The sequence below is a fragment of the Meles meles genome, chromosome 10 (assembly GCF_922984935.1).
Source record: "Meles meles chromosome 10, mMelMel3.1 paternal haplotype, whole genome shotgun sequence".
In the NCBI taxonomy this organism is placed as follows: domain Eukaryota; kingdom Metazoa; phylum Chordata; class Mammalia; order Carnivora; family Mustelidae; genus Meles; species Meles meles.
This window is the reverse complement of record NC_060075.1, coordinates 68,495,188-68,639,366: the sequence shown is the minus strand read 5'-3', so window position 1 is coordinate 68,639,366 and position 144,179 is coordinate 68,495,188. Positions and strand designations below refer to the sequence as shown.

General features: G+C 42.6%; 2 protein-coding genes and 1 long non-coding RNA gene across 3 annotated transcripts; 1 reads left to right on the top strand and 2 right to left on the bottom strand.

The window, feature by feature from the left end:
• Positions 1-83,828: 83,828 nt before the first annotated feature.
• LOC123952032 lies at positions 83,829-118,475 on the bottom strand. Its single transcript, XR_006820556.1, has 3 exons — positions 118,372-118,475; positions 84,510-84,583; positions 83,829-84,188 (listed from the first exon to the last, which is right to left on the bottom strand). It is a non-coding gene; the product is annotated as an uncharacterized LOC123952032 (long non-coding RNA).
• A 1,639-nt stretch (positions 118,476-120,114) lies between these two features.
• Positions 120,115-124,780, top strand: DLX6 (distal-less homeobox 6). The gene is made up of 3 exons (XM_046021256.1): positions 120,115-120,632; positions 121,896-122,089; positions 123,971-124,780. The coding sequence occupies exons 1-3, from the start codon at positions 120,209-120,211 to the stop codon at positions 124,220-124,222; spliced, it is 870 nt and encodes a 289-aa protein (XP_045877212.1). The 5' UTR covers positions 120,115-120,208; the 3' UTR covers positions 124,223-124,780.
• A 10,380-nt stretch (positions 124,781-135,160) lies between these two features.
• DLX5 (distal-less homeobox 5) lies at positions 135,161-139,408 on the bottom strand. Its single transcript, XM_046021272.1, has 3 exons — positions 138,911-139,408; positions 136,852-137,036; positions 135,161-135,786 (listed from the first exon to the last, which is right to left on the bottom strand). Exons 1-3 carry the CDS (start codon positions 139,263-139,265, stop codon positions 135,457-135,459), a joined length of 870 nt encoding a protein of 289 aa, XP_045877228.1. The 5' UTR covers positions 139,266-139,408; the 3' UTR covers positions 135,161-135,456.
• Positions 139,409-144,179: the final 4,771 nt, after the last annotated feature.

The window sequence follows — 144,179 nt, the reverse complement described above, 5'->3', positions numbered from 1 at the left end:
AAGATAATGAAAGGTTTCAGTCTGTTTAGTGCTGACCACTTCTCAAATGCTATATGCTTTGCTAAATAGTCTCTCAAATTGTAAGGCCACTTTCACTTCCAAATAGCTCTTCCACTAAATTCAGAAAAAAAGTGGTCCTACTACTTCCATAGTCTGTGTCTGAGCCCTAAGAAGATTGGCAGTCACCACAAAATATTACTAAAAATATCTTAGATTCTGGCAAGTGCTATCACATTTTTGCCTTCTGAATGGCTTCTCTGAATTTTAATTCTGAGGACATTTCAAGAAAAATTTAATTTTCCCTTCTCTGATTAATTTGCACTTCATTTTTCATAATATTTTCTAAGAGGTACTTTAAAACCAAAAAAGCAATGAGCCCTTTAATATTTTGGGTCTGTGAATGAGTAAGCCATATTTTCCACAAAATAAGTGGATTAAAATTAATTAAATGGCGACATGTTTCCAAATTCAAAACTCTTATAGACTGATACCTGGCAAACTCTCTTTATTCATTCAGATGTCACCTATAATGTGCAAAGCTTTACACTGTATATTTTGTGGGTATAGAAAAGTGGGCAGAATATTGCCCCTGTCTTCACAGAGCTTACCACCTCTTGGAGAAGGAAAAGGATTCCAAACTAAAATAAAATGTGATAAATATGAAAGAAGTGGGATTCAAAAAGCACAACTGTGAGTCTGAACCATGAAATTGTCAATCACAACTGGGAGTACCAAGGACAGTTTCCTGAAGAAAATGCCAATTGATATGGGTCTAAAGAATGTGTGGAGTTTTAACAATAAAATAGGGTGTGAAAGGCATTGAAGGCAGAGGTTAACATGACCAAAAACAGGAAGCTGTGAGACTATGTTTTATATTGGAGGAAGCATAAATAGATTGGTGTGGCAGGAATAAAAGGAACTTGGCAAGAGGAAGATGTGGTAGTAAGTTTACCTGGTAAGTTGGTCCAGATTATAAAAGGTCTTGAATGCCTTGCTAAGGAATTTAGAACTTTTTTCACTTAATAATGGAATCATGGAAGGGTTAATTGGGACATCTCCATTGAGATATGGAGAGAATGGATTTGGGGAGAGCAATATTAAAAAATAATGATGGCCTGACCCAGCACAGTGGTAACTGGGATGAAAAGGGGCTGGGAAAAGAAACACTTCCAAGATTTGAAATAACCTGGATAAACTAACTCTCTTAAGATGTGTTCAAAAGGATGCATAGAAGGGTGGGAGCAGAAGTCTAGAGTGACTCCTGGGCTTCTCTATAGCCTATGTAAGACAGGGACCACCAGAGATTAGCAGAATTAAAGAAAAATATCATGACCTAGATTTGGAGCATTTGACCTCCAGGTACCAGGTAGATATGGAGGAATGGCAAAAATACAGTTGAGAGCACTTCTGTTTCTCAGGGGGACAGGGCCAAAACTAGAGCCATGATTTAGACAGGGCAAGAGAACCAGGCTAACTAACATTGGTTACACTCCTTTAAATCAGTATTCTTTCAATATCCAATTACATTAGTTTGCTAGGGCTGCCATAACAAAGTACCACAGACTAACTGAATTAAAAAACAGAAATTTATTTTCTCACAGTTCTTGAGATTAGAAGTCTAAGATCAAGGTATCAGCAGCGTTGGTTTCTTTTGAGGTCTCTTTCCTTTGCGCATAGAAGGCTGACATCTCCTGGTGTCTTCATGTGGTCTTACTTCTGTACATCTCTGTGTATAAAGTTACTCTTCTGGGGTGCCTTGGTGGCTCAATCGGTTGAGCTTCTGCCTTGGGCTCAGGTCATGATCCCAAGGTTTGGGGATCCAGCCCGAGTTGGGCTCAGTGCTCAGTGGGGAAGTCTGCTTCTCTCTCTCCCTCTGTCCCTCCCCCTGCTCAGCCTCTCTCTCTCTCGAATATATAAATAAAATCTTTGAAAAAAATAAAAATTACTCTTCTCATAAGGATACCATAATATGAATTAAACCCCACCTTAATGACATCATTTTAACTTAATTACCTTTTTAAGGACCCTATCTCCATATATAACACATTTTGAGGGCCTGAGGATTAGGACTTCAACATGTGAATTTGTTGGAGATGGGGAATAATTCAGCCCATAGTCAATGTTTATTGAGAGGAGAGATAGAGCACAGTGTAGAAAAGGGTAGAGAAGGAAAATCACATGTGACAAATGAGTAATTCAGCTTATCTTTGACTTGTACACCTTGTTTAGCAAAACAGAAGTCCTGGAGACAACTTCAGACTCACCTTCCCTAGGTGACAGTTTAAAATAATCTATTGGTAGTTAAGGATGCTGGATTATTTGAAGGACTTAATAAACTGAATCTGACATGTACATGGATGAATCACCTACCAGATATTCAGGCACACTACACAGCCAGAATAATAAAAACAACAGATAAATATTCTAATGGATTAAAAGTCTAGAAACAGACATCTGCATATATGAGAATTTGATATATGATAAAGGTGGCATTACAAATCAGTAGAGATGTAATGGATTTTTAGGAAGGCTGATAGCAAACTGCCTTATTATATGGCAAAAAATCTGCATGATATACAAAAATGAATTCTAGACGATTTATAAAAATTACTTGGGCAAGAGAACACTATATAGTTAATAAAAGTATAGGTTATTTTGAGCCAGCACATATTGATAGGCATCTCTGAAGACAACTGGGTTAGTCTTGCTTTAAATTATCATTAGACCTTCAGAGTATGTCATGCTTGCTGCTGGGTTTGAGTGAGGCAGTAATGGGTACCAGGTATGCAGCATGTCAAACAGAACATCAAAATTGGATTCTGAGTTTGAGTTGGTCCTATGTGAAGAGTGCAATGTGAAGGTCAGAGGGATAGAAAGCATTGGGAATCCATAGCATACAGTAGCATCATGGTCACTCAGATTATCACCAGTGGTGGCATTGAGTGAAGGTAGAGATCAAGGAACTGGCAGATAAAGTGGCTGTGGCACTTAATTGCTAAAGTGACAGTAGGTGATTACCGAGATGATGAGGTGGAATGACTACTTAGGACTGCTCTGGAAAGTGTATATAAAGAAGAAGATAAGCATAAAGTCTTGATTTTCCAACCCAAAGCACTGGTAGAGAACCAGAAAGCCTCTGTGGTGCCTTATTTTCTTATCTCATGTAGGGACAGGGCATACATGGCTGAGAATCAGGCCAAGGCTTGATTATAAGAATGGAAATTGCTATTTCATTTAAATAAACCAGTCTACCAAGTCTCGTTCACTAAATTGGGAGACTAGTTGGGAAGGAGTGGAGCACTGATGATTGGGGTGGAATATTTAGACAAACACAGGCAAGGGTGATAGCTTTAAATTCGTAGCTATCTCTAAATCATTATTGCAGGGGCCTTGATTGAATTGGTATCCCACAGAACACCACCCCAGCCCAGTATCTGTGACATTGTGCTAAATGGATCTTATGAGTGGGGAAAAGCAGGCACCTCAAATGCTTTAGTGAGACATATGTCCCAGAGGGAAATAAACCTATGGAAGCTCAATTTTCTACCTCATAGGGTGGTTTCTATGAGTCCACTGCTCTGATCATTTAGGGTATTTCTTTTAAAGAAAAAACATACTGATACACCTTGATCCTCCCCTCATGAAGAGAAAGGCACAACATCAAGTGGACTTTCTTAGATTTTGGAGGCAGCATATATTTAAGTGTTCTGCTTTGACATTTCATTGTCACACTCAAACATAACAAAAAAAAAGTGCACCAATATTAGAAAGGGTGATGGTGGACAAGATATGTCTAACCTATTTGTAGACGGTAGTAATAACCAGAATAGTTGTTACATACTCTATTAGTTGGTCAGTTGTTGTACATTAATGTATCATCAGCAGGATGAACGTAAAGTATATGCACCGTGTGCATATGTGGGTGTGAGAGAGACAGACAGACAGACAGACAGACAGGGACAGACACAGAGACAGAGAGGGAAGGAGAATGAGAGGATATATTTTAAGGTACCTTATTCAAAATACTGAAACTTATAGGACATTGATGTCCATTGGCCCTTCCTTAAGTATTTTAAGATCTTGCCATTTAAAGTGAGGCCCCCGGGGCGCCTGGGTGGCTCAGTGGGTTAAAGCCTCTGCCTTCGGCTCAGGTCATGATACCAGAGTTCTGGGATTGAGCCCCGCATTGGGCTCTCTGCTTGGTGGGGAGCCTGCTTCCTTCTCTCTCTCTCTCTCTGCCTGCCTCTCTGCCTACTTGTGATCTCTGTCTGTCAAATAAATAAATAAAATCTTAAAAAAAAATAAAGTGAGGTCCCCAAATCAGAGGGATCAGCATCACTGGGTGTATTAGAAAATCTCAGGCCCACCCAGAACTACAGAATCAGAATCTGTATTCTAACAAAATCCCAGGTGATTTTTATGCAAATTAAAATTTTAGAATTTTAAATATGTGTTTATTTTGGAAGATGTATCAGACATGGAGAAGCTTATGTGTGCATCCTTACAGCTTCAGGGGTGCTGGTGCAGTCTGAGAAGTTCCCACTTGTCACTCTAAACAAAGCCTTATTAGGCTTTCACCTGTGTACTTTTCCATGAAGGTTTTGAACTGAAAGGAGGAAAGCTGAATGAGAACAAATCGGTAACTACAACAGAAACTAGTCGTAAGTTTCTCACCTTTGCAATTTGCCTCCAAAAATTCTAGTTCTAGAAAAAACTTTCCATCTTTCTTCTTCAAACCCATACATATATTGACCTAGAAGGCCACCCAGAAAGTATTTGCAGATCAAGTACCTTGAGGTCTTCACATGTACTATTGTCTTTAACCAAAACTCTCTTTCCACAATGTCTCCCTGCTCTTCACTAGCTAACTCCTACTTGAGTCTCTCAGTCTTAACATCTTCTGATGAGTAGTCCCTGACTTTCCTTCCTCATCCCATCCCACCCTCTGTACTCACTTAGTGAACCCTTGTAGGAGCTTCCAGATCAGGCTTCTGTTCTGGAACAGAGCACACTGAATTGAAATTCCCTAAAAGTTCTTGAGGGGAAGGGAGGAGATGTCAATCACTGTAACTACAAGGTATATGCAGAGGCTGTCACTTTGCCCATGCTTATATTTGCTTACTGGGTAAGAAATAAATAAATACAGGAAAACTTACCCAAGATTAGACAGCTGGGGCCACCCTGTGACTGAGCCTCTAAACCTGATGGGCTCTACCCGTGAGTACTACCCTGTGTTGCCTCTAGGCCACCTACTAAATAACCCAGAGTAAAAAGATTACAAAGCAGATTCATGACATGTATTTGTTCAGTTTATTTTATGCAGAAAGTGCATCTTTTTACACATACAATCATGTTACCATCACCACACAGATTTCTAGTATCTTTGAAGGAAAAGAGGGGTGGTTTTAGAAAGAAAAGCTGTCCTTAGAACAAAATATTTGTAAGGAAATGGTTATGAGACACAGTAAGTGCCTTGAAAGATAGTTCAAATATGTATCATAGCCTTCCTTTGTTATGAAAAAAATTGCTCTAACTCCAACTTTCTTCAATCATTTAAAATAAATTCGGGAAGCCTGGGTGGCTCAGTTGGTTAAGCGGCTGCCTTCAGCTCAGGTCATGATCCTAGCGTCCTGGGATCGAGTCCCATATCGGGCTCCTTGCTCGGCAGGGAGCCTGCTTCTCCCTCTGCCTCTGCCTACCTCTCTGCCTACTTGTGATCTTTCTCTCTCTGACAAATAAATAAAATCTTTAAAAAAAATAAATAAAAAATAAATTCTTAGACTTGTTTTCAGAAGTGAGTGCTTGGGTAGGTGATAATTCACACTTGATCCCCTTTGGTAGAAGTATGTATTTCTTCCATTTTATGTTTGAACTTGTTGATTGTGGTAGCCGGAAGGCTAAAGAACATAGTAATTATTTCTCTCTCACCCTGGCACACCTTCCTTTTCTCTCTCTCTCTCCCCATCTCCCTCTCTCCTTTTCAAAGTATAAATGTAACTTTAGGCACAGTTAGTTCTTGGTCTGATTGCCAGGTTTTCCAGTAATCACATCTGAATTTTTTTCAATATGTGGGCAATTTTCATTATTTCAATCCAGCAGTGACCTTTGGAATTCCAGAACCATTTCCACTCCCCTTCCTGGTGCCCCCATGAAACTCAGTAGCTCAAACATCTGAGGAACCTCTGGGCATTTTCACATCTGTTGGCATAGAGGATGAAGACCAGCGTGTGGTAGATTTTCAAACAACAGGTGTTGAGCTTAGGGAAGAGTTTGCCAGTTTTTGAGGAATGGGGAGAAGCAGTACTTAATTCTTAGTTTCCAAGCTCTTTAGAAACACTTAGAAAACAAAGTTAATCTGTTTATAGAGAGCTCACATTGAAAAACCACAGTAAACAATCACTAAGTAAAGGCAGACAGGTTTTTGGTTTCAAAATCCTACATTTTAGATCAATTTTCTATCCAAAGCAACTCAGTCTTTCAGTCTGGGGTTATGTCTCCTTGATGCATCTTGAATCCATGGAATATTATTTATACAAGGGGTGGCTTCCTTGTTCTTATGCCAGTTTTCAACAATGTAGTACACAGAGTTGAAATTCTTTCCAAGACTAATTAGCCCAATAGGTATTTACTAGGGACATGCAAGAGTGTGAAATACCATCTAGATGATCTGCCTTATGAGAGTCTCTGGAATCATTGCTTGTCTTTCTCACTGATAGTAAAGACTATAAATTACAGAAACAATAGAAGCACTGTGTTTAACCCAAAATATCACTGAAATCCCATTTTAGGAAAATCTGTTTCTTTCACATTTTCTCAGAGAAGTACAAAGTGTTGCTTGGTGTGCAGTTATCTGCCGGTATAAATGGTATAAATGGATGATTGCTTAAATACAGCTTCTTTTAGAAGAGAGTTAGAGGACTTTACAAAAGCATCAAGCTGTGCTTGCCGTACAGGTGAGCCTCTTGCAAGTAAATAATTTGACTTGATTGTTAGAAACATTTCTTATCTCCTTATCCAGTTAATTACTGTATTTCTAATCTGCTTTTTATTTTTTTTATTTTTTTTTAATATTTTTTATTTAATTATGCAACAGAGAGAAATCACAATCAGGCAGAGAGAGAGAGAGAGAAGCAGGCTCCCTGCTCAGCAGAGAGCCCGATGCGGGACTCGATCCCAGGACCCTGAGATCATGACCTGAGCGAAGGCAGTGGCTTAACGCACTGAGCCACCCAGGCTCCCTCTAATCTGCTTTTTAAAGATCAACTGGAGTTTGATACCTTCCCCATATCTTAAAAAAAATTCTTTATTAAGAATGGGAAGATAGGTGAGAGTGTCAAAGATAAATGGTCATCTTCATCTAAACATCAAGAAGAAATACCTGTCCTATCCTTATAACATCCTGACCACAACCCTCAACTGGCCTCTGAGGCCTTGCAATAAATATACTTTATGTATCCCATAGATTTGGGAGAGATGTTTATCTCAAAAGATCATGTTCAAAAAAGCTTCAGTTTGTCAAGACTAATGATTTTGAAGACATGGCTTCCAACTCAAATTTTCCATAGTACTATGAAATCAATGAGCTGGCCCTTTCACTGAACACCACTAAATCCTTTTATAGAGGATGAATTTTCTCTGACCCCAAGTAGTGAAACAATCCTTGTCCTTTTGGGTTACCTTTTTAAGGTAAGCTGCTGATGCCTGCAGATGAAAACTTTACATTCTCGCTTCTGCTTTCAAGTATGGGAGTGCCTATGCACTGTAGATTCTCAAATGTTTATATCAGGTTTTGTTAAGCTTTTGACGAGAAGGTTTTACAGACCTTTGTGATCCTTTTTCTCATTTGGTTAAAATTTGCTATTAATAGACCAAAGTCATAAAATTCAGTGTATTTTATTTCTCTTAGGAAGGGTTTAGCCTACCCTGCCAACCACCAAGCAAGTACATTCCACTGTTGGAGAGGAAGACCAGGGAGGAATGTGGGTGGCTTAGGGGAAATCAGTCCTCACTAGAGAATAAAAACCATTCAAAGCAACTGCCTGTGTGATAGGTCTATGGTCTCATCTTCCAAAGACAAAGCCCTGCCATAGACACGTGGACAAGCCAATCCAGATATCATAATTAATCTCCCAGTTGGCATCCAGACAGACTCATGTATTTGAAAATATTTCCCAAATATTTTTCTTAATTTGGCTTCACCATTGTTCTGTGAGGCAAGTCAGGAGAGCTCTTCTCTTTTTCACAGAGGGGGAAATTGACACCAAGAGAGATCACCAGACTAGCATAAAATAGCCCATCCCCCCCGTCAATTCAATATTGGTAGGTATTCCTCACCTACCTGAGCCAAATGGCCTTCACTTTGTTACTCCCACTGTTTCTGGATCTTTGTAATAAAAGTGAATCTGTTTCAACTAAAGATATAATTCCAGACCCTCTGGCAGGCCTGAGTCTGAAGAGATAACAGAGATCCAGAAATGGTGCGGGAAACTACTGGAATTTCCATGGAATGGAGTATCATAAATAATAATAAATAAATAAATATATATATATATATATATATATATATGTAAAACACATAATATATCTAGACACTACTAGATTTCTTTTATTTTTATTTTTTACCATAATAATTCATCTTCAGTCATCTACTAGCAAAGACTATATTTTTACTCACAATATCACCAATTTAACAAAGATAACCATTTCATAGTAGAAGACACTGTGGCACTATTTTCCCAAGATGGCCATCTCAGTATCTCTGATCCCACAAAATCTTCTAAACCTTGCCACTCCCATATTCAGAAGTAGAATCTAATTATTCTCTTACCTTATAACCAATAAAATGTGTCAATAAAGTAAGCCTGAGTGACTACCAAGTGTAGGTTGGAGAAGATGTTATATCTCCCACTTGTCTTGTTGGAACGCTTAGACTGAATCCTGAGGCACAATTATGTGTGATCAGACAGGCCTGAGGCCACCCTACTGTAAGGTATCCCAAACTAGCCCACCAGGAGGGATAACTTAGAGGAGTCCTGACACCCTATGAAGATGACAGGTAGAAAGATGGAGAGATAGAGAAAGACATAGGGAGAGATGCTGGCCTGCCCCCAGCAGCTACAAACCGTTAGCTACTATAACCATCTAAAAAAATCCCAAGCTAGATCACCTAGCTGAGCCCATTCCAAGTTTGTGACCCACAGAAACTATGAGACAATAGTATGATTGTTGTTGCTTTAAGCCATTAACTACCAGGGTGATTTGTTATGCAGCAATAAACGGAAACTGTTCTTTATAACATAGAAGAAACAGCCTATGAGTTTATTTCTCTGAGACTTTTATAATCACTAGCAAGATAGGAATTACTAGATCGGCCACCATAATACTCACTTCCTTTTGTTCCTTTAACTTGAATTAGTTTCATAGAAAAACTTGGAGATACTATGGCTTAATAACATACACACACCTCTTATAACACCAGATTTTGCCAGCTTATATTCATCTGACAGTGTCATCTTCAAGGCAGGCAATGCTTTTCTGGATCTAGATCTGATTTAAATTATACTATGTACATGCCTTCCACCCCTAGAAATTCTGTCACTTTCTAGATGTAGGAACAATATAGCATCACATTATCTCCTCACTAGTTAGCAATAAGCTCTACAGAATTTTTTTCTCATTGCCCTTGTCTTATTTATTTTGAAACATATTTATTTTTACGTAAAGCTGAATGTACTGACACATGCTGTACCTTTCCCTTAGAAAAAGTGCAAATGCTTAACATGGCAGCTGTGTGCATACAGCTGATATGTTCTACTGGTGCAAAACAGATAATTTCTGCATTTCATACATCTTGCCTTCTCAACTAGTTTGGCAAAGTGGGTGTTTGGGATTGCTGCCTTCTTTTCTCTTCCTTTTTTTTTTTTTTTTTTTTTTTTGGTCCCTTTCAAAGCCTAGGGGGAGAGAGTGAAAATAATACCAAGTCAATTTTAAAAACCAAACCAACTAAAAGAGTCTGCTGTTTAGATATCCTGCTATACAAGGGTGATTATACTCATTAAATGTTATATGTTAGAGACATCCAGGTTTGTGGCAACTAAAATCAAAGTCAGTAACTTTTACTTTTGCATTTTTCATGAGGACAATGAGAAATTGCTCTGGCACATCAACAATCAGTCATGTCCTTAATAAAGGGTGGATGACAGCGAATGTTATCTACTTGAATATCATATTTTTTAAAAAATCATCTTGGGGCAACTGGGTGGCTCAGTCTATTAAACATCAGACTTGTTGGTTTTGGCTCAGGTCACAATCTCAGGGTCATCAGATAATGGAGCTCTACTCAGGACAGAGTCTGCTTGAGATTCTTTCCCCCTCCTTCTCCTTCCCCACTCTGCTCCTGGCCTGGCTCCCACTTTCTCTCTAAAATAAATAAATAAATGAAATTTTTAAAAAAGATTTTATTTATTTATTTGACAGAGAGAGTTCACAAGTAGGCAGAGAGGCAGCGCGGGGCAGGGGCGGGGGATGGGGAGGGAAGCAGGCTCCCCACTGAGCAGAGAGCCCAATGCGGGGCTCGATCCCAGGACCCTGAGATTGTGACCTGAGCCAAAGGCAGAGGCTTAACCCACTGAGCCACCCAGGCGCCCCAATAAATGAAATTTTTAAAAAAGAAAGAAAGCAAGAAAAAAATGCATCTAGTCTATAAAAAGATGTAAAATAACTAACTAAATGAGTGACCAAGCTCATTATTATAAATATATATAAATACATATGTACACACATACATACAGGAACATAATTCATTCCCAGTAATGAAACAAACTATTTTGTATTTCCAAAAACAGTTGGTATCAGCCTTGATATTTTACATAGAAGACTGTGGAGGGCTACTTGCCCTATCAGACATTAAGTAATATTATAAAGTCCCAGTAATTAAAACAATATGATCCTGTGGTACAACAGAAACTATGTATCAGCCTATCTACAGAGGCTGGAATTTCAGATTATTTTCTCTGGTAATATTTAACAACCTTGTTTGTAGTATTAAAATAAGCAAGCAGTTAAGCAAACACATTAAAACTTCAGCAGATGTTAAAAGACTTCTGAAAGAATGTCCTTTTTGCATGAGAAACACAGACAATGAGAATACAAAGGCTCCCAACTACTATCCATGACCATGAAAACTTGTCTGAAAGACTTTAATTTAAAATTGTCAGAGTTGTCATGGATCCCTGAGGGAGGGAAGACACCATTGGTTAAAGAACCCTTGATTCTCAGTACAGCAATTTACAAAATCTTGAATTCTTCTGTTAGTTTGTTTTTGATGAGACTACAAAGTATCAATGTATACACAGTCCTAAATAAAGATGCCAAGGTCTTATGTACCTACTCATTAAAAAAAAAAAAAAAAATCAAGTAGGCAACTCCAAGGTTAAGAAGTTTAATGTTTTTCTGAATCATGAAAAATGAAAAACTGAGTATGGCCCACTTCATTTTAACTAATCCATGCAAAGAGTTCAGGGAATATAGGGGCGCCTGGGTGGCTCAGTGGGTTAAAGCTTTTGCCTTCGGCTCAGGTTATGATCCCAGGGTCCTGGAATCGAGCCCTGCATCAGGCTCTCTGCTCAGCAGGGAGCCTGCTTCCCTTCCTCTCTCTCTGGCTGCCTGTCTGCCTACCTGTGATCTCTGTCTGTCAAATAAATACATAAAATCTTAAAAAAAAAAAAAAAAGAGTTCAAGGAATATGAAGAAATTTTATGTTGTAGAAAATTAGAATTCCATACACTGCTCACCTACTTTGCAACATGACCACATGATTTTTTGGATACTTGGTCACTTATTATTATGTGCTTTCTGTAGGTTTTTATTATTAATTTTATTATTATGCATAGTTCTTAAATACAAATACCTCCATGATTCTTGAACTTTTCCCCACTTGTGTTGTTTGTGCCCTTTCTAAGCACCTCGGTAATTTGTATGTACTTAATACTCTTTCTTAGGTAATGAATGCATAACTTCTGTACCAAGCAAGGCCTTATTCATTTCCTCTTTTGAAAACACTATCAGTAAAAACTACCCACATCTAATCTACCTACGGTTTTGGCAGAGCTTGAAAACATTTGACTCCAAGCTATACCGTTAGCTTAGTATCTGATCTCATTAAGCTATGTTGCTTTCGAAGCATAATGTAAACAAAGTAGAATTATTAACAACTTCCCTGAGTCATATGGTATAATTTATTTTTATAGCAGCTAATTGTTAATGAGGATATCTGTCTTTACATAGCACTATAATTTACTATGTCCTGTGTCTTTGCTGTTCATGAAAAAACAATTATGCCATTAAAGAAATTAAAGAAATAAACTATAATGTAAAAAAGTTATTTTTACTTTTGTATTTCCAATAGTATGAACAGATTTTTTAAAAATCCACAAGGCTGTATTTTAAATGGTGCTGTCTGTTAATTTGCTGTGTTTCTTAATTGGCATTGGATAGAAAAACAATTCAAAATTAGATTTCAACTATACAAAATATATTATAACCACATATATATTTGTTGCAAATTTCTACTTAGGTAATTAGCACTTTTATAATATCATTATTAGCAAAGACCTGCAGGGTTGGATTATTAACATTTTTTTCTTTCTTTCCCAAACCAAGTGAAATGAAAACGAACTCTCTTCTAGTATTTGTGCTGCCAAAGTGAGCACAAAACCAACTCTCTTCTAGATGTAACCAATTTTGATTTGTTATCCATAGCAAACTAATTCTGAATTTGCCGTTATGCACCACATACCACCGTTTTTTTCATTAACAGAATTAAACTGGAGGCAGTTCTGTGCTATGTAAAACAAAATGGGGCTCATTAAGAACAGATACTCTACTGTTTGGTTTTATTATTCTCAGAGAGTGGCTAAAAGTAAACAAAACTGTTTTTAAAAGTGACCTGATAGCGCTCTCCATTTGGACACCATCGTCATTAATGACTTAGATTAAAGAAGCCTTTAAAAATATGTTATATAATTTGACCAGGTTTATATATACTGTAGATGTAGATGTCCAAAATTTAGTGCTCAGTATCAGGTAGCTCAGTCGCTTGGGCATCTGACTCTTGATTTTGGCACAGGTCATGATCTCGGGGTCGTGGGCTCCAGCTCCACATAAGGCTTCAGGCTCAGCGCAGTCTGCTTGGGATTGTCTCTCCCTCCCCCTCTGTCCCTCACCCCATTTGTGTGTGCTAGCTCTCTCGCTCTCTTGCTCCCTCTCTCAATGGATAGATAAAATCTTTTTAAAATAATAACTAAATAAAATTTAGTGCAGATTTTGACTTCAGACTCCATGTGGATTATCAGGAAGGACTGGACTTTGCTTCTCTAGGATGGTTTCAAGCAATCTAGACCTATCGAGGGGGAGGCATTCCAATATCACATGAGAGCTGAATAGCAAAATTCCAAGGAGCAAGACTAAGGAGAATTCAGTAAGGAACACATGACTTATTTTGTATCATGCAATAAAAAAGAAATTAAATATTCATAAAACAATACCCAGGAAGAGCTAAAAACATCTCCCTGGCCTTCTCTCTGGTGACATTGCCAATCACATGAATTGGATATTACCTACTAAAGACATGCTGGCTGTTGTTACATTGTGACTGTTTAAACAGAGACATTTTCAGCAACTAAATCATTTCTTTAGAGCACTATAAATTGCTCCCCACCCAGCACAAACTGCCACTAAATACTTTGTAATATTACAAATAGGAAGTCACAGCCTTTAACCATCTGAACTTTCTGTGTTGTTGTAGAGCACCTGCATTAACATTTTGTTCCTGATATTCTAATGGATGAAGCATACCTCCCATCTAATAAGATGAAAATCTTGAGATGAACAGTTGATTTTCCACGTATCTGCATGTCTCTGTGAACAGGGAACTAGCTTTGCTATTTTTCTAAGATAGAAATTAAATAATAGAGAAATTTTATCCAACGTTCTTTTCAGAAACCCCCAACTGCCCCCAGCCCCCACCCCTCAAAGAGGTTCCCTCAGTTGCTGCCTTCTGTCCTTTTTAAATGCTGAGTTTGGCACAGAAAACATTTAAGAAAATGACAGAAAAATGAGCGTCATCAGCAACTTCAAAGTAAGGCCATACAATTCAGAATTTGTTACTAAAAGTCTTTCAGGTCTAAACCACACATGGAGGTAGTTTTCCTCTCATTTCTCAAAGCAGAAAAAGCTGTGTTAAAGATCGCCCCAGTTTATTAATTTTGCAATTGATTATACTGATTGCATGAAGATTTCCATTGCAAAAACAGATTTTTAAGGACTAAAAATATGACAATTATGCAGGTTACTCATTTAAGTGAATAAGTAACTACAGGTTTTTAAAGTAGCATACACTTAAAACGAAGGGAGTCATTGCCCCCTTCCTTCATCTGCTTGAAATTCCTACTCACATTTTCAAATGGGGGGAGGCAATGCATGTTCAATGATAGCAATCAAGACCCTTCAATGCAATAGTTCGAACATCTAAAATGGGGATACATGGGAGCTTTACAGATCATTAAAATACAATATTGTCTTGATATAGTACCTCCGCGTAATTAAATAGAGCTTGATCTTCAGAAGGGGGACTCAAAAAGTCCTCTCTGGATTCTGAAAGGCCTTCTAATGATGGGCAGATCCTCACCTGGGGCTTTCCCCAACCAGCAGTACATTGCCTCTTCAGCACCTCCAGTGCTCCTCAAAAGGAAAGGGGAACATGACATTTTCAGGTGCCCCAAAGAGGATGAGGGGTGCCAAACAAGCCCACAAGATGAAAGATTTCCCTGCACAAAAAGTCCTGACTCCTTGTCAAAAGAGGACCTTTTATAGTTCATCTACCCAGGATGCTCTTAGCTCCCATAACAAACATGGGTGAAAGGATGAATGGAATCTCCCTTGAATGCCAGTTTTAACTGAATATACAGAACCCATTGTTATCATGGTGCAATGCAGAGTTTCTCAAACTGGCCTGATGTGCCATTAGCACTTAAGCTCTGTGAGGACAGGGATTCTTGTCTGTTTGTTTGCTAGTGGAGTCCCAACACCCAGAATATGAGTGACATATGTTACTTGCTTAATAAATACATGTTCAAAGATTGAATGAGTCAAAGGGTCCAATGGGGTGCTTAATAAAAATACAAATAATTGGGCTCAGCCTAAACCTGCTGAATGAGAAACTCCGGGCATCAAGACATTTATTTGGTTTAAAGCCAAATGGATCTGGGACAATGCCTTGCTCTGCCACTTAACTGGGTGTGACCTTAAGCAAAATACCTCATCTCTGAGTCTGAATCATTCATTAAGCAAATGGTTTAGGATGCCTAGTCTGTTTCAACATTGTGCTACTGCTGAGGATATACCAATGAGCTAAATAATACAGGCCTTGCTTTCATGGAGCTCGTGGGTCCTAACCTTTACAATGGGAATAAATAAGATCGATGCCTAGGGTTGATTTGCAAGTCAGTTGAGATGAAAATGTAAACTCAGCATTCAACACCAAAGCCTTTATGTGGAATTCCCTTCTTTATTGACATTCCATTTACTGGTGGCCAAGGAGAAATCATCCCCACTCAACAGACAGGAAAGTATTCTTTTTTGTTGTTTTGTTTTGGTGCTCATTACAAGAAATAACAGCCTTTTTAAAAAATTGCAATATAATCAACATATAACATTATTTATTAGTTTCAGGTGCACAACATTCAGTATGTGTAGATATTCTAAAATGATCATCACAGTGAGTCTAGTTAACATCTATCTCAAGTCTTTTTTTTTTAATTGAAGTATAGTTGATATAAAATGTTATATTAGTTTTGGGTGTACATCATAGTGATTCAGCAATTCTATGCATTATGCAATGCTCACCATGATAAAGGTAGTGACCATCTGTCCCCATACAAAATTATTAGGATATTAGTGACTATATTCCCTATGCTGTACTTTTCGTCCCTGTGACTTATTTTATAACTGGAAATTTCTACCTCTTAATACCCTCACTTATGTTGTCCACCCCCCCTCCCTCTGGCAACCACTAGTTTGTTCTCCATATTTATGAGCCTATTTACTGTTTTTGTTTTCTTTGTTTTAAGATTCCAAATGTAGGTAAAATCATATATTTGTGTTTATCTGACTTATTTCACTTAGCATGATACTCTCAAGGTCTCATCCTTTCATGTTGCTGTGAATGGCAAGATTTCATTCTCTTTAAATAGTAAGTAGTATTCCAAGTGTGTGTGTGTGTGTGTGTGTGTGTATACACATACTTACCTCATCTTCTTTATCCATTCATCTATTGATGGACACCCTCTATATCTTGGCTATTGTAATAAGTTTGCAATAAACATAAGGATGCATATTCCTTTTCAAATTAGTGTTTTTTCTTTGGGTAAATACCCAGTGATGGAATTATTGGATCACATGGTATTACTATTTTAAAATTTTTGAAGAATCTCTGTACTGTTCTCCATAGTGGCTGCACCAATTTACAGTCCCACAAACAGTGCACAAGGGTCCCATTTCCTCAACATCCTCAGCAACACTTGTTATTTCTTGTCTTTTCAATACTAGCCATTCTGACTGTATGAGGTGATTATTTCACTTTGATTTTGATTTTCAGTTCCCTGATGATGAGTGATGTTGAACATCTTTTCGTGTATTAGTCATCTGTATGTATTCTTTGGAAAAATTTCTATTCAGGTTCTCTACCTCTTTTTTAATTGGATTACTAGGTTTTTTTGTTATTGAGTTATATAAGTTCTTATATATTTTGGATATTAACACTTATTAGATATATGATTTGCACATATCTTTTCCCATTCAATAGGTTGCCTTGTTTTGTTGATGGTTTCCTTCTCTGTACAGTTTTTTATTTTGATGCAGTTCCAGTAGTTTATTTTTGCTTTTTTCCCCCTTGCCTGAGAAGACATATCCAGAAAAATGTTGCTGAGGCTAATGTCCAAGAGATTATTGTTTATGTTTTCTTTTAGGACTTTAATGTTTTCAGGTCTTACGTTTTGGTCTTTAATACATTCTGACTTATATCTATATATGGTGTAAGAAAGTGGTGCAGTTTCAACACATAGCAAAACCTTCCAAAAGCCATCTTTAACATGTCTCATACCCAAGTACCCCTCCATGTCAGAAGCCACTCAACTCTCTGGTCAGTCAAGAAGTCAGACCAGTGAGATATTTATGTTATAATATCTTTTTCCCATATGAAGTTTCCATTACTCAGTACTTCACATTTCAAGTGTGAAATTACTAATAATCATTATCCATATAAATCATGATGCTTTTATCTATAGAATGCATTCACATGCATTTCAAATGATCTTAACTCATTTAAAAGAGGTGTAGTGAATATTATCATCCATTTTTATAGATGCTCAATGAGGCACCTTTTCCCAGGTCATTATACTGGAAGGAAGAACCTAATTTCTGTACAGGTCTTTCTGTTAGACTCAAGCAAAGTCATTCAGAACAGAACATGGCCTTTTAAAGCCTTCCTTCTTGGTAATGTGATCTGTGGACCAACAGGACCAGCATCACCCAGGAATTTATCAGAAATGCAGAATCTCAAGTTCCGTCTCATCCAGTGGAATAAGATTCTGCATTTTCACCAGAACCCATCCCCTCGAGGTGATCTGTATTCATGTTGAAGTTCAAGAGGCATTCTAGGAAAATAACTGGAGCATAGGTTGAACCAAAGTGCTGAACTAGTGACTAGTATATTATACAATACCATCTGACAAATAATTATTTTTTTGCAAGTAATCTGTGAGTGGATGAATAAGTGAATGAATATCTAAATACCACAATGAATTTTACAGTGTCTTCATGTTTTCTTGCGAAAGTTCTAATAAAGCATCAGGATGAACACTCATTTCAGTCACCTACGCACTCTTTTAAATCCTCCAAGATGGCCCCTGGTTGGAGAATTGGGATATACAAAGTTTCATTTCCACAGTATGCTTTCCTTAAAACAACTGTGTGTAGGATCGGCTACTTTTTCATAGTCGCTAGCAAGGCTTGACAGCTACAAGCTGAAGGAACTCTGGGATATAAGAATCATTTATTTAGCAGATGTTTTTTGCAGCTCTACTCATGCAAGACACAGATGAGGCCCGAGAAGACTTGGAGAACTTTAGCTCTTTCCTTTATGGAACTGTGTAGGAATCAAAGATGAAAAGGTATTGCCATTAAGAAACTGACATTCTAAAATTTGTGTAGCTATGATATAAGGTAAAATGTGATAAATCCCACACAAAATGTAAAGATCAAGCACCCTGGTCACGTAGAGATGGGGAAGTTCCCTGTGCTCTGTGGTCAGGAGTAGGGAAGCCAGGCAGGTTTCAACAGGAAATGGGCTCTTGAGCAGTAGCACTGCAAGCTGAGATAGAGTATAGGTGAGGCCCCAGGGCTTGAAGATAAGCAGCTGGGTCTAATGGTCAAGGAGAAGGCTCAATAAGAAGAGTAAGTGTGTGTTTGGGGGCGGGGAATATCAGAGAGTTTGTTGGTAACTAAGGCTCCAGTCTGGGCTTCAGATCCAAGGTCTGGAAGTGCAATTTACGTTTGCAAAACCTCCCTCCATCACTGCATAGCGCTGCTGCAAGCCCTACGTTGGTGAGGATTGACTAGGGAACTGGAATCATCTGGGGAAAACTGTGTGCTGGTTGGGGGACATGCTGGAGAAAGCAAAAGCAAGAGGAAGGGGAAGGAGAGTTGAGCAGGGAGGAGGAGTTAGGTATATTACTACCTAGTCAATGTGTACTTTCTAGAATGTAAATTCTGTAAATCCCTGCCCTGCAAAATTCTCTAAAAAGCCGACCTTTGCTAAGTCCTAGTAGAGCTTCATACACAGAGGGTGCTCAAAAACATTATCAGGTGATAACGTCTTAGCATTGTCAAGCAGTTGTCTGTCCTTGGCACCTTTTCTGTTCAGAGAATTAAAATATGTGTGCAGCCATCCTAGAGGGACTTTCCTTTTGTGATAGAGACCATCATTTAAGCTTAGCTGCAGGGTTCTTGGACTAGATAGTCCTCATTGTCCTGGAAGCTGGGACATATGTAGGAAAATCTCTACTAATTTCTGTGTTTCCCATGTACTTTATTTTTTAATTTGTTCCTGAGGGTATAGGGTTTGTGCTTCTTGTTTTGTTTTTAATACAAATAGACCTTGTGACTTCCTTTTTTTTAAAAGATTTTATTTATTTATTTATGAGAGAGAAAGAATGAGAGAAAGCAAGCATAGAGAGAGGCAGAAAGGGAGAGAGAAGATCTCAAGCGGATTCCATGCTGAGCACAGAGCCCAACACAGATCTCAGTCTCACGCCCCTGAGATCATGACCTGAGCCGAAATCAAGAGTCAGACATTTAACCAACTGCCACACAGACGTCCTGAGACTATGAGAGTTCTTGATTTGTATCTTTCTCACACGCAGTAGAAAAATAATGGATTCTGGGTACTATGTGTTTGTATGTATTGAATTTTTCTACTAGGCTCACCTGTCACTATTTCTATCCAAATGCCTATTTCATAACACTTGGGAAGGACCAGAAGGACATACCTAATAGTTTCCCTGCCTTTACTTATCCTTCCACCCAATTCCGTGCTAGGCAGCCTCTTTTACAATGGAAAACCATATGTATTTTACTGAAGAAATCAGCACTAACGGGAGCATCTTTAGTTTTTCTGAGGTTTGAGCTCTTGAAAGAGAAAGTCAAAAAGTTAACACTAGAGATCAGGTGACGAAGATTTCTGGAGGCCACAGGAACAAATTTAATTATGTGCTCCTGTCCCTCCTGAGACCTGTGCGCTATTTGGCAGGTTTATTTTCCCCAGCCACTTCATCTGAACACTCATATTTTGGTGATACCAGGGTCCACAGAGATGAGCAGTGGGATTTCACCTAAATTATGTCTGACCCTCTACCTACTTATATTGGACGTATTGGAGTGCCTGGGTGGTTCAGTCAGTTAAGCATCTGACTCCTTGGTTTTGGCTCAGATTGTGATCTCAGGGTTTTAAGACCAAGCCCTGGTGTTCCAGGCTCCATGCTCAGCACAGTCAGCTTGCGTTTCTCCCTCCCTCTCTAAAATAAGTAAGTAAATCTTTTTTTTTTTTTTTTTTTGAAAATTGGAAGTTACTGTGTTCACCTGAAATAAACATAAAAAATAGCATGAACAGCTCTAAAATAGGCATCCTAAGCTATGGCATTCACCTATCTCTCATTCATCTCAGAGACATTCTTATGACCCATATCCAGACAAAAAACAATTCTCAATATTTAAACTGTATGTTTAAAATCCAACTCAAATGGCATGACACAGACTGCTATAAAAGCAACATACTCTGAGGAGAATCCTTAAAATCTCTCAACACTCAGTATAATCCTAATAACATCCATTCTGTGATCACTGTTTCTTCACAAAGTCAATATTTGAGCCATTTTACCCTAAATTGACTGTTTCAGCAAAGGATGGAAAATAAAGAATCACTATCACTCATATTAGTTTTTATTTGCATATCATATTATTTTTTTTATTTTTTTTTTATTTATTTGACAGAGAGAAATCACAACTAGGCAGAGAGGCAGGCAGAGAGAGAGGAGGAAGCAGGCTCCCTGCAGAGCAGAGAGCCGGACGTGGGGCTCGATCCCAGGACTCTGGGATCATGACCTAAGCCGAAGGCAGAGGCTTTAACCCACTGAGCCACCCAGGCGCCCTGCATATCATATTATTATCTACAAATTGTTATCTGTGGGGTGGGAGGAAGTAGAGACAATATGTGCCCACATAGCTTCCTCCTCTGATTTAGTTCAAGAAGAGAACAACTAGACATTTCTGTGCTTATTTGGTTAACACTTTCTCTATAGTTGACTTAGAACATTCCTAATAATATTTACAGTTTTCTATAGGAAACTATATGTAATCTTCATCTGTTTTATGAAAATATCCATGGGTTTCATAATTATCCTCCAACCTAATAAATTCTCTCAAATTGATTGCACAGTTACTCAGCTTTTTAAACTCCTGGCTCAATAATAAAGCTAAAATGTAGCAATTTCACTTTTAAAATTAATAATGCCACAAAAAAATTAATGTGTATCTCATGTAAAAAATAAGAGCAATTAATGGCAAGTAAACAAACTGTCATTTGTTCCTAAAATTCTCTTAAATATGTTCCATAAAGACATTTGGTACATTAAGACAATTGTGATTTAGGTGTTTTGCAGAGAAAGGGAAATCGCCCTGACCCTAATATGAAGATGCTTTAGATTTTCTCACATATGTGAAGTTTCTCTGGCTCCTGGTTTATTTCTTGGCTGTCCTGTTGTACAAAAATACAGTCTAAAATAAGTAAGTAAATAAAATGGTGCTCATCCATAGTACTTATAGAAATCTGTACCCACAACTCCACTAACAATAACATACCTTCAGTTCAAGTTACACCCATGTAGATGGAGAGATGAACAGATCAGAACTGTATATAAACTGATACTTAAGCCTCACCACACAGATAATTAATCTCAAGTAGTACAAGAACTTTCATGTTTCTTTCCTTGATTTTGCCTCAGGTATTAACCACCCAAAAAGTAACAGGGCTGTCTTTAAACATCTCTGGCAAACAGCTGGGTAGCATTTCACATGACATAACAAGAACTTCACTAACGTGACTTCTAAAAAATTAAAAGCTAGTTTGGATCACTATTGTCTTTGGGTGCTTGGGGCCATTTGGAGTGGAAAGAATTCTGCAGTTAATTAGAAGTGCACACGGTGAGGAAGCAGAGTCTGACATGGTTTCCCTTCAATGGTTCTGCTCATTCTAGAGAGAATCTATGTTACAGTTCATGAAAAGGTTGGTGCCCTTGGTTTCAGTTCGACTATTTTAGCCTCGATATCTAAGAGCATTCTAATTGTAGCCTGAAATCAGACACAACCGAGTAGAAAGAGGATTTTTCTCAGCCTGTCTTTAAAATAACACAAGTAGGGGCACCTGGGTGGCTCAGAGGGTTAAAGCCTCTGCCTTTGGCTCAGGTCATGATCCCAGGGTCCTGGGATCAAGCCCTGCATCAGGCTCTCTGCTCAGCAGGGAGCCTGCTTCCTTCTCTCTCTCTCTCTCTCTCTCTCTCTGCCTGCCTCTCTGTCTACTTGTGATCTCTCTCTGTCAAATAAATAAATAAAATCTTTAAAATAAAATAAAATAACACAAGTAGAGAGGGAAACAAAAGGAAAAATAAACTATTGGGACTACATCAAAATAAAAAGCTAATAGCAAATGAAATAATTAACAAAACTAAAAGGCAACCTATGGAATGAGAGAAGAGATTTGTAAATGACATATCCAATAAGGGCTAGTATGAAAAATTTATATAGAACTTATATAACTCAATACTCAAGAAACATTAAATCCAATTAAAAAAATGGGCAGAAGACATGAGAAGACATTTCTCCAAAGAAGATATACAGATGGCCAAACAGACACATGAAAAGATGCTCACCATCACTTATCATCAGGGAAATGCAAATCAAAACTACAATGAGATATCACCTCACACATGTTAAAATAACTAAAACCAACAACACAAGAAACAACAGGTGTAGGTGAGGATGTAGAGAAAAAGGAACCCTCATGCACTGTTGGTGGGAATGCAAACTGGTAAAGCCACTAGGGAAAACAGTATGGACATTTCTCAAAAAATTAAAAATAGAACTACCTTTCAATCCAGCAATAGCATTACTGGATATTTATCCAAAAAATACAAAAACTCTAATTCAAAGGAACACATACACTCCTATGTTTATAGCAACATTATTTACAGTAGCCAAGATATGGAAGCAACCCAAGTATCCACTGATTGATGAATGGATAAAGAAGATGTAGTATATATGTGGAATATTATTCAACCATAAAAAAGAATGAAATCTTGCCATTTGCAATGACATGGATGAATCTAGGGAGCATATAAGTCAGACAGAGAAAGACAAATGCCGTATGATTTCACTCATATGGGGAATTTAAGAAACAAACCAAAAAAAGCAAAATGGAAAAATGAGAGAGAGAGAGTCAAAGCAAGAACTAAATTCTTAATTATAGAGAACAATCCGATGGTTACCAGAGGGGAGGTAGGTGGGGGAGATAGGTTAAATAGGTGATAGGAATTAAGTAATACACTTGTGATGAGTACAGCGAACTGTTAAATTACTGTGTTGTACCCCTGAAACTAATATAATACTGTATGTTAACTGGAATTTAAAAAAACATTTTAAGTAAAGTATTTTTAATAAAGTAAAGTATTTTTAAGTAAAGAAAAAAAATTAAGTAAAGAATGCCTGGCATGCTCAGTTGGGGGAGCATGTGACTCTTGATCTCGGAGTGTGAGTTTGAGCCCCACACTGGGGGTAGATTACTTAAATAAATCAACCTTTAAAAAAAACTTAAAAATAAATAAAAGTTGAAAAGATAAATAAGTAAAATTACACAAGTATGCATGTCATAATCCTAATTTCAGTCCTGAATATGCAAGACTAATTAATAGAGGAGACTATGGAAATGTTAGTAATAACTGCTTGGTATTTCTTAATGGCCCAGGAATAAAGTATCATGTAATAAAAGGGTTCTCATATTATTTTCCCATTGTGAGTACCCTTAGCTGACAGATGATTTGCAGGGACTCTGCTCGGTAAAAAGATAATAATTAGCTTAATCAATCACATTAGTGCCTTCCTAAATTTTAAGTAAAATATATGGGGATAAAGTTGGCCAGTCAGCAGTGAGAAAAGCAAGGCATAGATGTGCAGAGAGAATTAAAGACACCACAAGAAGGAGATTGGAGGCAGGAGGAGAGTCCCTAAAACTGCCTCAGAAGCTCATGTTTAATGAAGTCTTAGTATGTGCTAGGCTTTAAACACTATACCTTCCTCATTTTAATTCTCACAGCCATGTGATATAGTCTGTGTCCCTATTGCTCATATGAAGATAGTGAGGTTTAGAGGTGTGAAGTGATCATAACACTATCAAAGTCTACCATGAAAATTGCAAAACCTGTGCTGTGCCAGCCCAGAACACAGCCAGAAAGAGCCTCTGGTTATAGCTCTTAGCATCATTTTGTCCTGGTCCTGAAGAAGTGAAGTTTTCTAGAACAAGCAAGCCTTCTCTGAATTAGTATTGATCCGACCAATTATGGAATCGAGAATCCTGGTACACGAAAGGGAACAATTGTGTTTTTTTTTTTTTTTTAAAGATTTTATTTACTTATTTGACAGATAGAGATCACAAGTAGGGAGCGAGGCAGGCAGAGAGAGAGAGAGGAGGAAGCAGGCTCCCTGCCAAGCAGAGAGCCCGATGCGGGGCTCGATCCCAGGACCCTGGGATCATGACCTGAGCGAAAGGCAGAGGCTTTAACCCACTGAGCCACCCAGGCGCCCCAAAAGGGAACAATTGTTAATGAAACTTGTGTTTGGCTTTTAGGACATCAGGATGGAAAAATGAATACAAGCACTCTGTGACAGTATTCCAATATCCTGAAAAGCACTGATTATTTATTTCCTCCCTCCTTCAAGGTAACCATCGTCCAATGAACAAGATTACTTACACATATTGAGACAGTGGATAGTAAGGCAAAGGTAAAAGTCTGTGTGCCCCTTTACTTACTAGTCTTCAGGAAAGATGTGGGAATCCCAGAAAACACAACTCCTTCAAGAAGAAAAAAGGGGCAGGAGATAGTGTATTTCTCATTGTTCCTGACCTCCCTTTTATGATCACTTAATTCCTTGTGTCACAACTTTGATGGTGAACTCTTTCCCAGAAGTTTCTGGTGCTGTATTACACTTCCTAATCATCTACTAAAAGTCACGTATTGTTAAAGACATAAGAATCTCTTTCTCAATCTCAAACATCTGTGCGTGTGTTCTCCTTTCCACTTGGTGTATATACATCAGAGAATTTCACAAAACACCCAGTTTATAGTTCAATTTCCCACTCAAGTCGTCAGTGATCCCACCTGCCTGACGGGAGGGGTCTTTCTGCTTCTTTATCAATATGACAAGAGGAGAATTTGCTTGTATTGGTATCTTTACTTTGAAGTGAAGTGAAACCCCACCGCTTTTATTTTGTTGGTAAAAATCCTTAAGAACCCTCCTATCTTCGACCCCATATGGAGTCCTATAATCTAGTCTCACTTGGGGCACCAGAACCTTTTAGGCCATCACTGCTGAAATTGGTACTGGAAAGGAAAATAATATCTCTCTGAAAAGTCAGAGAGACTAACAGGAAATTGTGTGAGGAGAATATTAGAGAAAAAGCTGAGAGGGATTTTCGTGTTTCATTTTTACTCGAACTTTTCAAGTTAACTCTTTGTTGTTTTTAATACTCTTGTTTGCTTCGTTTTGAATCACACATTTTTGTGAACGAGGTTGGGACTAAAGCCATGTAAAGCATTGAGAAAATAACTGTTTTTCAAAAGAGTTTCTTGGAGCTCTTATTTCATGTATATGGCACACCATCCAAGGGGGTTTTGCATCAATATCTGGGAAAAATAAAAATGATTTTGTTAGACTACATAGAAAACAGCAATGAGGCTCATAGCAGTTATTAATACAAAGTAGGGAGAAAATAGTTCCATTTTTATTTATATATTGTACAGCTATCCTTTACTCCTTATTTCTAACTAAATTCCATACATACATTTCTTTTTTTTTTTTAAAGATTTTATTTATTTATTTGACAGACAGAGATCACAAGCAGGCAGAGAGGCAGGTAGAGAGAGAGGAAGAAGCAGGCTCCCTGCTGAGCAGAGAGCCCAATGTGGGGCTCGATCCCAGGACCCTGAGATCATGACCTGAGCCGAAGGCAGAGGCTTAACCCACTGAGCCACCCAGGCACCACCATACATACATTTCTTAATTTATATAATAGTTAAAATAGAGATAAATGATCAGAAACCAGGAAGAAATAGAATAAAAATTACTTTTCCAGGAAGAGCACTACAGTTAATTTCCAATTTGACTTTTGAGCTTCTGAGACTCAACAAAATCAGGGAAAAGAAAACAGGTCATATCATTCTTATTATAAAATTACCAAGATAAACAAGTGTTTTTCTGATAATAATAATTATTTTTATTTATTTATAAATATTCTTATTTATAAATAAAAAATAACTAATTGTTATTATAAGGGCCATTTGAAAGTCTCTTACTTAACTTTCAAGAACTTCGTTTGAAATTTTACTGCAGGAATAGAGCTTAGAGAAATAGAGGAAGGAAGAGTTAACATATGTATGTTTTTGTAAGTTGAGTTTTAATAGGTATTGGAGAACATGCATTCAGAGTTTTAACTTCCCAGCAAAGACCTGATGTGGCAAAACACATTTTGCTCTGAAAATCAATGGGCTTATAGTTGTGCCCAAATATAATCATCCCAACCCATAGATGTGGCCTTCTATGAGTAGGGTCTCAGTAGATATCTATGAGTAGGGTCAAACATCCCTCTGTCTCTGTCTGCATTTAATGCAGATTGCAGAAACCACTCTAGGTATTTCCAGCAGAAAAGGATTTCATACAGGAAATCAGGTGATTACACAATAATTAGAAGGATTATAAAACATAAGTCACAGGTCTTTTGGGTTTGAGGTCAGCTGTGAACCAGATTTTAGCAAATTACTGCTACTACTAATACATCAGCTGACACAAACTTGGCTCCCTCCCAGTAATGACTAGACCAGGAAATGTAGAGTCCAGAGCTTGGTTGTCAACTGCCACTGCTGCAAAAAGATAACCTTCAATTTACTTTTACTTTTTAAATTTCTTTGACTTGCATATCATAATACATCCAGAATCCTAGCTGCAAAGGAATCTGAGAAAAGCAGATTTTATCCCTCCAGACCTTCAGTATAGGGGAGGAGGACACGGAACAAGATATAAATGGATTTTTGGCAAAAGTACACTCCCACAAAGAACTTTTATTCTGCTCTTTACATGTCTTTGACTGAGACCTTCAAGTTCTGTGCCACAGGACATGGAACATATTATTTTGCTCATAAAATGTTAAGTGCTTTCTATATACCAGGCTTCTTCAGTTCCTGAATCAATCCTTACAGTTGAAAACACTTGTACTACTCCAGGTTTGCTCATCTTCTTTCTCAACTGGGAATGAGTAAGTTGAACCAAGTGGGTAAGAATGGGTCAGTGTAGGTCAGAATGAATCAGGGTTGACCCTTGGGAATTAATGTGGTTCCTGAACTTTTTATCTCTTTGGCCCAGGATGCAGGGTCCCTGCAGAGACCCAATTCCAACCTGTCTTGTCAATCCTGTTTTGCTGCATGAGAGTTATTATGAACTTTGGGGATAAATCCTAATACAGAGGTTCAATTACTTGAACAGATGCAATTATGTATTTGTATAATGATTAATATTTGCTGAAAAGAGCAATTTATTTTTAACATAGCTGATATTAAACTGCTGTTTTCTAGAGAAAGGGCCAGCAGGTTCAATGCCTCCTTAAACCCATTCCTACAATGGTATAGGTGTGTGTCTTTTGTTTGTTACGGTGGTTGTGAATCATTTCTTCTTATCTGAGTCAAGTTATTTAGACTTGTTTAAAGTTATAACCTGTAGATCTACCCTTCTTTTCCACCATTTACAGTTGATCCGTGACTGGTCAGAAAAATCGTTCTTGCCTTTTCTGATTCTGACAGATTTGTTAACAATTTAGATAGCTTAGACCCTAATAATGTCCCTGTCTGTAATAGGGTAAAACATGAATCTATTGTACATAATCTTAAATCTCAAATATAAACATTCATATCAGAGATATAGCTGACAACACAAGGACAATCTCAGTTACCTGAGGTAACAATCCTTGTTACCTTCTGCCAAGGAAAGATAAAGGGCTAATAAGTAGGTAGACCTGTTAACAGAAATAACCCCTTTGGTGATTAATAATAGTAATAACACCACAAATGTGGTAAGACTCAACTTCCTTACTTGATTATTTTCAGTCAAATGCTGAACATGTGGGTTTTTTTGGTTATTATCATAGTTTTTCCTCATGTGAAATCAGATTCTTCCACTAACTTTGCTTGGCAAAAATCAGATTTACCTTCCAAATATTATTATCAGATATACTGTCTGGAAACATTTGTTTTTTTTTAAAACAAGGAATGACCATGTTTTATTAATTTCCTTTATTTCATAATTCAATATATTTATGTTTTACAAGGACTTTCTTATCAAATAAAATAATTGCTAATATGGAAAAGTTATTTCCCACACTATTCAGTCTTTAGTTTAAGGAAGTAGCAAATAGGGGTGCCTGGGAGGCTCAGTGGATTAAAGCCTCTGCCTTTGGCTCAGGTCATGATCCCAGGGTCCTGGGATCAAGCCCCTCATCGCATTGGGCTCTCTGCTTGGCAGGGAACCTGCTTCCTCCTCTCTCTCTCTGCCTGCCTCTCTGCCTACTTGTGATCTCTGTCTGTCAAATAAATGAATAAAATCTTTAAAAAAAAAAAGGAAGTAGCAAATACCTATCTCAAAGTAGTCACCAAAGTGGGTTGTATTTGCCTCATGGAGTGTACAAAATCATACTTTAAGATGTAGGACTGAGGGAAATCCCTAGAAGTTTGTTTTCGATTTATTTTTATGTTGTGCCATACTTTTCTCATTTTTTGATATCCGTTTTGTAATGTTTTTATAAATCTGGCAGTATATGTAATTTATAAATAAATATGCATATAATTGAAGTTCATGTTCAAACAATGTAACAATGGAGGTGCAAAATCAAGAATTTTGAGAACTACCATTCTACATAAATGTTTGCTTACAAAACCTGCAGTAGTCCATCATATTCTCAAACTTAAATTAATCAAGAGCTCAGCCAACGTCTTATTGTAAATTTTTAATTCTTTAATGGATATAAGAAGATGAATCTTAGAGTCAGAGAATTACAGAACTTTACTTCTGGAAGGAGAATACCGATAATCTCATCCAACTCCCTCATTTTTCTGATGAGTAAAATGAAACCCAGAGGTTAAGTGACAGTGTGTCACTCTACTTACCCAGTGAAGAGGAAGAGGTAGTGTTCTTTCTGTAACTGTCAGTTCCCTGCCCACACTCACTTGTGTCATAAACACAGCTCATTTGGTGCCTGTCATCAGCCACGCATGTGATATTGCCTTCTAATCGAATGCTACTCTGTGTAGCTGCTTCAGTGTCAATGGCAGTTGTATCAACACTGTGATACTATTAGTACAGGGAAGGCCAAGGAATGCATTTTGGCTAAGAACACATAGTTTCACTTATTAACTTTTGTGTTCACTGTCCTTTCCAACTGAAATCTTTGAACCTAGTCTTTCTGGCCCTGGATCTTTAGTTTATACAAATCTGTATAACTTTTGCTTACTCTTGGAAATGTGCTGATTTGTTGGATTAAAGTAAATAGGTTAAATTATAACAATAACTATGTGTGGTCAACTTTATATTATAAGACTATTATGATTTCTTTGGCTTCCAACCTTTATATTCTTTATTTCGCTTAGTGGTTAAGGAATATAACTTTATAGAACTGGGGGCTTTCTATCTCAAGGCTAGTTATGTATTACTATCCCTGCTGACGCACATGATACCCCATTCTCCATGACCATGCGTGCTGGTTTCACATTCATACCAGGATAGCATTTTAAAGCTCTTGTCTTCTCGGTACTCCTATAAAAGCCATTTCCTCCAGAGCATCAAGATAAACTAGACTGGCCCTCTCCTAATACTGAGGCTGACCAGCTGACCAGCACTTTCCCCACCATTAGATATGGTGGTTGGTCTTCTTCCCACTCAAGCTTTCTGCAGTCTTTGATATTTGATCATTTACTTTTTGACACTGTCTTTTCCTTCACATTCTCTTACAAAGCCCTCACCTGTTTCTTCTCTTTCCTTTTACATAAAGTTAGCTTAATCTCCTTCAAGGACTCCTATCCTTTTGCCAACCCATTCTGTGAACATACCTCAAGGTTCCATTCTAAACCACCTTCTTTTCTCTTTTATTTGAAATCTCTTCCAGGAGTGCCTGGGTGGCTCAGTGGATTAAAGGCTCTGCCTTTGGCTCAGGTCATGATCCCAGGGTCCTGGGATGGAGCCCTGCATTGAGGCCCACATCGGGCTCTCTGCTCAGCAGGGAGCCTGCTTCCCCCTCTCTCTGTCTGCCTCTCTGTCAAATAAATAAATAAAATCTTAAAAAACAAAAGAAATCTCTTCCAGTCATAGAACTTCAGCAGTCACCGGTCTCTATCCCCAGACCTGGCTCTTTCATGTTTCCACTGTAAAGCCACAAATTCCTGCTATACATACTTGATGAGAAGCCCCACTGATGTGTCAAGGTCAATATCTGTGACCCCAAACCAAGTCCTTCTTCCTACTTCTCTCCTATGGGTAGCACCATTTCCTCAGTCCCTGAAGTTCAAAATCATTTTTACAGATTCTTCTCCTCACTACCCACATCTTTTTTTCTTTTTAGTTTTTTTAAAAAATTAATTTAATTTGATTATTTTTCAGTGTTCCAAAATTCATTGTTTATGCACCACACCCAGTGCTCCATCCACCCACATCTGCTTAGTACAATAATATCCTGTTAAGTTTTCATTTGAAATGTTCCTTAATGCCAGCCTTTCCTTTCCATTCTAGAAGCTGACATCCCTTCTCAGATATGCACTGTTCCATGTGGTCAGCAAGGTAGAATGAAATACCTAAGAGGTATTTGCTATGAGACATTAGAAGAAAAGCTAAACCTGACCCAGGAGAAGTCTTGGATCAGCTTCTTAAGGTCAGGCATGGGGTGCTAAAACATGGTCCATCCAGTGAAATAAGCTTGAATGGACCATGTCAGGTCACATTAGTTAAACTTCACTCCAAACAGCCTGGAATATCAGAGTTCCAGAGTGAATTCATGAGTAGGAAATTCAGTCCAAAGCCACGGATTTATAAAAAGCAAGGCACAGCTTGGGCCAAAACATGACTGGGTGAATCAGTGGGTACAACACTTGTCAGGAAAGAGAACTTACAAAGGTGGGAAGCTCTGTCCCAATTTCAAAAGATAGTCCTTTGAAAGGCACACAGATGTGCCTTTTTTTAAAAAATCACCAATTGTATCTCAGAATGACCTCTTAACTCTTTTCCCTGACTTTGTCCCCCCCCCACCGTAAGAAATAGGGTTGTCTATAAATCCTCTTTCATTCACTCTTGATTCCTGAGCCCATAAACCTCCCCACCTGCTAAACTAGGTCTTCAAAAAAAATCTTTTTCAAAATGCTGTTGATTTCATCCTTCTGAAATTTATTGTATCACCTTAAAAGTTACTTTCAGCACCTGCTGCAGAAAGTAATCATCAAATAGTCAATGACAAATGTGATTATTAGCATGTGTTCTTCTGTGTAACTGGATAATGTGATTATTCTAGGTTTTTTAAGCTTAAGTTGCTTCAAGCGGGTTTTGATAAAATCAAAATTTAAAGACAGTAATTTTTAAAAAGACCAGTAAATGTCAAGGAACTATAAAGAACCAGCCAATAAACCAAGTTCAAATATGTGGTATCCTCTTGAAAAAGGTGTAACAAAATTACAAAAGCAAGAGTTACCTCACCTACAAGAAACCTATGGGAAAATTTTTATTATGTAAAATGTTTCTAATGAGTGCCCCTTTAAAAACCTCTGTAGGACAAAACAGGTGTTGTATTTTATTCCCAAGAATTACTATGACTGAATATATACATAGAATTATTTTACTAAAGAGTAAGATCTTTGAGGTCGGTGAATATGTCCTTCATATCTTTGGATCAGTGCAGTAAATTCACTTTCATGGCCTGTGGACCATATTCAAGAATGGCTATAGCCCTGTCCTTCATCAGGAAAATTGGGATGATAATCCATATCCTATAAAGTTGTTGAAAGGACTGAATAAAATTTAGCTGGAATAGCATCTGACCTATGGTACATGTGTATTGCGTTTATTCTTGATGTTAATCTCTGTGCATTCTGGTGAGGATACAGCTGTGAAATGGCAAGCCAGCCATGTGACCTATGCTCCCAGAGAGCATGTTTTTGAGATTCATGCTCTGATGGGCAAAGGACAAAGTGTTGCAGGAAGACCTGGGAGCTCCAAGCAGGCTTCAGAAGGAGAAGAAATGATAGACTAAATGAGGAATGTGATGTGAGTGTGTGTGTTTATTAACCTAGTTTAGTTGTCTATGTGAAATTGAGGTCATTCACCCGTAAGTTTTGTTGTCATAGTTTTTGGGTTTTGTTGTTTTGTTTTGGGTTTTGAGAGAGAGAGAGAACATGAGCAGGGAGGGGTAGAAAGAGAGAGAGAATCTTAAGCAGACCCCAAAAAGCAGGTATTTTACAACATTTGAATATTTGCTATAGGCAAAAAAAAAAGTTCTTAATAAATACTACCAAACTTAATATTTCTTACTCTTTAAATTTTTTAGATGTCTGTAATAATGAGTGAGGAATATAAAGAAGTAGTTTAAGGACAAAGGCAACTTATGGTTTCAGGAATTCCCAAGGATTTCTGACAATTTTTATCTCTTATTCCTGAATCCCAAAAATTATGATCAAATGGGAATTTAGAAACACTAGGCTTGGGTTATAGATGAGACACAGTCCCAACCAGTGTGGATTACTGTTCTATTATAGGAATCTCACAAAGAGGAAAAAGTAAAAGACTTTTTTGTACTACACTAACTATAACCTTTCTTTTCTGAAATTTTGTATATAATATTTGGAAGAACAAAAAGCTTAGTCCACTAAAGATAAAATGCTCTGCAGAAAGATAGCTGGCTAAGTTTCATTTCTTCTCAGCCATCCCATGATTGTTCTCTCACTGTTCATTGCTATAGCTACCTCTTTTGACAATTTTTCTGGAGATTTTATTTTCAAGGTGCCGTGGATAGAATATCAGCTCTTCCACCAGTTAAAGAAACAACTTTTTCTTGGTAATTTCTTTCAAGACTTCAGATGGTGCTCAGACAGAGGGAGCCTTCCCCAAGCTGTATTTCTAACACACATAATGTGAACAATGGGAAAATGTAACTTCTTTAAAGGTCAGAACAAACAATATATATTTAATAGTTCTATCCCTATTAAAATAACACAGTATTTGAATAATTCCATTGGACTGAAAAGCCATCCAAGTCTAGGAAACAAAAAGCTGGAATAGAGGAGAATATTTATTACTTTAAGCAAATTCATATTAAGAACAAAAAAAAAATTAGATGAGGTGGAAATATTTCATTTGGATGAAAAAGTAATACAGAAAAATGTGTTCATGATAACCTAATTGAAAACCAGAAAGAAGAAGGAAGGAAGGAGGGGAGAAAGGAGGAAAGGAAGGGGGGAAGGAAGAGGGAGTTAGAGGAGGAAGAATGAAAATCCATTCATATTTCAAGATCTGATAGAGAAAAGTTTTGCCCCAGAGTATTCTTTCTTCTTAGGTGCTGGAAGGTTTGGTTTCATCTTTCTGCCGGTGATAGTAACACCTGAGTTCCTATTTCTTATCCAGAGCTGCATTGAAAATACTTTTCAAACATATTGTTTAACACCACAGCTCCTTTCTTAAAAATCCAATAAACTGTGGAACTGTACAAATATTCCCTTAGCATATAAACATATATATTTTATAGAAATATGTTCACATGATGCCACATAGTACCAAAAGTAGGATACAGCCCTTCAGTTAGAAAAGGGGCTTAGGCATATTGCTTCTTTGGATTTCCTGTCTAGATCTTCAGTTGGATCTGGCCCTAGTTTACATACCTTGAAAGGAATAACAAATCAGAAACCTTCAGGAAAAAAAAAATCAACATTAAGAGCAATATTATGACTTCTCCTTTATTTTTTTTAAATTTTATTATTTATTTGAGAGAAAGAGTATGGGGAAGAGGAAGGAGAGGGGGAAGCAGACTCTCCACTAAGCAGGGAGCCCGATGTGGGCTCAATCACAGGACCCTGGGATCCTGACCTGAACCAAAGACAGACACTTAACTGGCTGAGCCACCCACGTACCCCAACTTCTCCTTTATTTTTCATGAAAGCTCTCTAATGAGCATAAGAGTGCAATAGGCAAACAAATAATAAATAAAACATTAATATCTTATGAATGTCTTTACTATATAGTGAGATTACTATCTTTAATATATATTGAATTTTTACAAATCAATAAGAAAAAACAGTAATTCCAATTTTAAAATTGGGCAAAGAAATAAACAGACAATTCGTGAAGAAAGAAGCCCAGATGTACAGCAAATATAAAAAAAAGTTCAACACAGCAAGTCAATAAAAGCTATAAGAATGTATCATTTTTTTAAATAGCAAAAGTTTTAAAGACTGATGATACCCCATATTGATAAAGATATGGGGAAAACAGCCACTCTAAAAAGTGACACAATGTTTCTGAACAAAAATTAGCCAAATACACAAAAATCTTTAAAAATTAGGTTCCTTTTTTTTCTGCCAGAATTTTTCATTTAAAAATTTTCTTAATGAAACAATTGGACAAGAAAACAGAGAAGTACCTACAGCATGTTCCTTGCAGCCTTGTTTATAATAACAAAACTTTAGAAACAGCCCAGGTAACAATAATGAACTGGTTAAATACTCATACAACAGAATAGCTGAAAGAGAAATGTACAAATCATACACTAAGTACTGATGGTACAATAAGGATATTATGATCCTGTTTCTGTGAATAAAAATGTGTGGATGTGGATGTATAAATGCAACAACAGTGCCTGGAGATAAGTTTGCTTATGTGTTGAATAAATGAGCCAACCAAATTTGTTAATAGTGGTTATCTCCAGATATCAGTGTTATGGGTGATAGTATGTGTTTTGCTGATTTACATTTTAAAATGTTATACAAATTACGTGGATTTATTTTTAATTTTAGGGGAAAGCTTTAAAAAATGCAAAGTACTGAGAGGAACAAGATTAATTTAGAGCTCTGTTTTTCTTCTACTACATTTAACAGAATGTGGAGAGATAAATGTGCCTCAATTCTTAAGAAAACTGATGCTTGATCTAAGAAATGGATAAAAGAGTTTATTCACGTTAAAATACCTGCTGTTGAGGCTAAGGTAAGTCAAAACTCTAGATTCTGAATATATGCGCATTACGTAAGTAAAATCTGCCTGAAGGCAGCTTTAGTCGACACACCCAATTTTAAGAAACATAATTTTGTACTAAAGACAACAGTTTGCCTTTTTGATCCCATTCTTCTTTTTATTCAGCTTACACTGGCTTTCTCAGCCATGTCTGAACCTCTCCCTTCACCTACATGGCAAAATGCCAGTCTTATATTCTACTCAAATGGAAGATATTGCTGACTTGGAATACAACTTTTTTGAAAACAATATACATTCCCCACATTCATCCTCAGATTGTATGAAAACAGGAAAAACTATATGAAACCCCAAATCCAGAGCATGTATTAGAAATCAGATCCCTTTTTAAAAGATATCATCATTAACTAAATTCTGGACAATTAAAAGGTTTTCACCCTATGGTTAGAGCAAAGTGAGTTCTACACTTACTAATGTATAGAACTGTACAGAGCACCAAGGACACAGAAATGAATAAGAAACATCCTCTAAACTCAAGGAAGTCACAATGCTGTGGGGTGATTAAAGGTGCCAATGCTAGCTTGAACTTTAACAGAGCCCCTCAAAAGCAACCAGTTCAGCCCAGGGACACAAGAAAGGTAGGGATGATCTTTGAGATGGAATTTAAAAAGTGAATATGCATTCCCCAGGTATAAAAAGACTGGAAAGGCATTTCAAGAAGAAAGAACATAAAGGCAAGACAGCAGAAAAGTGTAATAGCAGATGTGGCAAAATTCTAGCTCAGCAGAAGGACTTGAAAAATGATGGTAGGAAGCACATTTGGCCTGAATGATAAATTAACAGTTACCTAGATGTTCAGTTTTATGTGACTGAGTTTCACATACCTAAAGACCGCTATATTTAAGTGATTGATTGGTGTCTCAAGCTAGCTCTTTGTTCAGCTATAATGGTAATTGCCTTTATTCTAAAATGGAATCTTTTTTTCCTTGCCAAGAAAGGAGTGATTTCACTTTTGTCTCTCTTCCCTTTTGGTTCTTTGCCATTTATGTTTTATAGACACAGAGACACACCCATTAAGCTAGGGTTTCAGTGGAAAAAAAAAAAAAAAACCTAGCCAATCCAGTTATAACATCATCATTGGTGATGTTAACATGGATACAGTTGCCTTCTTGTTGCTCAATAGGGTGAGACTGAAAAAAGCTCAGGCATGTGCATGGAGCCAACGTGTCTGGCTTTAGCCACCTCCTCCTCCTACATTGCCAAGGAAGCAGAAGCAAAGCAACCATCTCCTTATTGTTCTCTTGCATAAATGGGCCAACTGCCCGTGGGGGGTGAGGATGTCTAGGCATTTACAATGACCTGCTATGGAAGGATGGGATTACTGTCTCAAAAGCTCTGCTCTTAAAAACTAAGGAAAGGAGGTCCTTCCAAATCAGTAAAGGAACAGAGAGTGAAGAACTGACTTGCAAGGCCGCTTGCTACTATTGACAGAAAACAAGGCTAGACCACACCACTGCTAGCAAGGACAGCTGGAGAAAATGCAGTCTAGGCTGCCATAGGAAATGTGAAGATTGCCAGCACTTCACTGCTGTCCAGCATCAAAAGGCCACCTTGTTTTTCTTTGGACCAGATACACACAAGCAAGCTCTCTTGAATCTGGCATCACAGATGTTGAGACACAATTTTGCAGAGCAGTTTATGATGACATTTATGAGCTATGCCTCACAGTGACCTCTTAAGGTGAGTGAAGGCAATCCAACAGATGGGGAAACTAAAGCGTCAGGAGCCCCGATGCAGGTCTCAGCAAGTTGAAGCCCAGCAAAGGGAGTGACAAACCAACAGACTGTTCAGAACAATAAATTTAACTCCTGACAGGGGTTATGTATATTTTTGAATGGGAGAAGAAAAGTATATTTAGGGAGAGACGTTAGATAAGCACTGGGGGGAAATATAGGAGGAAATTTGAAATCAAGCCCATCTTTGATATGCAGCCAACTCAATGCATGGGAAATTGGGTTCTAGAAATAGTACAGATATTCTACATAGGACAGTTTCCTAGTCCCTTAATAATAAAGAAGCTGCTTTCATCAAAACTGTGAGACAAAAATAATTTCAAAGATATCAGACACACAGAATATGTTCAATTCCAGACAAAGAAACAGCAGAAGTTCAAGGTCAGACCACACCATGAAACAGCCAGATATGGACCTGGTGGCTGCAGGGATAACCTAAACATGGCCCCGATAGGTTTGAATGGTGGCATTTCTGTCAATGGCCTGATATCATGAGGACTTCTGCACAACCCTTTGGCTCAGAGAACCTAGATACTCAATGTACTCTCCTTAAAGTATCGTGTCACATTGCTACCATACAAGATTCTGGGTAAAGATCTATTTTTCCATCAAAAAAACTTTCAAATTTTTATTAAACTCCACCAGCAAGATAACTGTTTTTAAACAAATTTCTTTTGGAGGTGGCAAAATCTGTGAGACAAAGGTTAAGATGTGTCATTTCACTTTTTTTATAAGAACATTTTTAACAATAAAATTTTCCTTCTTTAAAATCTTGATTCAATTCTATTTGCCATCAGTGAAATATAAAAAACCTGCACAGCATAGGAGAGAGACCATTGACAACCTTGTCAAAAAGGAGGTCATATCTCACCATGCTAACTGCAGCCAAGAATAAATTTCAGGTACTGGGATTCTGCTTTTCAGATCTTAGCTCATGTTGTTTCTATTGTAGATGTAGCCTAGTGAAAGCCATATTCTTCTTTTTTTAGCTGTATTAAGTTTTGCATCTGCCTGGGGCATTGGAAGCATGGTCTCAGGCCAACCTGAATTTGGATCCCACCTCCCAACTTATAAGCTGGAGACCTTGAGCTTTCCTCCATTTTTCTGTTCGATCTCTCAGAGTTTTCCTATCTTTGTCTATTAAAAATGACATCAGGGGGGAACCTGGGTGGCTCAGAGGGTTAAAGCCTCTGCCTTCGGCTCAGGTCATGATCCCAGCGTCCTGGGATCGAGCCCCGCATCGGGCTCTCTGCTCAGCAGGGAACCTGCTTCTCATCTCTGCCTGCCTCTCTGCCTCTTGTGATCTTTGTCAAATAAATAAACAAAATCTTTTAAAAAAAAAATGATATCAGGTTATTCTGAAGGCAAATCGAAGGGCTTTGTTAAAGCAAATAGTGAATGGTGAGTGGACAACCATGGTCCGTTCAGCTGCCAGAAAAGAAACAGGCACAATCCTTGACGTGTTCCTCTCTCTCCCATCCTGTCAGTCCCTTCCTCTCCACTCCCACTCCCACTGCTTCCTCTCAGGCATCAGGCTCACATCTCATCTAATCCTCCCTGCACTCTCTGTGCTGCCACCATATTGTACTTCCTCCACCATAATGTGATCCTGTCATTGTCTGCTCTGAGTCCTCCAGTGTCCCGTGCTGCTCTTGGGATAAAGTCAAGGCAACTCATTATCTGACTCCAATACACCTCTTTTTCCTACCCCTTCCTGTCCCTCTCCCAAATCTCTGCTCCAACCATACTGGACTATTTATAGTAGTTAATATTAGAATTAAAATTATCTAAGATTTAGTTTAAGTGCCACTCCTTCTTGGAAACTTTCCCTAACTCACCTTCTCACCACACCCAGTCTGAATTGAGGGCCCCTTCCAAAGTCTTCCAAAGTACACCCATGCTCCCTTAATCATAGCGCATGTTTCTCTGGTTAGTGATTATCTGTGGGCTCCTTAAAAATAAAGATTGTCTTTTTTGTCTTTGTAGTCCTGACCTGGCCCAGTGCTTGGCATGTGGGATGTACTTCATGATTGTGAATGAATAAATGAATTCATACACTTAGCACAGTGTTAAAATGCATAGCAGGTGTTCAGTGAGGGCTAGCATGGTTTCTTTTTCTTCTTTCTCAGATAAGGTCCAGAATCAAGAGATTTCTGGAATGGTAATTATTCTGCAAGAACTACTGTAAAATTTTAACCTCCTATATATCCCAGGATATAACTGCCTACATTTTACCCCTCCTTCCCAACTCTCTAAACACACAGACACAGAGTCACACACACACACACACACACACACACCACTGCCACCACCACCACATCCCACAGAGTCCTCTCCAGCATCTCGGAGAGATTCCTTAAACTAATCTGCCCCTCCATGGAACCTTTAGCCATTGGACCCTTGGATACCTTAAAATTCACTCAAGGAGCTTATTAAAATCCTGATGTCCATTTCCTACCACACCCCCAGCAAGTCTGGAGTAGAACCCAATGATTATAATTTTCAAAAGTTCTCCCCAGAGTAATTCAGAAGATCTGCCAGGGCTGAGAACTGCTGCCCACCCACAGGTCAAACTTACAGTCTCAAAGTTTAAAAGGAAACACAACTCCATCTGCCTCTTTCCCCCTACTCAGCAGTAAGCCAGGCATGCTGCTGCTGCCAAGAAAGAAAACAAAAATGAAGTGTGTATTTTTATTCATGTGTTTGCTTATACTTTGTGTTGTTCCAACACAATTTAGAGAACCCTGGGACAGTAGGACTCTATCAATAAATGGGAATTCATGGAACCTCACAAAGTCTATATCCATCAGATAACCAGTCCTTCCTCATGTGAAGTGAAGGATTGTTACCCCTGTGACTTTGAACAGAGTCCTTCTGAGATATCACATCTCCCTTTCCTAACACTCTTCACAAAGTTGTACAACTTCGGGACCATGATGCTTCTGAGGGAACTCAGCGATATCTTATGCTGTCACTTTGCATTTTGTGACACCACTTACACTGATATAATACAGTCAGGCAAAAGTATTGTAGCAAGAAGAAAATATCTATATATAGATACTTATATAGTATCTATATTATATACTATATATTAGATAATAGTATATTAATATATATTATATATAGTATATATATAATATATAATAATATAATAGATATTATAGTACCTATTATACTTGTGCCTCGTTCTCCTTTTTGACATTATAGTGGTGCTAAATAAATGAGTATTTATTTTTAAAAAACTAAACCAATTTAGAGTTTAGCCCATCTGTGGTCTAGAAATCATCTCGTATTTGTTGCATGAGCACTCAAGAAAAAGTTAAATTTCCATAATTTTTCTATTTTTCATTTTATTTCCATTTTATTTCCCTTTTAGCACCCTTAAGGGATTGAAGGAAAAGTGCAGTTGTACTTCAGAAGTATGACTCTTCTGAGGAAGAAATGGAAATTTCTTCGAAGCACAATCTTCTTGGTATAGCGGAGCCCCAGCAACAAAAATAATATACCAGTTTGGGAGCTTTCCTTCACCCTACTTAGGTGGCCAAGGAACAGTTCCTTCTAAATCCCTTCACTTCTGACAATCCATCTGCCCTCCCACTCGATAGTCCCAGGGGAAAATCACTGTGCAGTTGTACAAGTCCCCTGCATTCCTCCTTAAGACCCTCCTAAAACCAGAAGATATGCATGACGTTCTTGGAGCAACTTCTCTGCTACTACTGTCCTATGAGGCCATTTTTCCTTGATATGCTGGTAGTTCCCAAACTGAAGTGGGTGTGTAAGAGAATATCCTCTCCCCACAGCCATCACACCCTGCTATTAGGCCACAAAACAGTGTTGCTTTATACTTAGCTTTTTATTAGCCCCACTCTTTTTCCAGTCTCATCTCTTGAGGACTCTGGCCTTGGTCCAAAGAGGGAGGCCCCAGAGACAGTGAAGGTGCCAACTTCCTTTGATGCCCTTGTTTTAGAAATTTCTCCCCAGGATGTGTTACTTCCTCATTTAGCATATAAGTTGAAGCCTTGAGGGTGATCCTTACCCCCCAGAGATTTAAGGCCAAGAGGCCAAAGATGAGCTGTGTTGTTCCGTCCCCCCATTTCTGCTCCCCGTCAGGCTTTTTAGATCTCTAGGACTACCACTCACTCATGGGAAGTTACGTCAGAATTTATGGTAGGCATATTGCTTACGTCCTCATCCTGAGATTTCTTTCATTCTGCTTCTTACCTCACCATGTCACAACAAAAATAACACTTCACCCACCCATCCATTCATTCATACCTTCAACACATATTCACTGAGTACCTCATATGTTCCAGGCCCTGCTCCCGATGCTTCAGCTACGTCAGTGAGCAAAATGGGTTAAAAAAAAAAAATCTTTGCCCTCATGGAATTTGATTCCAGTGAGACAAATAATAAACAAAACAAAATACAGAACTAAGTTATATAGTAGGTTAGAATATGTGCTGTAGAAAGTAGAGAGCTGGATAAGAGAGAGCGGGGTGGGGGGTGTGGGGACAGAGTGGGGAGCTGGGTGCAATTTAAATAGAATGGTCAGAGTACAGCTCATCGAGAGGGTGACATTTGATCAAGACTAGAACCAGGCGAGTGAATTAGCATTTTGGTAGGTGGGAGAAGAGCTTCCCAGGCAAAACGAATAGCTAGTATAAACCTGAAGGAGGCGTATTCTAGAAATGGCAATGAGAAGAAGATGGGTGGAGCAGAGTGGAAGAGGGAATGGGACCAGATAACTTTGCCAGGCCTAGGACATTTGTTGTTTGCAAAATACCTTCTCATATATTTAATATTCCCAACCTTGTAAAAATAAATTCCATAATCAAAATAATAGAGACTCACAGATCATTCAAAACTCTTTTTTAGCCAACATTATCAAGTCTGTTTCTGTGAAAAATTTGTATCAGAACAGTGATGTATAAATAATGCTAATAAATACGATTTAATTTTCATCTGTTTTCCCTTTCTACCCCTCCTGCAATAATTCCCCATAGAGTGTCCACCCATATTGTTGATGTTTCACTACAATTACGGAGAATTGGCTTCAATTCTGAGGCCACACAGAGATGAAATTTCATGGGGGAAAGTTTGTTCATTTAAAAAATCAAGTTTTACATGTGTAGCTTTTAGTTTGCTACAGAGAAATAATGCCTCCAGGGAAACAGGAGGCCCAGGCTAGGAGCAGCCATTAACAGCACTTGACAACTTGGAGAAACCAAGGAGCGAGAGAGCCAGAGGCCACAGCCAATCCTTCAGCAAGTCCTGTCAGCATTTCTCTCAATTTATTCCCAGTCTAACTGCTTTGCCTCACCCCAACACTACCAGTCAAGCCTTCAGTAATCACCTTGACTACAACAGCTCCTAACTGGTATCTTACCACGCTGTCTTCACTCCCTCCTGGAGAGGAGGAAACCTGCTGAGCATGCTGCTAGAAAACATAGGGCCAGTTGATCTTGGGTGGCCCTTGAAAGCCACATGAGGAGTCTAGAATTTTTTTTTTTTTTTTTCTGGGTGAGATGGGAAACCACTATAGAGTCGTGATCTGGGAAATAACATGATCTGTTTGAGTCTAAAAGCAAAAAAACTTCTTGGTTGCTGCTTCGAGAGTTAACTGTACTAAGAGCTGAAGCAGGGAGAGCCGCCAGGATGCTCTTGTAGCAGAAGAAATGAGCAGAACTGGAGGCTCTCTGGCTCTTCCTTGAGAACTCCAGGCTTCTTCCTACTTCATGACCTTGGCCCTTCCCAGCCCCTTAGTCTTCAACACTGTTTTCCCAAATCATCCATTGCCTCCTTCGCTCCATTTGTTCCTGTCTTCACTTAAATGTCACCTCTACAGAGGCTTTCCCTGACCACTCTATCAAAGACAACCCCCATCTCTGACAGTCATTCTCTGTCCCCTCACTTTTTCCTCCTGCTATTGACTATTACCTGATATTTCACGTAGTATGGATCTTTGTTGTTGTTTAGTCTGTCTCCTCCAGAGGAGTTTGTATTCTCTGGGAGCAGAGACCTTGTCTGTCTTTTCTTGCTGCTGTAGTTCCAGCACATGGAACTGTGCTTGGCACAGAATAAACACAATAAGGACTCAATAAATATTTGTTGCCTGCATGCCCGGATGGATAGATAGGTGGATGAATATGTTTATCTGCTTATAGCACAGTCAAAGGAAATGAAATAGAACCAAGTTCTGTTTCTTAAAACAAACAAAAAAAACCCACTTATATTTCCAGAAAAAGGAAATAATGTATAAAAAGCACCAGATTCCTAAGACATAATATTCATTCATTTTTATTGAGAGTTCACTCTATTCTAGGCAGTACCATGAGTTTTACTTAATTTGTCTGGTTGTATCCTTCAGCAGCCCTAAAAGGTAAATATTATTATTATTATTATTCTGACTTTACAGACGAGGAAACTAAAATTTGGAAGAGTCCATACTCTTAGGAACACTTGTAATTTCATTGCCTTCCAATTCTGAGAAGCCCTTGAAAAGGTGGCTTTAGCCTTGAAAAAGAAAAGTTGCTGATACACTTGTTTAAAAGCCGAGAAGTTGTTATAGTTTTAAAGCCTAAATTGGACCTGATGTCAGCTGATCCGATGACCTTCCCTTTTTTTATCTCAGGTAATCCGGTAATCTCCCAGTGATGAGCAAATCATGCATTCTCCATTAATACTGGATGCAGTTAGACAACGCTGCCTCCAGCCTCGGGTGCCCAGCAGGAAGCCATAATTGACAATACAGCTCTAAGTGAGGCAGCGTGGTCACAGGACGGTCACCTTTCCTGTCCGTCCCTACTCATGGAGCTTGCTGCACTGATTTACTGCCCACCTCCTCTTTGACCAATGGCTGATACCTTGGACTGAACAATTCCTAGGTTGAATTCTGTTCCTAACCCAGATGTTGCTGAGGTGAGTCCAAAACACCTCACTGAATCTCACCTGAAAAGTTAAACAAAATGCCCTATCTAGTCCTCACTCCCAGGATGAGCTAGTACCCCCCAAAATATGGAAAGTTCTCAGAGGAAGGACATGGATATAGTCAAACTAATATTGTGAGCTTCAAATTTGGAATTTAAAAAGGCACTGGGAGTAGTGATTATATGCAGATTTGTTGCATCCTCTACAATATAGACATCATATAATCAACTTAATTTTTATTAAGAATATTTTCTTATGTTCCTAAGCATAGAATCAGGAAAGATCTGACTTCCTGAAAATATTGACTATACATAAGTTTGTTCTATGTTTAGATTGTCCACAGTTGAAACATGGTGTTTATGTTTATCCCTTTGATTATTAATGAGAAAGTTTATATTTGTATCTAATAACCTAATAACATTAGCATGCCCCAGCCCCCTGCCCTTGTATGGATAGACCAGGTCATTCACCTCTTCTCTTCTTTAGAGCTTCGTTTCTAAAGATTTTATCATGGGGTTACCTTTTCTAAAGATTTGGCATGCCTGGTTTTCTTCCTCCTCTTTTAGCAATGGATTCTTTTCTGAGACACACATTGATTTGTAGGAAGGCAGTCCAAGAAGCAATTTGTTTAAGACCAGAGATTATGGTCTGTGCAGGAAAATGTACCGAATCTCTTTCCAGGGCAAGTCAGGAGGATTTGTGGGTCTAATACTGCATACCTAATGGGTGCAAGACTTTCTTATACTTAGGACCTGACGCTGTTTACAGATAACACAGATCAAGGTGATATTCTGCTCAGGATAGCACTGTGAGGGGAACTACAGAGTCTTTGGGTTAATGACCTATTTGAAATGATACAACACCCTTGATTCAAGGACAGAATTTTGGCTGATGCAGTGCCAAGTTGGGTGGGCCAGTGCTGAGTACTGTGATGAAAGCCTTTCACAATACTTTCCAAAGAATGGGGGCCAGAAGCACTAAAACAAATACTTTCACAGAGCTGCAAGAGAAAGGACTGCCAATGATGAGCCCCATGGAAAAAGGCTGCCTTAGCTCTATGGCTCTGAGCACAACCCCGGGACCCATTAGAGAGGGGCTCTGGCAGATTTCAGCTGACACATGAGTGAATGGCAGGAGGCAAGAGAAGGAGGCCGGGGCCCACCCCAAGCCAGACTTCAGAGATGCAAGGCTGTTACACACACGTGCACACGTGTGCACATATATACCCATCGTTGTCTTTAGGAAGACACATTTCACATTTTAATGATAAGCAAATATTATAACAGTACATCATCTCCTCTCCTCACAGAAGTGGGAACGACGAAAGCTCTCCAAAAGGAATGTAGGAGAGTCAGAGACCAGGTCTTCCAGATATGAAGGTGGTCTGTGAATGATCAGTTGATGGAATAGTCAGCTTTCAGTTTTCACAGTATTTTTTGTGCTTCAGGGAGTTCTGGACATGTTCTTTGGCACACCTCTGCAGGGAAAGCATATCAGAAAGGGGCCCAGGTGGAAGGATGAAGTAGAACTCTAAGCTAGTCAATTTCTTCCTTAAAATCATCCCTCTCCCCACACCCAGCATCAGCAATTCTGAATTATCTCCCAAAACTCCTTGGTCAGGCCCAGGCATCCCCGGCGTCATCACCCTCACACTTCACATGGGTGGTCTTCTCTCCTGTGCTCCTCCCCTACATGTTCTAATGACTCCTTCTTTCCTATCATTCAACAGGAGCTAAAATGTCACCTCCGAGAGAGAACCTCCCAGACCACACTGTTGGAAGTAGTAATCCTCTCTTTTTTATTCTGTAAATCCCCTGTTCTTTTTTCTCATTATCTATTTTCTACCCTGTAATTCTTTCCTAGGTCTTTAAGATCTCCCTCTCCTATTTGAGCGTAAGTTCTTTTGGACCAGAACGCCATTCTTCTTTATCGCCATTCTCCACTCAGTTCACTGACCAGCACGTCATAGGAGGTATTCCATAGATATTTCCTGAGTGAATGAAAAGCCTTCTCCACTTCAGTCCACAGTGATTTTCCCTTCCTATGGCTCCGTAAAGCTCTTAAAGTGGGTTCTGCGTTCACATCGTGCAGCACTTCATTATAGGGTCTTGATGGTTCCACCGTCCTACCATCTTACCTCATTCATGTGCTACTGGGATCAGGGATAAGATTGCCTATTCTTCCCTTTTCCCAACCCCCCAGCACAGATCTGGATTCACTTGTCTTGAAGTAACAAAAAAGTTAACTCTGGGGAGAAGAGTCTCCCCAGCCCCCTGACCCTCTTAACACCTCTCAAGAACTTTAGACCTGCTGCCCTGATACTACTCTAAGGACATGACATGAAACCCCAGGCCTTAGTTTCCGAGTGTCTGGAGCAAACTGTCACCTTCAGCAAAGCCAGTTTGCTTGTGGAAGTCTTGAACTTCGTATAAACATTGCTCATTTCAGGCGTACTGTGAGAAATCTAAACAGTTCTAAATTAGGAGCTGATTTTAAGTTATTGCAGATTTCCTCCTGTTGCTTCCAGATTATTTGTTTAAAAGGATCTGGTAAATACCAGATCTTTATTTTGATGACTAATGTTCTGCCAAAAGAGCAGGAAAAAAAATTGTTTTAACATTATTCTGTAGGGAAATGCAAGTGGCTCTGCCCAGCAGAGCAGGCTTCCCCCCAGGCAGCCTGTCACTTCTAAGCCCTGGAAAGAGCTCTTTTAAGATTGGGACTTGCTCTCAAAATTGCTTTGACTAAGAAGCCAAAGCCTGTCGTCTTGCTAACATTTGCTCTATGTTGTCAATCTTAAGTGGTCAGCAAAATGACCCCCAAATGTCAGAATCCAAATGAATAATTCAGGCACTGAACTTTAGAATAGTTGCTTGATTCTTCAAAATACAGAGTCTTACCACCTGTCAAATGCTTGAAATGGGATGAGGCAGGAAGAAGACAGCGGTATACAGAATGCAAAAAAGAAAAAAAAAATCATTTAGCTGAGCGTCAGCTCCAGATTTCCAATTCAGACAAAATGGGAGCTCACAGTCCTGGCCCAATTTTAACTAGAGGAAAAATGGTGAAAGGAAAGGAAAGAAACATTGGTTTTCCACCAGAAAATCATGCAAGGTGTCCTGAAATTTCAGTTCTAGTGAGGCGCGTTTTCAAGATTGTATTGATGGGGTGCTCTCCAGCTAGCACCACACACATATGCACATGCACACATACCACCACCGCCACACGGCCCCAAGGGCCAAGGTAGTATCTCGCTCAACCAGTAACTCCAATTAATTCCTGAACTACTATTGCTGTGGCGATTCTCTCAAGGAATCGGAGTCAGGCTTCACTTTGAAAACATTTGCAAGGTCTCGTATCCATATAAGATAAGGCTGTGTACCAGGTGGATACACAATAAGAATGAAATAATGAAGAAAATAACAATTGTACTATTTCGAGCACTGCTATAGACTGACTTGTATCCCAAATTCATACGTTGAAGCCCTAGCTGCCAGTGTGACTGTATTTGGAGTTAGGACCTAAAAGCAGTTATTGAGGTTAAGTAAGGCCCTAAAGGTTGGCCCTTAATGCCGTAAGGCTAGTTTCTTTATAAGAACTGGTGTTCTAGGGCATCTAGGTGGCTCAGTGGGTTAAAGCACTGCCTTCGGCTCAGGTCATAATCTCAGGGTCCTGGGATCGAGTCCTGCAATGGGCTCTCTGCTCAGCAGGGAGCCTGCTTCCCCCTCTCTCTCTGCGGGCCTCTCTGCCTACTTGTGATCTCTCTCTGTCAAATAAATAAATAAAATCTTTAAAAAAAAAAGAACTGGTGTTCTTTGGAAAAGGGACACCAGACGATTCTCTTCCCTGTACTCATGCACAGAGGAAAGGCCAAGTGAAGACTCAGCAAGCAGGTGGCCATCTATGATACAGGAAGAGAGGTCTCCCCAAAATCCACTGCTGACAGTGCCTTGATTTTAGACTTGTAGCCTATAGAAGTGTGAGAAAATTAATTTCTGTTATTTAAGTCCCCCAGTCTGTGGTATTCTGTTATGGCCACCCAGGCACACTAAGATGGCACTTAATTTTGCTTGGTGACCACCAAGTGCTCCATATGCCTTACTTCATCTAATCTTCACGCTAACCCTGTGGGGTAGGCACTGTTTTCCTCACTTTGATTATGAGTGAACTGAGGCATAAAAAGGCTATATAACTTTCCCACCCAAAGTCACACATAGTGTCAGAACTTTCTGACTCCAGATAGATATTAGAATATGTAAATGAAGATAAATATATTGCAGATAAATCAAGGCTTAAAATGGATTTTATAATGGCATATATGTGTCATGTATTCCTTCTGTTTACATTCTGGGATTTTTGTCAGTACTACCAAGTTGAACTTAAGTTAATAACTCAGTCTAAATTAACCAACATAATGAGCTCATAATGCTCACATTTAATCAATACCCACCAGGGAACAGTTACATTATCATTTTTCTCACACTGTTTTGCCTTTAGGAGATGCTGTGATCTGTTATTGAGTATAAAATGGTAGGTGGATTTAAGTCTTTTTATTAAGCGGTGCTGTCAAGTACTGTAGTTAGAGCTGCAAATCTTGACTCATCTGGTGGGAAATGTGTTCTGGATTCTAAGAAGGCTGTTCCTTCCTTAGTGCATATAATTTAATGGGAAGAATAAGATATCAAGAAAAATGTCTTGAAATATCTATTTTTAATTAGTGTGCCATTTATTTTCCAAGAACATTAGCAGGATATACAGTTTTTTATGTGGGAGACCCATGGAAAATAGGAACTTTGGGAATGCAATATATTCATAGAACATCAGAATGGTGATAAACTTGGCTTTACACAAATTTGTCTCCATTTAGAGATTGCCACTCAATACTAGTGTGCCCCTCTCTACCTCATTTTCAGTGTATGTAAAATGAAAAAAAACATATATCCACCTCCAGAAGTCATTATGAAGAGTAAATGGAATGATGTTTATAGGGAGCTCAGCATTGGTCTGGAGAGTAATACAGGTTCAGTAAATGTTAGGCATAGTGATGTTTGAATCAGGTTGGTTTTTCTTTCACAATTTATTTATCTAGCCATTCAGCATCCAGGCAAACTCCTTCTTTTTGGGTTCATGGGTATAATCAAAACAGACCCTATAGACACATTCAAGGTACCTTCAAGCCCTCAGAAGATATAATATGAAGGGGAGGAAAACAGAGCAAGAAATAGAAAAAAAAATCATTTTTCAAAACGAAGAACTGTTATTTTCTGGCTCCCAAGAGACTTGCCAACAATAAACAGCAAAAAGTAGGAGATGATTACACTTTGCATACGAGCCAGCTATTTATAAAAGAGCTTAAACGATGCACAACAAACATCATTGGGTTCACCAGCACAGCACAGACAGGGATGCAAGCCAGTCTGAAGTTGATGGGGATGCCTTTAGGAAACATCATACAAAGTCACTAAAGTGAAGTGCAATCCTGATTACATAGACCCAGGCATTAAATTAGCCCCAGCCAAAGGCCTGAGAAACCCCAGGCTTAAATAACAGAAATTGGTCAAGTAGCAAACACAGGCAAACCATGACCCTTGGTGTGGCTGCTGTTGTTTATCAGAGCACACACTGCCCAGACATGAAATCATCACACTGGTGACCTGGTGGAGAGGACAGACTGGTGAAAACCTTTAAAGGATAAGGTTAGAAAAACCCACCAAAGACTTGTGTCGTGTGACAGTGATAGTTAACTGTGCCCCTAAACGTGCATTTCCCCTTCACAGTTAGGGGTTGAGGCAAAATAGGTTGTGCAGTCAGCAATGTAATTTCTAAGCCTGCTTCGCATCTTAGCAGTGCCATATGCCTGAATTCTGGCTGATGGGGTGTGAATGGAGGTTATGTGTGCCATTTCTAGGGTCCACTGGTAAAACTTCCCAAACTTTCCCCACGGTACTATTCTTTTCCAGCCACAGGATGCAGAAAACCACCACAATGACCTTGGAAGCTAAATGCTGAAAACTGAAGATCCTCCATTAACCTGGGTCCCTGAATGACTAGGAACAGACCCTTCTCCCCACTCCCCATTTGCCTTAAATAATGTGGGACATTTTCTGGGCAAGAAATAAACTTCTATTATATATGAGCCCTTACAAATTCTAGCACCTGCTGGTTATTACAGCTAGGATTATTCTAACTAGTACAAGCCATAAATATTTGGCACGTGAATATTACTACAGAGAAGATAGCACAGGAATTAATCACTTTTTCTGTTTTCTCTTTCTAGTCTGATTGGGCATGTTTCAAGAATACTTATTGAATTTTGAATGAAAGAATGCCTCACCTGTGTTGACCTATGACAAATAATCTAATTCCTCTTTGCCTTTAATTCATAAAATCCACAATTAACATCAAACTATTGCTACTCTATTGAAATGTAGTGAAGATGAATAAAATGATACCTGACATACCTCTCTGAGCTCCTCGGGGTAAAAAGTATAGTAAAGTACAGAATAAACACTATCAGGTTTTTAACGTACCTATTAAACACAAATCCAGGGGAAGTCATGTAACATAAAATTCAGTTACCTTAATATTTCAAAGGCAAGGGAAGCAAGCGCAAAAATGAACTATTGGGTTTTCATCAAGATCAAAAGCTTTTGCATAGCAAAGGAAACGGTCGATAAACCAAAAGACAACCAACAGAATAGGAGAAGACACTTGCAAAGGACATATCAGATTAAGGGCTAGTATCCAAAATCTATAAAGAACTTCTCAAACTCAACACCCAAAGAACAACTAATCCAATCAAGAAATGGGCAGAAGACAAGAACAGACATTTCTGCAAAGAAGACATCCAGATGGCCAACAGACATATGAAAAAGTGCTCAACATCACTCGGCATCAGGGAAATACAAATCAAAACCACAGTGAGATACCACCTCACACTAATCAGAATGGCTAAAATTAACAAGTCAGGAAATGACAGATGCTGGCGAGGATGCGGAGAAAGGGGAACCCTCCTACACTGTTGGTGGGAATGCAAGCTGGTGTAGCCACTCTGGAGAACACTATGGAGGTTCCTCAAAAAGCTGAAAGTAGAGCTACACGACGACCCAACAATCTCACTACTGGGTATTTACTCTAAAGATACAAATGTAGTGATCCAAAGGGGCACATGTACCCGAATGTTTATAGAAGCAATGTCCACAATAGCTAAACTATGGAAAGAACCTAGATGTCCATCAACAGATGAATGGATAAAGAAGATGTGGTATATATATATATATAATGGAATCGTATGCAGCCATCAAAAAACCCCATGAAATCTTGCCATTATAGGATAGGAGCTAAGGAGAAATGTTCTGTGTCTTGTCATCTATGCTGCAAATTTAGCCTGAGACTTTTAAGATTGCCTTTGTTTTATTTGAACATGGCTAGCAAGCATAACACTGTGGATCTTTCTAATGATTTGGGAATTTTAGATGCTCAAATTAAGAGGCTGCCATCTTGAATTCTCCAAAATTGCATGTTGTTCTCATAAATGCGAGGTCTTAATTACATGATTTCTGGCCTTGATCCAGTGACTGTACCACAGTATTAAGAGCCCAATGACCCTTCTGTTTTTCTTTTATATATTCATACTTGGGCCAGAAAAACTTAGGGGTAATATTGAAAGAATTTGTAGAAGATAGGACTTTCTTTGAATGACACCTGTGCTCCAGGGAAGTTGGCATACTATTATGATGGGGGATGGAATGTCATTTGATCACATGGAGTAATTGTTAGCAGGCAAGAGATCATGTAATATACAGCAATTGTGGATTTTAAGGGCAATATTCCAAACCACATTATAAGCCCAGTTGTCTGTCCAAGGTTAATGGGGTAATGTCCTTGCTTACTCCAGCTCAGAGCTAAACTAACTTTGTAAACTCTTTAGTATAGGTTCTGTCTTTTGTCTGTAACAGTCAGAATTTAATGTTCTGCAGGGACCTGGAGGATTTGATGTTTAACGGAGTATTTGTCCCTCTTTTCAGCAGACTGCAAACATGCCCCTTTCTAAGACACCCCTCTGAAAAGGGACCCATAGAGGTAAGAATCTTTGAAGGCGACCTTTTTTTACTTTGTTTAGAGACATCTGTCAGGCCCTGTGTTCTGAGAACACCTGGCCTGCTGTAACTCTGCTTCACCCGGGACCACTGCAGCATGAGGCTTAAATCATCGTTTTCCCTGAGGCCAGCAAGTGCTCCTCAGTATTTCTCACTGAGGCTCTCCTAACAAGCTGCCACAATGACTGCCAATTCTGTAAGAAAAGCTATACAAATGAGCCTAATCTACGGGGGTTGGGGTGAGAGGGAATCCAGCAGGTATCAAGGCAGTGAACTGATTGCCTGAAGGAGAGGGTCAGACCATCTGCCCCCTGTTGAATGCTATTGTTGTCAGAGTGCAGGATGGCTTCGATGGCTACAGTGCCATAGTCAGCATCTGGTAGCTTGAGAGCAAAATGATTATTGTGTGCAAGTAACAGTGTTCAACTCTGACTTTTGTTGGTATTTATATATGCTTTGCTCTGTGAAGATACTGACCGAGATAACAGTGGAGCTCCAGGATAAGTCCTTGACAGAAGCAGGTCTAGAGAAGCAGGTGCACCAACAGATTGCTCTCTGCTGTGGGATTTAGAAATGGCCCATGTCCACTTTCTCAGATCACTGCCTTGTTGTTCGCTGGTGAAACAAACTTCTTGTTCACTGTAGTTCAAAAACCTAAGTCATCATCCCAAAGTTGTGGGAGGTCTTCACCTATTTTACACAGAGCACAAACACTTTGAGTATTAGGTGTGTTCACACTGAAGAAAAGTAAACGCAAAGTTAGAGAAGCTGAGGAAGCAGGAGAGGAGGCCTGAGGCTGGATCTTTGTGCCTCAGATACTATGGCTGTCATTGGTACTGAACCTACCATCCACCGAGTTGACATTTCCAAATTCTGATATCCTGAGGAGATGCATTAAAGTATATTCTTGTGCCAGATCAGATTGTCATCCTGGAAAGCTCACAGGCTCCTCAGGGGCAGAAACATGTATACAAATGATTTCATCACTCTATGTTAGAAGTTAGTAACGCAAGCCTAGAATGGTGAACTCATTTGAGGACCTTTCCGTTTTGGCTGCACACTCTTGAGGCTCTGTCTAAACAATCTAAAATGCAGGATCAATAATTGGTCAATCCAATAAAAATTGGATTGTTACGATGGTTGCATGACTCTGTGTAACCTTACTTTTAGAATATATAATTGTACACTTACAAGAGGAGAATTTTACAGTATGTAAAATATGTCCCAATAAACGTTAATAATTATGTTTATAGTGAACAGAAAATATTATTAAATAAGTAATAACTAAATAGCAACCTAATATTTTCAGATATTTCAGATCTTTTGACAACTAGTTTGAATTAACTTTATGCCCATATTTTTTCATGAAAAATATGCCATGAATGTGGTCCCTGAGAATTCCAGTTTTTCTATGAGAAATTGTCAAAATCTAGGGGCACCTGGGTGGCTCAGTGGGTTAAGCCTCTGCTTTCAGCTCAGGTCATGATCTCAGGGTCCTGGAATCGAGCCCCAAAACGGGCTTGCTGCTTGGCGGGGAGCCTGTTTCCCCCTCCCCCCACCCCTCAGCCTGCCTCTCTGCCTACTTATGATCTTTGTCTGTCAAATAAGCAAATAAAAATCTTTAAAGAAATTGTCAAAATCTGATCTGTTTATGTACAATTAACCAGTTTTAAATCAAACTAAACATTTGTTTGCTAATAATCTCCAAATACATGAAGAATGCTTTTAAAAATGAAAATATGTTTTGGATGTAGACTGCATAGAGACGAGTATTTCAGTCATTGGAAAAGAATGAAAATAAGAGGAAACAGTTAACAAAACCAAAAGACAACTGACAGAATGGGAGAAGATATTTGCAAACGACATATCAGATAAAGGGCTAGTATCCAAAATCTATAAGGAACTTAGCAAACTCAACACCCAAAGAACAAACAATCCAATCAAGAAATGGGCAGAGGACATGAACAGACATTTCTGCAAAGAAGACATCCAGATGGCCAACAGACACATGAAAAAGTGCTCCACGTCACTCGGCATCAGGGAAATACAAATCAAAACCACAATGAGATATCACCTCACACCAGTCAGAATGGCTAAAATTAACAAGTCAGGAAATGACAGATGCTGGCGAGGATGTGGAGAAAGGGGAACCCTCCTCCACTGTTGGTGGGAATGCAAGCTGGTGCAACCACTCTGGAAAACAGCATGGAGGTTCCTCAAAATGTTGAAAATAGAACTACCCTATGACCCAGCAATTGCACTACTGGGTATTTACCCTAAAGATACAAACATAGTGATCCGAAGGGGCACGTGTACCCGAATGTTTATAGCAGCAATGTCTACAATAGCCAGACTATGGAAAGAACCTAGATGTCCATCAACAGATGAATGGATAAAGAAGATGTGGTATATATACACAATGGAATACTATGCAGCCATCAAAAGAAATGAAATCTTGCCATTTGCGACGACGTGGATGGAACTAGAGCGTATCATGCTTAGTGAAATAAGTCAATCGGAGAAAGACAACTATCATATGATCTCCCTGATATGAGGACATGGAGAAGCAACATGGGGGGGCAGGGGGATAGGAGAAGAATAAATGAAACAAGATGGGATTGGGAGGGAGACAAACCATAAATGACTCTTAATCTCACAAAACAGACTGGGGGTTGCTGGGGGGAGGTGGGATTGGGAGAGGGGGAGCGGGCTATGCACATTGGGGAGGGGAGGCGAACCATAAGAGACTATGGACTCTGAAAAACAACCTGAGGGTTTTGAAGGGTCAGGGGTGGGAGGTTGGGGGAACAGGTGGTGGATAATGGGGAGGGCACTTTTTTTTTTTTTTTAAGATTTTTATTTATTTATTTGACAGATAGAGATCACAAGTAGGGAGAGAGGCAGGCAGAGAGAGAGAGAGAGGAGGAAGCAGGCTCCCTGCTAAGCAGAGAGCCCGATGCGGGGCTCGATCCCAGGACACTGGGATCATGACCTGAGCTGAAGGCAGAGGCTTTAACCCACTGAGCCACCCAGGCACCCCGGAGGGCACGTTTTGCATGGAGCACTGGGTGTTGTGCAAAAAGAATGAATACTGTTACGCTGAAAAAATAAATAAAATGGGAAAAAAAAAAAAGATTTACTGCCTATTTTCCCTTGCTGTTAAAATAACTTGAAAATGTTCTACAGCCAAGCAAGATTTGAATAAAAATAAAGACCTCACAAATGGGAAAAAAAAAAGAAAATAAGAATAACTTCACAAATGATCATAGAAAGAATGCTTCAACCATCCCTTTAAATATGATTATTTATATTCTGATAAAATTACATTTCCCTTATTGGAAGATAATACTTTTTTTAAAATTAAAATCTCCATAAGCTGGGGTGCCTCGGTGGCTCAGTGGGTTAAAGCCTCTGCCTTCGGCTCGGGTCATGATCCCAGGGTCCTGGGATCGAGCCCCGCATCTGGCTCTCTGCTCAGCAGAGAGTCTGCTTCCTCCTCTCTCTCTCTGCCTGCCTCTCTGCCTACTTGTAATCTCTGCCTGTCAAATAAATCAATAAAATCTAAAAAAAAAAAAGATCTCCATAAGCTGTGTGACCCATTTTCCTTACAGCTAGAGGCCTTACATGGAGGGAAAAAAAGTGTCATCCACTTCAGCATTACTACTAAACTTTTTGCAAAAAGAGAAATAACCTTCTCTTTCTCATGTAACTTCCATTTTCACTGGTTTAAAATAATGACCATAAAATTTTAAACAGTGGGAGACCTTAGAAAAGACAATTATCATTCATTCAAGCTCTGTGATCCTTGCCAGTTTATCTAAAACTAGTCCAGACCCAAAAGTAACTTCCCATAGAAAACTGCCTTTTTTTTTTTTTTTTTTTTTTGTGGTCTAGGAAATCAATCAACTCTTTTTTTTTTTTTTTTCATTTTATTTATTTTTTCAGCGTAACAGTATTCATTCTTTTTGCACAACACCCAGTGCTCCATGCAAAACGTGCCCTCCCCATTACCCACCACCTGTTCCCCCAACCTCCCACCCCTGACCCTTCAAAACCCTCAGGTTCTTTTTCAGAGTCCATAGTCTCTTATGGTTCGCCTCCCCTCCCCAATGTCCATAGCCCGCTCCCCCTCTCCCAATCCCACCTCCCCCCAGCAACCCCCAGTTTGTTTTGTGAGATTAAGAGTCATTTATGATTTGTCTCCCTCCCAATCCCATCTTGTTTCACTTACTGTTTAATCTGTAATGTAAGAAAACCACTCTATCTCTAGGGAATTCACGGGAGGCAAATGATGAACATCTAGAACCCTCCATTTGCATCTAATTGCCCTTTTTATTATAATAAAAGTTTGAGAGAAATGCTTTCAGAGACTTGAGATTATAAAATTGTTTATTTCTACTATCTGCTGTTGTTCACCTATGTAGTGAATTAATTTTATGCAAAATGGTCTCAATTATTCTAAGGAGGGAGGGTAACTAATTTCCAGCTAGTATTTGATCCCCACAATAATTCTTTAAGCCAGGCAATATTATTATATCTTTTTAATAGGTGTAGAAACTGAGACTTAACAAGGTTCAATGCCTTGGCCAAGTTTCTTAGACTAACAAGCAGCTGAGGCAGAATCCAAAACCAGGACTGATTCTAGAGTCAGAGTCAGCCATTCTGCAATAGAGAAAGAAGCTGAAAACTGAGGCGTCTCGTGTGAGTGAGCCTCTGTCCTGGGGAAAGTTTTCTGAAAGACAAGATCATGCCATCACCAAGTTTGCATTTACCCTGAAGAACAGAATTACTCTGAAGCCTTACATGTAAATGTTGTACCAGAAGATATTGGCTTGCAGAAAAAGCTTTCCCCAAGAACTGACCTGAAGGAGAATTCGCCAGAGAAATAATACTGTTTGCAAATTTCAGCCCAAAATGGAGCAGCCTATCCAGGATAGAACCTGGTTAGGGCTAACAACATTGGTGATCTGTCACTTATCATGGAAAGTTATAAATTGACCACAGCTTCCAGCTACTTCAGCTGGGTTATTTTAATAAGAGCATTTTGCTCACAGACTGTCAGTTCCCTGACTGATAAACCCAAATGCAAATCTTGTCTCATACTGTTTGCAAGAGTAAATGCAAAGACCAAACTGAACAGTACGTTTTGTCTGGGAATTCCCTAAACATTTTCTAGTTCTTTCTTCCTGCTGGCAGAAGAAAACAAATCTACTGGTTATTATAAGATGTTTCTTTTTCTTTTTTGTACCCCCAAAGAAAAATATTCTTTCCTGAGAAATCTGAAATTATAACGTGCTCTTTTAGATATTGCCACATAATTTACACTTTTGGCAAAGCAGCCACTTGGGATACATTTTCATTCAGCACACTGGCACTCTTTTATGTCATTTTGATAAAGGTCTTATTCAGTGGAATAGCCATGGTAAGCCACTGTCCTTTGGTTGTCCCAACTGGACTGTTTGTTGAGTGGCTTGAATTGCTGAGTGACTGGATAACTGAGTTGCCCATGAAACACGTTAGGTGGAGATGAAACAGAAGCGATTAAGCCCTGGCAAGGCTAGAGCTGGGTAGCTCTCCTTGTGTTGGCCAGATCATCCAAAGCTTTCTGTTTCTCCAGTTGAAACTTGGTCAGTCTTGTCAGCCCAATGACAATGAAAAACAAAAACAAACAGACAACAACAACAAAAAACCCCTTTGTTAATAGGATTATATGAATTTGGGGAGTAGAATGTTGTTACAGATGATTTATTTTCAAAGCTGATTTCATTTTAGTGAAAACAAGCTCAACCCATTACACCAGAGGCCGTAGTGCCAAACACAATCACTTCCAGTTTGAAAGATGTGATTGCTTTTTAATGTGGAAATTTTGCAAGGTTACAAAGAGGAAAAAAATTTAACTCCTTTCATATAGCAAAGTCACTTTGAGATACGGGTTACAATGCTCTGACAGTGTCCAGACACCCTGCCCACATTGCAAGTTAAAAAGGTGGATCCATTTGATTTACACCATTTCTCAATTGTGTTTCTCTTGTGCCTTTGAAATAACCTAATAGTTTTTTACCAAAATAAATAGAAAGTCAGATATTCTAAATGCTGGAAGGACACAGGGTCAGGCAAAGACAGGAGAGATAGAGGAAATAAATACAGGTAAAGAGACTTAGTCTGTAGGGATGTGTGTGTGTGTGTGTGTGTGTGTGTGTGTGTGTGAATTCTCCTTTGCCAAAACCATCTTATTTGCTTACTCCAGTTTGACCAAACCAGTAGCCTGTTATTTAGCCTGTTCCAGTTTAATCTGGTGCTTTGTTTTTACCAGGTTCTATATTACCATCTTTCCCCCCGCAATACCATTAGGGGATCTTAAAGGATGTAAAGACTCATCACATCTATTTTTTTAATGTGCTCATACGATATAGCTAAGATTTTCAGAGTAATGATGGCTAGGTTTTGATTCTGCCATGCTTCATCAGATCTTACAATTCTTAACTAATATGTAATCTGGAGTGAAATTCTTAGAAAACAGTTTGTGGGATGAGGAAAAAGTATTTCTACTGGTAAAAAAAATTTTTTTTAAAAATCACTGGGGTGCCAGGGTGGCTCTGTGTGTTAAAGCCTCTGCCTTCGGCTCGGATCATGATCCCAGGGTCCTGGGATCGAGCCCTGTATTGGACACTCTGCTCGGGGGGAAGCCTGCTTCCTCCTCTCTCTCTGCCTGCCTCTCTGCCTACTTGTGATCTCTGCCTGTCAAATAAATAAATAATATCTTTAAAAAAATCACTAACTTGAGTAAGATTTTAAAAATGTAAACCACTTTGAAGAGAATTGAATATTTGTCATGTGGAATGCATCTTTCCATTCTTAAACTAGGTTGTCATCCCCCGCTGGGGAGGATGGTGCCATAGGGAGCAATACAGCAATGACAATGTAGCAGAATTTTCAGAACCTTGGGTAGAAATGACACATACACCATGAAACCTTTTTGTCCCTTCAGTAGTTGGTTGTTGTTGTTAATTTGTTTGTTTATTTGTTTGTTTTACCTGTGCATTTTGAATACATGTTATCCTGTTTTTTTTGTGACCGACAGGGGGAAAGCAGGTAAAGAAGCCATATGACTCCAGGACTCCTTGTAGAAGTTTGGCCAACAAAATTATTACTACATCAGCTGGAGCCAGTACAAAAGGACGGTAAGTGTACACTTTAAAGGGATTGGGACACTAGGGCGCCTGGGTGGCTCAGTGGGTTAAAGCCTCTGCCTTTGGCTCAGATCATGATCCCAGAGTCCTGGGATCGAGCCCCGCATCGGGCTCTCTGCTCTGCGGGGAGCCTGCTTCCTCCTCTCTCTCTGCCTGCCTCTCTGCCTAATTGTGATTTCTCTCTGTCAAATAAATAAAAAATATTAAAAAAAAAAAAAGGGATTGGGACACTGAAAGGGAATGATCTTTGCCTTTTGTTGGAGTGAAATTTGGAGGAATGAGTTGGGAGTAAAAAACAAAACAAAATAAAACAAAAACCCACCAAAACAAGATTGGACTGCCTTTTAAGTTTAAGCAAATCCTTGTCACCTGCTGGAAGTTCCCACTTACTGCCCATTCCCTTATACTTAGGCAAACCCAGAGCCCCCCCACATCAGTTAACTTTATGTGGTGAACGCAAATTTCCTCCCATTTTCCTTTTTCTATTCTTCCTTTCCATTCGTTGCTACTTCAGTTTTCATATCAAAATATCTATTTGGGGGGCACCTGGGTCGCTCAGTGGGTTAAAGCCTCTGCCTTCGGCTCAGGTCATGATCTTGGGGTTATGGGATTGAGTCACGCATCGGGCTCTCTGCTCAGCAGGGAGTCTGCTTCCCCCTCTCTCTCTGCCTGCCTCTCTGCCTACTTGTGATCTCTCCCTGTCAGATAAATAAATAAAATCTTTTTAAAAAAATCTATTTGGGTTGTTTTACTTTTTAGCATCAGTTCTTATAAGAAGAGGACTTGAGCACTGTGAAATAAAATTTGAGATCACCATAGATCAGTGTAACTAGTGCTTCGAAAGGGGCTACATTTATTGAGTGGCTACCGTGTTCCAACTATTTCATACACTTATTTAATCCTCACAAAACCTTGAGGTAGATATTGTTATCCCACCACAGAAGAAAAACTTGAGAATCAGTGATGTTAAGATACCACAGGTCCATTTATTCCAAAGCCCATGCTGATTCCATGAGTTCATTCTGCCTTCCAACTTCACCTGAAGCAAAAGCCTATTGATTCAGGTGTCTGAGGACTGGACCTATTCAATGTGAGCCTAGTTGTTTCATCCAAATCGTTGGCTATGGGACTTTGGGGAAAGGTTTGGAGGTATTCAGATGAAGGAAAAATGAAGCATAACTTTCTATAGTCAAATATGTATTTGATATATTTGACAAAGTACTGTTGGCTATGCAGGTTTGTTCATCAAGTAAGGCTTAAGGCTCTGAGACCAATATAAAAATAACATCTTAAATTTATATTATGTGCATAGTTCTTTTGGCCTTTTATTTTTTTAAAAAAAGATTTTATTTATTTATTTGAGAGGGAGAGAGCATGTGCACAAGCATGGAGTGGGGAGGGGAAGGGGTAGAGGGAGAAGGAGAAGCAGACTCTCCACTGAGCAGGGATCCTGATGCTAGGCTCGAATCCAGGGCTCTGAGATCATGAGCTGAACCAAAGGCACTTAACTGACTGAGCCACTCAGGTGCCCCTTTTGGCCCCTTAATATATATTTTCACATTTAATCCTTTCAACGATTCTAAAACCAAGTAGGACAAAGAGTATTATCCCCCTGTAACAGGGGAAGAAGCTGTAAGTTAGAGAGATTAAGCAATGTATAATCATGTGCATAAGCAAGACACCGGAGTCTAAAACAGAGCTTGACTTTTCTCTTAAACCAGTTCTCATCTAAACCAGTTCTACCTCCAGGGTAGGACACTGGATTCATATCCTATTCAGAGCATTGCTGCTCTAAGGAAGCTGTGCAATCTCTGAGCATCCCTCTACTATTCTGCTTATCACTCTGTATTTAAATCATTGGATCACTCATTTCCATATCCATCGACTGTGAGCTCTTGGAGAGTCTGTCTCTTTTTCTTTCTTTCTTTTTGGGGAAAAAGACATTTCATTTAATTTTCTAAATTGAACAGAATGTAAATTAAGTTCCACCATTCAGAACTGACCGTTGTCAACATCTGAATAGCTTTTCTCTGTTCCTCATCTTTGTGTTCTTGGTACCTAGCATAATACCTGGCACATAGTTGGTGTCCAACAAATATTAGTTGAATTTAAATATAGGATCCATAATGGAATGAATTAGAAAATTTATTAACTAGTGCAGAAATAGTATTTCAGATTTTTTTAAGTTTTCGTGCCTGGGACTTTTCTAAAATATTTATCCGTATTTTCCTCTTTTATGGTATGATGACAATGGTGATCATAAAAAGGTTTTGTAAAATGACGTCTCTCATCATCTTCCTTGTTTAAAGGTAAACTTACTTGCCCCTACAATAATATCCCCAGAGTGAATGAGTCCTATGGAGTATTGATTAATGGCTTCTTCAGTTTAAAAATAAAAAAAGTTTCTTCTTGGGTTTCAGTGGTTGCTAAGACTGCACAGTCTACACAGGAATAAGAAAACTGCATGAAACCAGACTCCAAGCTCAGAGGGCGCGCTTGCACACTGCACCAGAAATTATGCTATTCCAATCCAAATGTACTAAATCCTTCTGTAATGTGTGGTCAAGGAGTTAAGTTCTAAAGGGAAATGCAGGCAGCGTAAGTGAAAACCATGTATGTCTGTCTCCTTCAGCCTGAGCCTCAGACAGATCTCCTCAGAGGAAGGTGTCTGACTGCTTCACCCAGTAATGATCACCTCACCCAGTGCTTCGAAGGAGTTATACAGTAATGGCCAAGTTTGGATTTGGAAAAGAGAGGAAGCAAACTGACTCTGTGGTTTGTTATGAGATCCTGGGAGGAGCTTTCAGCGTTACAAAGAGTCTTTCCTCTTCCAACCATCCAACCTCCTCCTCACTCCCTTGTGGATTTCATTCTTTTTCACCGAAGCTTGGCAGTAGACAGGGTAAGAAAGGCTAGCTGGAGAAAAGGACCCCTCAGCTCAGGTCTACTTTGGCATGACCCATAACAGCAGCCCCAACAGTTGGTTGTGAGATTAGAAGCCCTCTTTCATTGAGTCTGTCTTACTGAGAGGAAAAACTGCTTTGTATGATGACTTTATGGCAAATTCTGGCAAAAGTTTTGCCCTGCATACTGAAAGAGAGACATTTCTAACCGCAGCTCATGAACCACATTTATTTACTCTGGCTCATGCCCACTATTTGTTCATAGGCTTTCTGTCTCTACTAATGCATTCCAATTTTGGAGGCTAAATCACTGCCAGTAGTTTCCAGGACATTCCGCTAGGCTAAGCAAAATCACCCTGAGCGGTAGTCAGAAACCACTAGAGTAGTATTGTAAATACAGACTATTTGCAGAAAATGAAAGATACTGAACATCTTATCGTTTTGTGCCACAGGATTCTATGGGTCATATCTTGCAGAAAGTCATGCAAGGTACTAACAAAACAAAACAAAACAAAAAAACAAGAGCAGGATACAAGGGCTTTCATCCTCACTAGAACTCAGAAATTGTGCTTAAAACCACTTGAAAGTTGGGCACAACTTAATGCAACTAGAAGTACATACTATGGCTATGTGCAGGAGGCATGCTAGAGACTGGATGCAGCCTAGCCCATAGCCATCTTTTGCCTGGTATGGGTTTTAAAATGAATATGAGATCTATGGGGTGGTAGAACATGCAATTCTTGATCTCAGGGATCTGAGTTCAAGCCCCACATTGGGCGTGGAACTTCGAAAAAGAAAAAGAGAGAAAGGGAGGGAGAAAGGAAGGAAAAGGCGAGGGAGGGAAGGAGGGAGGGATGGAGAAGGAGAAGGAAGGAGGGAAGGAAGGGAGGAAGGATATAAGACCTGAAAACAGTGGAGCAGTGCTACGAAGAAAATTGTAGTTCTCATGGGCTTCTTAAGAACTATTTCTGCATTCAGAGATGCCCATCCCATCTCCATGTGTGTCTTCACCTTGAGCCCAGTGATGCCTCAATGGATCACATTGAACCAGGGGTATTTTAAGACCTGTGATAACTGGAAAATTTTCCATTTGTAATAAAACCTCCAGCACTACTAAGCTGCCAGATTCTATATCTTGCCCCAGGCAGGGACTGAGGGACCAAGGAAAGGATATGTTACATGATATTGCTTCTCTATCCATACCTCTTTTGCCTGTTTTCTATTACACTTTTTTCTAAGCAGAGCAGAGATTTTATTTACTCATGTGCATTAATAATGAATAAGAATGTGCATTACACATTCAGTAACTTTGATATCAACTTATCAATATGACCGTGTTTGTGCTTGGAAAGAGGAGGGAAGCTCACTCCAAAAGCAAATGCTCAGTATCCACCAAAAGTGATGATTTTCTTGTGAGATGGCTAAGCAGATTTTTAAAGTACTTAATATGTTTTACGATACCTCTTGAGACTTACTGAAACAAATCTCTTTCATCCTAAGGGTGAAGCAAAATTAAGTTGAAATAAGCCACAATTAAAACTCCGTGTGTTGGGCAAGGAGGCAGAAGGAAGGGTATACATATCTCTATCCATGTGTATTGTGTTAACATTTCAGGCATTTTTAACTGTGGGCAGTGGACAGCATGGAGGGGAACTAGGTAGGAACAAGGCCACCACATCAAACTGATAGTGGGGTAGAGGGAACATTTGACACCTCCCGCCTTCTCTGCCCCCTGTCTGTTTTTAATTTTGCTAAATCATTCCCGTCTGGAGATTGTATATTTTAAGTTGCCTCTCCAAGCAGCACAGAAGTACAGTGTCAGGGAGTCTGATCTCTGAGCCAGGCAAAGAGATGCGAAAGCTGAAAGACCCCAAGCCACAAGAAAGACAGAGAAGGAACAGGGTGGGGCCCTGGCTACAGTGACATTAGCCTTCATGGCCTGTACTGTCACTGGGAAGATGGTACTGGGAGACATAACGCTTCTCTCATGGTGAGTGTAAGACTTTCTGTGTGTTTGTGTTTTTAAAAGTTAACATCCCTCTGAAAGTTCTAAAGGTGACTTCCTGAGAAACATAAACTACCCTGAAATTTTACTGGAAAAGAGATTCCACAGCAAGAGACTTCAAAGTGAGAAGATTTGCCCATCATAAACTGAAGGGACTAGAAAAGGGGGGGAAAGTGGTGACGAAATCTGAAATGTGTGCTGCATATGTGCGCACGCTTGGAAGCATCATGACGTTATGGGGCACATCAAGAGTGACTTGAAGAAGAAAAAAATTACCCTCTCTACCTATCCCGACACAGCTCCCATATAAGTCACTTAGATCTCTTCAGGGGAATTTCAAGTTTACATGTTCTGCGTATGGGCTGGTCACCTACATGTCTCCAAAATGCACACACGTCTATTAAGATGGGCATAACAATAGTTTCATCCACAGGAAAGTGTGAGACTCAAATGAGAACAGAGCAAGTAAAGTGCTAAGCATGGCTCATGGAACAGAGTACTCGGAAATTGTTATGTGCTCTTATTATTTAGCAACTTACATGATGTGGGAATTTTAAAAATATGGTACAATAATGAAAACCAATAGCTTCCTCTCTAGAAGGGGGTAGACTTGAACATAATTTAAAATTGTGTCAGTCTTTTTTGTTTATTTCTCTTATCTGTCCTCCCCCCACCTCAGTTTTTTTGAGAACTCTGTAAATTTGGCCTCACTGCAGCTTTGCACATCACTAATAATCTCTTGACAGACTTAATATTATGATTTTAATAGAACAAAAGAGCAAGAATGGCATGGGCTCACGCACACAGATCTGCATTGCATTTGGAAAGAAAAATCCTTCTGAACCGCATTTCTTCATGTTTTATCGCCATAATAAAACTCCCTATTTACTCTTTTGCTAATAAAACAGAAGCTATTTATTAAATTCTAAAATGTATTTACCTTGAGGCCCCTGGCTGGCTCAGTTGGTAGAGCGTGCAGCTCTTGATCTCTGTTCGTGAGTTTGAGCCCCACGTTGGGTGTAGAGTTTACTTAGAAATAAAATCTTTTAAAAAATAGTAAATAGGGTGACTGGGTGGCTCAGTTGGTTAAGCATCCGACTCTTGATTTCAGCTGAGGTCACGATCACAGGATACTGAGATCAAGCTCCGTGTCAGACTCTGCTGGGCATGTCGTCTGCCTGGGAGTCTCCCTCTCTGTCCCTGCCCCTGCTCATGCTTTCTCTGTCTAAAGAAATAAATAAAATTGTTAAAAATAAGTAAATAATAAAATAAAATGTATTTACCTCATCACTTTGCCAGAAAAGTCCCCACTGAGCTATGTATGTTGAGTTGTAATGCCATTCTTTTTAAAACCTGAACAATGATAACTTTAGGTTGATTTCCTCAGGCATCTTTCTGAAATTGTTATTATTTAATAGCAATAGGATTGGTAGTGGAGAAGTTACTTCAAATGAGAGAACAGGTAGTAAATGAAGAGCAGAGACTCGTGGTGTGCATGTGTGTGTGTGTGTGTGCATGTGTGTGTGTGTGCATGGGCACGTGTGCACTTGAGCCAGCGCTGGAAATCCTATGTCCTAGATGCATTTATGCGTGTGAAAGACCTACACTTATATATAGAAACTTCAGTTATTAGGAATCAACAATGGTGCTCTTGGTTCCCACTGAAAATCACCCCAAGTCACGTGGGAAATTTTTCTAAAGAGCTTAAATCAGAGCCCTGCCCAGTCAGTAACTCAGCGACTAAGCTATGAAGATACTCAGAACATCTTGGATTAGGAGAGCAAAAATAAACAGTGTCAAATAAAAACTGCTCTGGGCATTTTTGTAAAGGTTATTTGGCTGAAATCGTCTTTGTAATCAGAAATAAAGCAGTGCTGGTGTTTTCAAAGGGACAGTTAGAGCGAAGTGAAGGTTTGATCAGAGGTGTATAAGCATACAAAAGAAAACAGGCTCGGATTGTGAGATTACATATTCTAAGTAGGAATCAGCTGCAGGCGCTTCTGAATCATTTGTCTTTCTGATCTTTTAGGAATCAGCCTGTAGGCAAACCACGGGGTGAGGCCGGGAGTGCCTGGGTGAGGGTGCATGTGCAGATGGGAAGCATGCCAAGCACCCTTTCTCCGTGCCAACCAGCCCCTCCCCCGCCCCCAGGAAGGTATGCACCTTGGTCTTCCTGTTGACAGAGCAGTTGGACACGTTCTTTGGTGGCCTCGCTCCCTACCAGCACCTCCTCCCTCAACAGTGATGAAACCTGGCTCCCCAAAACAGATACTCCGATTCTTACAAGCTCAAGGGCTGGCCGGGCCTTCCTTACGCTCAGGGGAGGTGTTTGTATACGATTTTAAGGGGGCTAAAAAGTATGTCCATGTCCCCAGAATATTAGTCCCACTCATTTAAAACACTTACCCACTGAAAATCCTATCTTTAAGTGAAAATACTGCTTCTACCCATGGATGTATAAACCCCAACATGCTACGTCCGTCGTACAAGGGACAGCGTATTAAACCACTTTTACCCTTTTGACTCTCATTCTAATTAGATTATCAGATAATCCTCTTTCTCCCTTGGAAAGCAGAAATAAATATCCAGGGGGAATGGGATATTAGATAGAATTTGATAAGAAGTTGGGTCAATATGAGTGGACAGGGTCCAGAACATGTCAACTCAGGTGAAGGCCACAGTGAGGGCACCTTGGGTAACCAGATTACCAAACCACCCCTCTAGGCAGGGGAAGTAGAGAGGAAGAGTGGTTCCCATATAAGCAAATATTGCTAAAGAATCCCTTACCAGCATTTCCTAAAGTTGGTCCTGCTTAAGTATAGACCTTCCAGCAAAATACATTGGGAAAAGTGTCACCCTTACACCACAAACACATACCCCACCCCAGCGCTGCCCGCCCCCTCCCCCCGCCCGGCCCCAGTTTCCCTTTCGGGAAACTTATAGTTGCTATGGTAACATCTAAGGATTTTTTTTGTGAACCACTCATGGAAAAGAATGTACAGGGAACTTAGAGTTCTTCAACCAAATGATCCTGTCCCAGATTCCCAATTCTGACACCCAAGCTCTCATCTTGGCACATCAGTAAATTCTTGTCATACGGTTGGCTAAAAGATAGCAGGTAAATCTTGAGAAGTCCAGAGATGTGTATAGGCTCCTCAGCATAACCTTGCCAAAAGAAGATATGGTATTCATTCTCTTACACCGTACACAAAGATAAACTCGAAATGGATAAAAGACCTCAACGTGAGACAGGAATCTATCAGAATCCTAGAGGAGAACATAGGCAGTAACCTCTTCGATGTCAGCCACAGCAACTTCTTTCAAGATATGTCTCCAAAGGCCAAGGAAACAAAAGCAAAAATGAACTTTTGGGACTTCATCAAGATCAAAAGTTTCTGCACAGCAAAGGAAACAGTCAACAAAACAAAAAGGCAACCCACGGAATGGGAGAAGATATTTGCAAATGACAGTACAGACAAAAGGTTGATATCCAGGATCTATAAAGAACTTCTCAAACTCAACACACACAAAACAGATAATCATATCGAAAAATGGGCAGAAGATATGAACAGACACTTCTCCAACGAAGACATACAGATGGCTATCAGACACATGAAAAAATGTTCATCATCACTAGCCATCAGGGAGATTCAAATTAAAACTACATTGAGATACCACCTGACACCAGTTAGAATGGCCAAAATTAGCAAGACAGGAAACAACGTGTGTTGGAGAGGATGTGGAGAAAGGGGAACCCTCTTACACTGTTGGTGGGAATGCAAGTTGGTGCAGCCACTTTGGAGAACAGTGTGGAGACTCCTGAAGAAATTAAGAACAGAGCTTCCCTATGACCCTGCAGTTGCACTGCTGGGTATTTACCCCAAAGATACAGATGTAGTGAAAAGAAGGGCCATCTGTACCCCAATGTTTATTGCAGCAATGGCCACGGTCGCCAAACTGTGGAAAGAACCAAGATGCCCTTCAACGGACGAATGGTTAAGGAAGATGTGGTCCATATACACAATGGAGTATTATGCCTCCATCAGAAAGGATGAATACCCAACTTTTGTAGCAACATGACTGGAAGAGATTATGCTGAGCGAAATAAGTCAAGCAGAGAGAGTCAAGTATCATATGGTCTCACTTATTTGTGGAGCATAACAAATAACACGGAGGACATGGGGAGATGGAGAGGAGGGGGAGTTGAGGGAAACTGGAAGGGGAGATGAACCATGAGAGACTATGGACTCTGAAAAACAACCAGAGGGTTTTGAAGGGGCGGGGGCGGGGGGGAGGTTGAGGAACCAGGTGGTGGGTAGTAGGGAGGGCACGTACTGCATGGAGCACTGGGTGTGATGCCAAAACAATGAACACTGTTATGCTGTAAATAAACAAATAAAAGAATAAAAAAAAATTAAAAAACAAACAAACAAACAAAAAAAGAAGATATGGTATTTTCTGGATAGTTCCTGTCCCATAATTAGGAATAAGTCATTATTATTCAGAAAAATATATATGTTAAATATATATTTTTTTCCTATCATATCAACCCTTTACCTTCTTTTTGCAGGTCCTTTATCCTTTATAATATATAATATGACCTATTGAGATAATCTCAATGGAATTGATTATCTGGAAGACCAAAAGCCTGGTCTGTCACCCCAACTCCTCCAGCCACCTGATGCCACTACTTCCCAATCATGGCACTTCCCCATTTACTCAAGACTGGGAGATTCTTGGGGCACTTGCCAAGACCACATTTCACAAACAGGCCAGGGAATTGCTGGGAAAAGAGCTGTCTTTGACTCCTAAGAAAGGAGGCTCTCCAGGTTCTGCAGTCGGTTTCCTAGAGGGACAGAAGAGGTAGGGTGAAGGAGGTAGAGTTGATGCCTGAAACAGGAAAGGGAATAATTATCAAGAAAATGTTTCTTTGGCTTTCAATCCAGTCGCTTGTATTAAGATGGAATTTAGGAGCCTTGTGTTTCTTATCTTTAATTTTGATAAAATCTGATAGAATTCTTAATTTTGATAAAAGCCTGGGATTTAAAAAAAAAAAAAAACAACAAAACAGCAGAGGAGTGTAGTTGATATTTCAGGGTCTATCAGTATCCTACAATAAAGCTGACTGTCTCTGTAATAATATACATTTTTTTAAAATATGCTTTCATTTTAAATAAGAAGGACAAAAAGGAAAGAAAAAAAACACATTTCAGCCACTTTGTCTCATTCAACTTAATTTTTCAAGCAAACTGCAAACATGAATGATAAAGTCATTGTGTCTGTTAATCCCAAATATTCATAATGTTTTACTAAGTATGCCATTTACTCTCCTAGCAATCATCAGGACGGCAAAAAGCAGAGCCACCATTTACAGACAGGTTAAGAAACAGCCGAACAATTAGGTGAAAACAATTCAGTTCTCTCACTAGTTGTTTTAATAATCCCACAGTTTTAGAAGTGACTTTTTTAAACCTCGAATTGATTGGGTGCTTCGGTGCGATGAGGATGGCTTTTGATGAGAAAAACAAGCGATTGGTTTTCTAAAATTAATGAATCAATGAAGGTGCTGCTACTAGACTTAGCCAAAAATATACTTGTAGAAACATGTAATCCCAGAAATTTCATTCCAATCCTCAATTTAAGAAAGTTTTTCCTTGTGAACCACCCAGATTAAATAGCTTTAACAGAGATTATATCTAAGGAGGCCACCCAAATTCACCTTTCAATTACTTATTCCCTCGTAGCACTCTAGAGACATTAGGTAGGTATCTTGGTCCAGAAATACGTATGTTCCACTGAAATTAAGTATGTCGGGCTTTCCATTCTCTGGGCTCAAATTGGTAGTCATTCACAGACTCTTTCTACCAGATAATGTTACCAAAGAAAATGTATCTTTAAGATTCTTGTGGATTAGATAGACAAAATTTTCCCTGTGCAAGAGTATGCCTCTGAACAATTATGACGCTGACCCAGAAAGGCGATGTCTGCATTTGGTCTTTGGAATCTGAAGAGGAAACTAGAACAAGTGGTCATTACTGAAGGGGTTTTCAATAATTGCTTTAATGGGACAGAGTGATTTTATGTGAAGGTCTTTGTGACAACTCAGGAAGAAACAATAAAAAAGAAACTGTTTTTACAGCTTGTGACAAGGTAATACCAATAAATAGGAATGGCGCCTTGATCATTTATCCCAGAGACCCTAATGCTTAGATTGACTATGCAATTTATTGTCCAAACCAAGATTCTTTACAGAGTGAAAAGAGGTGCAGTTATGCTGGAACAGCAGGTGTGAACTAGGACATTTCAGACAAACGAGGTGAATAATCTCCCTGCTTATACTGGGAGGGAGATTTGATTATGGGAGAACACTGATGTGGGGAGGGTTTCTAATTAAGACTCAACTTGAAGAGGGTGTTTATAAGAGAGCGTTTAATACATGCTCATTTTAACCATAGAGCATAGTGATATCCCAGTTATGTCCTCTTTTTACTGATCACTAAATCAGTGCATCTTACCTTCTCAATTGGTAGGTTATTTTATATATTTCAAGCATATTGAAAGTGACACTGATTTTTTTTTTAAACTCTGGAAACCAGTTATAAAAGCATAATAATGCCCTTATCTCCTTTTTTAATTTAAATTCAATTAGCCAACATTATTAGTTTCAAATGTAGAGTTCACTAATTCATCAGTTGTATATAACACCCAGTGTTCATCACATCACATGCCCTCTTTAATGCCTATCACCCAATTACCCCATCCCTCCACTCCCCTCCCCTCCCCTCCAACAGCCCTCAGTTTGTTTCCTATAGTTAAGTGTCTCTCATGGTTTGTCTTCCTCTCTGATTACTTTCAATTTAGTTTTCCCTCCCTTCCCCTATGATCCTCTGCACTGTTTCTTATATTCCACATGAGTGAAACCATATGATAATTTTCTTTCTCTGATTGACTTATTTCACTCATCATAATACCCTCCAGTTCCATCCATGTCGATGTAAATGGTAAATGGTGAATAGTAAGTATTCATCGTTTCTGATGGTTGAATAATATTCCATTGTGTACATATATGTATGTGTGTATACATATATATACACACATACATACATATATATACATATATACATATGTGTATGTATATATGTATATATATATATATATATATACATCTTCTTGACCAGTTCATCTGTCAATGGACATCTGGGCTCTTTCCACAGTTTGGCTTGTGTGGACATTGCTGCTATAAACATTGAATGCTCTTGTCTCCTGAATATGAATGCCCGTTCTGTGGAGAGTAACCTATTTATCTGGAAGACAGGAGGAGTTTTCAATCTATCTTGTAGTACTTTTAGTGTCTTAAGGGTGATGTTCCTCCTAGATCATCTTGAGAGATAAAATACCATTGTTGGCATGGAGCTTTGGCACATAGTAGGTATGCAGTAAATATTTGTTGAATGAATGAATGACAGGTTCTCTGCAGAAAATTTCTTTAAAAAATATGAACATATATAGGAAATCACATACTTGTTTTTATTCAACTCTTCCTAAACAGTTGCATACAAGAGATAAATGAGTACACACCAGAGTCAACAAAGTATCATTTCGCCTATCTTTAGAAATCACAGCAAACAAGTTGCTATTCAGAACTTACAGGAGAGATAACATTTTTCCATAGAACGTGCAAACTTGAGAGATGAAAAGGCTTTTCTCTTCTGGATTATTAGTTTTTAAAATAAGATAAAACAGGGAGCCCATGTGGCTCAGTCAGCTAAGCATCTGCCTTTGGCACAGGTCATGATCTCCAGGTCCTGGGATCAGGCTTCCTGTTCAGCAAGGAGTCAGCTTCTCCCTCTTCCTTTGCTCCCTCCCCCTGCTTGTACGTGTGCGTGCGTGTGTGTGTGTGTGTGTGTGTGTGTGTGTGTTTTCTCTCTCTCTCAAATAAATAATCTTTTAAAAAATAAGAATAAGTAAAAAAAAAACAAAAAACATTTTCCCCACTTAATTGAAGTATTTTCTCTCTCCCTTGAGTAGGACAGTCATCTTTGAGAAGGGATTTGATGTTAGTGTTAAAGTTTATCAATGGCTTCACTATGAAATAAGGGATGTAAGAGTTCTGAAGGCCTGTTTAGAAAGATTTAGGGAAGAAAGCAGGAGAAAATTGAATAAAGGAAACAAAAAATTTTTTTTAAAAGGATAGTTATGTAAAATGTAATCTTTGGGGGAGGCTGGATAAAGAGTGTATGGAATTTCTGTGTACTTTACTTGTAAATACTTATGCCTATAATTATTTCAAAATAAAGCAAATTTTTAAAAGGAAAAAGAAATGAGAAAGTTGAGATGGAGAAATAAATATCTTAAGACACATTCCATGTAATTTGAATATGCTAGAGAACATATAGTGAACCTCTCAACATTCTTTTCATGTTTTTTGATCGTTCTTCTCCATAACACTAATTCTTCTAAGTTCTAAGTGTTGAGGAGGTTGTGGTTAACAAGACAAAGTTCTGGTTCTAATGGAGCTTAAATCCCCAGTGCTTATTATATATAATAAGAAAATAAGGGTCAGTAGATACACAATGCTGCAGAGGATGGTAATTGCTCAGAAGAAAAATAGAGTAAAGGGAGAGAATAAGTGAGAAAAGTGCTGTTCTAAAGGTGTTCAAGGGAAGCTCTCTGATAAGGTGACATTCAAATAGATTGAAGGGAGAGAACTGAGCCATGTGGATATCAGGAGAAAAGAACATTCCAGACAGACACTACATACAGCAAATGCAAAGTCCCTAAGGTGGGAGCATTCTTGGTATGTTAATAAAAACAGAAAGGAGTTCAATCTAGCATGAGAACAGTGAAGGGGCAGTGATAGAGGATGAAATCAGAGATGTAGAGTCAGTACAGAGAACTTCATTGGCCTTGAAGTCCATGGTAAAGATTTTGGATTTCACTAAGAGTGAGATGAGAGCCATTGTAGGATTTTGAGCAGAGCAATGACCTAATCTTATTTATATATGTATTTTAAGGTTTTTAAAATGTCTTTTTTTCTTTTTTTAGAGAAGTTTTAGGTTCACAGAAAAGGGGAAGTTATCGAGGTTTTTCACTTACCCTCTGCCCATACTGCACATGCACTGCCTCACCAATTATCACCATCCCTCACTAGAGTGGTACATTTGTTACAGCTGAAAAACCTACATTGACACATAATCATCCAAAACATTATTGAGCTAATACAAGTGAGTGATATTGAGGCTTGGACTAGGGCTTTAATGGTGGCAGTAGCGAAAGTAGTCAGATTCAGGACTTATCTTGAAAGTAGGGTTTCAATTGAGTTGCCATTTACTGATATGGAAAGGATGATGGGGGATGTTAGGTCTATCTGTTTCATACACTCTATATTTAAGATGCCTGATTAAAAGCTAAATAGTGGTGTTAAGAAGACAAGGGGTTTGTAACTTAGGGCCAGGTTAGGGTTTGGACATAAACTTGAAAGACATCAGCGTGGAAATGGGATTCAAAGTCAAGGGGCTAGATGAGATTGCTTGGGGAAGGAATTAAAATAGAGAAGGCAAGTGGCTCAAGAACTAAGCATTGAACAGTGCTGATATTTCAAGGTGAAGAGGATGAAGAAGAAACTAAGAAGTAGATTGTAAAGGTAGAAGGAGATCCAAAAGAGCGGTCTCCAGAAGGCTAAGAGTTTCAAGACAGAGAAAGAGGTCAGCTGCAACAAATGAGTTAAGAAGTAAAGATGAGGACTGAAAATTACCCCTGGATTTGGCAAGTAAATACCCTAAGTCACCTTAATAAGGCAGAAAGTGGTAGGGCTGAAAGAGGAGTGGTTTTCAAAATGAATGGGGGATGGGGTGCCTGGGAGGCTCAGTCGGTTGCATCTGCCTTCAGCTCAAGTCATGATCTCAGGGTCCTGAGATCAACCCCCATGGCAGGCTCCCCACTCAGAATGGAGTCCTTTTGCTCCTCCCCCCAGCTCATGCTTACTCTCTCAAATAAATTTTTAAGAAATGAATGGGGAAGGGGAAAGGATGTGTCTTTACAAAAGTAAGGCCAACTTTCTTGAGGAAAATTGCTGTAAAGTTCAGAGAAGTGGCGTGTTATTTGGAGGAATGTGGAGTTCAGAGAGGTTGAGTGGAGTTTTCACCACTAAAACTTAACAAACCAGATTGGAACTTTGCTGATAAGAATGATCCAGAAAGCACAGATATTGTATTGAGAGAGGTAGACAGATTTAACCCTGGTTGAAGTCTCTAAAGTAGGAATGAGGATTTTAGTTGCCTAATTCTGGACTGATTGAAGGGAAAGATGTTGAGTGCGGAACTTTCAGTAGGATTACCATGATTCCTTGGTCATGATCTTGGCTGGGCCCTACTGATAAAGGGGGATGCAGGAGAGCAAAGACAAAGGAACAGAAAGTTCAGGAAGCTTCAGAAAAGAGGTTAAGGATATGTGAAGTGTATATGTGGGATATAAAAAACAAAACATGGCTGACCAGAAAAGCTGATCTGGGAAATTTTGTTTATAGGTGTGTAGAAGTCAAGTGCAATCCTTTGGTTGAGTTTGGGTTTTATGAGTTAATTTATTGTGAATTAGTGTGTGCTTTTCATTAAAATAATCAGACAATATAAGAGTACAAAGAATATAAAAGTTCATGCGCATGTACACACACACTGTTCTCATATTGTACTCTCCAGGGGGAACCAGTGTTAACAGTTTGGTGCATATCCTTACAGATGTGTATGTGTGTATGTGTACACACACATATATATGTACAATTACTTTATAAAAATAAAATCATATACTATTCATACTCTTCTGCAACTTGCTTTTTATACCTAACAATATGTCTTTTGTATTTTTCCATCTAAGTAAAAATAGCTCTACCTTCTTCTTTATGAAAAAAAGTGAATAGGTAGTACATGAACATGCTACACTATGTAAAAGGGACAACAGCATATATATAGAATCTCCCTCCATTCTCCCAGCAGTCACTTTCTCCCCAGAGGCAACTACTATTACCAGTTCCTTAAATGTCTTTCCACAGCTAAGGAATGTATATAAACAGATATATTTGTATTTATATAAATGGAAGTTTACCATACATGCTGTTCTATATCTTCCTTTTTAAATTTTCACTATATAACTTAGAGATCATTCCATATAGGACTGCCTGATTCTTCTAACTGACAATGTTATATTCTATTGTATCTTTATTTAATCAAATCCTATAGCTGTATATTTCTAATTTTTCACAAGTAGCTAAATGCAAGCATATGGAGCAAGAATTTAGAATTTATTTAGCGAAAGTAAAAAGAAGCCAAACAAAAGAAAGAAGACCAAATGCATTTTAAATTGTAAAGAATCATGAATTAAGACAGCCTAGGGCCTTGTGTGTGTGGCATTAAAATAAATTATTGAAAAGCAATTGGAATTCTAGATGCCAGCAGTTCTTATTTACAAAACAACAACAACAAACCAAATTCGTTGTATTGCTTTAAAAGAATATGAACAATGAAGAGCCTCTCTCTATTCTGCATACCTAAACATTCTTAATGACCTTAATGAGGCACTTTTCTGGGACCAGTCAGCAAAAGTTTAGAAAGTCACTTTTTTGTTCATAGAAATTCCTGGCTAAGAAACCCTTCTTCTCCACTTGGTTTTTGTCAATGGATATTACAGCTGGTACTATTCAGAGATGCTCGCTGATTTTACAGATATTCCAAATAAAACAATGTCACCAGAATGATATATCTACTAGGAAACTCTAAGGGGGAACAAAATGACATATTTCCTTTATGTAAAATACATTATTAATAGAATTGGCTAAAAGACAATGTCTTGCGGGGGCTGGAGTTTAAGGTGTGAGTCCTCATGTCAGTTCTGTGACCACTGGGTGCATGAAGTTGTATTGATCGGTTCTCTTTGTTTCAGTTTCCCACTTAGAAGACAGGAGAAATAATTGTGTCCAATTCCCTTGCCTACCTCAAAGCCATGTTGAGAGAAACAGCAATGAGAACTGCACGGGGCAGCAGGTTTCCCAGGAAGGCACTGGTATGACTCTGCCTAGGTGAGGTCTCAAAGTGCATGTGGAGGCACAAAGATGTGCGTATGAGAATCAACTAGGAACATTTTTCAGACCGTTCCCTACCTTGATCTTCCTTCCATCCCCCATTAAGAACAACTGTGACTGAAGAAAACTTCGGTGCCATCAGGTATAGGACAACCCAGTACTAGGTTCTAAATTGAAGAGGATACACACAGTGGGGATTAAGGTCAAAGGTTTCCATTTCAGGGAAACCTGGGTTGGAATGTTGACTCTACCCCCTTATTAACTCTATGATCTTGAATGATCCTATTTCACTTTCTGAAACCTTTGTTTGCTCATCTATAAAGCCTTACCTACCTGCCTTTAAGGTTGGCATGTGGCTGCCACATAGTTAGTGCTCAATAAATAGTTCTGCCATTGGCTCATTGGTAACCTCAACCTTTACTGTTCACTCTGAATTACGGAATTAAGGCAATATTTATCATCCTAGGAGTCTACCAATCACTTTTCTCATAAAGATTCAATAGAAGGATTCTTATGAACATATATACATAAGTATAGAATCTGAAGGCTGGAAATGGCTGTAAAACCATAAAGATTACCCCTACCAACCTTTCATTTTATGTACAGGAAAGCCGAAGCTCATAAAAGCAAGAGATTTACCCAGGGTTACCGGGCTGATATGGATAAGGGCCAGGTCTAGAGGTACACTTTGTCTTCCAGTTCATTGCTTTTCACTTCTTGCCATTCTCAAACCACACATTTAATAAAAATTAAATATACTTGCTTTAAAAAGTTAAGTATGAGAATGTTATTTCCTTTCTATGGCAGAGTCAGTGATCTCATCACACAGAACAAGAAAAATCCTGTGAAATGGCATTCGTGCAGCTAATAAAGAAAGGTGTGGAAAACCACCCCCATCATTGCAAATGTGGTATACCCAGACCCAGAGAGAAGTGAGTGATGATGGCATAAGGTGTAGGATCCAGATCCAGATCAAGACCCAGGTGGTGAAGGGAATGATGTGAATAAGAAAGGGAGTTTCAGGGTCTTTCCTGGGTCACAAATCTGCTCTCCTCACCTGGTCCTGAATTTCCAGTTTCTTCGCCTCCCTTAAGGACTCACAAGATTTCCAAAAGCTCCATGTTTTTTCACATGGCTGTTTCTTCCTCACATTCTCGACTCCTGCCATGTGATTAATACAGACGGTATATCTGCAGTGAACTGATCCTACAATTCCCCTGCCCTGGGTGAACACACAGGTGCCCAGACCCACAGAGAATTTAGGAAACAGAGCAGAGGCAGATAAACACCAAGCAATCTTAAATTAGATCTGCGCTTCTAGATACAGGACCAGAGGATCTTCTGGACTCTCCCGATAGTGCAAGGCTCCAGCTCTGACTGAAGAGTTGCATCATGGGTGTGATTCACAGGACTGAGCGGACTGGAAAGGGAAAGGCCGCCCAGTCTAGTTCTGGACACCTGCCCGTCTGCCCACGAATGACCACTGTGGAATCTAAGGCAAGCAGACTGCCCCCAAAAATCAGCCTGGAGTCTCTGCCTCCGTGCCTGGCCTGACCCTCAACCACAGCAATCTCCACTCCGGCCCAGGGCCACCTCAGGAAGGCGTCTGTTGCCTCCTGCTTGGCCTGCAGTTCTGTGGTCACCAGGATAACCCAACGGCCATAAATTTCCAACTCTGCTAAATGTTGCCCTACTTCTAACTCTAACTGACTGCATCTTGCCCTTTGGGAAAACAGCTTTACTCCTGAGTGCTCTCTGCTAAATGAGTGCCACCTTGTCTCTTTCCTCCACATCATCATTATAATTAATAAGCAACAATATCATCCCTGGTGGTTATGTTCTTATTAGGTGTTAACTGGCCTTAGCATCATTATCTCATTAGGCCTTTCCACCTAAATTACTTTATCAGCTTCCCTCCGAAGGGGGTCTGGTACTGTCTGGCTGAAAGGAATCCCCTGTACAAATACAAGAAAGCAAAGGATAATCACAGGCATTTAGATCTGTTCCAGATATTAGTTGTCTTGAAAAATTAATGTTATTTCTACTATTGGGAATACTTGAATTGCTATAAATCCTCTCATCCAGTGTTTAAAGCAATACCCAGAAGCTTTTAACTTAATCTCAGTCATTCTAAGAGGAAAAAAAATGTTGTGGAAAAATATATTCTAAAATATTTACAACAGTTACAACTCCCTCCCTCGTCACTGCCCCCATTGCTATTTGAATTGTTGTCTTCAGTTCCTTCCTAGAGTGGCCAAATTTCAATTTTTTTTGCTTGCTTAGTCCCCACTTCTGTTGTTTTAAATGCAATCTTTTCTTCAACTTCTCCTAATAAAGCTTAGTTTTCATTTCCTTTAATAGCACTCATTTCATATCAACCTTTTGTAAAAGGTAGATGAAGAGGATTCTGCTCGGAAGAATGGAGAACATAGACTAATACAGTTCCCTAGAAATGCTTTCGTTCTTGAGGACTGATGATGCACATTGCTTCCTTTATTGTCCTTATGATTTCGTGTTAACCGTGAACTCTTTCCAACTTTTCCTCCTTTATTTCTAGGTCGTGTGTGCTCTCCAAAGGTTAGGGAACATGCCACTAAGAGTCCAAACTTGTCCTTTACAGCCATTAGTCACATTTTGTTTCCCATTCCAGTTACTTCCTCCTTTCCTCACATTCCCACATTAATTCCTCATTCCTTCTCACTTTCCTTAGTAATCTCCCAATGTTCAAATGTCTTTTTATCTCTTGGAGCACCTGGGTGGCTCAGGTAGTTAAGCACCCAACTCTTGATTTTGGCTCAGGTCATGATCTTGGGGTGTGGGATCAATCCTGGCATGGAGCCTGCATGGAGCAGCCCCCGCCCCAACCTCAGGCTCTGCACTCAGCAAGAGTCTGCTTGGGATTCTCTCCCTCCTTTTCCCTCTGTCCCCCTGTCCCGCTCAAGCTCGCTCTCTCTCTCTTTCTCAAATAAGTAAACCTATAAATGTCGTCTTATCTCACATTCCTCATTATCTGCTTATCCTTCAAACTCTGTTGTTCATTTCATTTTCCCACAAACTGTATAGTCTTACTGGGTTTGCAGTATTCATTTCCCCTTCTTGCTGACCCATCCATCAGTCCCTTTCCCCTCACCTCCATACTTTCCGAGTCCCGACTTCTTTTTTTCCCAGGGAGCAGATCATGATTTGAAATGATGGAGATGAATCTTAATGTCCCCAGACTCTCTATTTACTTAATTTTTAATAGCAAATTTTCACTTCAAGGGAGTGATCTGAGTTTGTAATTCTCAAGTCTTCCCACAGAGGCAATCAAATACACTAGGTCTGTCTCTCTCTCTCTCCTCTCTCCCTTAATTGGGGATAATACAAATCTCAAATGAAATATTGCAGTTTGTTAGTATTTATCTGAGATGCATTGACCATTCTTTTTCCCCTTTTCTATTGATGCCCCGAACAATAGCCCAAAAAACACATTGTCTTTTGAATCTTTGTCACATAACACTTCTCTTGTTGGAGATTAAAAGTAAATCCCCAACTACAAACCCACTGTCATCAAACTTTCTTTAATGCTCAGCCTCTTTTCCAAGAAGAGTATGATTTTAGTTAAAAAAAAAATTGTGTTTTGTTTTTGAAACTTCACAGGCTTCATAGACTTCTCTTTTTCTTGATCTTCCTTTCTTCCTCCTGAAATCTCAGGGTAATTAATTTTAACAAACTCTGGAAACATTCATTCTTCTCTTTATTTTCTCTCCCTTTGGGTCCCTCCTTACCTCCTCCTTTTCCAATGGGTATCTTCCTAATTCAAGTTCTGACAGGAATGAATTCCTACCTTTGCACAGTCTCATCTTCGTATTCGCTTTCACTTTCCCTCAGTCACTTTATCCATCTAGTCTGTTCCTGACCATATTTAACAGTTTGTGTGGCTGCTGAAGTTCTCCCAGCCTGCGTCCCTGGCCTAGAGGCCAGTCGTCTTGCTCCCACAGTGCCTTCCCATGCTGGCAAGAGAAGGGGATCCTGATCAACTTTATTAATAACACAAAGGCAATGGAAGTAAAGATATTAATCAAGGGACAGCCTCATTGCATCACTCTAAAAGGAAGGAGTGGGGCAATCTCTCAAACTCTATCTCCCTATTATACTCCTCTAGAGATCTGTGTTCATTTTTTAAGCTTACTGATCTTCCCATTCCATCTCAGGTATGGGATGCCTTACATTTGGATAAGGTTAGTAAATTGTAACCATTGAAACCTAGCATGCATTGCCATGTGATTATGACTTCACTCTCATTTTAAGTTCGACAAAGGTAAGGCACAAGGTACCCACTTGCGCAGTGGGAAATCCTGCTCGTTAAATTACTATGAGTATATTTCTTTGAAAACAAGTGGATTTCTCTGAGTTAATCCTTTCTTACATGATCCAAATCATCTACTCTTTTTTTTTCTAAATATGACTCCTTTCTTCCCTCACTATTCATTCACAGTTCACACCAGTGTCTCTGGAGGGTACAGTATAGTCTAATTTTCTTCATTATTCAATTTGGATCCTGCTAAATGAGACAGGCATTCACTGAAAAGAAGGAACACTTAAGTTTTGGCAAATAAGTTCATTAGTATTCAGAAAGCTTTGCACCCCTCATATTTAATAAACCTTTCTATTACACAGTAAGAAGTGCTGAAAAATAGTCAAACAAATTAGCAGTGGAGCCCACCAAGACAGTACATTCAACCCTAATTCAGAGATGTCTCTGTTTATCAGTTTTCTGTCAATCATTAAACAACAAAGATGAAACATGCAATTATGTACAAGGAGACAGAACTCCTAATTCTTTCATCCTAGCTGAAAGGGTTTTAATTGCTTGGAAAAATAAGATTTTTATTTTATCTCCAAAGGGATAAAGAAAACAAATGGCTTTGAGTTCAATGCCTGGAGCTGTAAGACTTCAGGTTATGCAAATAGGAGTTGGAAAGACCAGGTCATCATATGCAGTTTTTGTCCTTCATAAGAACCAGTATCCACATATTTAGAAATCTGAGATGGCCCACAGAATATTTCCTTTTCTACTACAGTTGCTTTAGCACATAAGGCACATAATGCCTTAGAATGTTTAGAGTCATGTAAATTTACTGATACTCCTTTTGCTTAATGGGAGTAATGCTAACTGAAATATTTGAATATGCTGTCAATTATTGCAGGGTCAACTTTCCACTTATGTGGGTTACCGAGCCCTTTGTTCCTCTTCAAAGTCCTATCAGCCCTCTGATCTTGAGAAAGAGAAACTATATGTATTTAAAGAGGTCACCAGCTATAATGAATATATGAAGCACAGTATACATGAAAGATGTCTATTTATTGAAAGAAGTTTTTTTAAAGTTTAGTACATAGTCACCTGGATTCTCCCCATCTGAGCAGAGATGGTTGCAGGAGATGGGGCAGATAGTGGCCATCACTGTATGGAGGGCTGTCCCTCTACAGATTTATTCCAAGGAGTAAATGATTGTCTTTTTTTATATCTGAACATAGATCTTTTCATGGTAACCCCGGGCCTAAGTGATTACATAGAGGTGGATATCAAGGCACCTCAGAATTGCCTGAGAAGCATGGGTCATCTGCCTGTAACAGATGTAACAGATGCCTGGTGGGACCTCCAGTCCACTCCTTAAAGACATGGGTGATCCTCACCAAAAGAAAAGCCAGCAGATGAGAGGAAGGAGGGTTTCGTACCCTCTCCTGTGAACGCCTCTGGAGTGGGGGAGACTGTCAGGTTTAGCTTGTATCTCCAAACGTAGCACACACCTGGTATGTTCCACATGGTATATGCTCAGTAGAAGTGTGATCAAGGGAAAGAGGAAGAAAGGCACAGATGGGAGAAAGAGTACAGGAGGGTAAAGCCTCTGTGAGCTCTACAGGGAATGTTTCTAGAACCTGCTCAACTCCTAAGCAGACTCATTGTATTCTTTTTTTTTCCTTTTTTTAAAGATTTTATATACTCATCTGAGAGAGAGAGGGAGAGAGGCACAGAGAGTACAAGCAGGGGGAGAGATGGAGGTGGGATGCAGGCCCCCTCGTGAGCAGAGAGCCAGATGTGGGGCTCTATCCCAGGACTCAGAGATCATGACCTGAGCCGAAGGCAGATGAGCCACCCAGCCATCTGAGCCACCCAGGCGCCCCAGATTCATTGTATTCTATAAGGTTGATAAATACACCTCCAAAAAAAAAAAAACAACAACAAAAAACCCTGTCAAGTGAATATTGCAGATTTACTTGACCTAACAGCTTAAGAAAAGTTGAGTTAGAAACTGGGCAGTTGTCCAGTAGACTGGGACCTGATGTTAGCATTTTTAGAGCTGGAAGAGGTCCTGGATCACCTAAGAGGCCTCCAAGTGGAATGTGATATGACTTGCCCACAGTCACATGGCTCATTACTATTAAAATAAAGATCTGGGTCTCAGAGTTCCCAGCCTAGCACTTTTCATCACGCAATTTCTCCACATAAGACAGAAGCAATAGCTGCTTCCCGAATTCTATCCCTTCATATTTCCTGATCCATATCACTTGATATCTCTCTCCCCCAGAAGCCCTAACTAAACCTAACCCCTTCCTCTGGTACCATGGGATTTTGTACAGCTTGCTAGAGAAACAGTCTAGGCAGGTTCACAGAACAATTACAGAATGCAGACTTACAGGTCTTACAAACGGGTGCTCACTAGGCTGGATTAAGGCAATAAGAATTGCTACACCAACTGTAATCCTTGACTCGGGAATATCATTGTGTCCACTTCTTTGCTGTGGCCACTGCTCTTCACATCCAAGAGAAAGCTAGGATGTAAGGTCCATGATGTAAGAAACATGTTTATCTTATTCATCCATTCATTTCATTCATTTAGAGAGCCAAGTAGGGGCAGAGGGAGAGGAAGAGAGAGAATCCCAAGCAGACTCCAAGCTCAGTGCAGAGCCCAATGCGAGGCTCGATTTCACAACCCTGAGATCATGACCTAAGCCAAAATCAAGAGTCAGATGCTAAACCGACTGAGCCACCCAGGTGCCCTGGAACCATATCTATCTTACACCAGTCTCCAGTGTCCAGTAGGTACTTAACTATTTGTTGAATTTTTTTAATGTGACCAGCAGTTCCATATTTCATGATTCTATGAATGTTCCTTTACATCTTCATCTACAAATAATCAATAATATCACCCTTCAGCCAAATATTTTTCAAGATCTCAACTCTCCCTAGTGTCTCCGTTGATCAAATTAACTCGACACAGAGGCTGATCACCCAGCCCATAAGCAGGGAATTCAGGCTCCATTTGACTTGATCTACTGTGTTGGTTCATCTTTGCCCTCAAGTGAATGAAGACATACTAAGGGCTAACATCCTAGAACTGGAAGATAGACTGATTATGTTTTCATTTTCAAGCCCTAGAATGTCGAGACATGTAGGCTAATAAATTGGTGTTTCCTTCAAAACACTACTTGCCAGATCTTTATTCAAGGACAAGCTGAGCTCTGTGTGGGGAAGAACCAAGCAGGAGGACCAGTGGGGTGTCTGCCTACCCTCCATGGTCACAAACAATCCAGATGGGGCACCCAAATTATATATCTGAGTAGGACAAATAGAAGCCCTGTAGTAAAACAACCCCGTGCTCCTCTATATTTGATTATGCCTTACTTTCTACCCTCAAGGAATTTATCAAACCATTCCTTCCAATTCCACACAGAATTCTCCCGAAAATAAGCGCTAGTATTGTTTTCCTCTGTATATTTCTGTGGATGTTTTAGCACTCTGTGGTCATGTTGGTGCCCTTATAGGTTAGTCCTCCAAGCAGGGGTCCAACTGGTCTGTCTGTAATCTGACCCTGATGGCAGCCATTACTTGAAATGAAGAAGGCGGTCTAGTTAGAAACCACAGTTGATGTTCCTCCTCTCTCAGGGGATAGGTAGCCCATCCAGAAGGTCCTCTTGATGGTGTCTGGGGCCAGGATTCAGGAAGTTCAGTGACAGGGATAGGAAGCGACGTAGAAAATGGTCATGCTCCTCCAAAGAAGTGTGTTTCCTTCTGTCTCAGCAACTGTAAAATTATAAATCAAAGATTAAAAAGTTAAGCCGCTGCTCAAGTGAAGATCTTGGTAAATACACCACTTAAGCAAACCCCGATGACGGATGCATTGGCATCTAGATGAAGTCTGTGGTTTTCCAAACAATGAGGCAGAGACTACAGGGACACACAAAGTATGTTTAAGGAGTCTCTATTTCTTCATTTATTTTGCTTTAACAAAGAAGGTGGAAAAAGTGTAATTGCAGTTAAGTACGAGTGAATCTGCTTGCAGAAAGCATGTAGAATGAGTGGCCTCGGGAGGGACATACAAGGGAAAAAGAAAAGAGAGCTCACAGAATCCAAGAACAGCTGCTGCTTCTTCACAGCATTTCGCGGAGCCGACCTGAATGGAGTTGTGATTCTGTGACCTAAGAGAGAGATGAATAAATGACACTTGACGACAAAAGATTTAAGACCCTATGAAAAATTAGAAGCACAGTCACCCAAGCTTTACGCAGTTCCTGGCATCCAAAATGACTGATTCTGAGTCATTAACAAAATAAGACAGAATAATAAGAACCTAACACAGACAGTCTAGATGAAGCAGTACTAGCTTAGGGCATCTCCACTGAAAGCATCACAGGAGATGTATTAGAGTGCCACTGCCCAGGTACTGGGCAAAACTCACATCAGGAATTGTCTTTGACTAACATTCTCCTTTTTAAAGATCTTATTTTTTTTTTATTTGACAGACAGAGATCACAAGTAGGCAGAGAGAGAGGGGGAAGCAGGCTCCCCGCTGAGCAGGGAGCCTGATGCGGGGCTCGATCCCAGGACCCTGGGATCATGACCCGTGCCGAAGGCAGAGGCTTTAACCCACTGAGCCATCCAGGCGCCCCGACTAACATTCTCCTTTGCTATACCACTCTGTCCCCTTCCTCAGGCTCCAGGAACGCAAATGTCCTTAATATGACAGAGAATAGCTTAAACCCAAGGTCTTCAATTGTTAGTCTGAGTATTTCATACTAGAGTATTAATACCTGGTGGCTTTAACATTCCCATGGGCTGTTTGCAATTTAAAATTACTTGCAATCTTAATTGCTGGAATATGGGAAGAAGAGAGAAGGGAAGGTGAGCAAGGAAAGAGGAGGGGCTTCCCATACTTCTGGTTTAATCTCAGCGCGATTCCACACTGACCACCAAAACTCCAAAGAGTGGGCTTCAGCAACTTTGCCTCCATGCCAAACGCGGTGGACAGCAGCTAAGCCCAGAATGAGTGCACAGTTTTACTCAGAACACATGAAGAGGCTTCTTCAGAACTGATGTTTATGTCTATAGAGAAGCCTCCTCCAGATACCAATGATCATGTCTGCATTCCAGGTATCTGCCCTCCTCCAAACCCCTCACTTGGCAAAGAAGCAAACTAAAAGATGAGTGGCTCACCTAGTGTCACAAAGAGACTGACTGAAGGCAGGGCTGAGACTGAGCTTAAGTCCCAGCTCGCAGCCCAGCCCAAGTAAAGCTTCGTTAGCACAACACATTGTCTTTGTTCTAGACACGAGTATAGAGTATCGTGTTCTTCAAACTCTAAAGTATTTGGGTAGTACCTGAGTAGTAATTTCCCCTTCCTGGACAAAAGTCTGGTTCAGTAAGTCCAAGGGAGGCACAGGAACGTTAAGCGGTTCCCCAGGGGAGCCTGATTTGTTGGGAGCTGGAACCACCCCTCTGCTGTGCTTATCACCCCTCTGCATATTAGCACCATGGAGCCTGCTGGAAGGTCCCCCCTGAAAGGCTGCTCTGAGGACATCCTCGCAAGCTCAGATATCAAAGGGCTCTTGACAATTAGGGCACAAGTCAGAGTCCTGAAGACAAACACCAGCAAATCCATGGAAACAGAAAGTGTATTAGTGATTGCCAAGGGCTTGGGGGTGAGGCTTGAGAGATGATAGCTAATGGTTATCGCGTTGATGAAAACATTCTGGAATTAGTTGTGATGATTATACAACCTGAAGCAGCCTTGATTATGCATTTTAAGCGAGTGAATTTTATGGTATGCAAATTCTATTTCAACTCTTGAGAAGCCCATATAGATGTGTGGGTACCACATATCACATGCGGGTGGATCACCAGGCTCCCTGTGTCCTCAGCACTACTGGACCACTTCCCTTGGGCAACAGAGGCAAAATGTGACCTGGGAAGCCGATGACTATGGTGGCTACCATTTGCTGCATACTTCTTATGTGGCAGATGCCTGTGATACACAGGACGTGGTTATCTCAAATGATACATCATAACCAAAGATGTCGATACCATTATCACACTGTTCTTGTTAACATTTTACAGATGACAAAATGGAGGTATAGTGAGGTTAAACAACTTGACCGGGCCCATAGCTAGTAAGTGACAAAAGTAATAGCTAGAAAGGTGTGGCCAAGTAGGCACCAAAAGAAACTACCCCAGATCAAATCATCCGTCCTTCAAGATTCTGGTAGTCCCATTATTAGATTTTGGGAAAACAGAATAATAATAACAACAACAACAACGTGGCTAAGATTTATTCTTTCCATGTTCTAATCTTTCTGCTAAACTCTCTACATAGATTATCTCACATAATCTTCACAAAAACTCTGTGAGGTACATATGACCGTGGTGTAAGGTTAGGCAGAGAATGCTTATGTAACATGTCCAAAGCCACACAGCTAGCAAGCAATGGAACGAGGATTTGAACACAGACCCTACTGCAAGCCACTTTGATAGAGAGCCAAATTCAGATTGTCTGCTGGGGCCAGGAGGATGAGAGAGTAAAGTAGGCCCCATATGTTTCTTGAAATACAAAATAGCATCTGCCCATCTCGTACTTATCTATAGAGATGTGGTACAATTTTCTCGTAATACTATAAGGCAAACAAAACACAAGAGCAATGATAAATGACACTTTGCCTCAATGTTGACACAAAACAGAGTGGCAGAAACTGGCAAATTGGAGAAAAGCCTTTTTTCATGTAAAAGGGCAGCCACCATTCAACTCCAACCCTCTGTTGCCCGGTGGGAATATGATGCAGTATTGCCAGAGTTTCTGAAAGAAGCCAGAAAGAAAGATTTTTACATGAAATCTTTTGGTGTAAAAAAAAAAATGGCAAAATGGGGCACCTGGGTGACTCAGTCAGTTGAGCGTCTGACTCTTGTTTTCAGCTCAGGGTCGTGGTCTCAGGATTAGGTCCCCTGTTTAACTCTGCACTCAGAGTCTGCTTGGAATTCTCTGCCTCTCCCTCTCCTGTTGCCCCTCCTCCTACTGTCATGCATTCTCTCTCTCTCTCTCTCAAATAAATGAATAAATAAATTTTTGAGAGGAAAAAAGGAGAAAATTTTTAAAAGGTAGCTATTATTAGTCCCACTCGATTATTATTATTTTTTTAATCGGAAAGAATTCTGAATCTGAATTTGGTCTGTCACAGTTCACTCTCAACCTCTGTGTATAGTAAATTGCTTCCTCAAGCTGTTCCATGTGACTGGAATTTAGGATTTGGGGTAAAAAGTGATGGGCAGAATGTGGAATGGTGAGGAGGGGCCAAGGTATGAAGATTCTTGATGCACACCTAAGGAAAGTAAATCTCATTCTGCAGGCCACGGAAAGCCAGAAGCTTTGTTGTTTTGTTTCAGAAAGAAATCCTGAGAATGATGTTAAGGCCAGAATAGCTGGGAGAGCCAGCTGAGGTGGTGAGATGAAATGGCAGGTCACTGTCAACTTCAAGGTAGTGGCATTGGAAGTGAGAGAATAGACCTAAGTCAATTAATAGCAGATACCTTCCTTAGAAAGTGATAGATCTGCTTATATGAAAAGAGCATAGATACACTCGATTATGTAGCAATGGCATCACTTGATAAAGAAAAGGCCAACGTCATGAAGAGGGAGACATTAGCAAATGAGGAAGAAAGCTATGAGAAAAACAGGAGAGGGGTTTTGGGATACGACTTGTTTGAGGCTGGCTTTGGCATGTAAAAAGGAAAAGAAAATGTCCTTGGCTAGGGAGGACACACCTTGAAAGCGGCCTAAGAAAACAAAAAAGTGAATGAGAAAAATAAAATGAACACATATAAGGAGGTCAGGTATTAAGAAGTTAAGAGGGGCGCCTGGGTGGCTCAGTGCGTCAAAGCCTCTGCCTTTCGCTCGGGTCATGATCCCAGGGTCCTGGGATCGAGCCCCGCGTCGGGCTCTCTGCTTGGCAGGGAGCCTGCTTCCTCCTCTCTCTCTCTCTGCCTGCCTCTCTCCCTACTTGTGATCTCTATCTGTCAAATAAATAAAATCTTTAAAAAAAAAAAAAAAAAAAAAAGAAGTTAAGAAGAAATATAAAAACCAGGAGGGGGAAAAATCAGGCAAGGAAGAGCAGTGCGCTTCCCTAAAGTCCAGATTTAATGCAGATGAGAAACTGAAAAGAGCATTTTAAATTTTTTTTTTTTTAAAGATTTTATTTATTTATTTGACAGAGAGAAATCACAAGAAAGGCAGGCAGAGAGAGAGGAAGGGAAGCAGGCTCTCCGCTGAGCAGAGAGCCCGATGTGGGACTCGATCCCAGGACCCTGAGATCATGACCTGAGCTGAAGGCAGTGGCTTAACCCACTGAGCCACCCAGGCGCCCTGAAAAGAGCATTTTAAAAAGATGTTGTAATGAAGGCACCAAAGAGATTGCTTTAACAGAGACAGAACTTAAGAATAGAGACCACAATGGAGGTATTTGTAAGGAGAAGAAGAAAAAGAGGTCCAAAATATGGGAAAGGATTCTAGCTACTGGAGACCAGTGGGAAAAGATGAGTTTTAGAGATGTCAGAAGGGAAAATATGACAGGATTTTGGAATATTCTCCAAGTGAAAATAAGGTCTATTCTGTGAAAAAATACAAAGTTCTCTCTCCACAAGTGCTTAAGAAGCAGCCCCGAGGACAGCCAAAGATAATACCAAAGCTGCATTCCGAAGGTATGAGGAGGAGAATGCAGTTACCAGAAAGTTCCAGAAGGGAAGGGAGCAAAAATTTTCATCTTTACCAAGCTTGGTTTTCATTGGTTGTAACAACACACAGACCAGAATGAAGTGTTCCACGGAAGGAACTTCAGAGGTAAACTTGTGATGGCCCAGAACACTCTGGGAGAACTACAATATTCACAAAGGCAGAAGGAAAAGGAGTGCCTTTCTCCATACACATGGTCCAAGAATAAAAAGGACCAAAAACAGTAACAAAAGATCCTATTTAAAAGGACAAAGTTGGGAGAGCCTGGCTGGGGTCAGTCAGTGGAGCTTGCAATGCTTGATCTTGGGGATTGTGAGTTCAAGCCCCACACTGGGTGTAGAGATTTCTCTCTCTTTTTTTTTTAAGATTTTATTTATTTATTTGACAGACAGAGATCACAAGTAGGCAGAGAGGCAGGCAGAGAGAGAGAGAGGGAGAAACAGGCTCTCCACTGAGCAGAGAGCCCGATGTGGGGCTTGATCCCATGACCCTGAGATCATGACCTGAGCCGAAGGCAGAGACTTAAACCACTGAGCCACCCAGGTGCCCCTGGGTGTAGAGATTTCTTAAAAATAAAACCTTGAAAAAAAAATTAAAAATAAAAGCACCCAGTTGGACATTAAGGAGAAGAAATACAAATGAAGAGGAAGGAGGACTATTACAGGACAAGAAGTGTGTGTCGTGTAGTATCTGGCAACTTAGTTACAGTATCCCACTTAAGTTCCTCAACAGATAGGCAAAATTATTCCATTTTGCAGAAGAAATTGTGGGGCTTATGTAAAATAATTACTTGGTAAATAGTCACAAAGAGAGTTAAATTTTAGAGCTACGTCTTACTGGATTCTCAAGCTTAAGCATTTTCCACAATACCTAAGTCACTATGGACCATCTTCCACCTGGATTTCTGCAGAAGTCTTCCTAACTAGTATGTCTCTCACCTCCTCCCTCCTCCAGCCGCTACGCAGCCCAAGAACTAGATCCAAAATGCAAATTTCGTTGCAGCACTGCCCGTTCAAATCCCTTCAATAAATTCCCTTTAGTCTTCAGTGGCGTCCAGACCACTTAGCACTCCCTACAAGGCCATTCAGGGTCTGGCCCCACTCACCTCCCCAGCTTCATCTCAAGCTCCTCTCCTTGTAGGTGACAATTCAATGACTGAATATATATTTAGGTCCTTGGAAGGCACAATGATCATTTTCATCTCCAGGGCTTGACACATTATCCATATGGGCTGGAGCACTTCTCTCCCTGACCATCGAACCCCTCCCCTTGGCAGGCACCAAGAATGACTCCTGGGCAACAGTAGGACTCCTTTCTCACAAAAATCAACATGTCTTATTGGAATTCTCTTTTATCTGTTCTGAGATCCCCATATCCCTTCTACCATGAGCTATATGAGGAAAGATCCTGTTTCCATTTTCTTCACTCTTGAATCCACAACACCGAGCACCTGCATGACACATCACAGGTGTTAAACACATATGTTTTGAAATGGACAAATAAATTTGATGGGGTGACAGCCATTACTGGTTACTGAGTAGAGACCAAACTCCTAGCTGACCCCAAGCCTCTACTCTTGGCATCTGCAACTTACTGTCCATTGCTGAAGATTATTTTCCAAATTCCAAAATTCAATTCCAATTCCAAAATTCCAAAAAGTTCAACAACATTTTATAGAACATAGGCTCTGTGTCCTTCCTGAACTCAGAGCTATAAATAATTCCAAGGACAAGACTTGCTTCTTGCCCTAAACAAGCTCACAGTCTAGTGGAAGAGCTTTCATTTTGTCAACACTTGCAACTCACATTCTCTTTAATCTCTCTCATAACAGAGCTGACAAAGGCTCCTTGACAGTCTCTTAGCATTTGGTTATGGCCAGTTGACTCCTACAGAACAAGGGGCGTGAGAGCTGAAGCCAAATCTTACTCATCATTATCATCCTGATGGTTAGCATAGTGCCTGGTATATAACGACAGGTTTAAAATAGTCACTAAATGGGGGAAAGCAGAAACAAATGAATGAAGAAACAAACAAGTCAAGTCTTGGAATCTAGCTTTGGAATCTGGGTCAAAGTCTTAGCAGGAATTCTCCTCCATCACTAAACAGATAAATGACTTGGTGACAAGTCCCCGTAGGAAAGAGCAAGTCACACGAATTGGCCAGACTGCAGCCAGTGGAGCAGGGGTGGGGGGGCAGGCAAAGAGAGGAGCAGGCTACGATTTTCAGTGGTTTTCCATTTTTCCATCACTGGACTCTCTTCCATCACTTCTCTTCTCTGTCCTGGGAGAGTTATACCCATGGAAGAGTATTGAGATGGCTGCGCCTGGCTCTCTACAGCCCCAAACTTGCTCCCTGAAACAGCCCGGAGAGGTAAGTCAAAAGATAATAGGAAAATAGATCAATATAATATTCACCACATATTTTCGCTCCCTAGAAAGAAAACCCTTCAGTGACATTACTTAAAATGTGCATTAGTAATTACCAACATGAATAAATATCTAACTGAAACAAAGATATTTGCTAGTTTCTATACCTTTCAAAATTAGAACCAAAAATCGAGCCAGAAACAGCTATCAAATAGCATCCTTTTCACACACACACACACACACACACACACACACTCTCTCTCCTGAAATTTCCCCTGCTGCCAACTTGTTAGTTATTTGAATAAACATTATTTCTGCCACACGCTTTAGCACCAAATAGTACCTTGTAGTCAGTTAAAAAACCTTTATCAAAGTTAGACTATGGTATTATTTTGACACCAGACAGTCCTTTGCTTTTGTGTGGAATCACAGTGGTGCCTGAACGGTGTACGATTACGCCTTTGTGCAGACAATCAGCAGGTCATTAGCACACGGTACAAATCACCTTGGACTCAGGATGGAACCCTGGGGACCTGACGCTGCAACAGACCGCAGAGAAGACACGGTGTTGCTGACAGTTACCTCTGATGGCGGTTAGAAAGGTATGATTGCAACCACATGACAGCTTAATACAACAGATCCCTGAGCTGTTTGCATGGCATTCTGATTAATGGTATCAGTAATCATTATGAGTTTTTAAGTTTCGGTGGAGTACTCCATTCCATCCTATATTAGAATACAAGACTAACAGGCCCTTTATGAAATTACCATGTTTTATCATTATTTTACTGCCACTGGTTTTACATTTTGGTGAACATGATCTGACCCATAACCTATCTGAAAGGCTCAAGAAGACATTTTTTCCTAAGAAAGTGAAAGTGACATGAACTGAAACTTGTTATGGGAACCAGAATCTGCCACTTTTACACACACACGTACACGCGCACGTGCACACACACACACACACACACACACTCACGGAGGAGAAGTTCTATTTCCCTATATCCACATCTGGCAATGATGTGGACATAGTGAAAAGATTTCAGATTCTCTCCAGAAAGCCCTTAGGCTACAAGAAAAATCATCCTACATCTAATAAAGCCATCTGAGATCTATCTGCCATATGGGACAGCCCTGTTCTGCTTTATTCCAACAAATTGGTCCTTGGATTCCTCTCGCAGCTGTTGCTGCTGTTGTTGAAGATGTACGAGTCCTGGCAATGAGCAGGCTGCTGTACACAACAGTCAGGGTCCCCACATCTCTGGGCTGTGTAAGCATTAAGTGGTATCACCTGTGACAAGTACTGAGCCCCGGCATAGCTAAAGGCCTGACCAGAAGAAGTACTCAGTAAATGGGGACCAAAAGAATCGTCCTAATTAGAATATTCTGGGAGTTTAGTTTCAAGAGAAAAATGGGAGTGGATTTCTAAATCAGATCACCACCAAGACAATAAGGATGCTAAAATAAGCAAATAACTTTTCCTTAGAACTTCCCCTTCAGGGATGTCTGGGTGGCTCAGTCAGTTAAGCACCTGCATGACTTAGGTCATGATCTCGGAGTCCTGAGATTGAGGTCCACATGGGCTCCCTGCTCAGCGAGAAGCCTGCTTCTCCCTCTCCCTCTGCCTGCTCCTCCCTCTGCTTGTTCTCTCTCGCTTTCTCTGTCAAATAAATAAATTAAAAAATCATATATATATATATATATATATATATATATATATATATATATATTCCTGTGAAAGGAAAACATTTACTCTTCTTTTTTAAAGACTTTATTTATTTTGACAGAGAGAGAGATCACAAGTAGGCAGAGAGGCAGACAAAGAGAGAGGGCTCTGCTGAGCAGAGAGCCTGATGCAGAGCTCGATTCCAAGACCCTGAGATCAGACCTGAGCTGACGGCAGAGGTTTAACCTACTGAGCCACCCTGGTGTCCCACATTTATTCTTCTTAATAATTTTTTAGCTCAATAATATATTGAGATATAACTTACAAAATAAAATTGTAAGACAGTTAAAGTGTACATCACGGTGATTTGCTATACAGGTACATGATGAAAGGCTCCCCCATCTACTTAACTAACACATCCATCACCTCACATATTTATCTTTTTTTTTTTTTGCTCAGAATTTATGTTTAATTATACAATACAGTGTTATCAATTGTAGTCGCCATGTTATACATTAAATCCTCAGAACCTACTAGTCTTATCGCTGGACGTTTATACCCTTTTATTACCTTTCTGTATTTCCCCCATACTCGTTATGATTGAGGTTGGCTTTTTCATATTTCCTACCTGATATATAAAATACACATGGCTATCACCACACACACACACACACACACACACACACACACACACACCAATATCAGGAGATAATTCTAATCCTTTGAGTCTATCTGGATAGGTCATCTGCAGCCATATGGCCATACTTCCTCAACATGCTGAGTGTTTTAATATCAACACTAGTCTTGTGGGGGGTGGGTTCCCCTCTTGGATTTTTCTTTCCAATTTTATCAGATTTCAGCAAATTCCTTTCTCTAGTTTAAATAAGACAGAAAGCCTTGCCAGCTCCATATTAACTCAGGACCGTTTCCTGTTAATTTGGGATTGAGGGACTCACCACCCTCTTCCTCCTCCTCTCTATCTTCCTTACTTTACTGCCTGATTTCTCTCTGTTTTTTTTTTTCTGATCTTCTTCTGAAAAACTCCCTTGTCCTACGTTCTAAAAAAGAAGAATAGCAAAGAGAATGGAAGACAGGACTAGAAGGGTGAACAAAGATTAAAAAAACAAACAAACAAGAATTTTGAGGTTCCCTCAGCTTTTTAACCTCAGGTTCTTTTCTGTAGATAGCTAGAAGTGAAAAGAGTAAAAAGGGCAAAAATACTAGGAAGAGAGAGAACATCAGAGAGATGCTCGAAGAGAGTCTGCTGAAGGGAGGACTGACTCATCTCAACTTCTCCCTTCTTCTAATCTCCTTTCACAAGTCCCCTGCGGTGGCCTTTACACACCTGATGGGATGGAACCCTTGGGAAGCTCCGAAGAGGTAGAAGGGACAAATGGCATAAAGTAAAATTCTACATAAAAACCAAAACCCAAAACAAAACCAAAAAAGAAAAAAAAAATTCCCCAGGGCCTCTAGACTCATTGCTCAAGTATTTTCCACTGCACCCCACCCACTCTCCCAGGCCAACACACACCACCCGCCACCCCACACCTGAACTTCTGGGTGAGCCAGAAGAGCACTGGAAGTTTGGGGGCAGGGCCCGAAACCTAGCCCAGCCCCAGGCAGCGGGCTCAGCTGCCACCTCTACAGTGCTGGGAATGTACTGTCCCCAAAACACACACCCCCTGAAAGACAGGTAAAGAGAAGCAGTCAGGAATTTCAGAAACGACTGGGATTGGCAACAGGACTCACCCACCTTTCTGTTGGGCTCTAGTCTTGGCTATGAAAGAGGGTACAAGCATATCCTGACCCTGTGTCCTAACTTCCAGTTAAACCAGAAACTGGACATTCAAGGGAAGAGCCAGGAATGTGGCCGGCCAGGTGTGGGGACATTACTGCCACAGTTTCCATCAGGGCCCACAAGCAGAATCCAGGCCACACGGGTGTGTTTGTTGAACAGAAACATTCTGAGATTCTGTTTAAAAAGAAAATCTTCTGTTCCAGACTTTGAATAATAATGGCTGTCATTTGTTGAGCGCTTACTATGTACAGGCTAACTCTCCGTGTAATCGATCATTTAATTCTAATCATCTTATGCGGTAGATACTATAATTATCTTCCTTTTCCATACTAGGAAACGAGAATTTAGAAGAGTAGAGCAACTTGATTCAAGCTACTGAAGAGACAGATCCAGGATTCCATCTGAGGTAGCTTGGACTCCAAAACCTACATTTTAAAAAATATCCCATCATTTTCTTTTCCTTGTTTTTTCTTTTTGTTGTTGTTGTTGAACTATAGTTGACACATAATGTCACATTACTTTCAGGTGTACAACATAGTGAGTCCACAATTCTATGTGCTATATACTATGCCTGCCACCAGTATAATCACCATGTGTCACCATACAACCCTATTACATTACATTGACAATATTCCCTATGCCTTTCATCCCCCTGGCTTACTCACTCCGGAACTGGAAGTCTATACCTCCCACTCCCCTTCACCCATTTTGTCCCATTCAGTTTGTCCTCTGTTATTTATGGGTCTGTTTCTGCTGTTGTTTGTTCGTTTATTCATTTGCGAAACCCACATTTTTAACCATCAAGCATAGAAAACCAAAATTCTATACCTTTGAGAGCATTCTTCCTAGATGAGACTTTTAAGTCATTTTGACCTTGTTTTGTTAGAGGAACAGATTTCAGTAGCCAGACAGCACATAGTTTTCCTCTATCTGACAATGTGCCTGAGGACAGTAGTAGATTCTAGAAATGAGATAAACGAGCATCAGAGATAATTCACTCACGAAACAGAAGAAAATGTGGGTGGAAATGTGAATTCTGGGCTCAGTCTGGCTCAGAGTTGATTTGTCTCAAAGTTAAAGTATTTCCGTTGTCTTTTGGCAACGGCTAATACAGAAAGACAGATCTGCCATGAGCTTTAGTCACAGCTCTAAATTAACAGGCAACATTGTTAATACCTGATGGATTCAGGAACCTTGAAGAGCAAGCACTTCACTCACAATTTCTTAACCTTCCAAGCCACATTTTTCAGAGAGATACTGACTGACCAATACCAAGAAGAAGCATAATAAAGTGCTGGGAATGTCCTAGAAACTTCTTGAAGAAACAGTAGATGCAATACAGGAAGAAAAAAGGTCAACACTGCCTTTATATCCAATGGCCCCTCACTCTTAAAGAGCACCCTTATGATTTTACAGCAGTTTCATCAATAAACGTAATTGATAATTTAACATAATTATAAAATAAATATGTTGAGATAGTATTTCCCCTTCCACAGAGGCCTTAAGAATTCTCATGATGATGACTCTGGGAGCACTAGGACTATTTATAAAAGATTCTAGTCAGTCCAAACTGCTATTATTACTTCCCCTCCCAGTACCTGTGAATTCCCAGGAGGGTCCTATTTGTATATTTGTGGTTATCAAGGGAGATCCCACTTCTGGTAAGGAAAGAATGACAGCAAGAAGATTCCCCACTCCCTCAAGGCTTTCCAACTCAATTGTTTGGGATTGCTCTTTCATAGTGAACTAGGAGCTAACAGCAGGTATTCCTTTCCATACTGCCCCCCCCCTTTTAAAAAAGATTTATTCATTTGAGAGAGAATTACAGAGAGTGCACAAGCAGGGGGAGGCAGAGGGAGAGGGAGAAGCAGACTCCCCGCTGAGCTGCGAGCCTGACGTGGGGTCAATCCCAGGACCTTGGAGATCATGACCTGAGCCAAAGGCAGACACTTAACCATCTGGACCACCCAGGTGCCCCTCCTCACCCCTTTCTATCCCACCAGCTCTTCCAAGAAAGAAGGATGTCCTTCGAAGAAAATGGTCACACAAAATGCAGAATTGGCCTACCTCAATCCCCATCAAAAACACAGAGGTCTGAGATCACAGAAAACAGCTCCAGGCCTACATGGTAAGCCAACTCCCTATGCGATATAATTTAGAGCAAATCAAAAGATTCCAAGATATATACCCCACACTACATTCATTCAGTCATTCAGTCAACCATTATTTATTGAGCATCTGCTGTGTGGGGGTTTCTAGAATATGGAAATACAACAGTCATAGGGTTGCCGGATTTAGCGAATTAAAATCTTGTATGTGATCTGGCAACTCTACACAGTCAGCAAGACACCATGCCTGCCCACAAGGACCTTACAGTCTAGTGCTGTATGCATTCCCTAAGAATTTTCCAATCTATGAACACCTTAGCAAAAATGGATTTAGCCAATTAGCTGCAAAGTGTACAACCTGAGGGAATAATACACAGAAATAAGTTCTGAAGGGAAGAGTAAGGTCTGAGGCAAGGCAAACATGAGTAGAATGTCACAGAGGAAGTAACAATGACTGACCCAGGACAATGCTATACCTCTGGGCCCCCAGTTGGGTGGCGGGGGTGGGGGAGGTTGTCAAGTAAAGGGATCCAAATGAAGAAATTATTGCTGAGAACTCAGCTTGCTTCACCTGCATTCCAAATTAGTGACAAGTTAGCCAAAATGTTGTCAAGGTTGGTAAACATCTCAATTAGACCTGAACAGAGCATCTAGTGGAATCCCATGCCAGCTTATGGTTTGGGGTGGAAACCATACAAAATGTGGTGGTTTTATAGGGTTTGAACCTGAAAGCAAGCAAAATGTGGTGGTTTGAGCTATGTTTTTCTTGGAATATTTTAGGTACTCGGGCATAAAAATTCACAGTCAGGCTTGGGAGGTCCGATCTAAAACAATAAAAAGTTTTTACACTATCCTTTCAGCAACCACAAGGAATAGGCTTCCAAGAGAAGTTGTAGACTCATGTTTGAATATCGTTTAAATATGGTTGATAGGTGGACCAGTTAGGCCATATTTATGTGGCAAAAACTGATTTTGATATTTGGAGAGAGGGGAAAAGGGCTGTCTTTTTCTGGACCAATATTATCTACATAGGAAAAAGAAAGCAAGGGGTTTTTATGTGTGTTATAATCGTAACTAGTAAAAGATTAGTTCCACTGCCAGAAATTTCTTGCTGTGAGCAACTCCATAGCTGGCATCTGGAGTGAGAGTAAGAAGAGTAAAAGAATTCATTTTGTTTTACATGTCCATTATTAACGCCACTTCAAAGCCTTCATGGAAAGATGTGGGGCATACATGAATAGGACGAGCCGCAAAAGTGGTGGCAGAAATGGAAAGATCCATTTGCACAGCAAACTTTACCACTTCCCTTACTAGATATTTACCATTTCCTAATCTTTGGATCCCATACTCACTCTGTATTGTCTTATGCCAGTTGCAAAATACAAATTCCTATCTCTCCATTCCTTCCCTTCCTTGACCTCCTTTGTCTTAGTGGGGCAACGAAATGCCTCACGGGAGCATGTAAGTGCTGGGTTAGAGCTGTACTGGGCTTTGAATAATGTTGATTCTGTGATAGCATGGAAGTGCTCTACCTAGGTACAAGAAAAGAGACTGCATGACCTTTCCCAAGATTGCCTTGCAGCTTCTGTAAGGCCCGTTCTCTGGACTTGCAACCAAATCGAAATATTTACTTCACTCTTTAGGTCAAAGAACATAATATTTCTCCATCATCAATGGAAATTCTATCGTTCCCACAATGAAGTGGAATTTTTTTTTAAATTTTGTATAGCTCTGTTTTATTTTCAAGGGGACTAGAGAAAAGATTACAAAATCAGTTATGGTTTACAGGACCAGAACAGTAGGAATCATTGTTATTATCCCTTAACTCATGTATTTATTAAGTTGTTCCAGGAAAATATAGTTGATTTGGACCTTGTACCTTTGAAACATTTGATAATTCCAAGATGGAGAACTGGCTTAACTTTTCCTTTGGTGGAAGTGAGAGTTTACAAATCTAGTTAAGTGAGCTTTGCAGGGGGTGATTAATCTTAAGAAAACAAACTGCTTTCAAACACTCCAGTAATAACTGTTTCTGACAATTAATGAAACAGTTGCAAAGAATCCCGGTCTACTCATTAAAGGAGACCCCGTTATGAGGTCTTGGCCACAGAGTATTCGTCCCTGGTTTATGTAAATATTTTCTATATGGCAGGTTATGTACAATATTCTATAATTCTGACATATCTTGGTTTATATTGTTCATCCTTCAAATTAGCCAGCCCTATGAAGGTTTCCCTGTATTTTTATTCCAGAGTTGTATGAATCCAAGAAGCCAGTGAAACAAGCCTAACTGGTCTTGAAGATACTTAGGATCCATGCAATCTCTGTTAATGACTTTTTCATATACATATGTCCTTGAAACCAGTGGCATAATTGGATTAGTTGGCAATCCACCTGGCCAGCACACTGGAATAGTTGAAACCTAACTAATTTTTTATTTTTATTTTTATTTTATTTTTTTTAAAGATTTTATTTATTTATTTGACAGACAGAGAGCACAAGGAGGTAGAGAGGTAGGCAGAGGGAGAGGGAGAAGCAGGCTCCCCACTGAGGAAGGAGCCTGATGCAGGGCTCGATCCCAGGACTCTGGGATCACGACCCGAGCTGAAGGCAGCTGCCTAACTGACTGAGCCACCCAGGCATCCCTGAAACCCACCTATTAACATTCATGTAGATAATCTAAATCACTATCCAAGGAATATGCATAAGCCATAGGTTGAATAGTATGGCCAAATATCTACAGATTTGACAGGTAACCCACCTTGTTCATGAGCTCTTCAATTAAATTGGGAAATTCACTGAAGATATTTTGTCCTGAAAATACCAACAATTCCTTACACAGCCCACAATCAAAACTCTTCATAACATTGCTTATGGGGTGGATAGGTCCCTTTGAGTACTCTCTTTGAGACATAGTAAGTAGAGAAAACTAAATGTAGAGGAATCCATGTAATTACAACTTATTTATAAGTGTAAATAAAACAGACACACCAAATATTTACCTATCTAGCATACATATATTGAGTATTTGTAAGTTCCGAGAAATAAAGATAAATATTACATGTCACTTAGGACAGCTTATTATCTAAGTAGGGAGACAGATAACAATGACCAAAAAAAAAAAAAAAAAGGAAAAAACCCTACAAAATACCATAAAAGCAATAAACAGTGGGTACTGTGGAATCATAAAGACAAATACCTAATTTCAAGCATCAGAGAAGACTTCCCAAGCAGAGTTGGAGAGGTAAGAAGTTAGCCAGGCTGGCAATGAGCCAGGGAGGGCTTTCTATAAGAAGAGGATGGCATATGCAGAAGAAACCAAAAGGCCTTGTGAGGCATTCTATTAATGTTATGGGCAAGCATTGGCTAGCATTTTTTCAACACTTATTCTTCACAAAACTCCTTACTATAAACCTTTTACAGGCATTTATCTCATTCAAGTCACCATTACCAAATAGGTCATTTCAAATTGTCATTCCAGTTGTCCAAAAAGAAAACTAAGACATGGAAAAGAAAAATAATTTGTTCAAGATTCTGCAGCAGTCTGACTCAAGAACCAAAGGTCTTCCCCTCTAAGCCTCCCCAGGTATGCCAAACTGTGGAGCTTATCTTTGTTCTATAGGCAGTGCAGAGCCTCTAAAAACTTGAGCTGAATCCCCTTAAAGAAAGGTTAACTTTTTTTTTTTTTAATGCTTTGGTCCAAGACCTTGATTACTTTCTGGTTAAATTTGATTTCCAACTTGAGAAAAAGAGCAGTGACTTAAGAAGCCCCTTTGTGCATGTGAATCATAACCCCTAGAATCAGGACGAGCAGAGATAGGAAGTTCTGTCTGTCACTCTGATAAGCCATAAAGAAACCAATGTGGGTTGTCACACCATGCATACATGGTAGAATCCTTCATTTATAACTACTCTCATGGAGACAGAGTCGGATTGTGAAATCTGAATACTTTAAATTCAGAATACTTTGTCGGTATTCTTTGCTTTATAATTGATGGTTTTTAAAGGGCAAGATTTGCTTAGAACCATGGCTAAGATAGTTGAGTGGAACTGTAGTGATCTAAAATGATCTAATTTTCTAGAAAATTACTACTTTCTACAAGCTGCATAAACTTTAATTAAAAAGACAAGGACGCCTATTCTCTCTCCTTACACACATGCGACATACCAGGCTCTTGGGATCCTGGCAAAAGGAAAAGAGCAGATTAAAGAGGTTAGAATTTTTAGCAAAACTCTAAAGCTAATTATGATGTGATGCTTAGTTCCATCGTTAGGACCAACAAGTATCCAACATTTGTTGCTTTTCTTTTTTTCTTTTTTAAGATTTTATTTATTTATTTGACAGACAGAGATCACAAGTAGGCAGAGAGGCAGGTGGGGGGTGGGGAAGCAGGCTCCCAGCTGAGCAGAGAGCCAGATGTGAGGCTCCATCCCAGGACCCTGGGATCATCATGACCTGAGCCGAAGGCAGAGGCTTTAACCCACTGTGCCACCCAGGTGCCCCATTTGTTGCTTTTCTAGAGAAAAAAAATTTTTTTTGTACTTCAAAATTAAGTTTAAAGTCAGCTTATAAAATGAACTGTAGAAGCAGGTTATGTCACAAGTAAGACAACACACAAATCAGCTCATATGAATGTGACAATAACATTTTTCAGTTAAATATCCCCAAAATGGGCATTTCTAAGAGGATTAATGCAATGCTTTATGTATCAAAATCCATTAAAATATCCACAACAGCCTATAAAGAAATATTTTGGCAGCTTCCTCTATAAAGTCTCCAGAAGAAGATTTTAATGGTAGCATATTTAGAGGAATGGATCAGGGAAAAAGGAGACCACTAAGGTAAGAACAGACACTGAGTCTGGAAAAAACTTCAGAAATTCACAGGATAGGATCTATGGCCACGAAAGATCTCTCTGCCTAAGTTATCACTCGTGGGGTTTTCTCCCTTCACCTGCTTTCTCTCTTTGCTCCCTTCCTTCCTGTATGCTCTCTTTCCATGGTAGTCTGCCTTCCAGGCTGTGCTCCCAAATTCATCTAAAATCCCTTTAAAAGGACATGTTTGATCCAAAGCAGCTTATGGTACTTTGTCCAACATGTAGAAGCGTTTGTGTAGCCTCAGTGTCAGTGTGAATTGGGCTGTCTTGGAGGCTGGCCCACTGAGATTAAATGAAAATCAACTTTGATAGGGATGATGTGAAGCAGAAGAGCATTTTTTAACAAATTCAGATATCTGCATGTGTTCCTCCCATTCAACAAGTTCTGAAAAAAGCTGGTGGCAGCTACAGCTTCACAAGCAGCTTCTTGCAATATAATGTTGATGCACTGGCAGAAAGTTGAGAAACGAGGGGAAGGATGTGTACACAGCGCAAATGTTTATGATCATGTACACATCACTTGTGTGTAGTTCGTAGCTCAACTATACTAACTATACTACCTGATTAACTGTATTTATGTATACGAGGGGTGGCTTGAAAAGCACTGTAGAAATTTGTGTGCGTATGCAAGCAGAGTGAAATACTGTATTGTGTGTATAAATATCAGGTAGTCTAAAATAAAATACTCTACAGTTGTTTGTTTAGGGACACATTTGGATTGAGTGAGCATTATAACAGTCATTTCTTTCAAAACCACAAAAACATCACACTTTTTAGTTTTAATAAAGTCTCGTTTTTGGCAGTTCTTTTATCACATCTGTCATCTCCTAAGCTTTGCTTAGCCAAAGCTCTCAGACTTGAATTTTGAAATTGTCAATATAGGCCTTCTAATATTTAAGTCTTAAATTATCTAAGCAGATTAACTACTATTATCCTATGCCTACAGGATGAAGGAGTAAAGAAAGACAGAGGAAATAAAACTTTTCTCCAGGCAATTAAGTTCCTGTGGAGGTTGTGTTTGGGGCATGTATTTGGAAAATGGTCCAATGTATTTATGTAAATAACCAGATAGAAAGAGGAGGACATAAACCCCAGTATCTACATCTGTAAGACCCCCCCCAAAAAAAGGCTTCATCTAAGATATTTCATCCTCCAGCTTTTAAATAAAAAGGTATTTATAGTTCATACCAACATTTTCCAGTTTGCCAACTGGCAATGAAACCAAGAGATCTTGACGAAACACACACACACACACACACACACACACACACACACACACACACAAGCAAAAAAAGAAAAGAAGGGGAGGGGGCTCCTTCTCACAGCAGCATCTGTGTGGTGACCTGATTTGTGCTATGATCTTCCTTTGGAGATCAAAGCAGGATTAATGTGATTCTTTACTGTTTGCACTGCGCATCTCAGAGGTCTGGAGATGTAAGAAATAGCTACAAATGCAGCCCTGGGACACAGGGGAAATGGAATATGAATGTGATGGGTTAACAGTCCAAAGGCTAACTATGAAAAGTTATTTGGGATTTGGGAGGCAATGCAGAATTTAAAGTACCTGGTATTTTTAAGCATCTTGGCTTTCTCTTTTCTAATTTTCTGGGGTGAGGCTTTTGGCTGTTGATGAGGCCAGCACTGAATGCCATATTAATAAGTCTCCACAATGACCTTCTAGCTCATTTGGAATGTTTTGCAGCTGCTAATACACATAAAGAAAGGGGGGGGGGGGAACCCTGCAGCATGTTTTCACACGAAAGCACTTTCACGTTACAACCAGGCATTTACGCGGAGGATTTAAAAGAAGAGAAAATCTTCTAAAATATCAAAATGTTGAGCTTTTGTATTTTCACCGCGTGTGACATTCCTGGATGCTGGAACCCCTAAAGAGTGAGTGTTTCTGCAGCCTTTCAGAGGTGCTTGTTCTTTTGTTGAGGAAAAAAAGTAAGTCGTATATTCCTAGGATCTCAGAATGTGAAGGAAAAATCACTTCTATTTTTAAGGTTTAGTGTATACACCTCTTGGAGGGGTAGAAAAAGCTCCCCTCCGCCAAACTTGACTGTGATTTCGGCTACTTTACCTAGAAGAGGGCGCGCCAGAGTGGAGCTCAACCTGCTTTAGGGACTCGGAACTGCCAGGGAGAACAGAACTGCGGGGGTGGGGGGCGGACGTTCTCTCCGTCCCGTATGTGATCCCACGGTCTCCACTCTTGGTTTACACAATTCCACCCCAAACTCACCTTTCCTGCAACTCTGCACACCCAGCCACACAGAGACACCCACACAAGAAGTCCCGATCCCGACGCCCATTCACCCTGCTGAGCCCTGCTGTCTCCTAAGCGCACCTTAGTCTTGTTCGCTCTTCCAAGTTCCATTAGGTCAGCGCTCGAAGACCTTTTTTTTTTTTTTTTTTTTTCCTTTCACCACTTCCCTTTCACCCTCCAAACCCAGGCACTCTACGTGGCCAAAGCCCAGGAACTGGTTGGAAAAGAAGATTCGGCAGAATAGAGCCGGATAAAGGTCTAGATAGGACCCGACGCCGGGGAAGGGGGTCCTTGCGTGTGTATCCCCGCCCTGACACCCAACGAGGTTCCACCTCCTTTTGCGTAACATCCATTACGCGCCCGTCCGGTGCCGCACAGTGCGGGGCTTGAAGTCAGGCTCCTTCCAGGGCCAGGGGTGCGGGGCTGGGAGGTCTCCTCTGCCGCAGTTGCTGCAGCCCCGCCCGAGCGCTCCAGCCTTTGCCTCAGCGTCCCGGCGGCGCCGGACTCCCGCTGCCCGCCCCCAAGCGCCTACCTGGAGGGGAATTCAATGAGGAACCTGGTGAATTGGCTCAACTGGAAAAGCAGCCTGCGGATGAAGCTTTTTGTCCAGAACACAATTCCCAGGACCAAGATAAGGAAGGGGAGGACTCTTCTTCAGTGCCTAAACACGCTACACTCACCTCCGGTTGTTTTAATCACAACAAACACTAGCAAATTGGACTTTCCTAGGCCGTTTCCTTGCTTTATTTAGCTAGATCTGACGGCGTTGATAATTGTTTTCTCATTATCATGCTAATTTGTTAACAAGGAAATTTTCAGTTGAGTAAGGATTGTTCAGGAATCGGTAACTAGGAACCCTGGCTGGCTGAGGGAGTTGCCCGAAAATTCTATTGGAAAAGTTCGGAACATTAGCATCAACTCACCCTCCGCCTCTCCCTCTGTTTTTACAGTATTATTCGCTCTGCAGCCCCGGTTTGCACAGCGGTGGTCTAGCACTCGGAAACCATCCTGTAGCTAAAAGGACAGTAGTTAGAGACCCACGATTCATTTAAAAAACTTTAAGTTTTAAAATATTGCAAGGTGTTTTTTCCCCCCGAAGTTTAAAATACCAGCTGAAATCTCAAGTACAAGGCTATATATTGCTGAAAATTTTCTAACCGCTGATATCTGACTTTGAAACAAAACAGAGCTAGAATTCAGTAAAAGTTATTGTTCAGTTATTAAGATGAATTGGGAGCCCTACAAGTTTTATAGTTTCTGCCAAGACATTGCTGATGTTTACATATTCTCATGGGCTGTATTTTTAAAGTTCTCATTTTTAAAATTTTATATTTTGAACATGATTCCTTATGTTCCCTATTAATATGTGATCTTTTTAAGCTAACAGAAAATCGAAATTCTAAGGAAGGGAGGTGCAGGCTCCAGCCTCTTCACATCGGTTACAAGTCCGGTGCACCAACTCTTCTGACTTCTATTTGCTTAGATAACTTTAAAGGTAAATTTGGAAAATTAACTTGAGAGAAACCGGTAACAAAGGCTGACTTTTATCACTTTGGGGGAGGGGAGGGTGTTTAAATCAGTTAAGATCTACAGGGGCAATTAAACTGTATAGCAGTCCGAAATATATAACATGGGAGAGGGCTTTAAAAAATTATCCATCTAACAATTCCTATATCTACGCAAGGAAGAAGGCCATAACTACCAACAGCCAGCATTGCTTGCAAATTACATTTGCTTGAAACTCCGCTGAAAGAGTCTATCTCCCATTGTATTTTGGAATTGTGTGAAGGTATGTATGTACGGGATCTATGTATATATAATTCTTATACTTTATATATGTTTAGACATGGATTCTTTTTAAATGTTTATGTGGTTAGTCACTTTAAGAACATCAAAATAAATTGTACGTTGGCTTACACTATCTCCCAGGTATTCCCAAACACTGATGAACAAAAATCTTTATCTCAGAAATGAACAGCTACCCATTTAAAGGAAAGAATGGAAAGGGGAACTCGATTTATTCTCATTTGTTTATGCTAGACGTCCCCCCCCCCCCAACAAATTCATTTGAATAGCTTTCAAGCCGGAAAATGGAAATGTGGCTCCTGCCCTCTATTTCAGCGGCAAGCAGCAGCGTCCTGGCAACAGCGCAATTTTCTATCATCAAGGATAAATGGCATCGAACAGAACATTCTGATAAAAAAAAAAAAAAAAGAAAGAAAGAAAGAAAGAAAAAAAGCTTCAGCCCAAGGAGCCCATGATTGCTGGCCTTCCTGTCTGTCATCCCTTTACAAAATCCTCTCCGCAAACCTGAGCGGCATGCTGTCAGAGCTAATAACGTCTTCTGAAGGGGGGGGGGGGGGGCATAGTCTTCCCTGCACAATGTTCCCATTTATTAAATCGAGTGCTTATTTTAAAATTGCAAATATCTTTGTTTGGTTCACTGCAAATTAAAACCAAGATTCAGGAAGTTACATGATGCAACAATTATTTGTGTCATATCAAAGAATCAAACTGCTACCTCGCCCTTCTTTGGGCTGAGGTCGGATGAGGGGGAAGGGGAAATCTGGGGGAAGCCAGGGCAAGAGGGTTTTTTTGGTGGAAAAATACAAATCTGTTCGCCCTGCAGGTAAGCTAAGAGTAATTGAACGCCAGAGGAGCGATGCGGGTTTCTGCCAGGGAGAATGAGCTGACGGCGATTCCGGGAGCGCGTGTGGGCGCGGTCCTCCGCGCGACGCCGCACGCGGGTCTGTCTGCCAGAGCTCTGAGCAGAGACACGGGGCTTTCCCGCGGGAGGCTTTGAACGTAATGGTGGCTATTTCTCGCCCACTGAGATCCCTTTCCAGAAAAGGCCATTCTGTTCCAAGGAGAGGGATCCCTGGGGTCCCCGCGTCCGCGTAGGGGGTCTTGGAGAGGTTTAGAGGACTCCCCTGCAGGCGTTCCCCCAGTCACGCGCTTCTCGCGAGAGGTGGGGGCTCGGAGCCGCAGAGCAGCAGCCCACAGGCGAGCGAGCCGGCTCGCAGGTGCTGGCTTTGAGCTTCTTTGCCACCGGGTCGGGTGCCTGGGGGTGTGCGGTCCAGCTTGACTGGTGCCTGGCTCTAGTGCCCATCAAGTTCTTGGTCCATCCGTGCTCCTGCACTTTGGACTGAAACCCACATGGGGGGGGGGGGTCCGAGGATGTTGGGGGAGGCGGTGGACGCGGAAAGGAACGGGGAGCAGCAATGTTGACCCTCTTCCTGTCAGACCAACCGCTAGGGAACTTTTTTATCTCGTTGAGAGGGAGAGATGAGGGAGGGGACCTCAAATGAAGAGAGAATCACATCTTAATATCCTTTAAAGTTGACCTTTGCAAAGAAAAAGAATAATGGAGAGGTATGTGAAGGACCCTAAAATGCGGGGAGACCCTAAGAAGTAAAAGCTGTAGTCTGGATATCAGAGATTGGGGCGTGCGGTTGGGGGGGGGTGAGGATAATCAGCTTGGTTTGTAAGGAGTTCTCCCTGCTGAGAACGGTGGGAGGAGGGGTATGATGGGGAAACCTTTGTTTAATGAGGAAACCTAATTATTGCGCATCTGGAAGTCTTGGTCCTAAGTAAGAGAAGAAGGCGGTACTCCCGGCCCCCCCCCCCCCCCATGTAGTGCGCATGCCTCAGCCTTAGGCTTTGCATGATGAGGCTCACACGTGAGCCAACTGTGCAGAGCCTGGGCCTTGCGGTGGCAGCCAATAGAATCCCGATCTCAACTGCGTCTCCGGGTCACATTGACATCGCGGTTCCCCTGCAATAGGCCTTTAACACCCACTTTAAAAATAAAAAGGGTATTTTAGTATCGATTCTCGCCTTGGCACGCTAGATTTCTGTGGGAAAAAGACACATTTTAGAAGTACAAATACACTTACTACAAGCAAGGGTTAAAGTATTCAGAATTTAAGAGAAAGTTAGAAGACAGGAGAAAGGAGTCTGTTCAAAGAACAGGGGCGGGAAGTGCAGAAATCCTGCGACTGCTGCCTTTGGAGTCCTGAGATTTTGCCCCATGTTGAATCTCTCCAACCTTTTCAAGTCACATGAAAATCCCACCTACTTCATGGACCGAAGGAGCCTCAGAAATAGAGACATTACCCTGTACAAGCCTGGCTTGGGAAAACAACCCCACACCCAACTCTTTCTCCACTTCCATGACCAGCCCCCACAGTTGCCTGGGAGATGGGAAGCTAGAACACCTACATTCCATCCTTCTCCCTTTCCCAGACACCAAAGTGGTCTATGCACTGAGGTCCATGTGTTAGCTCCCACATCTACGAAGTGGGGCTAATTATAGAAGGGCAGAAGGAACTAGAAAGATAAAGAAGTGACATAAATCTCCTGCCTGTATGGGCCTCTTTCACCTCTACCCAAGCTCTGAGGCTGGAAATGATGAGGTTGATTCTCTGGGGCTGCAGAAGGGGTGGGCCAGCTGGGAAATATTACCTATCTTGCCCCTTCTGCACACCAACACTGCTGTCCGCCCTCTCTGCAGCACCCTCCTGACAGTTACCAACCACCCCGTAGTCTTCCCACCATATATCCCTGCCAGAATTACTGCCCACAAATGAGCCTCCAACACCCCTGAGAGCGCTCCTGTCTGTGACAGGAAAACTGCTTGTTCCTATCACTGAAATAAAACAGGTGGGGATTATTATGTGCAGTTCCTCTCCCCTTTTGTGTAATTCACAAGTCTCCAACATGGGATTAGGCTTCAAATGCACTCGGTCAGATACATACTTTTTAGTGCTCAGCTCAAACAATGATAAAACCATTCCAGCAGTGCCTCTGTTTGTCTCTTAGGTCTTTCTTTCTCACCCTCCAGGCCTACAATCATCACATAACTTTTTTTTTTTTTTTTTAAGAGTGTGAACCAGAGTCCCACCCCAGCCAACCCTCCCAAATGCAAGGTGCTAGAGTGACTTCAAGGTCTTACTTGTTCACCTAAGATCAATAGTATTTGACCAGTAAGTATTAAATTAGCATACTGTTAAGCATTTAGCTGCCAGCATCCATGTCTATTTTCTGAGGTACTCACTGAAACCAGAAATGCCAGTTGGCAGTCTCTGTAAAGAGCAAAAAAAAACTTTACCACAATTGTGTGTGGGGGTTGTCTTTGCAAAAATGAAGCTTTCTCCTAAGCTGACCCCATAAAACCAAGAGGTTTCAAGATGGGATAGCCATGTGTTGAAAGTCCATCTTGAGCATTAGATTTTAGGCTTTTTCTTATAATTGACTTATCTTTGTGCTTTATGGAAAATAAGGGTGCATCTGAAAGGAACTATAGGCCTAGAAGAAAGTCCATCAGGTAATCAATAATTTTCACTGTCCCCAGTTGAAGCAAAATCCTTCTTCCCTGCCTTGGGAGTGGCTGCTATAAAAGGTTTTTCTTTTGAGCATGTTGAGTAAAATTGAACCAACATAAGTCTCAAATTCATGTCCCAGCTTCTTTTTTGAGGCAGGTTTCAGATCAGCCATGAGTCTAACTTTAATGACAACTCACAGTTACTTCTAACAGAAGAAAAGACCAGCAGGCTGGAGGTCAGGAGGGGAACACGGAGTTGTAGACCCAAGATAATGACCTGGAACCATGCCTGGGCCACAGTTTCAGCCTCTGGAGTTGCAGTTTACAGGCATCCTCAACTCTAACCCAGACTATCTTATAGTCTCTTTCTCTCCCATCAGTGTGCACCTTAGGGTACCTACTGGCTCCCGCCTTCCCAACAGATACAGTTGGCCGTTAGCCAGTAGGGCTTGCTGGTAAACCAGCTGAACTGGGAGTATGTCTTTCCCATAAAAGTTGGGGCTGGTCAATTTATAGGGAAATGGCAAAGGAAGGTAAGGAGGAAGATTATTGAGACTACAAAAATACAATTGACACTGTGATGCTTCAGAAGCCAACACTAACTACCTCTTCCATGAGAACTCTGAGGGAGATGTCCCATAGATCAGCTGGAGCAGGACAAAACCCACCCTTTTTGGGTCACCAGAAATGGAGATTTGGCGGGGTTGGAGGGGGGAGGATCCCTTTTCTCTAGCAGGTCAGTCAGGGAACAGGAAGGAGGCTGGGGGCTTGCAACTGTCAATCCCACTGAGACTTCTTGTGGTGCCCGGTGCCCGGATTCCAGGTCTTCCTGCCTACCTCCGGATTAGTGTGCGGGGTCTCCAACCACTCCCACCCCACAACCCCCACCCCCCACCATCCCGAAGGAGTTATTCTAAGGACACTAAAAGTGCTCCAGGAAGCCTTCCTTTAGCTCCTCAAGACCTGGCAGCTAGACCAAGCCGGTCCGCAGGAGAGTGTCTTAGCGTGGGAGGCTTTGGACAAAGCGCGGGACTCTCCAGTCCTGGGGGCCCTTGGGCAGGTAGCGAGCAGATCCAGCGCGTGTTGCCCTGGCTGGCGTTTTCAAACAACAGGACTACAGGTTGCATCTTGAATATGAATTAGCCTTCTACGCTAGCGTGAATTCGCTTTGAAACTCAACTTGTCAAAGTATGGTTTTAATTAAACGTCTTCGGCCGGAAAGATTACATGTTTTGTAAAATATATCCTAGCATGAAATTTACTTCCACAATCTGAAATTAGATTTCTTGTAAATGTTTTCATAAAAAAGAAATAGGAAGGGGGTGTGTGTGAGAATGGAGAAGTTCATACTCGCTGCGTTCTTTTAAAACGCCCTGCCAAGCCGGCCAGGCGCCCGACAGGTCCCGGGACGGCCTGCCAGCCCTGGCCGGGACACCGAGGCGACAGCGCGCCCCGGACGGGCGAGTAACCCGAACCCGCCCAGGCAGGCGCGACCTGCGCAGCTTTTGCAGTTGGAGACAATTCAGCAGACAGACGAGTTAATCCCGCACTGATTTGTTTCGGATCCCTCTGCAGGACGCCAGATACCCACCCTTCGGCTGCTGCTACAGACACCTGCCTCCCTCCCCACCCCGGGCCGCTGTGCCGGTCCTGGGAAAGACAGTGAAGAGGTTCTGGGTGCAGAGTGGCCTCACCAGCGTTCAACACCAACACTTCATCTCAAAATTTAAAGTTCATCCCTAAGAATTCCTGGCTAATATTTAGAACAACAGCAATGTCGATCGATAGCCACCCAAACAGACTGTCCCAAACTGCTCCAACCAACCTCAAAGCCTCTCTAGACAGGGAAGGACCCCCGGAGGGTTCTCTATAACCTACCTGGGGGCATCTATCACTGGCGTAGCCCTCAGAGAAAAAAGGACCCTGTTTCCCTGCATGGGGGCGGGGAAGGTGCCTGCGCACGCTGCGCCTTTCTATTCAATACAGAATTAAGAGCTAGGTCCCTGCGGAATTCTCTTTCCCTAACTGCTCTCCGAGGAACCCGCCAATTCTGGCGGGATTTGCAGGATTCTAGTAAAAGTTAGCTCACATGGGGTGGGGTGTAATGGGGAGGAGGAGGGAGGGAGCCGCATCTCCTTTCTTCTAGATAATTGGGACCCAAGAAACGAGGAGGGGGTGGCGCGGTTGCGAGAGTTATTTACCGCCCTCCACCTGAAATAAGCAAGACCAATAACGCGCCTCGCTTTTCGCCCTGTTTACTCCATCCCCATTCAATGATTGGCAAAGCAGGCCCCGAAGGCAAAGGCAATAATTGCTCCGCTCTCTCCTTACTAGGGATGTGTGTAGGCATTTGAAGTGTACTAAAAATAAACGAAGGAGCGAGAAAATGAAAAGGGGACAGAGTGACAATTTGCGGCAATTAAAGCGTCTGCGCATGTTGCCGGAGGAGCAGGGACCCACAGCGGTTTTTGTTTTCTCAGGCCTGATGTGACTAACTCGTTAGGGAATTTTTGTCCCAAGGTTGTGTGTGTGTGTGTGTATGCGGGCGCGCAATGGCAAGTCCTTGAGGGAAGGAGGAAACTGAGGCCATTTCTGCGCCCCTGAAAACCGGGTTGTTCTCTGGAAAATGCGGGGTCCAGCTCCCTCAGCCCTTCCCCCTCCCCCTCCCATCTCCCCATCCCCCCACCCGCACTGCAGCAGGTCTGACGTGAGAGCCTTTCGATTAGCACTCTGCCGCCACCTCTTCTAGGAACTTTGGAGCAAGTTTTCAACTCTGAGGTGTCTAACCTTAAAGGGGAAAAGCTTAATAATACTAACGTGCATTTCACAACCACCGAGACGCAAAGGATAAGGGGTGGGAAGGGAGAAAAGGGGGGGCGGCAAGCCAAATCAAAGCTTGGGAGACATTTTGACAGCGCGCTTGAAATATTACTCTTAATTTTTGGAAGACTTTCAAGAAGTGAAAGGGGGATGGGGAGAGTGGAAAGAACCACAACTTTCTCCTGTCACTCCAGCATCCAAACAGGGAGGGCTCCAACCTCTGCCACACGCGGGAAGCCACAGTGGGAAATTGTTTCAAGATACAGCAGGGCTCTCTTCTTTCCCGGAACCCTACCTGAGCAGCAAACTTAGCGAAAGGGTGGGGAGGAGTCCTGGGTGTCAAAAGTCTGCGGAGCCTCAGAGAAGTAACTGCAGGCCCTGAGTTCCGTCTGGGCCTGGCTCGGGCCTCCCGGAATCCAGTCCAAACTAGCACCCCTTGTTGATCAGCGCCCCCTCGCCCCCCCTCCACCTCCCCGCCCCCATCCCACCCCAGTCTCGGGCTTCGGAAGGGGGAGGGGGCGACACTGTGCAGCCCCCGCCAAAGTCCAGCTCGGGCTGGCTTCAATGAAAGCTGGCAAATCCAGCGAGTCTCGCAGAAATTTTCTTCGACCCTAATTCAATTTTAAAGCGGATTTTTACTATTAAAAACGCTCCCGAGCAACACATTGAATTAATCTGACTGTACGGTTTTAATTACAGTGAGGGTTTCTCTACAAATCTGTACAAGACAGTGGCTGGCTCTTGGAGGATCTCTGCCTCCTGAATTCCATTATCCGGCCCCCCGTTCCCGAAGACAGCGGCGCGTGGGAGCCAGCTGCGGACGCGGGCGTTCCTGTCGCCCTCTGTTTCTGCCCGCCCTCCCGGCTCCTGCCCTCCCCCGTCCTTTCTTTCACCCCAGCCCCAAAGAGAGCCCTGGACGCCTGCCTGTCTGTTTGGGACTGCTGCACCGAAATCCTGAAACACTACGCTTGCTTTTTAACTCTTGGGCCCAAGACCTTTGAGCCTCCAGAGGCTCGTTCTTAAAAGGGTTCATTTGTCGGGGGAGGGTGACCTCCTTTGTAATTTTTAAAGGGTCCTCCCCCTCGCCTTCGCAGCTGTTAGAGGGAGCAGCGTGAAGCGCTAGGTGTTTGAGGGGAAAGCAGGCTCAGGGGTGGGGAGGAGATGGGGAGAAAAGTCTGGCAGAGAACGCTAAGGGTGGGCACTAGGGATTTGAATCTAGCCATTCCCCAGCCCCCACAGCAAAGCAGGCTGCTTGTGTCAGACTTGGGTTTATTAGCTGTGCAACTAACACTGTGGGACAGCAGTCTCTAAAGAACCTGATGGAGGAGATGACAAGAATGGTACTCTCCAAATGAAGCAGATTCACACTCATTCTCTCTTGTTCACTCTCTTGTATTCTTCAACTCCCTTTGTATGTTCCCTACTTCTTTATATTCTCTCTGTATCCCCCTCCACAAAGCACGTGGGAAGAAAAATGGCACTCACATATGAACCCAAACGTATCCAAATGGACCCAACTCTCAGTGAGTATTTAAAGAAGCAAAGGCTTTAAGCTCTGTGGGGCGGGGAGCCTCCCTTGGCAGAGATAGGGGGTGCTCTCTGCACAAAATTCCTGAAACCTAAAGAAGAATACTATTTCATTCCCCTGGGTAGGATGGAAAGGGGGCCTTCTTTCTCCTAGAGTTGTGTATGAACAGATTTGCTCTGAGCAAAAGAAAAGAGAAAGGGCACAGGTGAGAGAATGTGTTCAAACAAACAAACAACCCCCTCAGCTTTGCAATAGGTTGTCCCCTAAGGAACGTTTTGCTAAAAATCTAATAAATTACCTTTCCCTTTATTAGGATGTTATGAAATAAAGGGGCTACGAAGTGCCTATAAATAGGCATGAATATGAAAATCACCAGAGCATTTCTATCACAAGGATAGTTCAGATACAACTCTCTCTCTCTAATGCTTTGATTTTTTTTTTTTTCTGTTGTAACAAGAGAAGCATCTAAGAGTTCACATGATAGCAAGAGGATGTTTTCCACCCCAGGTTTTCCTCAAGAGCTGTCCTAAGCCTGGCTCTCCCTTCATGTTGAGGCGTTTGCTGTGACTTTGTTATGTTACTGCTGATGAAGGGATGAAGAAATTAAAACAGAGGAGGCTTCCAGGCATTTAGGAAGAGGCTTGGCCAGCTATATTAACTCCTTATTATCCTAAAAATAGTCTCCCATTTCCTGTTGCTGCTCTTCCCTGCTGCTCCAGGGCTGCATTGATCCTCCAATGGTCAGGAGGTCCTAGTTTCCAAAGACTGGCTTGATTAAAGCTGACTTCTAACACCCTATCCTTTCCCCTTTTGCCCTGCTACATTTCCCAGCAGGGCAAATATGGGGTGGGGGAGCTCAGCCTTGGTTTATCCAACAGGTTAAAAAAGATAAATAACACTACTTATTTTTGTGTTCATCTAAATGTTTAAACATTATTGAGTTCTTCCCCCTCCCCCGCCCCGGACTGAGAGAAAGAAGAGTATCTGTGTATTAGGGAGTGGGGTCCTATGCTTGATAAAAGAGAAAGAAAGAGAGAGGGAGGGGGAAAGAGTGGGGAGGGAAGGAAGGAAGGAAAGAAGGGAGGGAGAGAGGGAGGTAGACTTCTGTATACAATCCCCAAACTGAGGGCGCTAGAAACATGTTTTTCCCTCTTGAATATGTTGTAGGCCCAGCATATTGGCCCCCTCCCTTACAAAAGCTCTGAATGCAGATTATGAGAGCACACTCTGGGAACGGGGTCAGGGAGAGGCAAAGGTGTTGAGTTTGAGGACCTGGTTGGCTTTGCTTTTATAACTTCCCTGGAGCCCAGGTTTGAAAAGAACTAGAACAGGAGCCTCTAGGCTAGAACATGCTTCATTAATATTCTCCGAATTGAACAGTCTAGAAAAAGTCTGTGACGCTCCCAGTGGGCATCACTGACCTTGGTAGACCAGTGCCATCCATGTTGGAGCCTCTGAGCTACCTGTTCTTGGGACTCTGGACTGGAGAGATGAGGGAGATGCTATTTCCAGACTTTAATGAGCTTCTTTCTGGGTGTGGAGTAAACAGGGCCCACTTTTTAGCTGGATTTTGGGGATCCTGGCAGGGGAGGGTGTTAATATGGGCATTATGGTTTGTAACTGGAGAAAATAATGCCACAATCTTAGTGCTTTCTTGCACTGTCTGATACTTTTGCCTACTCCTGAACAGAACATCACTGACTTGGGCTAAGAAAGGGAAAGAGGCAGCTCTCTTGTTCTGCTCCCAAGCTTTCCCAGGTGTGTGCAGTGGGGGAGGGGAAAAGAGTGCCTGGGTTTCCAGGATATCAAGCACCCTTTCCCTACACAAGTACACAAACAGAATTTTACATTGAATGGGGAAAAGACTAGCAGGAATTTTTTTTCCACCAATGTCTCCGCTTGAGAAGGGGGTTCTTAGCATGGCTATGTAAATCAATACCGAGTTATTTCTTTGAATTCAAAGGCTATTTATTGAGGTCTAATTTCCTTAGAATTAACGTGATAACTGAGCCCAACTTAGCAACCAAACCCAACCGGGCCCTGCCCGGCTTGAATGCACCTCTGCAGGGCGCAGAGGCTGCGAACCCTCCGCAGCACCCAACCCCATTCCCTGGCCGAAGCGAGCGGGCTAATACCTCTCCAGAGCTAAAACAGCAGGGAAATTTCCGGCGCAGAGATCCCAGCCCTCCCACAGTGGCCTTGGGCTCCTTGACCCACGCGGTCTTATATTGACAGTCGTTATTTTTCTCTAAATAACACTGACACCTAGAACACAAGCCCCCAAACCTCGACACCCTTAAAAGCAAAAAGCAGCTTAGGCCTCAAAGTCTGCCTTCTTTAAAACTTCTTGGTGAATAGGACCCTCACCTATTACAGGATCTAAAAGAGCCTTTGGCCTTCTACTCTTCCAGATTGCGCGCTTTGCCTCTATTTTGAATGATAAAGACCGCGCAGAACTCTCCTGCTCACCTCCTCCCACCCCACAAGGGCTGGCCGGGAATCCCCAGCCCGAAAGACAAAGAGGTAGAAGCCAGGGCCCGGCGGGCGGTTGGAGCCCCGGAAGCGTGCGCTTCGCTGCGAGGCCCTGAAGAATCCGAGGGTTCTGGTTTCTCCGAAGGGCCGGAGGTGCGCGCTGGACTAGAGCAAACTAGGGGTGACTCGCCTTGGCTCATGACCGCTGCCCACGACACGGGGCGAAGGACTCGGCAGCCGAGATGCAGGGGGCCCTGGGGAGAAACGCGTGAGGGGAGCGGCCCCTGCGGGAGCCAGCCACCTTGCACCGAACTCCTCGAGCGGAGACTGGTGGCAGAGGCCACACGTGGCAGTCACTAGCTGCGCGCCACCTTGGCACACTGTGTGGGGCCGGACTCGCTCTCTGGTCAGCTATTCCCGGGACCGACCGGAAAGCTGGACGCTCAAGCAGTGGGGTATTCTATCCAGCCCCTCGCACTGAGACCTCACCTCAGCCGAGGCGGGAGAGACCCCTCCACCCGCTCCGCTCCCCAGCCCGACTGACTGAGCTCAATCTGGTGCTCAGCAGGACCTTTCCCATTGGCGACAACAGCTACTTCGGTGTAGCTGCACACTTGTTCCCGTGGAACACAGTGCCGGGGGTCTATCCTCTAACGCTAGTGGGATGACAGTCCTGCAGCTACAACGCCGCCAAGTTCAGCCAGGCTTCCTTGGGAATTAACAAGGGGAGAAAAAAACGCATTGCAAATAGGGGTTGCTGAGCCCTGGATCTGGTGTTTAGTGCGGGGACCTTCTTCGGTCCCGCCACGACCCGACCCGCTCCGGGTGCCGCTAGAGTTGGGGAAGCCACCAAGGAAAGCGGTGCACCTGCGAGCATAAAGAGAGAAACAGAGACATGCACGGGATTGGGGGGCGGGGGGAGAGAAACGCCTTCACCGTGTTAACAGCAAGCTGCAGGGTATAAAGCAATAAAACTGCCACATCTACCTGCTAGCTTTGAGGACATTACCAACAAGCTCGGCGCGAAGCCCGGGTGCACCGAGAGCCCGCCGGAGAACGGGGGGGGGGGGGCTTTTCTTTTTCTGACCTCCCCCCTGCCCCCCCATATACATACCCTACACACATCTCCCCCTTACCCAGCCCACCTTTCATTTTCCTTGAAGCTTTTTTTGTTGTTGTTTTAATTCACTGACGATTTGTAAACGCGTGGATCGGGTTACTGGTTCACGTATTAAAGTGCACCTCTTGTTAAAAGAAGGGGAACAAGGCACGCCACTTAAAAATGAATTCAGAGTTACTGAACCGGCTCCCGAGGCTCAAGAAGTTAAGCGCGGCGGGCTGGGGAAGGGAGGGTAGAGGAGAGTAAAGGCTGCTGCCCTGAGAACCCTGGAGAAAATCCACGGACAGCGAGCTTCAGGTTATGTGATAAAATGGAGGAAGGGAGAAAGGAAAGAAAAAGAAAAAGGCAAACTAGCCTGGCGACGCCTGGAGACCCCGGGCTGGGAGCTAAGTAAATCAATTAGCATAAGCCGCTGCTGCAGAGCTACGCACAGTATGTAAATGGGGTCCAAGCTGCTACTTCTGCAGCCACCTTTCCTGGAGTTACGGGGCGAGCGGAATCAATAAATTGTCAATTTCTCGGGTTCCTTAGGTCGCATAACTTATGGAGTCCAAGCGTATAGGGTGCATACAAGCCCCAGTAGTTTTCCCAAAGAAAGACCCAGACTCGTCCGTCGAACCTCTAGACACGTTGACCTGGAGATGTTAGATTGTACCTTTCTCCGTGTGGTCAAAGGCTCGCGGCTTGGGTCTAGTCGCGTACTGAATGCTGGCGCGGAGCCTATGGGGGTCTGTATGTCGTGCCCACCCAGTCCTGACCCATTGACAGTGCAGACTTTCTGCGCCTCCCCGCAGTCCCAGGACCAGACTCCTGGCGCGGCCCCGGCCTGCCCTCTTCAGCGCCTGGTCCCGGGTCCGGCTCTCCTACCTGGTGGCCCGGCCTGAGCGGCGCTCCGGGACTCCAATGTCTCTGCTCCGCTGCCTGGAGCTGAGTGGGTCTGGAGACTAGAGGGAGAAAGGCTAGATCCGCAGTCCTGGGCTGCTCTGAACTTAATGTCTTTCCCCAGTCCATCTTTGAAAGAGAAGTGGTTCTACCACCTGGATGTGCGGATATAAATCCCCTTGCAAATAATAAATGGATTAATAATAACAAGGTATGAAGTTCTTTTTATAGAAAAAAAGGAGAGAATTGAAACTAAATGCGGCAGTTAGACAACCATTTTGATAAGAGGATAATTGAGGCGACACTGGTGTATAATTAGAGGATAATTTATGCTATATCCACTTTTATTCCACCTCCCAAAATAAACCCAGTCCATAATCATTACAGGCAAATTGTTCTGAATTTTATAGCAGCAATTTGAACAAAGTACTGCAGTTAATCATGGGAGATTTTTGTGTATTCCTGATTAGAACTCTAATTGCCTCCTTCCAGAAAGTAAAAATAACTGTAAAACGACTCTATTTTTATCATTAACAATGTTGACAATAAAATAAAATCAATTGGAATTGTAATCGAGAGACAAATTTAGGACGAAGGCACTTTTACTTGGGTAGTTTATATTGTAATCAAGATTTGCCAAACCACTAACCGCATGTATCATTTGCATATATTTGAAAGCATTACAGTAGCTTCTGTTTTCAATAGGAAAAAATGCATTACTGTCAGTCCTCCAACGATTCGCTTTCAGAACAGGCTGCTGCGTTCTGGGGGAAAAAATATTCTCCCCCTTTCTTGTCCAATATATGGGAACTATGGCCTGAAACGGCAGGAACCTCGCCAAAACAGGGTCTGATTTTTCTTTTTCTTTACCACCCCCAACCAAGGGATGGGGCCCAGGTGTGGGGGTCTTCTTCCCTCTGTGGTTTCAATAAAGTACGTCTAGAGAAATACACGGTGACAGGGCGCTCCCGCGGGACTACAGTGGGACTTGAGGGAGGGGGGGTGTGGAGAGGAGGTCAAGGGAGGGGGCCTCGCTTTAAATGCAGAGGGCACTGCTTCTGAGAACAGGCGGCCTGCAGGGGTGCGAGGGGACTGAGAGAGAGCAGCCTCCGGCCCGGCTGTTCCAGAGCTGCGGTACTGGAAACTGAGGCTCCGGGTTTGGGGGCGCGAGCTGCGGCGGGAGGCGTCGGCCGCCAGTCGGGCGGAGGCACCTCCCTCCCCGGCAGCCCTGCGCGCGGAGCCCCGCGGCCCCCGGCTGCTGCTCCAGGCTGGGATTGGAGTTGCCGAAGGTAGGCGAAGAACTCGGCGAGCGGCGCACACACCAGTAGAAGCCGTGCGCCTGTGACGTCAGGGGGCGACTGACCAATGGGGAGGCGCTGCCCTTTGGAGACAAACCATTCGACTCGTGGCGTCTGCATCAAGTCTGAAAGCAGACGCGCAACTTTCGCAGAATCCACCTTAAAATCTCTGCCTTAAACTGCACCAGCCCCCAAAAAATCCAAGGGGGGAAAGAAGGGGGGGAGAACAGATCCCCCCTCCCCCCTCTCCTCTCCCATCCCTCCCCCTTCCTCCTCCCTTTGAGTTAACAAGGCCCTGCTCACTATATCTCTTTATATTAAAAAATATATATATTAGAGAAGAGCGAGGGAGAGGGAGAACCACCTCCACCCCCTCTTTTTAAATTTTTTTATTTTTTTATTTTTTATTTTTTTGCAAGAATCCCAAGAGCTAAGGTGGCTGCAGAGGGGAGAGCGGCGCGAGCCAAGTGGGGGGAGGGTGGAGGAAACCCGGGAGAAGGCTTTCTCCAGCCCCCAAAGTTTTGATGATGACCATGACTACGATGGCTGACGGCTTGGAAGGCCAGGACTCGTCCAAATCCGCCTTCATGGAGTTCGGGCAGCAACAGCAGCAGCAACAGCAGCAGCAGCAGCAGCAGCAGCAACAGCAGCCGCCGCCGCCGCCGCCGCCACAGCCGCACTCGCAGCAGAGCTCCCCGGCCATGGCAGGCGCGCATTACCCTCTGCACTGCCTGCACTCGGCGGCGGCGGCGGCGGCGGCGGCCGGCTCGCACCACCACCACCACCAGCACCACCACCACGGCTCGCCCTACGCGTCGGGCGGCGGCAACTCCTACAACCACCGCTCGCTCGCCGCCTACCCCTACATGAGCCACTCGCAGCACAGCCCTTACCTCCAGTCCTACCACAACAGCAGCGCGGCCGCCCAGACGCGAGGGGACGACACAGGTGAGAGGCCGCCGGGGCAGCTCGCTTCTCCCGCCTCCCGCCTCCCGGCTGCCCCCCACCCCGCCCGCCCCGCTCACTTCCTCAACGCCGGGGCCTCCGCCGGCCCCCTCCCCCAGGCGGCCCGGCGCGCCCCCGGCCAGGCCTCGTGCGCGCCCGCTCGCCTGGCGCCTGCCTGCCGGCCTCCGCCCAGCCGGGCCCCTGCTCGCCGCCGCGGACCCTCCGCTTCCTCGCGGCGCCGCCCGCCTTGCTCCCTGGTCTCCCGCGCGCGGCTCCAGCCGCGCCTCCGACTCCGCGCTGGCTTCGCTCTACGAGTTGGTCCGCGCGGCGCGCTCCAGCTCGCTGGGTCTGTGCGCCCTTTGCCTCCCTCCTCCCCTCCGGGCTGTGACCGGCGTTTGGCAGGACTGGGGACATTTCTGGGCCGGAACTGAGGAGCGTGTTTTGCTCCCGAATGCAATTTGGGCAGCCAGTGGCCTACTTTGCGGGTGGCGCCCGGTGCGCTTCGGTGACCCGAAGGAAAGCTGACGTTGCCTCTAGCTCTGGTTAAGCTGGCGACAACTGGTCCCTTTGCTGCGGGCTTTTAGATGTCCCCCACTCCCCCCCCCCCAACGCCTGCCCAAGCCCCCCTCCCTCTGGGTTTTCGATACAATGTTGGCTGTGCCTTTGTTCCGAGAGGCGAAGCAGAGGGCCTCTGGCGGCCGGCTCTCAGCCCCCGAGGGGTTCAAAGTTGCCAGGCGATGCTCAGCCGGTTCCGGAGCTGGTCTGAGCGGCCGGTTGGTTTTGTTTGGGGTTTCGGTCCCTCTCAGCAGCGTCGTTTCGAACACGCCGAGGGTCTTGAGGCACCGGGCTTGGAGCTAGTGACATAAAGTCAACTGGCCGCATAAACACCAGGTGGCTCCAGTAAAGCCAGGCCAGGGGCCCCCCGTTCTGCGGCCAGAGCAGCCGCCCTGCGGCGTCGCACGCCACCGAGAACGGCCGGCGCAGCCTCCGCTGCGGCAGAGCGAGGCTCTTTGCCCCAGGGTCGAGGGCGCTCCCGCGGTCCAGTCCCCGCACTTTCTTAGGGCCGGAGTTAGGGTCGGGAAGTAGCTTTCTCACCCTCAGGAAGCACCCGGGCACTGTGAACCCCGAGAGGTTAGGGTGGCGTGGGGACGCTTTGAAGAAATCCTTTCGGGGCTTTGGGGAGACCCGGCACAGGCCAGGCCAAGCTCAGGGAGGCTGCAGCCGTGGCCTCACGGGTGACCGCTGCTCTGTATTTTTTGCTTGCAGATCAACAAAAAACCACAGTGATTGAAAACGGGGAAATCCGGTTCAATGGGAAAGGGAAAAAGATTCGGAAGCCTCGGACCATTTATTCCAGCCTGCAGCTCCAGGCTTTAAACCATCGCTTTCAGCAAACTCAGTACCTGGCCCTGCCCGAGAGAGCTGAACTGGCAGCTTCCTTAGGACTGACACAAACGCAGGTAATTCCCGAGAAGCCCAGGTGTCCCTGAAATGCTGACCCTGCTTACAGATCGTGCAGGGAGCGCATCAGGAGGAATTCTGGGCCTAGTCAACTAAGGATGGAAGGAGCTTAATGACCAATGCCTTTGCTCCATTACGCACTTTCCGGGACAACACAGTTTGGAATAAATGACCTGGTATTCAATGCTGGATTGGATTTACACGTCCTCCCAACCCTCGGCGACCCCACCCCAGTCTAGTGTCCTTTGGTGACCAAACATGTAAATTAATAGAGGCCTATTCCAGAGCAGAACAACAAGAAAGAGAACAAACATGTAGGAGGAAAAGATGTTCAGGCCAGGAGGCAGAATAAAGACCTATGTTTCTTAAGGATCCATTTGTGGGTCCTGGGACTTAATAAGGATTTCAACTCATAGACATAGAATGATGAAATGAAACTGGGGGGGGGGGGGGCGGGGGTGGAACCAGATGGGTATAGGCTCCAAGAAGACTTAGTAAAAGGATGAAGGCACAAACTATCTGTCATAGGATAGGTGAGGTGAATTTTTCTGAAGATTGCCCTGAGCTCAGTGTTTTAAATCACCCTGGGTGACTGGCTGGTGCAGGCTGGGGTACCTCCCTGGAGCACAGGACTTGGGAGCAATGGCAGAGTTGGAGATCAAAGAGGAATGCTCACCAAATTACAGCAGGTGAAGCCTCACTTAAGTACAGTTGCTGAAGTTCTCCTGTCCTACTAATTTGAAAGACATATGGGGCATTTTAGACTTCACAGGAAGGGGCTTAAGTAGGTATATTAGGGCCCTGGTCATAAAGCCAGGCTGCAATCACCTGTGGTTTTTGTCCTTGTCAATTAACTTAGCTGCATGGGTTGGTAGGCCTCATGTGAGGTGGGTGATCTTCAGCATGGGGACTCCAGGGTTTATGGGACTCTTGCTGGTAAGTGATTGTGTGTGGTGTCTTAGAACTGATGATGCCCCTCAAGCTTTTCTTTTTAATTCAACCTGCTTTCTCTTGCCATATTGCCACTGGAAATATTTGGGGTTTGATGTGGACGGATTCCTGCTACTCAGTAACTTGTATTCTTCTTGGAAAAGCCGATTCCTAGGGCTAAGGAATTTTAAAGGTAAAAGAAGCAGCCCCAGAGAATTTCCTTCTCAAATAAAGTAGATCTGGGGTGTTAGCTTAGATATGCTACCATCCCAGAGTCCTGATTCACATTTAATTTTCAGGGGCCCTTTGACTTTTAGCGACTGCACTGATAATCATGTCATGATTATTGACCACAATCTGACCGAGCAACATACAAAGCAGGGAACTAGGGAGGTACCATCCCTCTTCCCTACAGGATTATGAGGATACATTTACTTCAGGAGAAAGATGCTCCATGCACGTGCAGTGTATGCAGGGTATATTCAAGGCATTTGGTTATAACTGTACAGGCGTTTCTCTGTTCAGTCATTTGCTCACCGTCCATGCATGGAGTTGCCAGGTTTGGGGGTTAGTAAATTCAAAAACAGACTACCAGAGGAAGTGTGTTCAACTGGCTTTCATCTGAAAAGTTCTCCATTTAAAAAGCCTCCTTTAGACTTTAAACCTGGCTATCTTACTCACCTTCGTTCTTATTTATGCGGCTGTTTTAAACCTGGGCTTGCATCCAGCTGAAGAAAGAGTTACAATGACTTTAGGTATCCAGACAAGATACCTGGTAAATTGGGGCGGGATGGGGGAGAGATGGCTAGAAAAGAGGTGGAAGAAGGCGGGGACTTGGCATTTGCGGTTTTGTTTGTTTTGTTTTTTGGGTATTGCTTCCAAAGCCTCGAATGGAGGCACCGGTTTGATGTTTTTCCGTGCCTAATGATCACTACCACATTTCGTTCCAGGTGAAGATATGGTTTCAGAACAAACGCTCCAAGTTTAAGAAACTGCTGAAGCAGGGCAGTAACCCGCATGAGAGCGACCCTCTCCCAGGCTCAGCGGCCCTGTCGCCGCGCTCGCCGGCGCTGCCTCCGGTGTGGGACGTTTCTGCCTCAGCCAAGGGCGTCAGTATGCCCGCCAACAGCTACATGCCCGGCTACTCGCACTGGTACTCCTCTCCACACCAGGACACGATGCAGAGACCACAGATGATGTGAGTTGTCTGAGGGAAATTGATACCCTAGGGAAACGTCTGAACAAGGCAAGGAGGATCCAGGACCTGCTTGCATCCGCCAAACCCAGCCAAAGGAGCAGGCTCGGGAGAACTCTTCTGTGTAGCAAGACAGTCTGGGTGCTTGCTCGCTCTCTTGCTCGCGCTCTCTCTCTCTCTCCCCGTTTTTCTTCTCTCCTCTCTTTCTTTTCTTTTTTTTTTCCTTTCCTTTCCTCATCTGCTTTTTCCTTTGAGCAGCCTCAGTAACTGATCTTGCATTTTAGGGAGAGAGAGGGAGAGAGAGAGAGAGGGAGAGACTGGTTTCTATGCCAGTGCTCCTGAATTCCCTCACTGCAAGGACATTTTCCCTTACCCTTTGGGATCCAGGCTCTGAGCCTCCTCTTCTCTTTGGGAGTATCCATCAAAACGACTTTTTTTTTACAGACATTTCCCCCACCAGAAGAATCTGCGCAAACATGGCAGCGTTTTTACTTGTTTAATGAGCTTAAGACATTACATGATGAAAAAGAAGCATTTTGGGCTCCTGCATTTTTATTTACCAATCCCAGACTGACAAAAAAAAAAAAAAGAAAGAAAGAAAGAAAGAAAGAAAAAAAACAAGAAAAAGAAAAGAGAAAGCAAGCAAAAGAAAAAACCCTCACATAACAGCCCTTCTTTAAAGAAAAAGGAAAAATCAGCTGTAAGATTAGAATGTTGCCACAAAGGAAACGCTGCATGTTTTATCAAAATGCAATGAGCAAGAATGATGATGTTGAAAAACAAGAGCAACAACAAAACAGAACCACTCTTTCCCTACCCCACCCCCGAACCCTGAACTGGAATCAGGAAAGACAGAAGAAACAACCAAAATCACCATTCTATTGCTTTGATACCTTTACTAGGTGAATTGGTGGCATTCACTAAGCTAATAGGGACGTTTATATTGAGAAACATTTCTGTATATATTGTTGAATTTTAGTTGTACATATACTTTGTATGGTTTTGTCTTCTTTCATATATGGAGTAAAAGCCACAAAACGCTGGGAGTGTCCTGTATATTTCTCTCTGTGTGTCTCTATCTCACCACCCCCTCCTCCTACCCTCCCCTTATATTTTCTATCACTCTTAAAAGAATTCCTATTTCCTAATATGGGAAGCCCTATATATAAACATCAAGTGCCTGCAAAGATGTCAGTTTGCAACACTAGCCTTTGCCTTAAGTACTTTAACATTAAACATGGATGTTTTCTCAGCTTCCTCTATATATTATATTTTTATTGTAATTTCTACACACTTATTTATTTAAAAACAACAACAACAACACTGGAAAGATCTCTCCCAGGTTAACTTCTAGACATCCAGTAGTTCCCAGTACGGAAACTGAATGCTCTCCTTTTCCTTTCCTTGGCCAAAATAATATAGCTGTACTTGTCTTTGTTTGGAAGCAGTTTTTGGTGGTTGTTTTTTTTTTTTTTTTAAACAAGAGCAAAGAATACAAGAAAAAAAAAACAAAGTAAACGCACAATTATAACTACTTAATGTTTACACCCTTTGCAAGCTAGCTAGGTAGGAAAATGCATGATCCTGGATGAAATATATCCTTCCGATCTTGTGGAAAGCACAGAAATAATGAAAATGAAAAGCCCTTTCGTCATACAAGCAGGAAGCCCCATACTGCGAGAATTAATGGCTACAGACCTGGGCATCCTTCAAATTATGAACCTTGAAACCACTGAGCCATTTATCAGAAGTCAATAGAGATACTCAGAGTGCTCCATATAATGACAGCGACATACAGTCGTGCAAAAGGACAGTCACTATAATTAGACACAAAGCAAAGACTACTTACCAATATACCCGTTCCTTTTTTTGTTGAGCAACTTCCACGCTCAGTCAGTCTCAGAATGGTTTAAAACCGATCAGTCTTGTCATTTTCTAGCATTCGCATTGTTACATTAGGAAAAATGTTTTCTTTTCTTTTTTCCCCCTTCCTACTGTGAAACTTTGGGTTCGTAGCTCCCCAGGATCAATTCTGAACAAAGCCTCCAGCTGCAGTGCCATCCAATTTGAAGCAGACATTGGGGACAATTTAAGGTTTTTATCCACAAGAAGGTTTTTTTCCATTCTCTTAAATGCAGCCATAATTAGAGTAATTTTTCATGTAGCCCGCTGATTACAGCGTTTTTACCGTCAAAGATAATTACCTGTAATTTTCTTCCACTTTTAATACTAAAAAGCCATCTTTATTTAGATTCAGGAACAGGAAAGGCGAAACAAAAGAGGGAAATTATTCTGTTATTCATACACAAATTGCAGAGACGTAGGACCTAAAATTGAAAATTAACCAAAATTATAATGCTGAAAAGAATGGAAGAGGCTGCAGAAGTACAGCTGGTAGTGGGGCTTTGCTGAATTATTCAAATTACGTTAGAAAAAAGCTACCATACATCGAAACCAACACTAATTTTTCTTAAAAAAAAAAAAAATCTACCAGACGTATGCCAAACCACTGTGAGTGCATGGAATTCTGAAACCCAGCAAATGCATTTTAACACATTGGAGGTGCTGTCATGATACGCCTGTAACGATCTATCTCTCGACTTGAGTTTAATTAAACAAGAAATTCTGCGAAGGGGTCCTCCCAAGAACCATCCGTGGGACTGGGCTTCCTCCGGCTCTTCTGAATCTAAAGGGTTAATATTTTCGCTCTTTAGAAAGTATTGACCCTATAGTAAACTGATGAGAGAGAGAGAAAGATTGAGAGAGGACAGAGACCAGACCGGTAGGAGGGGCGTGGGTAAAAGGCATCGCCCAGTTGCGGTGCCTACAACGCCTCCCCACGTTCGAACTTCCCCGGAGTTGGCGTTCTAGAGCCTCGTTCTGACCATATTTTCCAGGTTAAAAAAAGAACGAGAGAACAATAGCTGCGGGGGTGAGGGGAAGGGGGGAAATTTCTTCTCGGCGCCAGTAAGCATCTCATTATCTTTTGACACAATTTAGTCCAAAGGTTCCCGCCGCCAGAGAAAGGCCTTTCTGCACAGGGGTGAGGGAGCCAAAGACTTCTCAGGATCCTGCACTTAACATCTCTAGCTGCTTCCAGTGTCTACAGGGTCAGGAAACAGCGTCATCTATAGATAGAACAGCACCGCTTCTTGCGAGAGTCTTCCTCGGTGCGTTCCTAAATCCGACTGGTTCCCGGGCTCCACAGCTCGGTTCTGTGTCTCAGCCAATCATTCCCCTCCAACCCCAAGGTCGCAGCGTTCGGGCCCCGCGGGCTGTAGCTGTATGAACCGCATCCCGCCCCTCCCCCGCTTCCCCCCCCACCCCACCCCATCGGCTGGAGGCACAGGCCTTGCAAAAGAGCCCTGAAGGGTTTCAGGGGCCAGTTATTCCGGAAACTTTCTCCCAAGTGGAGGAAAATGTCGAAGGGGCTGTGCAGTCGGGAGATGCAGACTACACCTGCCATTGCAAATGTCCGCGTACCTGTGATACTGAAGGAGCTTTGTGGCGAGCGCCGTTGGCTCTCTCGATGCCCCCAAACTTAAAATCGCCGGCACAGGTAAAGATCTTAAATTCGCCTAGGGCTAGCTTTGAGTAACAATTTCCAAATACATTTTAGTTTGGAATCTCCAGCCGGCTCCCTTCACACCTTACAGAAACCTGGTCTTTTTCGCAGTCTCCAGTCACAAGCTGCACCACATACATCAATAGCACAGAAAGCAAAAAGACATACCCAGTTCTTAAGGATCCCAATCTCACCCGAATCCTTTTCCTCACCAGAACAACCCTTTCACTGTTAAAGGGGGATAAAAGGTCAGAACTGAAAAATCTATAAAGCAAAGTTGCAGTCTATAATAAATCACAACAGCAACACATAGAGCTTGGAAAGTGTGAGACGAGAAACATGAACGGTGCCTTCAAGTATGGAAGAAATAAAAACTTACCACCAGTGAAAATCTCTTAAGCAATGATCAGGGTCTAGAAATCTATACTGAACAGAAGCAGAGGAGAATATTTGTCTGAGTCTCAGGGCAGAAGCTCTTTCTCTATATTCTTGGTTGAGTGAGCACATCCAGGTGTGAAATTGTTTGCACACCCCAGCACCTCTTATATTGCCAGCAAAATTAGCTGTTATTACTGTCACTGTTTAGTGATGGTTAGCGTGATACAAAAAAAAAAAAAAAAAAAACTGCTGTAATCAAGACCTGGCGCATCTTTGCAAATTACAGATAATTGTAAACGTCCAGATTATGATAATAGCATCCTAATCCAGCCTGCAATATAATTATTACAGAGTGTTACATCTGAAACTGTCCAGTAGGGCTAATTCAGCCATTATTTAGACCCTATTTTTGCACTGCAAATGGGTTGCTGAGTTGAAAATGTACGATTGTAATTTCACAGGGCACTCAATGAGTAATGGTATAGGAAGAGGAAAATACAAAAGTGAAATGTGAACGGTAGCGATCAAATCAAACCCTGAAGGACAAAAGACTGTTTGATTCATATGGAAAAAGAAGAGCGGGAATTAAGAGAATAGCAAATCAGTGGTCTGAAGCATTACGTGTGCAAATCTTCAATATGTGTAGGGCTGATGTGTTTGCTAGGGCTGCTGCATGTACTTCTGCCTGGAGTCTGGAATAATTTTTCTCTTTCTTTCTTTCTTCCTTCCTTCCTTTCTTACCTTTCTATACCTCCTGTCTTTGTTTTCCCTCTCTGCTAAAGCATTTCCTTGCTTAAAAAAGAAAAATGCCCTTCCCCCAAGCAAAGAACATTTGTCAGTTTCACCATTGTTTCCACCAAGGCTGCCTCAGAATGTGCCTGTCACTTGTTTATGAACATTTGCTTAAATGAATTTGCAATCTCTCTTGTCATCAGAGCAAAATGCCTTGTGTGCTTGTAAGTGTTCCTGAGCTCCATCTCCATTCTCTTTCACAGAGAACGAGTCATTGAGAGTCCTAAAGGATATTAGCAGAAAACGTATTAATTGCTGCTAATTAAATAAAACCGGCTGGGAAGCTGTCTCCTCCACTTGGCTAGGCTGACTATTGGCTTTAATCCTATCATTAACTTTTATTAATTAACACCCCGCATATAAACTAGTCCAGCTGCTTCTATTGCTATAAGTCACTGATGTGTTTCTTTCTAGATTCCAGAAAGTTGAATATTTTTGATAAAGGATTGTTCCTGCTCCCAGACATGGTTGTAAAAAAGCAAGATCAGTCTCTTAAAACAGGAGGGACCCTAGAGAGAGGGAGTCAGAGTTAGAGCAAGAGTGTCTGGAGGGAGACTGGGGTACTCTGCTGTCCCAGACTGAGGTGAACCCTGGGTTCTAGCTGCTGCTTACAAAGAGGCTAAGCCCTGCCCTAGCTGAAACTTCTGGAGCCTAGTTCTGGTTCCTGGTTGGGGGGTGGGGATGGGGAGGATGTCCTGGTCAGATACCTAAAACCCTTATATCACTAGGACCTCAATTTTCCACTTTGACTACAGAGAATGTCCTGGGCATCTTTGCCAGACTCTAGAACATATGTGATTATTCTTCCTCCTCCCAACACCTCACAGACCTGGGAGCTGCCCAACCAGGGCCAGCCTCTAAGGTGACAAGCAGGCTTCCTGGGTCCTATGAATTTAAAGGCAATAATGAAATGTTCCATGTTTAGTGACCCCTATTTATAGATGAAAGTTGAGTCCATATCCTGCCTCTTCCCCTACCACTATATCCCACCTTGCAAGTGGTAAGTGGCAGAAATAGTCCTTGGATGACAATAAGTTTCCAGTGGCAGATTTCTGTCTTCTCAGCTTTGCAAGAAAAAAAAAGAATGTTTTTTTAAAAAAATCATAGCTTGGGAACTGTTTATTGCCCTTCACCCCCACCCACTTCTTCAAAACACACACACACACACACACACCCCTCCTCCAAGTTTCAGTAATGATTCTATCTCCACCATACACAGTCGTGTGTGTGTGACACACACACACACACACCCCTCCTCCAAGTTTCAGTAATGATTCTATCTCCACCATACACAGTCGTGTGTGTGTGACACACACACACACACACCCCTCCTCCAAGTTTCAGTAATGATTCTATCTCCACCATACACAGTCGTGTGTGTGTGACACACACACACACACACCCCTCCTCCAAGTTTCAGTAATGATTCTATCTCCACCATACACAGTCGTGTGTGTGTGACACACACACACACACACACACCCCTCCTCCAAGTTTCAGTAATGATTCTATCTCCACCATACACAGTCGTGTGTGTGTGACACACACACACACACACCCCTCCTCCAAGTTTCAGTAATGATTCTATCTCCACCATACACAGTCGTGTGTGTGTGTGTGTGTGAGCGCGCGCGCGCGCGCGCGCGTAAAATGGTGTTATGAAGCCATTTTTTCCCTTCCTGTGGGAAAGGTCGTAACGTGTGGTATTTCACGGTTTTATATAAATCTTGGTTTAGGATGTGGAACAGACTCAATAATTCATGCACTTTTGGCAAAGACTCCTACAGACCCCCATAAATCAGAAGTAAATACGAAGTCCCAACGAACAAAAGAACAGAAATATTAATTGCTGCAGAACAAGACTCTCATCTCCTTTAAAGACAGATGCACGTAAATTCCCCTGGTTCCTATCTTCACTGTTAGAGCTCGACCTATAAAACAGGTTATTGCATTTCCGCTGGCAGCCCTGGATGATTGAAGGGGAAGGCGCCCCCCGCCCCTCCGCAGTAGATGCGATGTATACTTTCTGCCCTGTACAACAGGGGAACCGAAAGCTTGTCAGATGCAAAAGAAAACGCGGATGGGGCGGGGGGGGGGGGGACGGCAAGGCTACGTAGAAAAATATTTAGCCAATCCCACACGTGCTACCGCTATTTGGGCTGTTTTCGAGGCCCAGAGTTTCGCTGTGAGTCTGAAAAAAACCAGTACAATATGCTAGGACCGCAGGCCACCTGGGAACGCTAGAGGAGGGCGGGAGCGAGCCGTAGCGCCCCCTCCCCAACCTCACACAAGGCGGAAGCCTCCACCCAGCCTCTGTGGGAGGGGGGTGCTGGTGGGTGGAGGAGAGGGGTGACCGCAGGCGGATCCGCCGTCGTGGCGCGCTTCCCAGAGGTGCCGGAGGGCGTCTGTCCTCAGGGCGTGCCTCTGGAGAGGGCTGGAGCGCTCGGGGTTGGCGAGATCCCAGCGGCCAGTGGGAGGCGCGCGATCCAAGGGCTTGCGGGGATGAGGCGGGAGGGTGGTGGTTGGGTAGCCCTAAAGGTCCTCTCCTCGAATAAAAGGAAGCGCTGGCGGAGGGCGGGGGGTCAGGGGGCAGTGCTCCAGGAGGCATCCCTTGCGCTCAGGGCGGGGGAGCTCGGGAGACCCAGTGGTGTCAGGCCGGAGTAAGCAGTTGGGCGCGCCGGGAGGAGGCGAGCACCGCCAGGCCTCGGCGCGCTGTGGGCGACTCCCGGGCTGGCGCGGCCAGGACGCCCCGAGCCGTGGGGCGTCCGGTGGGATCAAAGGAGCCAAAGGAGGCCAGCCGGCGCGTCTGGGATTGTGGGATAAGGGGCGGGAGAGAAAGGATTGGCATGGGCGGGGAGATCCTGGCCTGGCCGATGTCCCCAGGAGGGGGTGTGTGCGTGTGTTTGCTGTGCGGGTCAACACGCTCCTGCCCGAGGCCGAGACCTGGGTGGATCTGTGTGTGCGTTGACAGCCTCCCGGGTGGGTTCCCCAACGAGAGGGAGGGAAAGAGGGAGAGAGCGAGCAAGAGAGAGAGATCAAGGGCAGCGAGGTCTGCGGGTTCCTCTGTGTGTGTGTCTCAGGCCCTGTGGCTCAGCACTGGAGCCGCCTGGCACCCACAGGAATGCGGCTTCTCTCGGCTCCCCAGGCCGCCCCCTGTTCCACAAGGAGGTGGCCGCCAGGAAAAAGGGGGGGAAAAGGGCAGAAATCCGCCTAACCCAAAACGAGCTTCAAACAAAGACCAATTTATCTGATCTTTTACCGGAGGGCCCAGGAGGCAGGCAGGGCACCAAGGAATCGCGTTGGCCCTGCCGGCAAGCCCCGGACCTCCTGGGCTTTGTGAGGAGGTCTGAAAATAGGGATAGAGGCTTGGGAGTATGGTGGGGATGGTGAAGAGGCCCACGGTAAAGAAAATTAAATTTGTGGGTGGGCTTAACATCTTGGGAGACCTAGATTGAAAGCTAGGCAAGTCGGGACCGGAAGGGGCACACGGAGACCCCAGGAGAGTGGTGTCAGACAGACTGCAGCTATGCTAGGGGAATAATACGTTTCTATTAGATACAGGAATAAACAATGGAGAGAAGGAGGGAAGGAGGGAAGGTGGGAGGAAGGGCAAGGGAGAGAAACATCACACAGATATTTTTAGACTTCGCTGGAGATCTGTTATTTTTACATCCTTGGGCGCAGGACTGCAGGGAGTTAAATTCTCCTGGGAGAATCCCCATGGTGCCAGGGAAAACCCGCTGCAGAATGGTTTGCCAGAATATTTTTGTCCATGGCTCTCAGACCAACTTAAAAAAAAAAAAAAAACAACAACCCCGCGAGAGAAGAGACCATTGCAGTGGAAGAAGTGAGGTTAGCACAAGCAAAGGAATCCTGAAACCGAGTCTGTCTGCGCGGCGTGATGCCTGCCGGCGTCGCAAGGAGACTAGTGTCTTTAACACCAGGCAGCGTCAAGGCTGGGTGATCAGGAAGGGTGGCCAGGAAAGAAGAGTTTCCCTTCTTTCCCCGTAAACAATTCGAAGTCGCCCGTCCTTCAGCTTGGCCGCGTCCGGTGACTGGGGATGGTAGAGAAGGGATCCCCTTTTCATAAGCCAGGAAGGGAGGGCGGAGATGAGAGGGACGGCTGGAAAAATATCTGCCCTCTCCCTGTGCAGAAAGGTAAAGAGCATGTTCCAAGCACATTCCTGCCACTCTCAGGCGGCCAGTGGATGGTAAATGTTGGAGGTGTGCAGTGGGTGTGCCCCCGTCAGCCTCTCCAAACGCGCACCCGGGGGCGAAGGGGAAAGCTGGAGCTCCCAAACCGCCGGCGCAGGCTTTCTCGAAGCTGGATTCCCCGGATATGAAGCGCTCGCTTCGGTGTAAAGGAAACTCCCTAAACCTTTACAAGCGAAGAAAAGAGCAGAAAGTAGATCCCTCCACTTCTTCCCTACGGTCCTCCCATTCTCTGCCAGTGCGGAAAACAAAGTGGGGGTTCGCACGAACTTCTTGGGAGAAAGGAGAGGTTGGAGGAGAACGGAGGAGAGGAAAGCTGCGACCAGAGAAGCAGCCGCTTGGGCTTTGGGGTGGAGGAGGAGGAGGAGTCCACAGCCCAGGCCCGACCGCGTGCTACCCCGTGGCCTGGCCGGGGGCGTCAGGGACCAGAGAACTCCTACCCCCAGGCTCTAGCCCTTATCCAAACGGCAAGCTAGAAAGGGAGGGAATTGGGGAAATGGGGAGGAGGGGAAGGGAGAGAGGGGAAAGAGCGAACACAGTGATAAATTCCCCTCCGGGCACGCAGCGTGCCTTTTCAGGTCTAGTTTCCCAACCCTGGAAGAACCTTCTCAGAAATCCTCAGATGACAGGATGTAATTTTTTATGTGCTAATCTCCAACCCACCCCCCCCCAACACACACACTTAAAAAGACTCTTGTCACATTTATTGCTGCTGACTTCCTAGCTGTAAAATATATCTCACGCATCTTGTAATTTCAAACATAGGATTTCCCTTGGTGTCCCAAGGAAACAAAGTCAGGCACACTAAACGACAATCAAAGAGACGCCCACAAGCCAGGCCAGAGAGCAAGCCCTGGACCAGGCCATAGTGGTGGTCTCAGTGTTGATATCTATGTGCAGGGGCCCAAGAAGGATGAGACATAGGCCAAGGTTGCCACAAGTCCTTCCTCTCTGCCCCAAAGACTGCTTCACAAAGGAGAGATCCCTACAAATATTCAATTTCCCATCCTTTGGGACCACTATGCCACTGTTTTAGGCAAAAGCAAAGCAGAAAGACCTCCTTCTTGAAAAAAACCCGCAGTGGTAAAGAGGATGGAGGGGGAAAAATATACAATATTGTCTCACACAAGATGAAATCAAAACCAAGCCCAGCCGCTGTCATTCCTGTCCTTCACCCCACAATTCCTTCTCTTGGCAGAAGGAATGCCCCCTACCCATCATGCTCTGCTTGCCCTACTGATTTATGTTTATCATCCTTCTCAGGTCCTGTGATCCTTCCCTCTCTCCAAAAAGAGCCCAAATAAAATTTATAATCCTTTACCAAGGAGTCTGAGACACTACCATTTGCCATGCTGCAAACATTTCAGGTTTTTTAAAAAATGTAATAGGAAGGAAAATTTTCTTCTTTTTCTTCTTACTCTTCTTTTCCTCATCTCTGGAAGCTCCCATTAGAAGGGAGTGTAATTTGTCTAATTGCTCTGCCAATACACAGAAGTTGTTGGGGGCGGGGGGGGGGGGGGGGAGTTGTGCATGATAATTGCTTTGAGCTTAGAATTTGGAGTGGTTATTGATGGATTTCTGCAGCTTTTTTACTCACACACAGGGTGGGAGGACTGGATTTAGATTCAAGCATTACTTTCTACCTGAAACAATCTGGGGTTAAACTTAAAATTATCTAAATGTTTTTGTGGTTAGGCCAAAAAAAAAAAAAACCCTATATATATTTTATGGCAGTACTATAAACAGGCCACATATGTATATAGACACATAAAGTACAGCATCCAACACACGGGTACAGTTTTGCCTCCATGCAGCCCCAATTTCTGTTTTCCTTTTTGCCTGATTGGATCTCTGCAGAGCATATCTTCCTTTAATTGCCTACATAAAACGTCACTAGCTCATTATAAGGAGGGCAAAAGGAGTATTTTTTTAGAAACATTTGGCTTTCATGGTCGAAATAATTTTATTTATCCAGAATATACAGTTTAATTCCTCTATCTACACTTATTTACATGGTTAAAATAACATTGAAAAAAAGTCTTTTGAAAAGTTGAGGTCATAGATTTCAAGGCACCATTGATAGTGTCCACAGTTGCGCAAAAAAAGTTCGTCTGTAAAAAAGGGGGGACGAGGGTCCTCTGAAATGCAATAACTTACATGCAAAAAAAGCTTTACACATGAATCTTTTTTGTTTCCGTTTTCCAAACTTCCCCAAATGAATTCCTTTCTTTATGATTTTCTAAAACAGCAAAACACAGCAGTCCCAAAAAAGAGAGCAAGAGAAAGCCGCCTGTCTAATAGAGTGTCCCGGAGGCCAGCGCCAGCGGGTGCTGTAAGGAGCCGGGCGGCGGCAGGTGGGAATTGATTGAGCTGGCTGCGCTCGGGTACCAGGAAGCCGAGTTCTCCAGGTAGCTGGACGCGGGGGACTGGTTGGAGGTCGGAGGGTGGGCATGAGGGTGGTGGCTGAGCGAGCGGGATGAGCCCTGGGGCTCCCACACCGCCGGAGACTGCGGCGAGTTACACGCCATAGGGTCGCTGGAGCTGGGGCTGTGCTCCGGGGGCATCTCCCCGTTTTTCATGATCTTCTTGATCTTGGATCTTTTGTTCTGAAACCAGATTTTCACCTGGGTGGGGGAACAAAGGCACACGTTACCGGGTCACTCAGAGGCCGCCCGCACCTTGCCTGGAGGAAGCATCTTGGGCCCCCAGGTGGCACGGACCTGGCCTCTCCCCGCAGCTTGCGGCCTAAGGTCAGCGGGCCCGGCCTGAGGCTAGTCTGGATCTGGGATCCCGGAGGACAACCTGACCCGCCAGATGCTCACCGGCCCCTGCGAGGGCAGGACTCGAGTCTTTAGTTTGTTTGGGCTGGGGGAGGGGGGCGCAAGTGTCCCGGGCGGCGTGCGCCCAGGTGTGGGCCTGCGCAGCGCGCACGGAACGCGGCGCAGCGAGCGTCCCCAAAACAATGGCCCGAGAGCCGCGCACGAGGGCTTGGGGCTGGCTGTGCTCGCGCCGGTGTGGGGGAAAGGTGCAGGGTCCCAATCATCCGCCCAACTACCCCCACTCCCTCCTCAACTTCCAAAGGTCAGAAGGCGCCTGCAGCTCTGGGTGGAGATTCGAACATTATTTATTTATTTTTTTTTTATGGGCCCCAGCAGGTCTGAAGAGGGAGTGAAGGGAATGGGACGACCCAGGATGATTTCCCCGCACAACAGCGCCCCCCACTTTGCGACCCTCAGGATGCCACGACCTACAGCTCCACAGGAACAGGGCATGACCCTTCAACCTCCCGGCCGGAGGCGACCTTCGCGGCCCGAGACCACCGCGAAGCCGCCGGGCCCTGCTCTCCCCGAAAGGCTCTGCATTGTGCAGAGAACCAACTTCTTCAGGCTTCGAGAGTGTCCTCGAAATGGCCCTCCTCTTGTTTCCAATCTAGGAAATTGGCCCCTCGCCCCTGGAGGCCCGAAGCGCGAGGATGAACGGCGTCTCCACCCCGTCCCCACCGTCGCACGGCGGCGACACCCAGCCTGACTCATGGAGTCATGGAGGTAAGGGCGCGGGGTCCGCATCTTTCTGTCTGTGAGTTTCTCGAGGTGCTATGGAATCGGTTGCCGCGGGTCGGGACGGAACCGCGCGGCCCAGCCAGCCTTGCAGCCGAGGCGGGGCTCAGACCCTACCGCTGCCTGATTTACCTGTGTTTGCGTCAGTCCCAGCGAGGCGGCCAGTTCGGCGCGTTCGGGCAGGGCGAGGTACTGAGTCTTCTGAAACCTTCTCTGCAACGCGGCCAGCTGAAAGCTGGAATAAATAGTCCTGGGTTTACGAACTTTCTTTGGTTTGCCATTCACCATCCTCACCTCGGGCTCGGCCACTTCTTTCTCTAAATAATCAAAATAGACCCGGTTAGAGTTTGTCCGCAGACGTTTCTTTTGCAGAACCCTCAAATACAGTCCTTGAGTTTTGTTTTGTTTTACCCACGCAGTCTTCAGTCTCTTTCCCGATATCACCTCCTTGACTTAGCAAGACCCAGAGAAATACGCCCCTCCCCCAAGTCATGGAAAAGCCAGGTAGTTTAATTCCCTACTCAGTTCATTCAGGTTCTTGTGGGCTTGTGCAAAGCTCTTTGTACAGCACGGCTCCCTTCTTGGCGTCTGGGATTTAGCCCTTGCAGCGAGCGGTTCCTGCTTCACCCTGGCTTGTTTTTACGCCCACCCTGCGCTCACCCCCGTTTCTGGGGCAGTTTGGCCAGCCCCTCCTGGGGCTTCAAGGGGGGAGGCTCTGGGCCGTGACACCCCCCTCCAGCCCCCACTGTCGGCGTCTGTTCGGGCGCCCGCAGAGACCAGACGCAGGGGCAGGGAAGACGCTAACCGAGGTCTCCAAAGTTCAAAGACCCACAAGCAAACTATGTTCCTTCAATTCAGCAGCAAGAGGTCCAGGCCGCTGCAGACAGAGGGCCGATTATGCAGCCCCCATAATCTCCTTGCAGATCTGCGAGGGCACAGATGTGTCTGGTTTCTTTTACAAATAGACTTAATAAGTTCTTGGCCAAAAGAAAAAAAAAATCTTTCACTTATGCACGAAATACAGAGACACTGCAAGGAATGAAGACATACCACCACCTAGGTTCTCTTTTTAAAATTTAGCAAGAGTCACACATTGAAAAGGATTCATTGGAAGGGTGTTTTCGTAGGAAAGGGGCGGCAGTTCAGGACGAATTTCTCAAAGTTGTGAATATAGACAGGGAAAAGAACTCTGAACACGGGCTTTACAAACATACCCTGGGGCCACAAGTCCCCTTTCTGAAAAGTACCACCTTATCAAAACTACCCATCTCTGAAAGGGGTAGAGTGGTGTGTGTGTGTGTGTGTGTGTGTGTGTGTGTGTACACGCGCGCTCGCGTGTGGCGACCTCCTGGGAGAGGAAGGGTGGAGAATGAGGGCTGTGGTCTCTATTCTGCCAAAGAAGGGGATGCTAATATTAGTAGGATTATTAATGTGCTAGTGGGAAGAGATCAAACCTGACCAGCAAAACCTCTCCAAGGAGACCTCATGCCTCTCTCTTACCGCCCAAGCTCACTAGCCCTCTTAAACTTTCCAACTAAGTTTCAAGGAGGGCGAAAAGAGAGGAGGTGGGGAAGAGGAAGACAAATTTTGGGCACCCCTTAGCAGCCCTCCTCCACCCTTAAATGGCTTTTTGTTTCTGGAATTGCCCTGGATAAACCACAAGGCTCTCCGAGGCTTCTTTTTCTGGTGGGCTCCAGCCCCCCAGCCCTTCACCCCCACCTCGGGCTCCCGGGACAGGAACACCACCCTGGCTCGTGGCTGCTCTTAGACTAATCCCAACAGCGTCTTTGAGGCAGCCTTCCACTCCCACTCGCACCAGCAGAGCAGCTCACCAAAAATTCCAACAACTAACCTCCCCTTTATTACGCAAACGCCACTCAGACTGCCTGAGTCTTTCTTCTTTCCATCCCTACCCCCTTTTCAGACTAGGTGGCTTTCAGACCAGGCAACTAGGGAATCCAGAGACTCGAGAGCCCCCCACCCCCCAGGTGCCCGAGGGGAGAATTCTTCCAAGAGTCTCTAAAATGCTGGCCGTGGAGAACGTCTCTCGGTTGCACAGTCCAGGCCCCCCTCCCTTCTGCCGGGTGCGCCCCCACTGTAGTGGTTGGCGCGGGTCCCCAATCTCCCACCCCACCTCTCCCCTCTAGAATCCGGGCTCCCCCTGCATCTGCCCCCCCCCCCCCGCCCTTACCTGGCTGGCTGGCGGCGCTCGGGACGCGGTTGTAGGCGCCGCCGTACTGGTGGTAGGGGCTGGCGTAGCTGTAGTCGGCGTAAGCTTTGGCGGGGTAGCTGCCGGCCGAGCCATTCACGCCATGGTACTGGTACTGGTAGGGGTTGAGAGCTTTGCCATAGGAAGCGGAGGTAGGAGAGCAGTAGCCGTGTGGGGCTCCCCCCGTGGGACTGTAGTAGTCGGAATCGGTGGCCGACGACTCGGGCAAAGTTGGCGATTCCTGAGACGGATGGTGCATGGCTGCGGACGTCTGGAACGGAGCTTGGAAGTCGCCGGATCGGATGCTGGGGACCCTTCTGTCAAACACTCCTGTCATCGCTCACCGGCGGCGGCTGTCCTTGCTGCTGTGGCGGCGGCTGCTGCCCGAGTTGGCTGTCGGGCTGTTCTGGTCTAAGCAGACATGGCTGTGGGAGCGAGGGAGGAGGAGGAAGAGGAGGAGGAGGAGAGAAGGAGGAGGCGGCGGCGGCGGCGGCGGCGGCGGCGAGGAGGAGGCTGGGAGTCGTGGAGGCTCTGTCTCCGGCAGGCTGACTGATGGCTGAGGCGCAGCACAGCCTTGGTTAAATCCTTAATTGCGCGCTTACGCACAGCGGGGTGGATCGGGTTCCATTGGCCAGGGCCTCGGGAGCAGCAGCAACACCCTAACTCGTCCAACTAGTTTTAGCACAACAAAGCATTGCTTAAAAAAGAGAGAGAGAAAAAAAAAAAAAAATGGAGGGGGGGTTTGTGAGTGAGTGTGTGTGTGTGCGCGCGCGCGCGTGCGCGCGCACGCTTGTGTGTATTTGTTGCTTGTTGGGGGAGGGGGTCTCAGGCAATCTGTTTTCAGTGAATACCAAAGACAACGCAGGAGCCCCAATACCCAGCTCAGTAATATCTGGAGACAGTGTGTTCCAATCAGCAGCTTTGGAAAGTGTACATATTGGGGGGGGGGGGGCGGGTGAGGTGGGTGTGGGTCTTCCCTGTTCTGCACCTTCCTACCCCAGCGGCTTGCAGGGGGGGGGTGGGGGGGTTTGGGGGGGTTGGTGGTTGGGGGGAATTGTGTGTGTGGAGCTGAACATTGGTATTGAAATGAGGAATCAAATCAGGGAATGGGAGGAGGGAGCAGGAGTTTAGGACCCAAAGCGAGAAGGAACTGAGAACAATATTCTTAGTGGGGTGCTGGGAGCCAAGTTGTAACTTACCCGTATTGAAAATTTGTGATTTGGGGAATGACACAAATTTGCAGCAAGCACTTCTTTAGCGCGAGATGAGTACTTCTCAGACAAGGGCTGGATAAGGATGCTCAAGAATTCACTCTGCCTGTCCAGCTTTTAATGGCAGAGAGCTCCTGCAAGCCTAAACCTTTACAATCACTTAAAAGTATCATTGTCACCAGCACAAATAACTTAACGGTGCCCAAATTGCTGGTCCCCAAGAAGAGCAGGCAGCCCCATATTTTGTTCAGGATTCTTGGCTGTGTGGATGCCGTTGGACTCGAGGGTCCATAACTGTGTTCAGTGGCCAGATACTCCTGCAGAAGGGAAGGGTTCACTTACGATCTGTCATTGCTCCGGGTTGGAATGGGGAAACCCTAAGAAGACTAGATAGTAGACAGAGACAAAAACTCTTTGGGGAAGTTGCGTGAAGCTCATGAATCGCCCCCTCCTAGCTTCCATGGATATGGCGCCCGAAGGCCTGCCTTTCCACTTCTCAAGTCCCTGTTTCTGTATTCTCCTTCCCTTTTTGCCCTGCAGCAAACACACCTTAGCTCATATGCAAAGGGAATAAAGGCTCAGTAATCAAACACTTGGAACTCGAGGTGCAGGGTTTGCTTTTCATGACACGTCACTCTTGCTATAGTGGTGATCCAGCTGGGACATTAGAAATTTAACTTAAGTCAAACTACCCCCGCCCCTTTCCATTCCCCTCAAATAGGCAACTGCAGGAGCTGGGTCCTGATTTGAGCACTCCCAGCATCTACCTCCAGGGAATCTGAGCCCCAGAACCTGGGATTTCCAATCAACAACTAGGGTGGGATGGTCGGGCCTCTCATTCCCTCACCCACCCACTCTCAACAAAGAAAAGTATCTACGTTAGTTAGTCTAGCGCTAGTTTAGCCTTACCTTGGCCGTGGAGCTACTCTGCCCAAAACAGGCTGGGAGGGAGAGCTAGGGATCTGGAACTCGGAGCAGGGTGCCAGCCTAGCCTCAGAACTGGAAATCGGAGTAGCCACCTGTCCACCAACTGCCTGCCCCTGCAGGCTGGGTGCAGGGAAAACCACAGCTGTTGTTGCATTGCCCTTTGGGGACAATTTCAGGGCAGGAGTGCACAGGGAAGGGGAGGTGTGTGATGAGGCTCCCCCACCCAGTCCACCCCACCTTCTCCTTCCTCCCCCATCCCCACCCCAGCCCAAGCCTCCTGCTTTAGGCCTGCACAGCCCAGAACTTCTCTGAGATAGTCACCCAGGTAAACAGAGCCTTGGCTGTCCACTCACGCTCGCCTCATGCTGTCAATTTAGGCACCACTGTTCACCACCGAGATTTAGATTGTGAAAAACTACAGGGTGTTGGGAAAGCAGTGCCAACCCCATCGGGCTTCCAGTCCCAGTCCCTGCTCTGGAGAAGTTCTTGGTGCCCATCAAGTCACCTTACACACATCCTGCCATTTAATTACATGAACGGCTTCCTTAGAGCAATGCCAGGGATGGTTCAAAGCACCTCCTAGCACAGGTGAGTGGTGCAGGGAGCAGGGCTGCCTTAGCTGGTCCCCTGATCCCCTGCTTTTCATTTGTTACAGATTTAAAAGTTACTACGTGAAGGGAAACAAGGTCAATACAGCTGTGCTCACAACAGTTATGTCCTTAGACCTTGCGGGGAAGGCAGATTTCAGCGAGTATGGGGTTGGAAATGGCCGAATTTGGACACAATTTAGAAGTTAGGGATCTGGTTGTGAACTCCGTGTTACAATGTTAAGTTAGTTTAAGACCTTGTTCAATTTCACTTTTTCCTTGTAAAAAAAAAATTCTCCTATTTTATCCAAGACAAGAAGGAGTGGGGCGGTAGGGAAGGATTGAAGGTCTTTGTTTCAGTTCCTAAAGTGTTGGTCCTCAGGCCGGGCTAAAGCCACTTGTGTAAAGAAAGGCTGCTGGTGTGTGAGATCTTCAGATCTGGGGGTGCCTCTGAAAGCCCAGAGCCTCAACTTTCTTGATTTTGTTCTGCTTCTTTTCTAGCTGGACCCCATTCCCCCCTACCCTTTCCTTATAGGCAGCGGGAGGGAGCGGGAGCTCTATGTTGAAAGGAGTCTGATCCCAATCTAGTCCCATTTCTTTTACCCTCATAGTCCTATAGTCATCGCGGCTCCATGCGCGAACACGGCATCTGGGCCTGGCCCCCCGCTTCGGATCTACACTCCGGGTGCGCACGTTCTGGGAATCTCGGCTCTCGGTCGGGGTAGCAACATTTGCCTTACTGTGGGTGGCTCTCACACCAAGGCCTGGAACTTTATTTTCAGGCCAGCGGGCCGGATGCTGTTGCCTCTTTAAAAACGCACCGACAGGCCCAGTCGTGGAGAAACAGCCCCACGGCATCCAAATTATCCAGAAGTGCTCTCCCCACTGCGACACGTAGGAAGAATGTGAGTAATTTCGTCTCTCGGTAGCCGAAATTTGCACCGGGCGAGAAGGGGCGGGCGTGGGGGGGCTGGCAGGAACCTAAGAGAAGCGCAAGTCTTTACCATGAGCGCCACCTAGTGTCCGCAAGGAAAGGCGCGCTAACGGCAAAAGTTTCCGAAGCTCACAGTCTCAGGCTGGACAACCCCCGCTGGTCTTGGGGTTCGAGTACACGAGTACAGAACTACGTGGCTTTCCTTCTTTCTGCTTCCAGCAGATCTTTCTTTCCACCTTACGCCCTTTTTCCTCCTTTCTTTGACTCCTTATATATTCATACTCTTCCTACCCTCCTCTCACCAGGTCACCATTTTTCCGGGGATTCGGGATGAAAATCTGGACATTTGGGGGGAGTAACAGGCTGTGTTCAATCTGTTGACCTAGAGTGACTGGGAATAGTCGAGAGGGATCCTTATTTCCAGGACGGTTCTGAAGAAGCAAGCCCCCCTCCAACTAGATGAGTGGCTGGAGAGGCTGCAGGAGAGTCACTCACTACTCACTGAGCTGGAAAGATAGTGCCACTGAGTTTGCGGGAGGAGTACCTTGGAAATGAGTGGGAAAGATAATTTTAATAGCTGCATTAAACTCACTTTTCTCCCCCTGGCCCATCTGGAAATCTGTTTACTCATAGGCATGTGAAAAGCAGAACATCCTTTCCTTTCATTTGGGCTCAAGCTCAGACAAATCATTGCATCCAAAAATATTTAATTTGTGTACTTAGGTCTTTTTAACATGGCAGCTATCTTTTCATTTATTTAAAATGTTGTGCACACCAATCAGATGCACATAATTCAGGTAGATAAAGGACCCCATAATATCATACTAGCACGATACATGCAAACTTGAATCAGACAGTGCTTTTTGACTTTAGGGAATTTTTATCAGACTACCTGTCTTTTAAAAGTTCCATTAGGTTGAGGTTTATTTTACTTTGTATTTGCAATGCTTTATTCATTACTTTTCTTTATCGGTCCAGTGAAAAATGCTCCCGGAGCAGTTCACTGTTATTACGTCTTTATTGATCATGATCCATCTAGAGTACTTTCCAATCCCAAGGAATCTCAAACACGTAGCTAGTTATGTCACACATTTCATGGAGATGGATCTGACTAATTTTATTTACAATGGAGTTTCAGGCGTTTCTCTGAGTTGGGGCTCTAAGTCCATCTCATAACTTAAGGTAACAGCCCTGAAATACTCAGTTTGATGTTTGTTTAGAAGAGATACATTTCTACGAACTGGGATGAGGTGAAAAGACAGGAACGATTGTTTCAAAAGTGGCGAAGGCTTTCAAAAATATCACAAGTTGTTGGTCATTGGTTTTGGCAACTCAGCTGAATGGCCTTTGTGTCTCCCAACAGAGAGCTGGGCACACTGGCTTGGGACAGACATTCATAAGCGGTTCATCGTCTGAGTTAGCAAAACTGTTTAATTCCTCACCTGGGAATTAAAGAACTTTAAATAAAGAACTTTGGTTTAAACTTCAAGTTTAAAGTTTAAGTTTAAAGTTCTTCCCATGTATTCATGAGGCTGAACTAACCAGGCCCAAGCTAAAATGCTATGCAGTCCTTATAAAATATTTTTATTTGT

Bases quoted from the DNA above. Each gene is read 5' to 3' on its own strand.
- DLX6 (XM_046021256.1), top strand. From the start codon at position 120,209: ATGATGACCATGACTACGATGGCTGACGGCTTGGAAGGCCAGGACTCG. The intron at 120,633-121,895 runs GTGAGAGGCCGC...TTTTGCTTGCAG, and splicing joins GACGCGAGGGGACGACACAG to ATCAACAAAAAACCACAGTG. The intron at 122,090-123,970 runs GTAATTCCCGAG...ATTTCGTTCCAG, and splicing joins TAGGACTGACACAAACGCAG to GTGAAGATATGGTTTCAGAA.
- DLX5 (XM_046021272.1), bottom strand. From the start codon at position 139,265: ATGACAGGAGTGTTTGACAGAAGGGTCCCCAGCATCCGATCCGGCGAC. The intron at 137,037-138,910 runs GTAAGGGCGGGG...TTGATTATTTAG, and splicing joins GAGCGCCGCCAGCCAGCCAG to AGAAAGAAGTGGCCGAGCCC. The intron at 135,787-136,851 runs GTAAATCAGGCA...TCCCCCACCCAG, and splicing joins TGGGACTGACGCAAACACAG to GTGAAAATCTGGTTTCAGAA.